The sequence below is a fragment of the Schistocerca americana genome, chromosome 10 (genome assembly GCF_021461395.2).
Source record: "Schistocerca americana isolate TAMUIC-IGC-003095 chromosome 10, iqSchAmer2.1, whole genome shotgun sequence".
NCBI lineage: Eukaryota > Metazoa > Arthropoda > Insecta > Orthoptera > Acrididae > Schistocerca > Schistocerca americana.
The window spans coordinates 170,025,872-170,147,767 of NC_060128.1; the positions used below are offsets into that span (position 1 = coordinate 170,025,872).

Sequence of the window (121,896 nt, forward strand, 5' to 3'; positions counted from 1 at the left end):
CGCCTCACTAATGTGTTGTGCAAACACAGTTGCGAGAGAATTCTGAAATGGTGGTTTGTTAAGTTTATTAAGCGAGGAACTGAGGAAAAGTAGTCAGTGCCTTAATAAAAAGCGCATCCTCAGTACAAAGAAAGGTGTAATGTCTTCACACACGTTGTTCCAAAACACCTAGCAGTTCTCGTTCCAGCAGCTTTCGATGCCCCTTGAAAATTACATAACTTTCACCGAAAAAGTCTGTAGTTATTGAAATTACACGGCAGCTAATGAAGTTTTGCATAATAACGATACAGTAAAAACGTAAAATTCTCTCCTCTTTGCGGGCTATCATTTGCCAAATTCTCATTTTCATATCTGAAACATTTTATGAATTATGAGGAATGTTGTGGATATTTTACTGTGGCTTTGTCGCTGGTGTGGCGCGATCGCAAATGGGTGTGCTACATCAGGTCAATTTTCTCGAGCTTGGTGACAGATAGATAAGTCTACCCAAGTCTAAAGAAAATTCAGTATGTTAGCTTAATTTCACATCCAACAACATATTATGTAATAAGCACCAAACGCAAAATCATAGCTACCTCTATTTTTGATTGCACACTTTTCCGAATTTCACGCAGTGTCTTACTTTCACGTAAATATCACAATAACTATGACCATAAACGAAATGATGGGCATACCATCATGAACCAGACGTACTCTGAAACGCCAAAAAAACTGGTATAGGCATGCATATTCAAATACAGAGATACGTAAACAAGCAATACGGCGCTGTGGTCGGCAACGCGTATGTAAAACTAGTGTCTGGTGCAGTTGTTAGATCTGTTACTGCTGCTACAATGGCAGGTTATCAAGATTTAAGTGAGTTTGAATTTGGTGTTATAGTCGGCGCACGACCAATGGGACACAGCATCTCCGAAGTAACGATGAAGAGGGGATTTTTCCCGTACAACCATTTTACGAGTTTACCGTGAATATTAGGAATCCGGTTAAACAACAAATGTCCGTCATCGCTGCGGCCGGAAAAAAAATCCTGCAAGTACGGGACCAACGACGACTGAAGAGAATCATTCAACATGACAGAAGTGCAACCCTTCCGCAAATTGCCGCAGATTTCAGTGCTAGACCATCAACTAGTGTCAGGGTGCGAGCCATCCAACGAAACATCATCCATATGGGCTTTCGGAGCCGAAGGCCCACTCATGTACCCTTGATGACTGCACGATACAAAGCCTTACACCTCGCCTGGGCCCGTCGACATTGACATTGGACTGCTGATGATTGGAAACATGTTGCCTGGATGGACGAGTATCGTTTCAAATTGTATCGAGCAGATGGACGTGTACGGCTATGGAGACAACCTCAGGAATCCATGGACGTGTATATCAGCAGGGGACTGTTCAAGCTTGTGGAGGCTCTGTAAAGATATGGGGCATGTGCAGTTGGAGTGATATGGGACCCCTGATACGTCTGGATACGACTGTGACAAGTGACACATACGTAAGCATCCTGCCTGATCAGCTGCATCCATTCATGTCCATTGTGCATTCCGATGGACTTGGGGGAATTCCAGCAGGACAATGCGACAACCCACACGCCCAGAATTGCTACTGAGTGGCTCCTGGAACACTCTTCTGAGTTTAAACACTTCCGCTCGTCACCAAACTCCACAGACATGAGCATTATTGAGCATATCTGAGATGCCTTGCAACGTGCTGTTCAGAAGAGATCTCCACCCCCTTACATTCTTACGGATGTATCCTGCAGGATTGATAGTGTCAATTCCGCCCAGCGCTACTTCAGACATTAGTCAGGTCCATGCCACATCGTGTTACGGCACTTCTGCGTGCTCACGGAGGCCGTACAAGATATTAGGCAGGTGTACCAGTTTCTTTGTCTCTTGTGTAATAAAGGTATGAGTAAAGAAAAAATGAATTTTTTTTTTTTGCCAAATAGCTTCTGTAAAATCGTTTCAGAAAGACTGCAGGGTATGCATCTCGACTCTACCATCAGTGACCATCTGAAAGGTGGAAACCACTTATCGGCCTCCCCTTCTGAACAAACGAATAAACTCGCCAGCGCTTTGGACGAATCTTGACACTGCACATCGGCCACCATATGCAAGCTATACTGGCAGCTGTCACAGCACATATCATGTCGAGTTGTGAATATATAGCAACCGCAGCATTGGACGTGTATGCACCAGTGTCAGCTACACAAGATTTCGCAAGAAATTAAGTCAGAACACACAACCTATATATTTCTGTTCTGACCAGGTTTTGAAGCGAGGTAGCCCACTGCACAATGTACAGATACACATCCATACCGTCACATCTTTTGAAGTGCTGTAGCAGTCCGCACCGCAAATTAGGGACGGTGTTGCTACAGGCCTATCAGCCATGATCACTGGCACCCATCTCCGTGAAGCAGGGCTACTCGCCAGAATAGAGAGTATAAGAATGGCAACTCAGCTGCAATCCATGCACCAAAATTTAGAGCGCATGCACGAAGTCTGCCGTATTCAAACTGAGTAAACAGCTGCGTCTGAAGCCAGAAGCGAATGAATACGTTTTGTTTGTTTTGTTAATTGTGCAGTTTAGGTGCTGGGCTTACCTGCAAGTGAACGATTATTTGATGTGCTGTTAAAGTTACAAATATGTAATGATCAGTACCAAGATAAAAGATCACACAGGAAAGTAACTTGCAGTTCCCACAAAGCAGCTGATAGCAGTACATGAGAAAAATGAGTATTCCGATTTTCTTGCTGTAGAGAATAAAAGTTAGTTAAAATGTAAAAAATACTGTATGTAAATGAAGCAAAGCTGAAACTGAAACTTCCTGGCAGATTAAAACTGTTACCGGACCGAGACTCGAACTTTTTTTTTTTTTGTAACGTAATAAACTTTTATTTACAAATTAACAAATACATTGCTTGATCAAAGGCACATTTAGGTTTTACACTAACAGTAATCGTATCTTTTCTTTTCCTATAGTCTTTCTTGTATTTTCTTTATGATTTAGTTCTCTCTATTAAGCAAATTTTGTTTCTAAATATGTACTTTTTATTTCATTTTTTTTTATTTTTATATTTGTCTGTTTTCTAGTCCTTTTTTTTCAGCTCATTTCTGTGTGCACTTATTAGTGCTGTATTTTTTTATGAATATTTAATGGCATTTAATGAGATTAATTTGGTTGGCGCCAAAGATGGCGTCCTTTAAATTTGGTTGAACCTATTGACTATGACATATTTCTATGGTACACTCAATGTATAGTACATTTGGGGAGAGTTATTTGATTGTGGTTGGTTGAGAGAGAGGTTGGGAGGGAGGGAGAGAGATAGTGAGAGAGAGAGAGAGAGAGAGAGAGAGAGAGAGAGAGAGAGAGAGAGTGAGAGAGAGAGAAAGTGAGAGGAAAACACTTGTTATATGATAATAATCATTGCAAAACGTCATTTAGCATTTAGTCATAACTGTGTATGGTTTCCACGATTATTAAAATGAATGTTAGTTGAATCTGAGCAGTACTTACATAATCACCTTTTGGACACGCAGGAGATCGCCAATATTTAAACACTTTCCCTAGTTGTGTGACGATATGCTGCTGTATCACACTCTTTCACATATGAGAACGCAGATGATGCACCGCCACTTTTCACACTAGCACAACCAACACTCATGTAACACGCACTTTGAGGATGTTGGAGGGTGTCTGCGTCAGCAAACGGCGGGGTGTTGAGGGGCTATGGGAGGGCGTGGTGTGTCGGCGTCATGTGTCGGGGTGGTGGAGGCGGCGGCGGCGGCGGTGGCGGTGGCGTTCGCGGCGTGTGGAGACGGAGGGCGTTCTTAAAGGCGGCGTCCAGCGCGATCTGCAGATAGTTCTGGAACGTCTGGCGATAGTTGTTTTTCTGCCTGGCCCTTTTGTGCTCCTCCCAGAGATCTGTGAGGAACTGTACTGCGTCCGTCTGTTTTTTGGAGATTATCGCATGCGCTGTCGTAGCAAGTGTCCACATGGGCGCGACGCGCTTTGGCCGAGGGAAGCTTTTTGCCTCTGGGATGGTGAGAGCCATGATTTCTATGTTACGGTGGTCCGCCCTGTTCATGTGTGCCACCATTCTTCTACACGTCTCCCATATCTGCTGGCCTGTCCGACATGTGAAGCGGTGTTCCAGGGAGTCTATTTGGTTGCACGCTTCGCAGTTCGGCGACTCACGCATGCCGATGCGTGCTAAGCGCTCGTTTGTGGGGATCGTCTTGTGTACGACTTTGTACCACGTGTCTCTAGCTTCTGGAGGTCGGGACCTTTACCTTTCGCGGGCAAGTGCTCTACCAACTGAGCTACCCAAGCACGACTCAGACCCCGCCCAGACAGCTTCACTTCTGCCAGTATCTCGTCTCCTACTTTCCAAACTTTACAGAAGCTCTCCTGCGAACCCTGCAGAACTAACACTCCAGAAAGAAAGGATATTCCGGAGACATTGCTTAGCCACAGCCTGGGGGATGTTTCCAGAACTAGATTTTCACTTTGCAGCGGAGTGTGCGCTGATGTGAAACTAAGCTAAGCCATGTATCCGCAATATCCTTTCTTTCAGGAGTGCTAGTTCTCCAGGGTTCGCAGGAGAGCTTCTGTACAGTTTGGAAGGTAGGAGACGAGATACTGGCAGAAGTGAAGCTGTCTGGGCGGGGTCTGAGTCGTGCTTGGGTAGCTCAGTTGGTAGAGCACTTGCCCACGAAAGGCAAAGGTCCCGAGTTCGAGTTTCGGTCCAGCACACAGTTTTAATCTTCCAGGAAGTTTCATATCAACGGACACTCCGCTGCAGAGTGAAAATCTCATTCTGGAAGCAAAGCTGCATTAACTGCTGGACTTAGTTTTTTGGTAGAGGTAGTCCTTTTGCTTTAAAAAAATAAAAACGAATTGTTTTACGACTGTACATTTTCTTCACAATTGCATATAGTGTCTCTCATCCGATACTGAGGAAACTAATTGACGCACAAAATCGATTTCGTCCATATCTTCTCGATGATGAAGTGTCTATTACTTCTTTTCCGGTCGTAGTTACTGTGATAATTCATTTCTTAATACTCTGCAGCATAAAAGTTTGATGGGTTTGCAGTGTAAAATGTAATCACTGGCTTCTTTTAAATTTGATTCATTTTAGGTTTGTTATACAGTATGTTATTTGACTACAGTATGTAGGAAACAGAAGTTAAAGTATTAAAATCTGAGTGCACTGCCTGATGGCACTATGTACAAGTAGCCTGCAGCTACATCGTGAACAGTTCCTGCAAGCAGATGCATGTTTCTGAAATTAGTGATCGCGATTTGCTGGGAAAAAAATGATGAAGAAGACGACATTCCACATCAACAGCTACATAATGTAGAAATTGAAACACATCTCATACTTAAGACGAAACTTAACAAAAGCTTTTGTTGCGACACTTTAGTTTTCAATCGTCATTTTATAAACGAGAATGATTCATATGACATAATATGTTACAGTGTACTTAGAGATCTGGGTCTAATTAATAACGTATGTATAAATTAAATTTTAATGCAGTCTACTGTCTTCATTCAAAGTAATATCTATATCAGTTCTATAAAAATTCGCTGACTGCAAATATCTTGGCATCAACTGTGTTAGGTATAAATAATTATCTATTAGTGATATACGAAAATTTGTACCTGACTGGGGCTCGAACCAGGATTTCCTGCTCATCGCTAGCAGTTGCCTTAGCCACATTGGCTACCTGTGCACGCCACTGTATTTCGAATTAATGTCGGACGGCTGTCAGTTGTTATTACTGGCTGTTCTTCCAGACAGAGCCGACAGCGCATCATGTCCGCGCATCCTGTCACGTGACGTCCGTTCATGGTCGGCCACTCTCGGCCACGCCCAGTCTCTCCATCATTACATTTCACTTCTCTGACGGTGTTGGTTGTATGGTTATTCCGCTTCGTTTGTTGCCATGTCAATCAGTAATGTTGCAGATTGCGAAGTGCGCTCGGTTATTCGCTTCTTACATGCAAAACAAGTTCGTCCTGCTGAAATTCACCAGCAGCTGGTTGAAGTTTATGGTGCAGGTGTAACGAATGATAGAAATGTGCGTAAATAATGTAGGCTATTTAACGAAGAAGGACAAATGTTTATGATGAAGAACGATCAGGACGTCCTACTGTCATGAATGAAGACATGACACAAAATGTTGGAGGCAATTCGCCAAAATAGGCACTTCACCATTGATGAGCTGCATCAGAAATTTCCACAAATTTCAAAATAAGTAGTTTTTCACATTTTTAATAACAAACTTCAATACAAAAAAGACGTGTGTGAGATATGTGTCGAAAATGTTTGAAGAAGAACACAAAACAAAGTGAATAGAAACATTCTTTGTCCGTTCTGGAGTGCCAAGGATGGTGACGAGTCCTTGAGTCATATTGTGACCAGTGATGAAACGTGGATTGCGCACTACACTCCAAACAATAAATGTCAATCCAGTGAGTGGCATCATTCAAACTCCTCAACGAAATCACGAAAATTCAAACGAGAACCTTCAACACTGAAAATCATGAGCACGGTCTTTTGGGACCGGAATGGCAGTCTTCTGTTAGACGTTTTGTCAAGAGGAATGACAATAAATGCAGTGAGGTAGTGTGAAACATTATTAAAGCTTAGGAGCACTATCCAGATCGCCGGTTCTCTGGCAATGTCGTTCTGCTTCACAACAATGCTCGGTCTCATATTGTGGCGAGACCAAATACGTAACAGGACAAGTTTCATTGGGCGTTACTGGATCATCCACCATACAGCCGTGACTTAGTACCATTAGACTTCCAACTGTTTCCAAAACTGAAGGAATTTTTTGGTGGAAAGCGCTTGGTAAATGATGACATGTTGAAACAAACTGTTACTAACTGGTTAAACGGTTCAAGTAGCAAAGCTGTTTGGAGCTGGGATCCAAAAGCTGGTGTCACGACATGGCAAAAGTTTAAATGTTCATGTCAGCTATGTTGTAAACCGAAAAAATATGCATATTGTGGTTTGTGATACACTTTACGTTCATAAATAAAGCTTTTCTTATACTGTTACAAATTGGTTCTTAGTTTAAAAATGACCCTTGTACCTACATGTTACTTTCAGGTTCAAAACATTAATGAAGATTCCAATACTGATACAAACAGTAAACTCCTACACATAGTCCCATAAGGGCTGTTTCTGTTGGAAGTGAAGTTGATTTATCAGCACAATGCTCCAGAAAAGAAAAAAGAAAATTGCTGCAAGGAAAAAAACACTATTTTCAAAACAAAGTAGCTTCTTTTTTATTTTTTTTATCTCGACACACTGTACATCGAAGTGACACTGTCGATGACGATCCAGACTTCATGGTGGAAGGTGAACAGGTGCACAGCAAAAAAAGGATAATAATAGTACATCTCTCATCCACTGTGGATTTTCTGTTTTCTTGTGCAATATGAGCTTCAAATCTGCACAGAAAAATAAAAATCATTGTTATTGCTACTCGATTACTGTTACATTTTATGTAAGTAACAAGGTTTAATGCAAAATTTTAACTAGGAAAACCCAAGGATTTATCAGCATCCCGTCATATTAAGTGGATTCCTCACTACTGTGAAACTCTGGTACCTTAACAAAGATAGATTCTGTTAGTAAGAATATATGAAGACAACACAATGAACTCCATTTCATTTTCATTGTTAACACTTGTCGATACAGCAAAAAGATCAGTAACTACTGTTGTCTCTGAATATTAAAGGCAAATTCGAGAAAATCGTAATTGTGGATAGTTGTGTCTGAGAAACCGCTAAAGGAAACTATAATCTACTTTACAAATTACGATCACTTTGTGTCGTGTTATCTGTTTACTGATATGCCGTCAGGGATGTGCTCCATCTTGTTGGGCAGGCGTAATCAGGGGTGTGTGGGTGTACAGCCGATTATGGAAATCGATATTGGCAATTTTCAACAATTATTTTAAAAATGTTTGTCGAATGCCAATATTGCGTTGGCAGAAGGTTCAGCAAGCGTATTCCGTTACAACAGAGACAGAAAAACGATGAAATCACAATTCAGAATATTTGCGGTGCATCTTAGTTACAAAGATTTTGACAGTACTTTTACATTAATGTATTCTTCTTATGCACAAAAAAATCATAGTAGCTTTTGTCATGTCAGACTGGACCGTTTCATAGTAAATGCAGCTCTTCTTTGACTAGTGTTTGCAAAGTTCCCCTCGATACTAACTGACAAACCCAGCTTTGTCTAGGCATTCATTTTGCCAGTTTTCTGTTAGAAACGAAAACAAAAAATGAACTGTGTTAGTAGTGTAATAGCAAAAAAATTATTTCCAAGTATTCGTGAAAACACCGTTGAAATTCTGAAACAGTTTCTATACAGTGAGAACAGCTTTTTTGCGTGTCTACAAGGCGATTTTGTAAACGTCTCTATGGAAATTTCTCTCGTGCTTCACAGTTTAAAGCCGCCAAAACCTCTGCCAGGTGCCAGACATTTCCTTTTAGTTGATTCGACTGTAGGAACGTTTTAGCAGTAAAGAATAAATGTTTGAAAACTTTATATATGATGTGGCATTCTTTCACGCATCTCAGTGACGTCGTACTTCCTGATCTATGTGTCATACAGTGATATGATTTTGTAGGTCCACCCATTGGAATATGTGGATACCGTCTGCAAAATGTATTGTGATAGAGTTAGTAGCAAAGTAGCAAAAAATTTAAGTATTATGCACAATCCTGAAATTTTCTAGCATCTGATTGCTTATGACGTGATATCTTCTGAACTATGTGTGGTACCACACTATAGTTTTGTAGATGCTTATAGCGGGATATTTGGATACTGTTCGCGAAGTTTATTGCGAATAGAGATATTGTCAAAGTAATATATTTAAACGTCATGCGCGATGCGACAGTTTTTCATGCATCTCATTGTTTATAATGTCATATCTCATGAAGTATAGCAGATAGGTGGTTCTTACCTCCACTGCCAGTGCTGTCTGGCAGAAAGGGCTATGCGTATTAAGTTTGGTGGACGTTGATTCATTGGTTTAGGAGGAAATGTGGAAGATACACACGTACATACATATATTTTTACACTGAAGTGCCAAAAAACTGATACAGGCATGCTTACTCAAATACAGAGATACGTAAATAGGCAGAATACGGCGCTCCGATCAGCAACGGCTGTATAAGCCAAGTATCTGGCGCAGTTGTTAGGTCGGATACTGCTGCTACAGTGGCAGGTTATCGAGGTTTGAGTGACTTCGAACGCGGTGTTATAGACGACGCACGAGCGATGGGACACAGCATCTCCGAAGTACGACCATTTCACGAGTGCAGCGTGAATATGACGAATCCGGTAAAACATAAAATCCCCGACATTGCTGTGGCCGGAAAAAGATCCTGCAAGAACGGGACCAACGACGACTGAAGAGAATCGTTCAACGTGACCCTTCCGCAAATTGCTGCAGATTTCTGTTCTGGGTCACCAATAAGTGTCAGCGTGCGAAACATTCAACGAAACGCCATCGATATGGGCTTTCTGAACCGAAGTCCCACTCGTGTACCCTTGATGACTGCACAACACAAAGCTTTACGCCTTGCATGAGCCCGTCAACACCAATATCGTACTGTTGATGACCGGAAACATGTTGCTGGTCGGACGAGTCTCATTTCAAATTGTATCAAGCTGATGGACATATACGGGTATGTAGAGAACTTCGTGAATCCATGGACCTTGCATGTCAGCAACAGACTGTTCAAGCTGGTGGAGGCTCTATAATGGTGTGGGGCGTGTGCAATTGGAGTGATGTGGGACCCCCTGATACGTCTCACCTGCATTCATTCATGTCCATTGTGCATTCCGACGGACTTGGGCAATTCCAGCAGGACAATGCCACACCCCATACTTCCAGAATTGTTACGGAGTGGCTCCAGGAACACTCTCCTGACTTTAAACACTTCCGCTGGCCACCATCTGCCCAGACACAAACATTATTGTGTACATCTGGAATGTCTTGCAACGTGCTGTTCAGAAGAGATCTGCACCCCATCGTACTCTTACGAATTTATGGAAAGCCCTGCAGGATTCATGGTGTTAGTTTCCTCTAGCACTACATCAGACTTAGTCGAGTCCATGCCACGTCGTGTTGTGGCACTTCTGCATGGTCGCAGGTGCCCCACACGATGTTAGGCAGGCGTACCAGTTACTTTGGGTCTTCAGTGTATAATACACTCCTGGAAATGGAAAAAAGAACACATTGACACCGGTGTGTCAGACCCACCATACTTGCTCCGGACACTGCGAGAGGGCTGTACAAGCAATGATCACACGCACAGCACAGCGGACACACCAGGAACCGCGGTGTTGGCCGTCGAATGGCGCTAGCTGCGCAGCATTTGTGCACCGCCGCCGTCAGTGTCAGCCAGTTTGCCGTGGCATACGGAGCTCCATCGCAGTCTTTAGCACTGGTAGCATGCCGCGACAGCGTGGACGTGAACCATATGTGCAGTTGACGGACTTTGAGCGAGGGCGTATAGTGGGCATGCGGGAGGCCGGGTGGACGTACCGCCGAATTGCTCAACACGTGGGGCGTGAGGTCTCCACAGTACATCGATGTTGTCGCCAGTGGTCGGCGGAAGGTGCACGTGCCCGTCGACCTGGGACCGGACCGCAGCGATGCACGGATGCACGCCAAGACCGTAGGATCCTACGCAGTGCCGTAGGGGACCGCACCGCTACTTCCCAGCAAATTAGGGACACTGTTGCTCCTGGGGTATCGGCGAGGACCATTCGCAACCGTCCCCATGAAGCTGGGCTACGGTCCCGCACACCGTTAGGCCGTCTTCCGATCACGCCCCAACATCGTGCAGCCCGCCTCCAGTGGTGTCACGACAGGCGTGAATGGAGGGACGAATGGAGACGTGTCGTCTTCAGCGATGCGAGTCGCTTCTGCCTTGGTGCCAATGATGGTCGTATGCGTGTTTGGCGCCGTGCAGGTGAGCGCCACAATCAGGACTGCATACGACCGAGGCACACAGGGCCAAGACCCGGCATCATGGTGTGGGGAGCGATCTCCTACACTGGCCGTACACCACTGGTGATCGTCGAGGGGACACTGAATAGTGCACGGTACATCCAAACCGTCATCGAACCCATCGTTCTACCATTCCTAGACCGGCAAGGGAACTTGCTGTTCCAACAGGACAATGCACGTCCGCATGTATCCCGTGCCACCCAACGTGCTCTAGAAGGTGTAAGTCAACTACCCTGGCCAGCAAGATCTCCGGATCTGTCCCCCATTGAGCATGTTTGGGACTGGATGAAGCGTCGTCTCACGCGGTCTGCACGTCCAGCACGAACGCTGGTCCAACTGAGGCGCCAGGTGGAAATGGCATGGCAAGCCGTTCCACAGGACTACATCCAGCATCTCTACGATCGTCTCCATGGGAGAATAGCAGCCTGCATTGCTGCGAAAGGTGGATATACACTGTACTAGTGCCGACATTGTGCATGCTCTGTTGCCTGTGTCTATGTGCCTGTGGTTCTGTCAGTGTGATCATGTGATGTATCTGACCCCAGGAATGTGTCAATAAAGTTTCCCCTTCCTGGGACAATGAATTCACGGTGTTCTTATTTCAATTTCCAGGAGTGTATATATGAATACTCGTCTCTGATCACATCAAATGTAATTAATCAGAAAGACTAGACATAATAGCTTCACCCCTCCAGAATGAACTCTGATGTTTTGGCATCATGGTACTGCCTGAAAGTCTTAAGGACGTTCCCATTTCAATAGAACATCAAGTATTCGGTTATTTCAAATATTCATACAAGGCCAACCTAGCGCCTTCATCCTGTGAACTCTGCAGTACTGATCAACGACAGATTTAGTGGAAGAGCGTCTTGTTTGCAGATGTGAATGAGTACAGTGAAATCACCTTACTACCAGGGTGCTTCAGTAAGTGCCCATATATGAAGACACACGTAGTTGCTAAAGGAAGTTAGTGCCACAATTAAGTGCTGTTATCTGTTGGACATATCGAAATAAAAACAGAAACAGAGTCAGCAAACATAGCTTAAAATCATTTTTTCGCTGTTGTGAAACATACTGCAATAGACGCAGTGCAACCCCATTTTGGCAGTAGTTCTCATGTAAGGGATGAGTCAGTTGCTGCTTGTAAAAAACTGAAAATTACCCCGACTGCTATCAAGTGATTGAAACCTATTGGAAATCAATGTGTTGGGAGGGCTACTGACACAGATACAAACCAGAGCTACAGAGTACCCCAGTTACTGCCCTCTCCCATGGTGCTGCTGTCTCCACCTCAGGAACTACCTATAACCACCTGTTAGCTTTACTGTGAGTGATGTGTTAACTGTATGTCTAGGGGTGCTCTAGATGGGAGGCATGGTCCAGGGAAACTTTGCATGCTGTACCCATCCCCACACATGAAGAGCTCGAGATGCTGTCTTTTGCTGAAAGTGGAACTGACTTATTGTGACACGCTTGACCTGTTGGGATGCTTGTTATGATTCATGCCAAGAAAGAAGTCAGCTATCTAGAAAAGATAATTCGGAAGCCCACTAATCAAGGAAATAGACTGCCAGAAAAAAATAGTATGTCTGTAAGGACGACATCAATTTTGATACGATGACAGAATATACCACCTGGGGAATGTATTGATATTGGTTTCTGCTTCATCCAGGAACAGATAGCGTAGTGGCATAGCTACCAGAGCACCAGCTGTGTATACCATTTAATAGGGCATGCTCACAGTCAGAAGGCTCTATGTGGTGCTGACGTGTGAAGCAAACAGGCAACCATGCCACGAAGACGCACTCGTGTTTGCTACAGGGAACTGAGCGAATTTCAGAGGGGTCAAGTTCTGAACTTCCAAGTGATGGGATGGTGCTTTTGGAGAATTGCCACACAAGTTGGTCGTGCTGCGTCAGTTGTGTGATGATGCTAGCATCAGTGGTCACATGAACATTCTCACACCCTTAGACAAGGTTCTGGACGTCCATGCAGCACAGACCCCCGCCAGGATCGTCGTATTATAAGGGCAGCAGTGGCAGGTCAAACAGCTGCCTCAGCACAGATAAAAGGTCTTGTGAGACAAGACGTGTCAACAGGAAGTGTTGTGAACAGGTTGTTAGGAGTGCGACTATGAGCACGCACACTTCTAGCCCATCTTGCACACATGCCACAGCATCAATGTACACAGCCGTCAGAGAATCACTTGAGAGATAGAATGGCGTGCTGTGGTCTTCAGTGATAAAACAGATTCTGCCTCACACAGGTGATGGTCATTTGCATGTACGATGTAGACTTGGTGAGTAGTGTCTCATAGAATGCATTCGTTGAAGACACACTAGACCCATCTCAGGCCTTGTGGTCTTGGGTGAGATAAGATACACGCCTCGTTCACCCTTGGTGTTTCTGGAGGGGACGCTAACCAATGCTCGGTACATTGAGAATGTTGATAGATCTGTTCTTTTACCGTACTTACAACAGGAAGGTAATCTGTTGTTCCAGCTGGATAATGCTGGACTACACACTGCCCATGAAACTCAATGTGCTCTGGAAGACGTGTGGCAACTTCCCTGGCTATTGCAACCACTGGACTTGTCTCCAATGGAGCATATGGGGGATATGATTGGAGGAGAAGTCACTCATGCGACCCCTCAACCAACAACTCTTGCAGAAGTAAGTGAACAGGTGGAGAAGGTGTGGTGTAATGTATCTAGGATAGCATTTGCCATCTGTACAATCGACTGGATGCAAGAATCAACACCGGCATTGCCGTTTATGGAGACTAAACTACATACTGATATGGGTGTTTCAGAATAGATCGACACCTGGTTCTTCAGAACAGTGCATCCCTGGGGCTGGGTTGGGTTGTTTGGGGGAGGAGACCAGAAAGCGAGGTCATCGGTCTCATTGGATTAGGGAAGGATGGGGAAGGAAGTCGGCCATGCCTTTTCAAAGGAACCATCCCAGCATTGCCCTGGAGTGATTTATGGTAATCACAGAAAACCTAAATCAGGATGGCCGGACACGGGATTGAACCGTCGTCCTCCTGAATGTAAGTCTAGTGTGCTAACCACTGTGCCACCTTGCTCGATGGTACTTCAGAACCACTTGTACAATTGATTTGTAAATATAATCATTTAGTTTACTCCATAAGCTCTGAGTGAACTGAAAACCTCTAAAAAGGTGTACTAATTTTTTTCTGACAGTGTAATTAGGCCTAATGGCAACAAATATGGCTGACCTCTTTGAGGACGACCATATTGAAATTGGTAACAGTGACCACTAGGTTGTTGTAGCAACAGTGATTACTAAAGTACGAGCAGCTAAAACAAATGGGAATATATATATATATATATATATATATATATATATATATATATATATATATATATATATGTGTGTGTGTGTGTGTGTGTGTGTGTGTGTGTGTGTGTGTGTGTGTGTGTTTAGTAAGCGAGATACTGGTGCAGCTGAGTCATATCTGAAAGAGGTAATCAAAACCTTTATATCTGGGCAGGAGGATGTATAAGAACTGTAGCTCAAAATACATTAGATACATATGTTCATATTAGAGCAGTTCATGATGGGGCAGATCCTCCATGGTGTACTATCACAGCAACGAAACATCTAAATAAACAATCACTATTACATAATAGGTGTGAAAGAAGTTATAGGGCTGCAGACAGAGGGATGCTGAATGAAACGTGTTTGGCCCTCAAGTGAGCAATGCATGAAGCATTCAATGACTGCTGTAGCAGAATCTTATCGAAAGATCTCTTACAAATAAATTGTCATAGTAATTAAAGACTGTCACTGGCACCAAAGTTAGTTTTTAGATCAGTGATAAATACAGCCACTTACCTCTGGTGGGAGGGTGGGGGGGTTGATATTAAGCTTGGTGGGGGTAGGCGACCTTCCTTACAACTTGAAATTTTAATGATGCAACACTAAAGAAATAGCTTTGGTTCTGATTTTTAAAAATATCCCTTAATCTCTGATATTTAATTAAAGTATGTGTAAGTACTAATTACATATGGCACAAGTGAGTAAATTATCGTAAACAATAAAATTATAGTAATCAATAGAATTACATTTACAACAAACTAACGCGTTGAGGCTTCTTTACAGCTTATCTATTGATGGCATCATCAATGAAAGTTTCAGTGGGTTCTTTTTTTCCCTTCTGTTGATACCTTCATGCAAGAGTGATGCATATCCTGACCCATCGTATTTCTTAATGTTGTCATCATCCTGTTCATTGTGCTGAATGTCCTTTCTACCCTGGAAGAGGAAATGGGAATGCACAGGACACTTGGAGCAGCACCAGAAGACGAATATTCTGAATTATTATGAGCTACATGGTTAAGAGAGAAAGGCTGCAATAACATCATCAACATTTTTATGTCCTTATGTTACAGACATTTCTTTACAATCATGATCTCTAAATTCTTGAAATGTTTCAAAACTTTCGGAATATGAATTAATTCTATCACTTTCACAGCTTTGTCATTGAACCAATTCTCTATTTCATTAATCATACTTTTCATACATTTCTTTTTGTTTTTTCAAAGTTTGTTTCTTGTCCTCCGTGAGTGACATGCTTTTAACTTCAATTGCGCCTGCTTATAGTTTTTTTAATTTTATTTAGTGTTTCACCTTCTGCACTATGTTCATTGGAATCGCAAAGGCAGTAAGTGTGTTTTAAATCTTCCAGAGTCCCAGAAACAAGTGCTGTCAGCTGTGAAATTTTGAGTGATGGTTTTTTCAGACTTTACTTGATTTCGATCATTTAATGTATTGTTCAAAATCACTAAACCTACAATGAAATTGTGACTCATAATTTTTAACCAGACTCCTCCTGCCACATTTACTAGATCTGCACTGTCCTGGTGTGAATGTTCACATGCCATAATAATGAATTTGTAGTATAGGAATACATGAGGGCATATTGAAAAGTAAAGTTTTCGATTTTTTACAAGGAAATTCTAGAAGTTTTTTAAATAAAACAAATGTCATTAAAATTCTATATAATTATTTTTAATGTCTACATATCGCAGGCCTTTGCTGCTAGAGTGTTCCGAACTGTAGCGTGTAACATAGTAGTGTGTAACATAAGTATGTCGGTGTGTGGGTAACAGTGTACTGTAATCGAGACTCGAATTTGAATAGTTCACCCACATATGGAGCACCCTGGCCTCAGCATATCAGTGTCAGACCACACACGAATGCTGTGAAATCCTCAAAAATCTGACGCCTCGGGTTCACTGTCATTGATCATCCTCCATACATTCCTGTCTCGGCCCCATCCAATATTCATCTCTTTACAAGACTTAAAGAACACCTTCGAGGACTTCACTTTGATAGTGATGAACCAGTACAAGCAGAGTTGAGGTTGTGGCCTGAAACATAACAGCCCTTTCTTCACATGATTCCAAGAACTAATGCAGCTTACATTTCACACGACACTAAAGATAATTCAGGTTGCTTCATTAACCGTTGTGTCATTAGGTAAGACTAGTGTTACTATCTCTCCCAATATATCGGGACTGTCACCGTTATGGACCTTCTTGCCTGACATCCAGATTACACCCAGTTTTGTCCACTTTTGCAAAATACTGTTATGAGATTGGCTCTCTTACTGAAGTAAGCATAACATGTAAATGCAGCCTTGGTTTTATTTATGTCAACATGTTTATGTTGACAGGCTCATCTCACAGATGACCTTATCCATGTTCTATATCCTGGTTCAACGATGGAAGCACCTTCTAGATCTGTCGCCATCATTCGAGAAAATAAGGTGAAATTTTTCGAAAGCTATGGTGTACGAACACTTCTGCCACCACAAATTCCATGTAATTGTGTCTAAATAAAAAATGACTGTATTAAGTAAATTTTTTACTTCAATTCTGCATTCTGAGAGTGTCCTGAAGAGGTCAAATGGTTCAAATTGCTCTGAGCACTATGGGACTCAACTGCTGAGGTCATTAGTCTCCTAGAACTTAGAACTAGTTAAACCTAACTAACCTAAGGACATCACACACATCCATGCCCGAGGCAGGATTCGAACCTGCGACCGTAGCGGTCTCGCGGTTCCAGACTGCAGCGCCAGAACCGCGCGGCCACTTCGGCCTGCTGAAGAGGTCCCACTTAGATCTGGCAGCTTACTATGCAGTTGCTAAACATAACAGGGCCTGATTGCTTTGTAATTACTGAAACTCATAAGACGAAATCTTATTGATGATGTAAACAAAGCGATTATTTCGACCATTGTAATATCGTTAGGAAAATTTAACAGAGCAAAATCTGGATGGAATGTAACAATATTATGAAAAGGAAAGTTGCTGTTCACCATATAGTGGAGATGCTGAATCGCAAATAGGCACAACAAAAAGACTCACAAATAAGCTTTTGGCTAGCAAGGCCTTCTTCAAAAATAGACAGCAGACACACACACATATACACTCATGCAAACGCAATTCACACACAGAACTGCAGTCTCTGACAACTGAAGTCACACTACAAGCAGTGAGATCAGTGCATGATGGGAGTGGCTACTTGGTGGGGGTAAGGAGGACACTGGGGCGGGGAGGGGGATGAATTTCAGGGTAGTGGTAGAGGACAGTGAAGTGCTGTTGGGGAGCGCGCAGGGTGAGGGTATGTGCAATCGGGAGGTTAGATGACGGGAGGGGGAGAGGTGGGTGGGGGCTTGAGGAAAAGGAGAGAAGTAAAAATACTGCATGTGTTGGTGGAATGAGGGCTGTGCAGTGCTGGAATGGGAACAGGGGAGGGGCTGGAAGTGTGAGGACAATGACTAACATAGGCTGAAGTCAGGAGGGCTACAGGAACATAGGATATATTGCAGGGACAGTTCCTACCTGCGCAATTCAGAAAAGCTGGTGTTGGTGGGAAGGATCCATATGGCACAGGCTGTGAAGCAGTCATTGTAATGAAGGATGTCTTGCTGGGCAGTGTGCTCGGCAACAGGGTGGTCCACTTGTTTCTTGGCCACAGTTTGTCGATAGCCATTCATGCGGGCAGGCAGCTTGTTGGCTGTCATGCCGACATAGAATGCAGCACAGAGGTTGCAGCTTACCTTGTAGATTACGTGACTGGTTTCACAGGTAGCCTGACATTTGATGGGATAGTTGATGTTTGTGACTGGACTGAGGTAGGTGATGGTAGGAGGATGTATGGGACAGGTCTTGCAGTTTGATCTATTACAGGGACATGTGTCATAAGGTAAGGGATTGGGAGCAGGGGTTTTGTAGGGATGAACGAGTATATTGTGTAGGTTCGATGGGTGGCGGAATAGCAATGTGGGAGTGGTGGGAAGGATAGTGGACAGGACATTTCTCATTTCAGGACATGACGATAGGTAGTTAAAAACCTGGCAGAGATTGTAATTCAGTTGCTCCAGTCCTCGGCAGTACTGAGGGGAATGCTCCTCAATAGCCAGACGGTGAGACTTTGGGAGATGACGGTAGACTGAAAAGCTAAGGCACGGGAGATTTGTTTTTGTACAGAGTTGGCAGGATAATCACGGTCTGTGAAAGCTTCACTGAGACCCTCGGTATATTTCGAGAGAGACTGCTCGTCAATGCAGAGCGATGTTTAAGGGTGGCTAGGCTAGGCTGTATGGAAGGGCCTTCTTGGTATGGAACGAGTGACAGCTGTCGAAGTGGAGGTATTGCTGGAAGTTAGTAGGTTTGTATGGACAGAGGTAATGATGTAGCCATCTTTTAGGCGGAGGTCATCATCTAGGAAGGTAGCTTGTTGGCTTGAGCAGGATCAGGCAAAGCAAATGGGGGAGAAGCTTCCACCATCACACAGAATCTAGAACCTAAACAGCAACAGTACGAAAGGTCGTAACAACCTTTGTTGTCTTTGAGACAAAGTACTCAGACATACGTGCAATGGAAGCATGCGTCGTCACCTCCCCCTAAAAAATTCATAGCTGTCCCTCTGCAGTCAAGGTGATGATCAAATTATTTTTCCGACGTCCATGTAAGGATGGCGGTTATCGCTCAAACAACCTATTTTCGGTTATAACGTTTTTTTCCGCGCCAGTTTAACCTGACTGTTAACAGCGCTCAAAATAATCGCTTTCTGAAATAACCGATTCTCAATTTTTCCCAGTGATTTCCAGTAGTAAACGTAGAATTCGAGTAAAGATTTGAAAAAAAAAAATTGACTCACTCAATTTCATGATACATCGAATCAAAATATTAAATTAAATTGGCAAATAAAAAAACTTGGTCTTTCCACTGTTCGCTTTTTCTTCGCAAAGTCATAAGTGGTTGAATACTACTAAAAAATCACCAGTATTCTGTTGATTCCATTTTTTTCAAACGTACTCAAAAACCATTTTACAATCGGAGATCATATCACTATTTGGACATTACGAATAATCAGTGCTTAAGAGTGAAAATTGAGATTGACAGATTCTATTGTAGAGCTTATTTGTTTGTTTTCAAGGGCTACAAGCAGATAAAGCCATATTATGTAAGTTCAAGCAGCAGATTAGCTACTTTCCATTTTCATTGTATAATATGAGTAAACTGTTGTTCAGTGTAATTTATTACTTTTGCCATAATTTCCTTTCTCTTTTATTATTTCATAGAAATGACAGGCCAATCTCTTATTTTTTTAACGTAAATGAAGCATTTTACTTCATTACTACGTCAATTTGAAAAATTATTTGCAGACTACGGTTGGTGCCTTTCTACAGTGCAATGATGTCCGGCGCCGACAGCGAAGAAACTACTGTTTAGACCAGGTCTTGGACAATGCACGTATGCGTATACCTTAAGCCACGACATACGGCAACAGTGACATATTATCTCAGCAATGTTGCATGAGCTCTTATGCCATGTGTTTGTTGCTCGATTCTGTCGGCATTGTTATTAAAATAGCACTGATCGCTTTTCCCATTTTCTATAATGACGCAGGGGTGTAAGGTATGTGATGCGTCTCAAACAGCCTCTCCATACAAATGCCAACCTCACGTTCACGAGTTGCAGCCAAGGATTGCTGCACGGTACACCCTGTTACCACTAACGAGGATGTGGCGACCGAGTATCTCCCGGAATAAGGAGACACCCTCTACCAAGCGAAACGGCCTCCTAGGAGGGCGGATGAGCAGGTAGAGGCAGGGCACTCCCTTGTCCTTGGGATGGGAAACAGCCCCTAAAGGCGGAAGAGCCACATGATGGCCAACGGCATAGAATGAAGAAGGCAAGGAGAAATCACTTCATTAAGGATCTAATTAGATTTCTCAAGTATCAGCAGCCATAATACGAATATGAAACAAGCTCTAGTAAAAATGCAATCTGGAGTAATAGCCCCTCATTCGGTTCTCCGGGAGGGGACTACCAGAGATCTCGTTTCAACAGTTCATAGGAAGAAAGGAAATAGAAAGAGCTATAGTAGAATTGGAACGTGGAACGTCCGCACCTTACTGCAGATGGGGAAGCTCGAAAACCTTAAGCAAGAAATGAAGAAAATGAAGTTGGATATACTAGGAGTGTCTGAAATGAGATGGCCTAACTGCGGAGATTTCTGGAGTGATGAGTACAGGATAATTCACACAGGAACGATAGAAGATAGACCTGGAGCAGGTGGGGTTGGAGTAGTTATGAGTAGAAAATTGGGGCAGAGAGTGAAGGGATATATACAATATGGAGGAAGGATAATACTTGTCAGTCTGGATACCAAACCTACAGAGACGGTTGTGATCCAGGTCTATATGCCTACCACAAACCAGGAGGATGAGGAAGTTGAAGCTGTATATGAAGAGTTAAATGGAGCCTTGAGAGGAATCAAAGGAGAAACAAATTTAATAATCATGGGAGACTGGAACGCAATAGTAGGAGATAAAGAGGTACAGCCAGCTGTTGGACGCTACGGCCTTGGTAAAAAGAATGATAGAGGAGACCGACTTATAGAATTTTGTAACAGGAATCAACTGATAATATCGAACACGTGGTTTCAACATCACCCCCGTAGAAGATATACCTGGAAGTCACCAGGGGATAGAGAACGATACCAAATTGATTACATTCTAGTCAAAAATAGATTTAGAAATCAACTAAAAGACTCTAGAGCATACGCAAGCCCAGATATTGTGAGTGATCACAACATGGTTGTTGCGGAATACCGACTCAAGTTCAAATGCATAAGGAAGAAAATAGGAAATGGAAAACTGGATATAGGGAAGCTTGGAAACCGTGAGACGCAGAAGGAGTTCCAAGAAAGGGCTAAGGATCTAATTCAACAGCATCCTATAGAGAATGTAGAACAACATTGGGAAAATATGAGAGATGGCCTAATAAAAGCAGCTGAAGAGATAATTGGAAAACAAAAACCTGAAAAGAGGAAGGAGTGGATAACTGATGAAATAATACTTATGTTTGAGGAAAGAAGGAAGCTCAAAAATAATGAAACGGAAGAAGGGAAAACGGCATACCGAGTGCTTAGGAACAAAATCAACAGGAAGTTGAAGCAAGTAAAAGAAAGATTCCTTGAAGACAGATGCAAAGAAGTTGAAGACCTTCTGAAGAAAGGGAACCTTGAATTAGCATACAAAACAGTGAAACGCTTCTTCTCAGGAGGACAAAGGATTAGATGTAATGCCCTAATAAGAGAGGATAATAAGATGGTGTATAATCATGAAGATATAGCAATTACGTGGAAGGAATACCTAGAGAAATTATATGGAGGCAACGTACAAGATGACATGATTGAAAGTGAGGACGAAGTAGATAAAGATGAACTAGGAGACAGCATACTAAGGTCTGAATTTGATCAGGCACTACAGGCACTTAAGCACGGAAAAGCACCAGGAATTGACTCATTGCTTGCAGAAATCATCAAAGCAGCTGGAACAGAAATAAAAGATAAATTGTATAAATTAATCTGCCAAATATATGATACTGGAGAGCTGCCTCAGGACTTCAAAAAGTGTATTATTGTTCCATTACCAAAGAAAATGCCAGCAAAATCGTGTGCACAATACAGAACCCTCAGCCTAACATCACATGCATCAAAAATTTTGACGACCATCCTCCTCAGGAGAATTGAGGGGAACGTGGAATGCATGCTCACAGAAGACCAGTTTGGCTTTAGAAGAGGGAGAGGTACGCGAGAAGCCATTATGGCCCTAAGGCTCACAATAGAAAAAAGAATGGAAAAAGGAAAGGACACCTACATAGCATTTATTGACCTCGAAAAAGTCTTTGATAAGGTTGAATGGAAAAAACTATTCCAGATATTGAGGGAAACTGGAGCTAAGTACAAGGACAGGAGAACGATATGGAACATATACAAAGAAGAGGTGGCAATAGTGAGATGTGGGGAACATCAACAACAAGCAAAAATTAAACAGGGTGTGAGACAGGGATGTGCACTCTCCCCTGTCCTCTTTAATATGTACATACAGAAAGCAATGGACGAGGTCAGAGAAAAGTTAGGACAAGCTAATGGAATCAGGATCCAGGGAAAAATAGTTGATATGCTGCGTTTTGCGGATGACATTGCTGTCCTAGCGGAAAATGAGGAAGAATTGCAAGTAGTGTTGGAGGAAATGGAAAACACTCTTGCTACACGGTACAACATGAAAATTAATAAGTCAAAAACAAAAATCTTAGTTGCAAGCAAACAAAATAATCAAGCAATTACGAATATAAGGCTGAATGGAGAGAAGCTGAAAGAAATACAAGACTTTGTCTACTTGGGAAGCAGAATAACATCAGATGGTCGTAGTAGGAAAGATGTAATAAGTAGAATAAATCAGGCAAAGATTGCATTCTATAAAAGGAAAGGACTCCTCACATCAAATATGATAAGTCTGTCGTTAAGGAAGCGGTTGATAAAGACCTTTGTTGGGAGTGTGCTTCTCTACGGCAGCGAAACCTGGACACTTGGAGAGGACGAAAGAAGAAGGATTGAAGGATTCGAAATGTGGTGTCTGCGAAGGATGTTAAAAATTCCATGGACGGCCAGGATGACAAATGAAGAAGTCCTGCAGAGAGCGGAGGAAGTTCCAGTTCTTTGGAAGACGGTCAAGAAGAGGAGAGATATATGGATGGGACACATTCTGAGACATGAAAGTCTTCTCCACACTATAACGGAAGGCCTTGTGGAGGGCAAAAGGGCAAGAGGCAGACCTAGAAGAAAGTACATAAGCCAGATAATGCAGGACCTAGGATGCGGAAGTTTCACGGAATTGAAGAGGCTGGCCGACAATCGCACTGAATGGAGAGCTGCTGCAAATCAATCTTAGGATTGGCAACTTAAGAAGGATAATGACGCAATATTTCAAAGCAAAGCACATTCTGCAAATAAAAATAAATCCTTTTTGCAAAAAAGGATTATTTAAACACGAAAAATTTTGGTATTACTGCTATAGGTAATTGATATATCGTTTTTATTATTCCATCATTAGTAAAAAATAAAAAAACACCTGTTATAACCGAAACCTGTCCGCAGCTCGTGGTCGTGCGGTAGCGTTCTCGCTTCCCGCGCCCGGGTTCCCGGGTTCGATTCCCGGCGGGGTCAGGGATTTTCTCTGCCTCGTGATGACTGGGTGTTGTGTGCTGTCCTTAGGTTAGTTAAGTTTAAGTAGTTCTAAGTTCTAGGGGACTGATGACCATAGATTTTAAGTCCCATAGTGCTCAGAGCCATTTGAACCATAACCGAAACCAAATAAAAACCGAGAAATACCGGGTTTTCAGAACTAATATACCGGTGTCAGTTTTAACGTGTCGGATTCTCCCAGGTCCGATACGCGTAGACTTCGTCGAGCACCATGAATAGTGACATGTACTGTGAGTCACTCCGAAGCCTACGCAAGTCCATCGAGAGCAAACAGCCTGGCCTGCTGATGGAGCGGGTGATTCTGCTCCGCTATAACGCGCGTCCACACTTGTCCTATGTCACGCAACGTGTAATGGCCAAGTTCAAGAGGGGGCAACTTGAGGGATAAATTCTAGTGTCCGATACCACCCGTCGGCTTTGACCAAAGACGCCATACGTAAGGAAAAGATGCTGCAATGGACAATCTACACTCCTGGAAATGGAAAAAAGAACACATTGACACCGGTGTGTCAGACCCACCATACTTGCTCCGGACACTGCGAGAGGGCTGTACAAGCAATGATCACACGCACGGCACAGCGGACACACCAGGAACCGCGGTGTTGGCCGTCGAATGGCGCTAGCTGCGCAGCATTTGTGCACCGCCACCGTCAGTGTCAGCCAGTTTGCCGTGGCATACGGAGCTCCATCGCAGTCTTTAACACTGGTAGCATGCCGCGACAGCGTGGACGTGAACCGTATGTGCAGTTGACGGACTTTGAGCGAGGGCGTATAGTGGGCATGCGGGAGGCCGGGTGGACGTACCGCCGAATTGCTCAACACGTGGGGCGTGAGGTCTCCACAGTACATCGATGTTGTCGTCAGTGGTCGGCGGAAGGTGCACGTGCCCGTCGACCTGGGACCGGACCGCAGCGACGCACGGATGCACGCCAAGACCGTAGGATCCTACGCAGTGCCGTAGGGGACCGCACCGCCACTTCCCAGCAAATTAGGGACACTGTTGCTCCTGGGGTATCGGCGAGGACCATTCGCAACCGTCTCCATGAAGCTGGGCTACGGTCCCGCACACCGTTAGGCCGTCTTCCGCTCACGCCCCAACATCGTGCAGCCCGCCTCCAGTGGTGTCGCGACAGGCGTGAATGGAGGGACGAATGGAGACGTGTCGTCTTCAGCGATGAGAGTCGCTTCTGCCTTGGTGCCAATGATGGTCGTATGCGTGTTTGGCGCCGTGCAGGTGAGCGCCACAATTAGGACTGCATACGACCGAGGCACACAGGGCCAACACCCGGCATCATGGTGTGGGGAGCGATCTCCTACACTGGCCGTACACCACTGGTGATCGTCGAGGGGACACTGAATAGTGCACGGTACACCCAAACCGTCCTCGAACCCATCTTTCTACCATTCCTAGACCGGCAAGGGAACTTGCTGTTCCAACAGGACAATGCACGTCCGCATGTATCCCGTGCCACCCAACGTGCTCTAGAAGGTGTAAGTCAACTACCCTGGCCAGCAAGATCTCCGGATCTGTCCCCCATTGAGCATGTTTGGGACTGGATGGAGCGTCGTCTCACGCGGTCTGCACGTCCAGCACGAACGCTGGTCCAACTGAGGCGCCAGGTGGAAATGGCATGGCAAGCCGTTCCACAGGACTACATCCAGCATCTCTACGATCGTCTCCATGGGAGAATAGCAGCCTGCATTGCTGCGAAAGGTGGACATACACTGTACTAGTGCCGACATTGTGCATGCTCTGTTGCCTGTGTCTATGTGCCTGTGGTTCTGTCAGTGTGATCATGTGATGTATCTGACCCCAGGAATGTGTCAATAAAGTTTCCCCTTCCTGGGACAATGAATTCACGGTGTTCTTATTTCAATTTCCAGGAGTGTATTAATGGAACGGATTATACTCGTAAACAAATGAATGTAGTATGCCATAAAATAATACATTTACTACGACTATTATTTAAGCGCGAATTTCATTTAAACGAGTTGAAGATGACTGAAATAAATAAGAACACGAGAGCAATTACGAGTGCATATATTATGTAATATAATAGAACAGCGTTGTGTAGAACCTGTTGCCAGCGATGTGGAAGGCGTAGTATACCGTTAGCAGAGCCTGTTCTCAAAAATGTTCAAATGTGTGTGAAATCTTATGGGACTTAACGGCTAAGGTCATCAGTCCCTGAGCTTACACACTACTTAACCTAAATTATCCTAAGGACAAACACACACACCCATGCCCGAGGGAGGACTCGAACCTCCGCCGGGACCAGCCACACAGCCCATGACTGCAGCGCCCGAGACCGCTCGGCTAACCCCGCGCGGCAGAGCCTGTTCTATTATATTTTCCACACGTACTGCAAAAACGATATAAATAATGAATCGTCGAATAGTTGGAATCGGTAACTAGAAGCAACCTATGTAGGAGGTCATTTCTAGTTACCGATTCCAATATTAATGTTTGTTGTGCAAAAATCTTATAACATATCAGAAACGTGCATAAAAACGATCTTGTTAGTGAACTACAGAATACGACTAGACTTTCAAAAAATGAAAATCTTTACACACATTACTGCACACCCAAAGAAATAAAATGCAGAAAAGATCAAACCTTGCAACCGATAACTATACTACACGAAAGTCACACCAGCTGCAGTAGCTCCAAATAACATTCAGTAAAATCGATACACCAGGAGCGACAGTAAAAATAAGACAACTGTATCAAAAACATCAAAAAAGAAAACGTAATAGTGGCTACATAAAAAGAAGCTTACCGCATATGGACGTCCAAAGGAGTCAAAGATCGAGAATGACAAGAGCAAAATAAGAACATTACAAGAAATAATAATAATGTTAGAAGGTCAAACTATAACGAGAGAAGCAAAATCCAGAATAACCAATGCAAAAATAATAAGAAACACAAACTCCAGGCACGAATGAGGTACCACTCAAATCAGTTCTTCCAGTCCTCAATCAGACGCAAAATTTTTAAAATAATAATAAAAAAAATGAAACCACGAGTCAAACACATAAACCCTCCGGTAAAGACACAGTAATACCCATCGGCCAACCATTGTAACCAGAAAATATTAAAACGACACAAAAACCTCCCTCCAGAGAAACCAAACAAGTAGCACTCGCACAATACAGTAACATAAAAAAAACGCAACGTAAAACAAGAAAAAAGTATCAGACCCACCAACACCTAACTAACAAAACGAGGCCTGTACATTTTGCTGACTATTTTCATAACCCCCCATGAACCATGGACCCTGCCGTTGGTGGGGAGGCTTGCGTGCCTCAGTGATACAGATAGCTGTGCCGTAGGTGCAACCACAACGGAGGGGTAACTGTTGAGAGGCCAGACAAACGTGTGGTTCCTGAAGAGGGGCAGCAGCCTTTTCAGTAGTTGCAGGGGCAACAGTCTGGATGATTGACTGATCTGGCCTTGTAACACTAACCAAAATGGCCTTGCTTTTCTGGTACTGCGAACGGCTGAAATCCATGGGAAACTACAGCCGTAATTTTTCCCGAGGGCATGCAGCTTTACTGTATGGTTAAATGATGATGGCGTCCTCTTGGGTAAAATATTCCAGAGGTAAAATAGTCCCCCATTCGGATCTCCGGGCGGGGACTACTCAGGAGGACGTCGTTATCAGGAGAAGGAAAACTGGCGTTTTACGAATCGGAGCGTGGAATGTCAGACCCCTTAATCGGGCAGGTAGGTTAGTAAATTTAAAAAGGGAAATGGATAGGTTAAAGTTAGATATAGTGGGAATTAGTGAAGTTCGGTGGCAGGAGGAACAAGACTTTTGGTCAGGTGAATACAGGGTTATAAATCCAAAATCAAATAGGGGTAATGCAGGAGTAGGTTTAATAATGAATAAAAAAAATAGGAGTACGGGTAAATCCAAAATCAAATAGGGGTAATGCAGGAGTAGGTTTAATAATGAATAAAAAAAATAGGAGTACGGGTAAGCTACTACAAACAGCATAGTGAACGCATTATTGTGGCCAAGACAGACACGAAGCCCACGCCTACTACAGTAGTACAAGTTTATATGCCAATTAGCTCTGCAGATGACGAAGAAATTGATGAAATGTATGATGAGATAAAAGAAATTATTCAGGTAGTGAAGATAGGCGAAAATTTAATTCGAGAGTAGGAAAAGGGAGAGAAGGAAACATAGTAAGTGAATATGGACGGGGCTAAGAAATGAAAGAGGAAGCCGCCTGGTAGAATTTTGCACATAGCATAACTTACTCGCAGCTAACACTTGGTTCAGTAATCATTAAGGAAGGTTCTATACATGGAAGAATCCTGGAGATACTAAAAGGTATCAGATAGATTATATAATGGTAAGACAGAGATTTAGGAACCAGGTTTTAAATTGACATTTCCAGGGGCAGATGTGGACTCTGACCACAATCTATTGGTTATGAACTGTAGTTAAAACTGAAGAAACTGCAAAAAGGTGGGAATTTAAGGAGATGGGACCTGGATAAACTGACTAAACCAGAGGTTGTACAGAGTTTCAGGGGAACAATTGACAGGAATGGGGGAAAGAAATACAGTAGAGGAAGAAAGGGTAGCTTTGAGGGGTGAAATAGTGAAGGCACCAGAGGATCAAATAGGTAAAAGGACGAGGGCTAGTAGAAATCTTTGGGTAACAGAAGAAATATTGAATTTAATTCATGAAAGGAGAAAATATAAAAACGCAGTAAATGAAGCAGGCAAAAAGGAATACAAGCGTCTCAAAAATGAGATCGACAGGAAATGCAAAATGGCTAAGCAGGGATGGCTAGAGGACAAATGTAAGGATGTAGAGGCTTATCTCACTAGGAGTAAGATAGATACTTCCTACAGGAATATTAAAGAGACCTTTAGAGAAAGGAGAACCACTTGCATGAATATCAAGAGCTCAGATGGAAACCCAGTTCTAAGCAAAGAAGGGAAAGCAGAAAGATGGAAGGAGTATATAGAGGGTCTATACAAGGGCGATGTACTTGAGGACAATATTATGGAAATGGAAGAGGATGTAGGTGTAGATGAAATGGGAGATATGGTACTGCGTGAAGAGTTTGACAGAGCACTGAAAGACCTGAGTCGAAACAAGGCCCCCGGATTAGACACCATTCCATTAGAACTACTGACAGCGTTGGGAGAGCCAGTCCTGACAAAACTCTACCATTTGGTGAGCAAGATGTATGAGTGAGGCGAAATACCCTCAGACTTCAAGAAGAATATAATAATTCCAATCCCTAAGAAAGCAGGTGTTGACAGATGTGAAAATTACCGAACTATCAGTTTAATAAGTCACAGCTGCAAAGTGCTAACGCGAATTCCTTACAGACGAATGGAAAAACTGATAGAATCCAACCTTGGGGAAGATCAGTTTGGATTCTGTAGAAATGTTGGAACACGTGAGGCAATACTGACCCTACGACTTATCTTAGAAAAAAGATTAAGGAAAGGCAAACCTACGTTTATAGCATTTGTAGACTTAGAGAAAGCTTTTGACAATGTTGACTGGAATACTCTCTTTCAAATTCTGAAGGTGGCAGGGGTAAAATACAGGGAGCGAAAGGCTATTTACAATTTGTACAGAAAGCAGATGGCAGTTATAAGAGTCGAGGGACATGAAAGGGAAGCAGTGGTTGGGAAAGGAGTGAGACAGGGTTGTAGCCTCTCCCCGATGTTATTCAATCTGCATATTGAGCAAGCAATAAAGGAAACAATAGAAAAGTTCGGAGTAGGTATTAAAATCCATGGAGAAGAAATAAAAACTTTGAGGTTCGCCGATGACATTGTAATTCTGTCAGAGACAGCAAAGGACTTAGAAGAGCAGTTGAACGGAATGGACAGCGTCTTGAGAGGAGGGTATAAAATCAACATCAACAAAAGCAAAACGAGGATAATGGAATGTAGTCGAATTAAGTCGGGTGATGCTGAGGGAATTAGATTAGGAGAAGAGACACTTAAAATAGTAAAGGAGGTTTGCTATTTGGGGAGCAAAATAACTGATGATGGTCGAAGTAGAGAGGATATAAAATGTAGACTGGCAATGGCAAGGAAAGCGTTTCCGAAGAAGAAAAATTTGTTAACATCGAGTATAGATTTAAATGTCAGGAAGTCGTTTCTGAAAGTATTTGTATGGAGTGTAGCCATGTATGGAAGTGAAACGTGGACGATAAATAGTTTAGACAAGAAAAGAATAGAAGCTTTCGAAATGTGGTGCTACAGAAGAATGTTGAAGATTAGATGGGTAGATCACATAACTAATGAGGAGGTATTGAATAGAATTGGGGAGAAGAGGAGTTTGTGGCACAACCTGACTAGAAGAAGGGATCGGTTGGTAGGACATGTTCTGAGACATCGAGGGATCACCAATTTAGTATTGGAGGGCAACGTGGAGGGTAAAAATCGTAGAGGGAGACCAAGAGATGAATACACTAAGCAGATCAGAAGGATGTAGGCTGCAGTAGGTACCGGGAGATGAAGAAGCTTGCACTGGATAGAGCGGCATGGAGAGCTGCTTCAAACCAGTCTCAGCGCTGAAGACCACAACAACAACAACTTTCATAAATGCAAGAAATAAACAATAACCTTTAGGAATACTTTTCCTCCAACAGTATTCGTCCAAATGGCCTTGCAACACTGAAATCCACCTCTTTCCCCGCAATGACAGCCAGTGATTCCAAAAATTTTATAGTTGATTTACGGTCACTCATTTTCTGAAGCAGAATTTTCGTAGTTAAAACAACTGACTCATCCATAACGAACAGCGTGAGAAATCAAGACCTTATAAATCACGACTACTTATAAACCAGGACTACTTTCATTAACAACAGATGCCGAAAACAAATTACGAGATGAAAACAATAGAATCTACATCGAATTTTTAATACACGAGCGTCACGTGGAAATCCAGAGAAATCATTTAACGTTCATCGACAGCAATCTGCGGCACAAACAAAATAACATCACACATTACGTCATTGGTCAAGGCCGACGGGTGGTATCGGACCCTAGAATTGACCCCAACTTGAGTGTCCACCATACAGACAGGACGTGCCGCCCTGCGACTTGCATGTGTTTGTTTCGCTAAAACAATCTCTTAAAGGGAAGCGCTTCAACTCGGACTACGAACTGTCGCCGCCAAGGAATTCTGGGAAACAAGGAATCCTTCAGTTCGTGGGACGGTGCGATATTTGAACTCAGGCCTCTGGTGATTACTTTTGAATGCTCACTTATATCCACAGTGTTGTTTCGTACCTATTATTTTGAACACCCCCCATACACAGCTCAAAAAATTGAAAAACCAAAGGAAGTACTGGCCATACCGATACAATGCTCTGAATATCAAATGTAGTTCAGGTGCACCGAGCGAGTCGGCGCAGTGGTTAGCATACCGGAGTCGCATTTGGGGAGGACGACAGTTCAAACCTATCTCTGGCCATCCTAATTTAAGCTTTCCGTAATTTCCCTAAATCGCTTGAGGCAAGTGTCGGAATGGTTCCTTAGAAAAGGCACAGCCGACTTCCTTCCCCCTTCTTCCTTAATCCGATGGGGCCGATGACCCCTCTGTCTGGTCCCCTCCGCCACATCAACCAACAAACCGACATACACTACTGGCCATTAAAATTGCTACACCACGAAGATGACGTGCTACAGACGCGAAATTTAACCGACAGGAAGAAGATGTTGTGATCTGCCAATGATTAGCTTTTCAGAGCATTCACACAAGGTTGGCGCCAGTGGCGACACTTTCAACTTGCTGACATGAGGAAAGTTTCCAACTGATTTCTCACACACAAACAGCAGTTGACCGGCGTTGCCTGGTGAAACGTTGTTGTGATACCTCGAGTAAGGAGGATAAATGCGTACCATCACGTTTCCGACTTTGATAAAGGTCGGATTGCAGCCTATCGCGATTGCGGTTTATCGTATCGCGACATTGCTGCTCGCGTTGGTCGAGACCCAATGACTGTTAGCAGAATATGGAATCGGTGGGTTCAGTAGAGTAATACGGAACGCCGTGCTGGATCCCAACGGCCTCGTATCACTAACAGTCCAGATGACTGCATTTTATCCGCATGGCTGTAACGGATCGTGCAGCCACGTCTCGATCCCTGAGTCAACAGATGGGGACGTTTGTAAGACAACATCCATCTGCACGAACAGTTTGACGACGTTTGCAGCAGCACGGACTATCAGCTGGGAGACCATGGCTGCGGTTACCCTTGACGCTGCATGACAGACAGGAGCGCCTGTGATGGTGTACTCGACGACGAACCTGGGTGCACGAATGGCAAAACGTCATTTTTTCGGATTAATCCAGGTTCTGTTTACAGCATCGTGATGGTCGCATCCGTGTTTGGCGATATCGCGGTGAACGCACATTGGAAACGTGTTTCGTCATCGCCATACTGGCGTATCACCCGGCGTGATGGTATGGGGTGCCATTGGTTACAAGTCTCGGTCACCTCTTGTTCGTATTGACGGCACTTTGAACAGTGGACGTTACATTTCAGATGTGTTACGACCCGTGGCTCTACCCTTCATTCGATCCCTGCGAAACCCTCCATTTCAGTAGGATAATGCACGACCGGATGTTGCAGGTCCTGTACGGGCCTTTCTGGATACAGAAAATGTTCGACTGCTGCCCTGGCCAGCACATTCTCCAGATCTCTCACCAATTGATAACGTCTGGTCAATGGTGAGCGAGCAACTGGCTCTTCACAATACCCCAGTCACTTCTCTTGATGAACTGTGATATCGAGTTGAAGCTGCATGGGCAGCTGTACCTGTACACGCCATCCAAGCTCTGTTTGACTCAATGCCCAGGCGCATCAAGGCCGTTATTACGGCCAGAGGTGGTTGTTCTGGGTACTGATTTCTCAGGATCTGTGAACCCAAACTGCGTGAAAATGTAATCACATGTCAGTTCTAGTATAATATATTTGTCCAATGAATTCCCGTTTATCATCTGCATTTCTTTTGGTGTAGCAATTTTAATGGCCAGTAGTGTAGTTCAGCTGTGATTTGTCTTTAGCTCTCCCAACACGGACATAAATTCTTCGAATTCTACAGCCCTTTTTGAGCACTTTTGGAGGAACGAGCAGGACCCACAAATTTTGGACTTACTCTTTCTCCTGCTGAGAAACTACTCATTACAATATGGTAAGCTGGCGCAAATGTTTGAGCGACGTTAAGAATGCCACTATGATTTTTTTAAATAAGATCAGCTATACTCTGTTCATCATAAGAATAAACCTCACGTAAACAAACACAGGCGCGATGACTTATCAGTACCCGTAGCTTCCAAACACTGGTGGTGTTCCACTCTTAGAAGCAGAGCCAACATTACTGTGTCACTGCAAATGAAACTTTAAGACATTCTGATGTATTGACAGCCATCAACGTTTTTCATAATCATACCTCAGCTACGTAATTTTTATTTAAAAATCGTGTACACTCACAGACTCAGTAAGCACTACTTGGGCTCTGATTGTCTCACTGTTCATACGTACCGCGAAAATGGATGACACTGCTTCCTGCTTCGTAGTGAAACACGGCCACGGACAGAGTTAATGGCTAGAAAAAAGATATTGTTGATGTCTTCACAAACATTAGCCTAACTGGTACCGCCGTTGCTTGGCAGCGCATTGGGTGATGATTGGAAACCAGTTGCGGTCAAAAAAATTTTGAAATCTTTTAAATCTGGTTCAAATGGCTCTAAGCACTATCGGACTTAACATCTGAGGTCATCATTCCCCTAGACTTAGAACTCCTTAAACCTAACTAACCTATGGACATCACACACATCCATGTCCGAGGCAGGATTCGAACCTACGAACCGTAGCAGTAGCGCGGTTCCACACTGAAGCGACTAGAACTGCTCGGTCACAACGGCCGGCTATTTAAATATGAAATTTATCAATATGTAGTAATTAAATCAGACTTAAACATCATTGTTTTTCAAGAAAAATGCACGTCTTCCGGTTTCCAATTACATATTACTCGCAGGATTCTGGTTTTCATTGGAAATATAAATTCTTAACTATCGATATTTTATAAAAGAGTGTTAAAGATTATTGAAGTTAAGAAAACATTACACAATTAAATTTTTTGGAGAAAAATGAAAAATCAAATACTCTTTGTTTGGATATGCCCACTGTTTTACAGGACAGATGTGGTCTCATAGGGGATAGAGTTGTAAGCGACGTAGAAACACGGAAAATAATTTTCACGGCGTCGAGGACACTGAACAAATGTTGCGTTTTCACAGTTGTTACCTACTACTGCTATCTGAAACCAACAGAATTGATCTGGAGCCAAGTTAAGGGATTTGTCGCGAGGAATAACAAGAACTTTAAGCTACCAAACTTACTGGAACTAATGCGCGAAGCTTTGTGACACGTCACTGCCGAACGATTCCGCAATGCAGAACAGCACGTCATAAAAGAGGAGGTGAAGGAAATGTGGGCTTCTCGGTGGCTTAGGATTCTGTTGTTGATCGCCTAGGTTATTAGCGTAGCAGTACTAAAATTCACCGCTTTCCTCGGAGTCCGACATGCAAGAAGTTCAGAGATTACCAGACGACTGACTGTAACACCCTTCAGTGCCTTCAACATTTAACTACATGGTGAAAGCCCAGCAGTGCGCTTTTACGCCACACATAGCTCGTGCAGAAAAATTACCCTTGTTAAAGTCAGTAATTTTCATCACTCTTGATTTTAATTACAGTACTATGTTAGCTAAGGTCGAAAGCATGTTTTCCTTCAGATCATCTATGAAGCGTATCGCATGAGCTTTACCATTATTTCCTTCTGTTTAAAAATTAAATGACATTCAAGGCTATATTGTTCTCTGCTCGTCTCTTGTCTTTTGTCGCGTCGGATGTACGGTGCCGTTCATTGGGCGCCTTGACGTGCAAAATTGTGGTGGGTTAGTCGTCTCACGCTGAACAGCTTACCAGATCGTAATTTGCACGCTCCAAGTAATTCTGTGTTTAACTAAGAATATTGTTGAAACTTATAGTGGCATGGGTAGCTGCAGGAGACGATTTTGAACTTGGTTCCACAGTGGCTGTTTCAAGGAGGCTGATGTTCCTCATTTCGTTTTTCTTCATTTGTGGATTGTGTGTTTTAAGTGGTTTTCATGCAAGTTTTGACTTGTTTTAGGACATGTTGCCCGCTTGGGGACTGGTGGCCGTTGCGTACGCGCCCGGCAGCCGTAGAGTTAATGGTTTAATCATTTGTCATGGTAGGATTTGGTATGTTTATGTAATGTTGGAAGTGCCTTAAGGCAACTGCAAGTGATCTCTAAGTTTCTGCTAATTTACTGGGAGACGAGTATTGTTAGAGTATTGCTCCATAAGAATTTGGGGGCATGCTTCTTATATTTCCAGTGTGGTTGTGATTTGACCTTGTTTTCATTGCAATCTATTTCTGCTGCAGGCCATTTGTAATGTCTGCTCGTTTCCTAGTGTCGGTGCCGTTATGGATTCTTGTCAGTGTTGTGACTTGGCAAGACAGCCAAGCCACTATGAGATAGCCGAAAGGCACGCGTTTAAGCTCACGCAGGCTGGCGTGAGGTCTGGAACAGTTAAAGGAGTTGAGTCTAGTAAAAAAAAGTACGTAGCTTCTGGAATACTTAACTTTAATCCATAATTGGTGGACATCGGTCTGACGGTACATGCATCACAAGATAAATAGCAAATGATAATGGTGCCTTGCTAGGTCGTAGCAAATGACGTAGCTGAAGGCTATGCTAACTATCGCCTCGGCAAATGAGAACGTAATTTGTCAGTGAACCATTGCTAGCAAAGTCGGCTGTAGAACTGGGACATGTGCTAGGAAGCCTCTCTAGACCTGCCGTGTGGCGGCGCTCGGTCTGCAATCACTGATAGTGGCGACACGCGGGTCCGACGTATACTACCGGACCGCGGCGGATTTAAAGGCTACCACCTAGCAAGTGTGGTGTCTGGCGGTGACACCACAGTCAGGACCGCGCATTGTGAGGCCGGTCGACTATATATCAATATATACCGCCTGATTGTGAGCCTGTGCGCAAGCCGTGGGGAGTGAACGCTCGTATTGCCTGCCGGCCGTAGCGTTATATTGCTTCCAAATACTGCTGTGGGCCTTAAGGCTGTTCTCTAAAGTTAAGTGAGGCCGCTTTGTTAATATTAGCGTTTCTGTGAGTTATTTTACTGGTTATTACTGTTGTTGTTGTTGTTGTGGTCTTCAGCCCTGACACTGGTTTGATGCAGCTCTACATGCTACTCTATCCAGTGCAAGCTTCTTCATCTCCCAGTACCTACTGCAGCCTACATCCTTCTGAATCTGCTTAGTGTATTCATCTCTTGGTCTCCCTCTACGATTTTTACCCTCCACGCTGCCCTCCAATACTAAATTTGTGATCCCTTGATGCCTCAGAATATGCCCTACCAACCGATCCCTTCTTCTAGTCAAGTTGTGCCACAAACTCCTCTTTTCCCTAATTCTGTTCAGTACCTCCTCATTAGTTATGTGATCTACCCATCTAATCTTCAGCATTCTTCTGTAGCACCACATTTCGAAAGCTTCTATTCTTTTCTTGTCTAAAATATTTGTCGTCCATGTTTCACTTCCATACATGGCCACACTCCATACAAATACTTTCAGAAACGAATTCCTGACACTTAAATCAATACTCGATGTTAACAAATTTCTCTTCTTCAGGAACTCTTTCTTTGGCACTGCCAGTCTAGATTTTATATCCTCTCTACTTCGAACATCATCAGTTATGTTGCGCCTGAAATGGAAGTGAAACATGGACGACAAATACTTTAGACAAGTGTCTCATTTCCTAGTCTAATTCCCTCAGCATCACCCGAGTTAATTCGACTACATTCCATTATCCTCGTTTTGCTTTTGTTGATGTTCATCTTATACCCTCCTTTCAAGACACTGTCCATTCCGTTCAACTGCTCTTCCAAGTCCTTTGCTCTCTCTGACAGAATTACAAGGTCATCGGCGAACCTCAAAGTTTTTATTTCTTCTCCATGGATTTTAATGCCTACTCCGAACTTCTCTTTTGTTTCCTTTACTGCTTACTCAATATACAGATTGAATAGCATCGGGGAGAGGCTACAACCCTGTCTCACTCCCTCCCGAACCACTGCTTCCCTTTCATGTCCCTCGACTCCTATAACTGCCATCTGCTTTCTGTACAAATTGTAAGCAGCCTTTCGCTCTCTATATTTTACCCGTGCCCAAAATTTGAAAGAGAGTTGTGGTGTCACCGCCAGACACCACACTTGCTAGTTGGTAGCCTTTAAATCGTCCGTTAGTATACGTCGGACCCGCGTGTCGCCACTATCAGTGATTGCAGACCGTGCGCCGCCACACGGCAGGTCTAGAGAGACTTCCTAGCACTCGCCCCAGTTGTACAGCCGACTTTGCTAGCGATGGTTCACTGACAAATTACGCTCTCATTTGCCGAGACGATAGTTAGCATAGCCTTCAGCTACGTCATTTGCTACGACCTAGTAAGGCGCCATTATCAATTGCTATTTATCTTGTGATGCATGTACCGTCAGACCGATGTCCACCAATTATGGATTAAAGTTAAGTATTCCAACAGCTACGTACTTTATTTGCTAGACTCAAATCCTTTAACTGTTCCAGACCTCACGCCAGCCTGCGTGAGCTTAAACGCGTGCCTTTCGGCTTCACCTCCTAGTGGCTTGGCTGTCTTGCCAAGTCACAATAAGAGTATTCCAGTCAACATTGTCAAAAGTTTTCTCTAAGTCTACAAATGCTAGAAACGTAGGTTTGCCTTTCCTTAATCTTTCTTCCAAGATAAGTCGTAGGGTCAGTATTGCCTCACGTGTTCCAACATTTCTACGGAATCCAAACTGATCATCCCCGAGGTCGGCTTCTACCAGTTTTTCCATTCGTCTGTAAAGAATTCGCGTTAGTATTTTGCAGCTGTGACTTAGCCATTCTTATTCAACACTTATGTTAATCATTTGTGTGTCTTTAATGAATGTGCAACTTGTTATTTTTCCTATGTGCCAGTTTTGCGACCTTGGTTGGGCCACTTTGCATTTTTAGCATAAGCGTGTTCACTTTGGATCTTTATGTGGGCAGTTCAGTTTCATTAAGCTTTAAGATCTTTGTTTTTTTAATGAAGTTATGGTATTATGTGGCTGTGTAAATTCGGTTGGAAGTGTATAGTGTTACTAGCCTTTGAGATACGGTTAAACAAGAACGATTGTTTATGATTCATAATTCACCATGCCTACTATCTATGTTTTGGTTGTGGATGCAAAATATGATTCTTATTCGTGTTTATGTAATTCAATTAAAGTTAAAATTTGTATATTTCATCAGTAAGAGGCCAAATGTCGGAATTGAAGTTTATAATAAAGTCTGTTTTGAGTCAAATTAAAATTGTAAAACAATCACAAGATTGTCCATCGCCAGTGATCCCCAGCTTCCTATTTTCTTTAAATAACTGTTGTGAGATTGTAATTCTGATTTTCTAAAGAACTGAGTAGTAACACGGTGCAAATACATAGTGTAATGTTTACACGAGGTTTATTCTTACGATGAATGGAGAATTGTATGGTATTTTATTCGGTGTGGTACATATATAAATAATGGATATACAGGGTGATCAAAAAGTCAGTACAAATTTGGAAACTTAATAAACCACGGAATAATGTAGATAGAGAGGTAAAAATTGACACACATGCTTGGAATGACATGGGGTTTATTATAACAAAAAAAAACAAAGTTCACAAAATGGCCGACAGATGTCGCTGAACAGCAAAACGTCAGTGACTGCGCATGGCAATCGTGTATAAAATGAGCTGTAATGAGAGAGAGAATCAGATGCGCCAGCAGTCGCAGCATGTTGACGTTACCTGAAAAGGCGCTTTTAGTGAAGCTATATTATCAGAATGGGGAATGTGCTAGTTAAGCGTTACGATCCTATCGCCATCGGAAGGGTATTCGAAAGGGTAAAGGTCCGTTGACAAATGCAGCTGTGGCGAGAATGATTTCGAAGTTCGAAGCCACGGGTTGATTAGACGATAGACCCCGTAGTGGCCGATCGAGCACAAGGCGTAATGCTGCTGAGACAGTTCAGGAAGAAATGGAGTCTGTGGCGGGTTCGTCTATGCACGGGGAAGTCAGCGCTCGTGCAGTCGCACGTCGCACCGGCATTCCATACACTACTGTTTGGTTGCCACTTAGGTGTACCCTCCGATGCTATCCGTACAAAATCCATCGGCATCATGAACTGTTGCCTAGCGATTTAGTGAAGCGGAGGACATTTTCGGTGTGGGCGTTTCAAAAGATGGCGGAAGGTGACGATTGGTTGAGTAACGTGTTGCGGACCGATGAAGCTCATTTCACGCTCCGAGTGTCTGTCAACGCCCACAATTGCAGAATTTGGACTACCGAAATACCTAGAACTGTCGTGGAAACTCCATTGCACGACGAGAAAGTCACGGTATGGATTGGATTTACCACATCTACCGTTATAGGGCTTTTTTTCTTCGAGGAAATGCGTGGTTATGGTTTTGTAACTGCTACCGAGACGGGTGAGAGGTACGCCGATATGTTACAGAATCGCATCATCCCCAGCCTGGCTGATAAACACCTGCTGGAACGTACAATGTTTATGCAGGATGGCGCTCCACCCCATTTTGCTAGACGCGTGAAAGATCTCTTGCGCGCGTCGTTTGGTGACGATCGTGTGCCCAACCGCCACTTTCGTCATGCTTGGCCTCCCAGGTCCCCAGACCTCAGTCCGTGCGATTATTGACTTTGGGGTTACCTGTAGTCACAAGTGTATCGTGATCGGCCGACATCTCTAGGGATCCTGAAAGACAACATCCGACGCCAATGCCTCACCATAACTCCGGACATGCTTTACAGTGCTGTTCACAACATTATTCCTCGACTACAGCTATTGTTGAGGAATGGTGGTGGACATATTGAGCATTTCCTGTAAAGAACATCATCTTTGCTTTGTCTTACTTTGTTATGCTAATTATTGTTATTCTGATCAGATGAAGCGCCATCTGTCTGACATTTTTTAAACTTTTGTATGTTTTTGGTTCTAATAAAACCCCATGTCATTTCAAGCATGTGTGTCAATTTGTACCTCTCTATCTACATTATTCCGTGATTTATTCAGTTTTCAAATTTATACTGACTTTTTGATCACCCAGTACACTAATAAAAGTAGGATAGTGCAAGGTATTTCAAAAAGAATATACATATTACGGAGTATTATTATGATCTAAAGGAAACAAGGACACTAGCTACTTTTGGGCACTGAAACACATCAATGGGGAAAGCTGAGAAACGGTGCCGCACTAGAGCTCGAACCTGGGTGTTTCCGTTTCTCGCGAACGATTATATTATCTTAACTGCTTCGGCGTCCAGACCAGGACTTCAGTGCAGCAGATCGCTGCTAGTAGTGAGGATAATGCGCAGGGGCACTATGTCAGTTGTATGTGGATAATTTGGAAATTTGACTCGGTCTGGGACGTGTCGGGACGGCCGAGGCAATGGAGGTGACCATTCGCAAGAAACAGAAAAATTAGTGTTCAAGTCCCAGTCTAGCATAAATTTTAAACTTTCCTCATTAACGTATATCAGTGGCCAAAAGCAGCTACTGTCTTTGTTTCCTCTGGATTATAATCATATATGGCTGCTGGATGAAAAATGGGTGTATTCTTTCAGAGATGACCAAAAGGACAGACACATGGAGGTAAAAAAAAGGGGGGGGGGGAGGTGGAACTAAAGACGTACACTATATGTTGTTTTGAAGCCAAAATGGACGCCATTTTAAGTCGCCCAAAACATTACCAGACTACTGTTTACGAGTGCTTGTTCATTTTTTCCCGTCATATGCTCGTAATAACTGTTTTAAATAGCAAAAATTAAAGAGCTTACATGAATAACATAGTGTCAGGAAGGCAATTTCGAACGTTTTATGTTCTTGAATGCGTATTTGTTCTAGTAATACGACACAGTCAGAGTGTCATAATGCTGTTATTTTTTGGAATGCAACCTACGACCAGCTTAGATACAGAAGTGATGAAACTTTCTGCAGGAGCTGACCATCATTTTGCAGGACAATGTTAAAGCACGTACAGTGCAAGCTGTTACTGATTTGTTTGACTGATGGGGCTGCTAAGTGCTATACCACCTACTACACTCCCCTGACTTAAGCCCTTGTGAGTTCAACTCGATTTCTAAACTGGAGGAAACTCTTCACGGTATTCGCTTCAGAACTGCTAGAAATTCGTCGGGCAATAGACCGCGCCGCTCGAACTGTCCACACAACTGGCACTGCTAAGCGTATCCTACGACTCCCACATCGCTGGCAACGGGTTATACACAATGCTGGTGACTACTTTGAAGGTCCGTAAAACTTCGAAACACGTATCTACTTTGTACAAGCTGTAAATAATTAGTTGCCACTATTAAAGTTCCAACCCTCGTATTTCAGAATTCGAATCAAGAACAACTACCAACATGAGTAACTTAGAAATAGCTATCATTAGTGTAGCAAAACAGCTTAAAACACTTAAGAGAGGTTCTGTATGGCAAATACAGTGCACTATTTTCTAGTCTCAATGCATGTCAGTTCCCAGGGAACTCTTTTTAATATGTGGTGTATTTTGAGATTTTAAGTAAATCCAGAAACACTCGACACTCTAAACATTTATTAAAACTGAAACTTTGGGGCTTATTTATTAGATGAACCAGTCTTTTGACAACTTAATTAGACATCCAGTGGCAGCCAATACTTTTGGAATTTTACAGGGTGAGTCACCTAACATTACCGCTGGATATATTTCGTAAACCACATCAAATACTGACGAATCGATTCCACAGACCGAACGTGAGGAGAGGGGCGGGGTAATTGGTTAATACAAACAATACAAAAATGCACGGAAGTATGTTTTTTAACACAAACGTACGTTTTTTTAAATGGAACCACGTTAGTTTTGTTAGCACATCTGAACATATAAACAAATACGTAATCAGTGCCGTTTGTTGCATTGTAAAACGTTTATTACATCCAGAGATATTGTAACCTAAAGTTGACGCTTGAGTACCACTCCTCCGCTGTTCGATCGTGTGTATCGGAGAGCACCGAATTACGTAGGAATCCAAAGGGAACGGTGATGGACCTTAGGTACAGAAGAGACTGGAACAGCACATTACGTCCACATGCTAACAGCTTTTTATTGGTCTTTTTCACTGACGCACATGTACATTACCATGAGGGGTGAGGTACACGTACACATGTGGTTTCCGTTTTCAATTACGGAGTGGAATAGAGTGTGTCACGACATGTGAGGCCAATAGATGTTCAATGTGGCGGCCATCATTTGCTGCACACAATTTCAATCTCTGGCGTAATGAATGTCGTACACGCCGCAGTACATCTGGTGTAATGTCGCCGCAGGCTGCCACAATACGTTGTTTCATATCCTCTGGGGTTGTAGGCACATCACGGTACACATTCTCCTTTAACGTAGCCCACATAAAGAAGTCCAGAGGTGTAAGATCAGTAGAACGGGCTGGCCAATTTATGCGTCCTCCACGTCCTATGAAACGCCCGTCGAACATCCTGTCAAGGGTCAGCCTAGTGTTAATTGCGGAATGTGCAGGTGCACCATCATGCTGATACCACATACGTCGACGCGTTTCCAGTGGGACATTTTCGAGCAACGTTGGCAGATCATTCTGTAGAAACGCGATGTATGTTGCAGCTGTTTGGGCCCCTGCAATGAAGTGAGGACCAATGAGGTGGTCGCCAATGATTCCGCACCATACGTTTACAGTCCACGGTCGCTGTCGCTCTACCTGTCTGAGCCAGCGAGGATTGTCCACGGACCAGTAATGCATGTTCCGTAGATTCACCGCCCCGTGGTTTGTGAAACCCGCTTCATCGGTAAACAGGTAGAACTGCAACGCATTCTCTGTTAATGCCCATTGACAGAATTGCACTCGATGATTAAAGTCATTACCATGTAATTGCTGATGTAGCGACACATGAAACGGGTGAAAGCGGTGACGATGCAGTATGCGCATGACACTACTTTGACTCAGTCCACCGGCCCTCGCAATGTTCCGTGTACTCGTGTGTGGGTTCATGGCAACAGCAGCTAACACACCAACTGCACCCGCTTCTCCTGTGACGGGCCTGTTACGGACCCGTTTGCGTGCTACGACCATACCTGTTGCATACAGTTGGCGGTAGATGTTTTGCAATGTGCGGCACGTTGGATGCTCTCTGTCCGGGTACCGTTCTGCATGCACCCTGCAGGCTTCAGCTGCATTTCGTCGACACTCGCCATATATGAGTATCATCTCCGCCTTTTCAGAGTTCGAATACGCCATGGTCACAGTTCGAACAACACTACACTATCACAGACGTCTGGTAACACGGTGCACTACAGTTGGTCTGCGTGCGGAGACGAATGCAGAATAACAATAGCAGCAAGCGCTACATGCGGACACTGCGACAGCTAGACCAAACCACAACAGTGCACTACAGCCACACTCGTAAACACGGTCGTCATCGTTAACATGTCCCTGCAGATGCTGCTCGCCGACCGTGCCCCGTGTTTGTTACAACACGCAACTGAACGTCGGGGGTTTCAAGTGTCAACTTTAGGTTACAATATCTCCGGATGTAATTAACATGTTACAATGCAAAAAACGGCACTGATTACGTATTTGTTTATATGTTCAGATGTGCTAACAAAACTAACGTGTTTCCATTTAAAAAACGTAGGTTTGTGTTAAAAAACATACTTCCGTGCATTTTTGTATGGTTTGTATTAAACAATTACACTAGCCCCTCTCCTCACGTTCGGTCTGTGTAATCGGTTCGTCTGTGGTTTATGAAATATATCCAGCGGTAACGTTAGGTGATTCACCCTGTATATATATATATATATATATATATATATATATATATATATATATAATAAACAATTTTACACACCTCACCTGATGTGATTTTGTCTCCATGAAACAAAAGCCCTTCAGACAACAGGGAACCAATCAGATCCTTGCAGATGTGTCTGTGGCCTTAATTTCGTCTCCATATTCTCTGACTGATGCGACAATGTAGTCATTCAGTTCTCCTTGAACAAGCAGGTCTGACATACTAGGCTGGAAGAATTATCTTGTCAAATAACTTCCCATGCCAGCTTACCACTTGTTTGGATCACCATCTATATGCCTCCTGCAAGCCGCTTTTTTGGCTTTTAGGAACTAGTTGTGTGAAACGTTTTACGTCTTAGGTAAACATTGTAAACCATATCTCTCCACTCAGTACTTCATTATACTCAGTTTTGTATCTGTGTCCTCCCGGTAGCTGAGTGGTCAGCACGACAGAATGTCAATCCTAAGGGCCTGGGTTCGATTCCCGGCTGGGTCGGAGATTTTCTCCGCTCAGGGACTGGGTGTCGTTTCATCGTTTCATCCCCATCGACGCACTAGTCACTGAAATGGCGTCAAATCGAAAGACTTGCACCCGTCCAACGATCTACCCAACTGGAGGCCTGAGCCACACGACATTTACATTTTACTTTCATATATTCAATACAGTATGAGCACGTTTCCCTAATTTCTACTAATTTTCTTGTATACCAGTAATTTTTTATATTTTTGCATTTATCTGAAACGTTACTGTTATTATTGGGCAACAAGATTATTGTAAGTCTATATTTTTTTAAAAAAAAAGTAGTCAAAATAGTTTTGAACTCCAGTTTTTTCTGTTTCATATATACAGAAGACCAAATCTGCGTTCTTTAGCATGCCACAGTGGCGGAGCGGTTCTAGGCACTTCAGTCAGGAGCCGCGCGACTGCTACGGTCGCAGGTTCGAATCCTGCCTCGGGCATGGATGTGTGTGATGTCCTTAGGTTAGTTAGGTTTAAGTAGTTCTAAGTTCTAGGGGACTGATGGCCTAAGATGTTAAGTCCCATAGTGCTCAGAGCCATTTGAACCATTTTGCGTTCTTTAACTTGTCAATAAATAACATAGCGCTCCTCTCTCTGAGCTCTTACCCATGCCACTTTAAATTCGATGTAGTAAGTTGGTTACTTATGACAAAGTGTTACAAACATTTGACGTTATCTGCAAAAAACTCCACCAGCAAGATTAGGCACAAAATAATCTGCATGCAAATTAGAAATAATATCATAGATATGCACCTTTATGAGTAAGGCACTTGTTTATCCAAAGCAAGTTTAAGGATCTCAAAATATTAGAAAACGTTCTGGAGTCTTGTTGCTCTGAATCTCCTATCTCAGAAAACAACCTTTATTTTAAACTTAAAACTTTCTCACCCAGTAATTGAAACTAATCAAAAGATACATTTATATCTCCATTTGCAGACTAATACAGGCTAACATTATTATTTTTTCTTCAATCATACACAACTAACCTCAACCTTTATTTCTGGACAATATGGTGTCATGTCTAATGTTGAAAATTACAGACCGTGTGTGAGGTAAATTCTAACCTCACCATTTTTCTGTTTTTCCTACACTTATGTCAACTACAACAAATCCTTGAGGAATAAATCTGTCTACATGATTTTCTGTTAGCCAGCATCAGACCTACATCCTCAATGCTACAAAAATGTTTCCATCCCAACAGTCTCTTTCTTATACAGAAAATATTGCCCTGCAGCAACGAAAACATTTCACCCTGTTTTTTTTTTCTCAAGCAAGCACTCATCTGCCTATGGCATATCCAAATTACACACACTGTGTTTGTCTAAGTTGATACTGCCAGAATGTTTACTTACCCTAAAAAAACATTTTCGTCATTGCTCTTGGTCTTGGTAGAAATCACTAACATTTCATCACATTGCTAAAGTCTGAAAACACATCACTTTAGTCATTCAGCTTGCTTAGTAGGTTCGCCGATGACATTGTAATTCTGTCAGAGACAGCAAAGGACTTGGAAGAGCAGTTGAACGGAATGGACAGTGTCTTGAAAGGAGAATATAAGATGAACATCAACAAAAGCAAAACGAGGATAATGGAATGTAGTCGAATTAAGTCGGGTGATGCTGAGGGAATTAGACTAGGAAATGAGACACTTAAAGTAGTAAAGGAGTTTTGCTATTTGGGGAGCAAAATAACTGATGATGGTCGAAGTAGAGAGGATATAAAATGTAGACTGGCAATGGCAAGGAAAGCGTTTCTGAAGAAGAGAAATTTGTTAACATCGAGTATAGATTTAAGTGGCAGGAAGTCGTTTCTGAAAGTATTTGTATGGAGTGTAGCCATGTATGGAAGTGAAACATGGACAATAAATAGTTTGGACAAGAAGAGAATAGAAGCTTTCGAAATGTGGTGCTACAGAAGAATGCTAAAGATTAGATGGGTAGATCACATAACTAATGAGGAAGTATTGAATAGGATTGGGGAGAAGAGAAGTTTGTGGCACAACTTGACCAGAAGAAGGGATCGGTTGGTAGGACATGTTCTGAGGCATCAAGGGATCACCAATTTAGTACTGGAGGGCAGCGTGGAGGGTAAAAATCGTAGAGGGAGACCAAGAGGTGAATACACTAAGCAGATTCAGAAGGATGTAGGTTGCAGTGGGTACTGGGAGATGAAGAAGCTTGCACAGGATAGAGTAGCATGGAGAGCTGCACCAAACCAGTCTCAGGACTGAAGACCACAACAACAACAGTACCTCCATGCATGCTTGATTGCGTGCAAACTATATCTGAATATTAAGGGTAACAAATGCTTTTCCGAATCTGTTGAAATGAATGCTGTAAGAAATTGTTTCTCTAGTGTGCTTATAAATCTACATCTACATTATATGTACTCTGCAAACCACGGTATGGTGCATGGTGCAGGGTATCTTGTACTGATAGTAGTCACTTCCTTTCCTCTTCCACTAACATGACAGAGAGAGCATGAAAAACTGTCTGTATGTCTCCGTATAAGCCATAATGTCTCTTATCTCATCTTCACGGTCTTCACACAAAATATACGTTAGCAGCAGTAGAATCGTTCTGCAGTCTGCTGCAGATGGCAGTTCTCTATATTTTCTCAGCCGTGTTCCTCAGAGAGAATGTCGCCTTCCCCCCAGAAATTTTCATTTGAGTTCCAAAAGCATCTCTGTAATACTTGTGTGATGATCAAATCTACCAGTAAAAAATCTAGTAGCTCTCCTCTGGACTACCTTGATGTCTTCCCTTAATCCGCAGTGGTTAGCACACTGGACTCGCATTCGGGAGGACGACGGTTCAATCCCGTCTCCAGCCATCCTGATTTAGGTTTTCCGTGATTTCCCTAAATCGTTTCAGGCAAATGCCGGGATGGTTCCTTTGAAAGGGCACGGCCGATTTCCTTCCCCATCCTTCCCTAACCCGAGCTTGCGCTCCGTCTCTAATGACCTCGTTGTCGACGGGACGTTAAAACAACACTAACCTAACCTTCCCTTAATCCGACCTGGTGGGGATCACAAACACGCAAGCAGTACTCAAGAATAGTTTGCACAAGTTTTGTGTATTTGGTGTCATTTACACATGACCCATACTTTCCTAAAATCCTTCCAATAAACCAGAGTTGATTATTCGCCTTCCCTACTACTGTCCTTACACGCTTGGTCTATTTCGTGCAATTTACAGCATTACAGCTAGGTATTTAATCGACATGACTATGTCAAGTAGCATGTTACTAATAATGAATTCGAACATTATGGGATTTTGTTTTCCTATTGATCTGCATTAACTTAGATTTTTCTACATTTAGAGCTAGTTGTCATTAACCACACCAACTAGAAATTTTGTGCAACAGTAAGTCATCTTGTATCGTACTACAGTCAATCAATGATGATACCTTCCTGTACACTACAGCATCATGGGCTAACAGCCACAGATTGCTGCTCACCCTATACGCCCGATCGTTTAAGTATATAGAAAATAATAGCAGTCCTATCATAATGCACTGGGGCGCTTTTGACGATATCCTTGTCTCTGATGAACACTCGTCATTGAGGATAACATACTGCACCCTATTACTCAAATGTTACTCACATATCTGGGAAACTATTCAGTATGCTCATACCTTTGTTAACACTCTGCAGTAGGGCACCATGTCAAATGTGTTGTAACCATGACCAGACGGTCTCCAGTTGTGGGCTTTCCATGAAGGATAGCACGGCGGGACCCACGGAGCGGCCTGCAAACACCACAAATGGGAGAGGACGGATACAAACAACGAAGGACAACCAAGCGAGGCCTTACAAACCACAACAAGCAAGAAACGACAGAGTCACAAGAAAACCTTGCGGATCAACCACGTCCTCTCGTACACGAAACAAAGTAAGGTAAATAGGCTGTCTGAGGCAAGACGTCAATAGACGCATGCAAAGATTGGACTGATTGACTGAGCGAGAGGCAAGCGCTTAAATACATAATCGGGGACGCCGCTAATGGCCGCTGGAACCATGTGTTCCACTGTGGTGCCCTCACATTAAACGTGGGCCTAGAGGCACACGCCGCCACGGCTTACAATGCGATGGTGCAGAGACCTCTAGGGTTCTTCGACGTCCATGCCGTCATGTGTGGATTCAAAATCCTCGGGGCGCGGTACCAGATCCCTCCCCCCTGAAACTTGCATGTAGTGGTGGAAATGCCCCAGACGGTGCTGAGGTGGGTTGCAGTGGAAGAAGAGACGGGCTCATCACTTGCCATTGGCAGGGAGGAAGGCATACCTGAGGTATCCGTGATGGCTGACCCAGAGTCCAGGGCAGTGGAGGAGCTGCCGATCCCCCCAGGGGCAGGGAGGGTCAGAGGCAGGCCCGCGGGGTGACGGAAACCGCAAGCAGTGGTGGTGATCCATACCCGAAGCAGGACTCGGTGGCGCAAGACCTGCGGGGCACATGGGTAGAGCTGATTATGATGGCGCCGCTCCAACCCTTTCGACGTCTGCACCGATGGCAAACGTCGCCCATGGGCCGCGACGACATTGGTGGGCATCCAACCCACCTTGTGCCTGTACTCGCAGGCCCACATGACCACGCAAGGGGTGTAACACAGAGAGGGCTGCGAGTGGGGGCGGGAAGGGGATGGCATCAACAAATGGAGCAGGGACCATGGCTGTCGCCCATGAAGGAGCTCCGCCAGACTATGTCTGTCAGTTGGCGTAGTGTGACAGGTGCTCAAAACAGGGTGAGGGCCAACATGGTTGGAGATGTGTTGACCACCTTTGTCAACTGTTGTTTAAAAGTGCGGACAAGCCTCTCTGCCGTACCATTGGATGAAGGGTGGAAAGGTGGGCTACGTATATGTTTGATACCATTGACCTGACAGAAGTTGTAGAAGGAGGATGCCATGAATTGGGTGCCATTATTGGAGACCAATGTGTGTGGCAGGTGCTCAATGGCGAGATCCTGGGCCAGGGCCGTGAGTGTAGCCTCCGTGGTGGTGAACGCCATGCGGATGACATATGGGTACTTGGAGTGGGCATCAATGGTAAGTAACCACATGGACCCCAAAGCGGCCCTGCAAATAGATATGGATGCCATCCCAGGGCCAGCGAGGCACAGACCAGGATGCAAACGACTGAGGGGGGGCTTGCCTGGTGATGCATACACAGAGTCTGCCCACAGATCAGGTGGTCAATATTGCCATTGATGTTGGGCCAATACATGTGCCGGCAAGACAAAAGTTTCATATGGGACATACCCCAATGCCTGCGGTGTAACAAACTGAGGACCTGAAGCCGCAATTCTGGAGGGATAACCACCTGATGAGCATCCGACTCTGTGGCCAACAGAAGGACATCATAGACCACAGATAGCCTGTGGGACAGGTGGCGCCAGGGGGTGAAATCAGACTACATCCAACGAGTAACATAGTAGGGCCACCCATGGATCACGTAGTGCAGAACATGCCACCAGATAGGGTCACGGCGGGTAGCTGTGGCAATGTGAGCACCCATAAGAGGCAGACTATCAAGCGCAACACGGTGGGTGGAATCAGTGTGAAAGCAGAGGTCCTCCTGTCGGTCAAAGCCAGGACCAGGGCGTGCTAGGAGACGTGACAAAGCGTCCTTGTTAGCACGGTGGGTGGTAGGCTTATACCGGATGGTGTAAGCGTAATTTAGTAAAAATAAAGCCCAGCCTTGGAGACGTTGAGCCGTCCGCTCTGTAAGGTGAGAGTGGAGTCTAAAAAGCGTAACCAAGGGCTTATGGTCCATCAGGTTATTGTAAAAGGGAAGGTTATCATTAACAAAAGAGATATAGAGGAGACGGGAAGGTTTCAACCAGAAGGGGCCAGGTCCAAGAAAAGCGAGGCTGCGCACCTGGCCAAAGTGTGATGTGTGCCGGAAAACCGGAAGCACAGCAGAGATCTGCAGCAAACAACTACGCAAAAGCGGAGCACAGATCGTCCAAGTCCTGAAAAGGAACAGCTGTGGAAACGACCTTAACTTCATCGGAAATTCAAAAGCCAAACAGTTGAAACGCATCCCAGCCAAAAATATTCGAAGCCGACGGATGGTCAACAACAAATAAGGTAAGAAGCTGGGGAACACATTTGTACGTCGTCTGGATGACGAACTGCCCAAGAAGGGGAATGGAACCATCTCCATAGGCGACTAAACACCGAGGGGGAGGTGACAACTCAGGAGAGACCAGGCTGGTATATATCGCTATATTAATCAGGGAGACGGTGGCCCCAGTGTCGACCTGAAAGCTGACATCCTCAGTGAAAAGGCGGAGCGAGAGGAAAAGCTTCCGCACTGATGGGTCATCCTGTGGGACTACCGACTGCAGAGCATGGATGGAATCTAGAGGCCCAGGAGGGGCAGGACTAGAGCGAGTCGAGCGACTACAAGAAACCAATTGGATGTGGCCCTCCTTGTTACACAGCGTGCACGTTCTCCAGCGGTGGGGACTATCAGCTCGAGAATGTGCGGTAAAGCGCTGTGGGCAAGTTGGAAGTGGACCGCGCGACTGGCAACGAGGGCCATAGAGACGTCGGACAAAGAGGAATCCCGACGGCGCTGGCCTCTGTCGGCAGGACCACGTCGACGTCGCGAGGACGAAACCCGCCGAGATGGAGCGATCGCCACCACTTGGGCCGCGCCATAAGACGCTCATTAGCCGCCTGAGCGATTTCAAAGGAGTGTGCAATGAGGAGAATCTCTTCCAAGGAGGGGTTATCGAGTTTCAATGACGCAGTGCGGACCTCAGTATCGGGAGCCTGATGAACCACCACATCCCAGATCAGAGAGTGCGCATACGAAGCCTTACACTGCTGATTGGTGCACGCAAAATCGCATCGACGGCTGAGACCCTGCAAGTCTGTGACCTGGGAACGATATGATTGACCAGGCTGTTTATGGTCCTGGTGGAACCCCAGCCGAGAGGAGACCACATGGTAGCGTTCGGAATAATAGTTCGTCAGCAAAAGGCAGATCTGCTGGAAAGAGAGAGCCACAGTTTCGGACAACGGTGCCAACTTGCGGAGAAGAAAGAACGTGTCTGGGGAGGCGCAAGACAAAAACAGCGACCGCTGCAAGGAGTCATTGGTGACTTGAAAAGCTGTGCTATGCTGTTTCAGCTGATGTAAGTATGTGTCCCAGTCTTTTTCCGCGTCATTAAATGGTGGGAATGACGGCAGACGTGAGCAAGCAACGGATACCCGAGGTCTTGGAAGCTATTGTGGTAATGCATCACGGGCATCGACTTTGTCCGTTAGCAACCGCAGCGACTGTTGTAAGATGTCTAACTGGAGGTGCTGCTGGTACATGAGCTGCCGCTGTTGCAGACAGACCAACTTCGCCTCCATGCCAACAACGACTACCATTTACCTCGTCGCCAAAAATGTTGCCGAGAAGGAAAGTGCGGAGCGACCCACGGAGCAGCCCGCAAACAACACAAACAGGAGAGGACGGACACAAACAATGAAGGACAACCAAGCAAGACCTTACGAACCACAACAAGCAAGAAACAACAGAGTCACAAGGAAACCCCACGAATCAACCACATCCACTCGTACATGGAACAAAGTAACGTAAATACGTTGTCTGAGGCTAGATGTCAATAGAAGCACACAAAGATTAGACTGACTGAGCAAGAGGCAGGCGCTTAAATACATTATCGGGGACGCCACTATTGGCCGTTGGGACCACGTGTTCCACTGCAGTGCCCTCACATTAAACGTGGGCCAGGAGGCGCGCGCCACTGTGGCTTACGGTGCGATAGTGCAGAAACCTCTAGGGGTCTTCCACGTCCATGCCGTCTGGCGCAGATTCAAAATCCTCAGGGTGCGTTACCAGAAAATGCTTTTGGAAATCTAGGAATATGGAATATGCCTGTTGCCTTTCACCTATGGTTCACAGCATATCATGTGAGAAAAGGGCAAGCTGAGTTTTCCACAGGCAATGGTTTCTAAATCTGTGCTGATCTGTGAACAAAAGCCTTCCCATCTCAATTTAATTTTTTATGTCTGCACTAAGAATATATTCAAGAATTCTGCGGAAAACCGATGTTGATGATACTGATCTATAATTCTGCAGGTCTGTTCTGTTGCCCTTCTTATGTACAGGAATCACCTGTGCACTTTTCCATTTGCTCTGGATGTGGTGGTGGGTGAGAGTTTTGTGATAAATGTAATTTAAGTAAGGAACCAATGCGGTAGAAAACTCTTTGTAAAACTGAATTGGGCTTCCATCTGACTTAGGTGGCTTATTTTTTTTCAGCTCTTTCAGTTGCGTCTCTGCACCAAGTGCACCTATTTCTATGTCCTCCATACAGGTGTCAGTGCAATGGTCAAATGACAGTGTGTTTATATCGACTTATGTTGCATTTTTAAATTACCTGCATACACCTTGCACAGCTTTGTTCATCTTTTCTACTTTGTTATTCATACGGGACCGGTTATGAACATCTTGATGATGTGATACAGAAAAAACAAAAGTTGAGCTCTGAGGGACTTCCAATTAGATGCACATCTGCAGTCATGCATCCACTGAACAAGATGGGACACAGGTCAGTCCTTAACAACTACAGAGAAATCTTTATCCTTTAAATAACCTACATGATCTTGTCCAAAGAATTACACATAAGAGTGGAGGATAAAGTAGATTCCTGCTGAGTTTACCAAGCTGGATTCAGAAAGTAAAGATCATATGCAGGTAGGTGGCCTCTACTGCACCTCAAAACCATCATGGTACAGAGGAACATAACAACTTTACCTTAAAGCTAATTTGCACTGGCATCATATCATGTCCCATGAAGCCATTCTGCAATGTATTTCAAATGGCAATTGGCCATCCTGTACTGTCACACCATGCACAACACTGTCGAGGTGTCTTGGGAAAAAGTTCTGATGGTTGATGTCATCTGTTCATTGTTGATCATGTGAACACTAAGCTCGTTTCTTCCTGAGACCCGGACATGCACCTATCTCTATATTTCGTTTCATCGTGGTTTCCGTGGTTGATATTGGTTGTTTATTGTTCATTGTTTGTTTCATTTTGTTATTCCTTGTTTAAAAGTTTATAATTAATGAGACAGCAGTCTGAATTGTACAACACGAGTGAACTATTTGCCCTCTACTATATTTATAAAGTAGATTTTTATACATACTGGTACCCCATTTAATATTTTACAATGAAATGGATTGCAATATGGCTGCAACCTGAAGCAAAAAAAGTTCTGTGGGCAGAATCAGATTGATTAGTAGGTGGAATTTAGTTTAATGTGATCATGCGTTTGTAGTGTTTCATAAATAAATGGACTGAGACCTTCAGACACTGCAAGTTGTTTGTTTAGATATGTGTTTGTGGCAGGCTTACTTATAGTTAAATATCTCTCTGAATTGTGTGTGAAAGTTTTGCAGGCATCAGTGGTCAGTATTTATGTGGTTTCACTAGCTAACCCAAGTACAAATAATGTACTTGAACTATTAAAAGCCAAAAAAAAAAAAAAAAAAAAAAAAAATGCGCTATGTCATCAACTAAACTTGGCCTTAAACAATCAGGTTTACACGGGATGTGACGACAGCTCATAACATCATATTCCTTCTAGCAATTCTAGGTGCAGTTTGATGTAACAAATGAAAAAACTGATGTTTCAACTTTCTAAAATATAAAATACAGGTTCCTCTTCCCTGAGCTCTTTATATGGTGTGTGAAATTCCCCTTCTGTACTACTTAATGACAATGGAAATACACTTTCCCATGATGGTGCCATGATGTGACAGTGCCGTGATGGTTGAGTGTGAGTTTGCCTTTACATAGGAATGTATGTGAACCAGTAAATTCCTAAAATGTGGTAAATTAAAACTTCAATTAAAACTTACTCATCCAGACACTAATCTGTGTGGGCCCAGACAAGAAGACCCTTAACCTTGTGATAGTCACATTTGCCACTAAGCTGCCTGAAGTAAAATCATGGAAGAACCATAAGGAACTTCGAATTCACTGTTGGTGTAGGACAAGAACGTGATCTATTTTCAATCCTCTTCTGCTGCCTGTAATAGAAATATGAGTCATGCCTGCAAAATAAGTGCAGTTTTGGAATAAAATTCATAAAAATCTCTTTTTTCAATCAAAAATTTATTTTTAAAAGAAAGAGCATTCTTAAACTATTTTTCTACAGAGCTGACTAGTTGCTATAATTGTTCATACAATTGTCGTTGTGGGAAACCAACTTTTGTATGCCTTTTTCATAGAATGACGCCGCCAGTGAAGACATCCAGTACTGAATACCATTTTTGAGTCATCGTCGCTGTCGATGTGCCTTCCTCCAAGATCACACTTTAAGTTCAAGGACAAGTTGTAGTCAGAAAGTCTGAGATTGGGACTGTACGCTGGGTGACTGAACAGCCCCCAGTCCAATGGCTGACTAAGGTTCTGACAGGCACTAGCAGAATAGGGACATGCATTGTCATGGAGCATTATCTTTCCTTTGTGTCAAATATAGAGTTTATCATGAGCACGTTTAAATTTAACGATATTTTTGTTCCAAGCACTTGGGTTGTTCTTCCTTTTCTTACGCTTCTGCTTGACACATCTTCGTGAATCACATATCCACTTCAAGAATTCCCAAAATTAGTAAATTCATCACTATTCCACGCTATCCTTCTATCGAGTATCACATCAACAGATGTGTGTAGCCTTCTTGCTGATGTTCATGAAGCTATGTTCGATGCAAAATAGGAACATCTCCAGTATTTGTCCCTTTCTTGCACCAAAATGATAAAAGGGGATAGATTCTAAAGTTTATAGAGATTGTTATATGTGTGTGAGGTATCTCCTTCTACCACTGAAAGAAGCATAAGTTTTTCCCTTTGCACAACATTTAAAAAGTGATTTTTGTAAAAACATGGAGTTATTCCCTTCTTGTACCAAGGTCTTCAATTAGTAATTGACCACAATATCATTCTCAACGAAGGTCAATGTAGAACGTGTATCAGAACATCATACTCTCTTCAGTCACTAATCCTAGTAAAGTGCTGGGAGAAATAGTTGAACATAATTTTAATGAATGACTTATTTTTGCAAAAAATGGCAGCTTCATCCCTAATAAAGTTTTATTAGGGATTACAAGCGAAATTTATGTCAGGATTAACGATTTCTTGGCAAGGAGGACACATCAAATTATCTTCGATGGATGTAGAAGTAAATTACTTTGTAGTGTTGGGACATCTACTGTTCATTTTAATAGTAATCTTAGACTTTTTGCAGATGACACTGTAATATATAAAGAAGTACTAGTGGAGAAAAAACTACAGGAATATGGTTCAAATGGCTCTGAGCACTATGGGACTCAACTGCTGTGGTCATAAGTCCCCTAGAACTTAGAACTACTTAAACCTAACTAACCTAAGGACAGCACACAACACCCAGCCATCACGAGGCAGAGAAAATCCCTGACCCCGCCGGGAATCGAACCCGGGAACCTGGGCGTGGGAAGCGAGAACGCTACCGCACGACCACGAGATGCGGGCAACTACAGGAATATTCAGACAGAGTTTAAGAAGATTTCAAAATGCTGAAGGGGTTAGTAATTTGATTTAAATGTTTGGTCACCATGTGTAAATTGTACACTTCAAAAGCACACACAGAAGAAATAGTTTTCCATGCCCACATTATCAATGAATTATTATTGGAATCAGGCAACTAATTCAAACTTCTGGGTGTAACAATTTGTAATAATAAGAAGAAATGATGTGATCACATAGGCTCAGCCACTGGTAAATCAGATGGCTAGTTTCATTTCATTAAAAGGACACTGGTACTAATATTAGGAAAATGCAATTACTCAATTTAGAAAACACTTGTGTGACTCAGCCTAAAAAGGTTGCTCAAATATGTGGGCCAATACAGGTCTCATTAGGGATATTGAAAGTATGATGAGAAGACCAGGATGAATTGTGACAGGTTTGCTTGACCCAACAGAGAAGGTCGCTGAAAAATCTAGACTGGTTACTATACACATACTGCAAAGAGGGTCCCACAGGGTACAATTTTGAGTCTACTCGTATCCCTTATATATGTGAATGACCTTCGACTTAACATTCAATAATCAGAATTGGTGTTTTTTCAGATGATACTAGCATTATAATAGATCTCATTAGTGAGAAAGCAGCAGAAAAGGTGCTAAATCATATTTTCCAAAGAACTATGAAGTGGTTCTTAGAAAATGGACTCTCCCTAAAGTTTAAGAAAGTACTATGTTCAGTTGTGTACAACAAACAGTGTCTTGCCAACAACTGATGTAGCTCATGAGTAGGAGTCAGTAAATAGGAAAGAGTGTCCCAAATTTTTGTGTGTACTTATTGACGAAAACTAGAACTGGAAGAGGCATATTACTGAGCTTCTCAAACAGTTAAGTTCTGCTGGTTTTGTTCTTTGTGTAATTGCTTATCTTGGAAACAACTATCTTAGCCATCTGACATATTTTGCATATTTCCACTCAATAAAGACTAATGGAATAATATTTTGGGGTAACTCATCACTTAGAAAGAAAATATTGATTGCACAAAAGGGACAAGAAAGAATAATATGTGGTGTTTACCTATGGATGCCATGTAGGCATCTCTTCAAGAAGTAAGGCATTTTAATTGCACCATCACATTACATACACTGATGGAAGAAAGAATTGCATCACCAAAAAATAGCTATTCTAGAGTAATGGAATTTCGGTAATATATTTGCCCAGGTAACATATTTCAGTGCTTAACATTAAAGGTCACAGGTTAATGTAAGTGCGAGATAGGCCATTGCAAATATGAAATGCCAGTACGTTAATAACCACTGTAACCGCCAGAATGTTGAATGCAAGTATGCAAATGTGCATGCATTGTGTTGTACAGGTGCTGGATGTCACTTTGTGGGGTGAACGCCTGTTGCACTTAAGTCAGTCAATACAGGAACAGCTAATGCTGTTTGTGGATGACACTGGAGTTGTCATAAGATGATATCCCATACATGCTTGATTGGAGACAGCAGGCCAAGGCAACATGTCGACATTCTGTAAAGCATTTTGGGTTACAACATCGGTATATGGGCGAGCATTATCCTGTTGGTAAACATACCCTGGAATGCTGTTCAAGGATGGCAGTGCAACAGGTCGAATCACCATATTGACATACAAATTTGAGATTAGCTTAAATAAGATTCAGTTCCCATTTCATAATCCCAAAAATGAAATGATTCCATGGGAGTGGAACATGTCAGAGAGTATAACATAAAAAACTTAGAACATTTGAATACGATACTCACTTCCCTGACTATTTGTCGGGGTATGTAATACATTACAGTAAAATGGAACTGCTAATATTTACAGAATTAATACACTGTCAGAACGAAACAAAGTTATGCATTTTTAATAAATTTATTGGGCACTTGTGACCAAGTTCTGCCAAAACTGAAATATAAAACACATTTTTACTTAAGCTGTTCTAAAAGTCCCTGTTTAGATAATCATCTATAAAGCAGAAGGCGCTGCCTACCAAAAAGTCTTTCAGATTCTGTTTATACTGTGCTTTATCTGAAACCAAGTTTCTAATGGTTGCTGCCAATTTGTTGAAAATGTTTGTTCCTGAATATTGGGCACCTTCTTGGACCAGGGTAAGTGATTTCAATTCTTTATGTAGATTGTTCTTATTTCTATTATTCACACTATATATTGAGATATTAGTTGAAAATAGACACATATTATTTGCAACAAATTTCATTAAGGAATAAATATATTGAGAAGTAGTGGTTAGAATATACAGTTCCTTGCACAGATTTCTGCATAATGTTCTTGAATTTGCACCACAAATGAGTCTTATTACACGTTTTTGAATTCGAAACATTTTTGCTCAGTTTGTTGAGTTACCCCAGAATATGATTCCATATGACATAATAGAATGAAAGTAAGCAATTTATGCAAGTTTTTTATATTTGTATCTCCTACATCTGACATCATTGGCATTCCAAATACAGATTTGTTTAGGCACTTCATCAGTTCTGTGGCACACCCTGCAGAACTGAATTTATTACAGAGTTGTATTCCAAGAAATTTAACATTGTCAACCTCTTCTATCTGCATGTTATACATATGATGGAAAGAAATCTCTTACATGTTCTGAACTGCATATAGTGGGTCTTTTCAAAGTTTGATGACAGTGAATTAGCTTTGAAATATTTATTAATGTCAGTGATAATTTGATCGGCAGTCATTTCTAAATCTGTACTTGACTTGCTATTTGTTACAATGTTTGTGTCATCTGCAAACAAGACACACTTAGCATCTGGCAATGTAACAGACGAGAGGTTATTAATATACATAAGAAAAAGCAATGGTAGCAAGACAGAACCTTGAGGAACACACAGGCAATTATTTCCCAGTCAAATGAAGACTGAAAGCTTACTCCACATGTATTTCACAACGGCTCTCTTTGTTTCCTGTCAGTTAGGTACGACTTGAACTATTTTGTAATGCTGCCAGTGACACCATAATATTCTAATTTGCTTAAGAGAATGCTGTGACTCAGGCAGACAAAGGTTTTTGACAGGTCACAGAAAATTTCAGCAGCCTCTGATTCGTTATCTAATGAATTAAGTACATTCCACTGTTTATGTAAATAGTCTTCTCTGCATCAGAAGCTTTAGGGAACGCAAACTGAGACTGGGAAAATATATTATTTTCAGTCAGATGCTTAAGAAGATGCTTGAATGCAACCTTTTCAAATGAAACTTTCCTGGCAGATTAAAACTGTGTGCTGGGCTGAGACTCGAACTCAGGACCTTTGCCTTTCGCAGGCAAGTGCTCTACCAACTGAGCTACCCAAGCATGACTCACACCCCATCCTCACAGCCGCCACGTCCTCACAGCTTTACGTCCACCAGTACCTCCAAACTTGGAAGGGAGGAGACGAGCTACTGGCGGAAGTAAAGCTATGAGGATGGCGCGTGAGTTGTGCTTGGGTAGCTCAGTTGATAGAGCACTTGCCTGCGAAAGGCAAAGGTCCTGAGTTCGAGTCTCGGTTCGGCACACAGTTTTAATCTGCCAGGAAAGTTTCAAATCAGAGCACACTCTGCTGCTGAGTGAAAATCTCATTCTGGAACCTTTTAAAATATTTATGAAGAAGCAGGTAAATGTGAAACTGGTCGATAGTTGACAGTATCTTTTTATTCCCCTTCAGCATATTTTAGTCAGTTTGGAAGTGTACTGCTGATAAGAGATTCATTACACAAAGAGCTTAAGATAGCACTCAGCTCACATTAACATGCTGTGATTAACTTAGTTGATATGTTATCATAACAGTCAGGCTGGGTGGGATAACCACGAGACTGCTCCTGCTGTCATACGAAATCACACTCCAGACTATATCTCCAAGCATAGATCCAGTGTCTAGCACGCAGATAGGTTGGTTGCAGGCCTCAACTGGCCTCCTCCTAACCAAAACACAGGCATCACTGGCCCCGAGGCAGAACCAGCTTTCACCAGAAAACACAACAGACCTTCACCCTGTCCTCCAATGGGCTCTCGCTTGACATGCTGAAGTCGCAAATGGCAGTGGTTTGGAGTCAATCTACTGCATGCTATGAGATGTCTGGCTCAGAGTTGTCCTCAAAGTAACTGTTTTGTAACAGTTCATTGTGTCACTGTGATGTAAATTGCTGCTCAAATTGCTACTGCAGATGCAGTTTGATGGGCCAAGTCTTTGTGCAATTTCGTAGAAGGAACATTCAGATTCTAGTAGCACTACTACACGACCTCATTCAAATTCAGTGAGGTATTGATAATGGCGTATTTGTTGCCTTAAACTCTTTCTTGACTAACATCAACTCACCACATCTAATCTTAAAGGTAACCAAGACTCAAGACCATTACAGCTTGAATTTAAAGCAAACCTGATTAGCGCCCTCATTGTCATGCTACTAGCTCCACTCTTATGAGACTGGTGCGAAATTTAAGTAGACATCATGTTTCAGATGTAGAAATAAGCCTACCAACTTTCGTGTATGTCGCAAAGCTCCTTCTTAGTTTTGCAATTCTGTGTATATTCGCTAATGAAATTATTCGTAGATAATCCATCACAATTTGAAAAAAAGCGATGCTCATACCTACAATGCTAGGGGGGAAAATGACTTTTATTACTCATTATTAAAGCTGTCAGTGGGTCAGAAAGGAGTCTCACGCCTAGCAACAAAAATATTAGGTCATTTTCCCATTAACGCAAAATATCTGACAGGTAGCAAAAGCAAGTTTTAAATGTAATTTAAAATCACTTTACCTGGACAACTCCCTCTATTCCATTGACGAATTGCTGTTTGAAACTGTGTTCATTAATGTTGAGAGAAATCATGTATACATACGAGGGCGGTTCAGAAAGTAACCTCCGATTGGTCACAGTGCGGGTTGTGGGGGGAGTAGCGACGCCATCTGTGCGTTCACGCACTCAACAGGTCAGTCGGCATCAAGCCGTGGTCGAGTGAACGTCGTACCTGCGCTAGTTTAGTTTTTGTGGCAGTTTGAAATGTGTGCTGCAATAGAAAACCCCGCCAAATGTGAAGTGCGTGCTGTCATAAGGTTTTTTACAGCCAAAGGATATTCTGCAGCAGCTATTCATCGTGAGCTTCGTGCTGTGTACGGACCAAGAGTTATGAGTGAAGGAGTTGTCCGTGAATGGGTACGTTTATTTAAAAGTGGACGAGAAAACGTTCATGATGAAGAGAGGAGTGGTAGACCATCATTGGTGACTGACGAACTCGTTCAGACAGTTGATGCAAAAGTTCGTGAAAATCGACGTTTCTCAATGTCGGAGCTGTCTACTGGTTTTCCACAGATTTCTAAGACTCTCTTGTACGAGATAGTGACAGCAAGATTGGGTTACCGTAAGTTCTGTGCACGATGGGTGCCCAAAATTCTTACCGACCACCACAAAACTCAAAGAATGGCCTCTGCATTAGACTTTCTGTCACGTTATGAGGACGAAGGAGAACCATTGTTAAACAGAATCGTGACCGGTGATGAAACCTGGATTAAGTACGTGAACCCTGAGACAAAAGAACAATCAAAGATGTGGGCACATTCAAATTCGCCTACCAAACCAAGAAAAGCCTCGCAAGATTTTTCTGCCAGAAAACTGATGGCAACGGTGTTTTGGGATGCCAAAGGGGTGTTGTTGGTTGAATTCATGGAACGTGGTACGACCATTAATCAAGACGTGTACTGTGAAACAATAAAAAAGTTACGACGGGCTATACAGAACAAACGCCGTGGTATGCTGACTTCCGGTATCGTTTTTTTGCACGATAACACCCGTCCTCACTCTGCTCGCAGAACAACGGCCCTTCTTGAGTCCTTCAAGTGGGACGTTATCAACCATCCACCTTACAGCCCAGACCTGGCGCCAAGTGATTATCACCTCTTCATGCATTTGAAGAAATGGCTCGGGTCACAGCGGTTTGATGATGACGAAGAGCTCAAAGATGCGGTCACAGGCTGGCTCCAGGCACAAGCAGGTGATTTTTATGCAGAAGGAATTTCAAAGCTTGTGAAGAGATACGATAAGTGCCTCAATCGCTATGGAGACTATGTAGAAAAATAGTGCAAAGATGTAGTTGTAAGATGTATATATTAAAATATTTTTATTTAACTTGGTGTATTTTTTTAAATCAACCGGAGGTTACTTTCTGAACGGCCCTCGTATATCATAAACTGACTTGGTCCACGACATTTCAATAGAAGAATCGTTCAAATGATCTACAGAACATGTAACTAATTAACTAAGGTTCTTTTCATTTCAATTCAAGAACCAGTATCAAGTGAATAATCTAGTTGTATACTACAGTCTCTCACATATCATCTTCATATGACCTCTGAAGGAAAGAGTAAACTAATTGCAGCATAAATAGAGCTGTTGGACAGCATTCCATGCACCAATTGAAAGGGAAAAAACCATGTTATGTTCCATAAAATGCGGTAACCTTGGGACACTTTTACAATTTTTTTCTAGTCTATACTTGTAAAACAAATTCATTAAGACCTTGTTTGTATATAAAGCCGGTCTTTCTCTTTAGGAATGTGGACATAATTCATCTTTACAAGCAATGAAATTGTAATACATGTACCCAATCGAATTTTCCAATATCACGCCATTGTTTGGGGAAACATTGAGACAGCACCATTTTCGCTTTGGAATTCTAGGAGAAATCAATTTTTCCTGTGCCCACACATCAGTCGTTTATTTATGAAGATCTAAGGCAACAGCAAATTTATTACAGTTGTTTTTCCTTGGTTGATATGAGAACTAAAGGGGTCACCAATAAGGCCTTTGGTCCTTAATTGTGCTTCGAAATAGGGAAAACTATCGATGTGATTCTGTCCTCAAAAGTGTATCCATCAAACGGTCCTAACTTGATTCGATTGTAGCGATCGTTGGAGAACCATTTTCGGTCCATGTTCTCAAAATTTTCTCCGCCTTATTGTGACATAAGGTGGTCGCATATATCTCACTGCATTTCCACACAATGTTATTGATGTGTATGTCTTAGATGAATTTTGCGACCTCTCTGGCTCCTTGGTTCTCTTTTTGTGATAAATTTTGCAGCACAAGGATCGTCAATAACATTAGTTTCACCATAGTTCCAGATGTGGGTAGGTGTGATTCCACTTGCAAGGCTTCATTCCAGCTCGCCTCTGTGTAATTCTTGTTGGCTCTGCTTCAAGAATGTGTTATGGATTTCTGGGCATCATTGGTCAGTTATGATACTGAAAAAGTTAACAAATATTTTTAAGAATACTTGGGGTTAACTACGGTACAGTCGCAAAGTTATGCCAGCCGTGGCTGACTTTTTACAATTTTAAGGTGTAAAGTAATTCAAGGTGTCGCAGAAATGCTGTGACAAACGTTGAGGGGTTGCAGAGCGTGTCTTGAGGAACAAATTGAGGACAGGAGTCTGTGTTGAGAAACGTCATCCAATTATACTACAGAACATCACAGCTATAGGTGCCAGCATTGTGTCGCTGGGTCAGACCTTCAGTGGCAAATGTGACTTTGAAAGCTGACACAGTTTTCTTTCTGAATACCGAGAGATATTCGAGATTTTAGAGGCTTCAAGGAGAAAAATGAACTGCATATCTGATTCATCTACCTAGGCCATAAGAGCACCACATTCATAGGAGACATTGCCTGTCTGAGCAGCAGCTAGCTCTATCTCCACTGGTGATCGTGACAACCAGTCGCGATCGCTGAATAACAAACAACATTGCAAGACATTCCACTTACGGTTGGTCAGCGTACGAAGTCACATTTGCTGCACAAGAGGTGGCTTAGCGACAGACGCTGGAGCTTACGTTATCGACACTCCGTTTCGTCGCTGAATGACATTTCCGGACACCGGTTCCTATCCTGATTTTTTTCTCAAGACACCCTCTGCAATACCACAAAATTTGTCGCAACATTTCTGGGACACTCTGTATATGTACATACAAAAAACACTGTTATGAAAGAAAAGAAGTTTCCGAGTATGTAATTTTCAAAATAAATACATGTTAGTAACGTAATATGCAGAGTCTTTTATTGGAGTATGACGTTTTCGGAAAACACATAACCCCGAAAATTTGGCCAAATGTATTCAAACGACAGTGGCGTGATAGCTTCCAAATGTTGGCAGCACATATTGCCGTAGCAGCGACTGGGTGCAATTCCAAACGAATAGCGTTGGCGCTTAATTCAAATGCTGAAAATTATGTGCTGTCCCGCAGTTACAACCCGTGTCCCAAAGTTACTCTATTTCACGGTTGTAAAATGATAAGTGGATTCCAGAGGGTGGATGTAGATATCAATGTTGATGTACCTTTTGGGAACGTGCTGCCGCAGTTTCCAGGTTTAATACCAAATTATATTTTAAATTTGCTTTCGTAAACTTTAAAGTAATTAGAACCTGATTCTCGATCTTTATCTTTGTTTTTAAATTTATTTATGAAAAATTTGATATTATTAGCACTTGTTTATGTACATTCTTGAAGTATTTATCATTCACCATGCAATTTTGTAAACTATATTAGATTGTGTTTTGGATTTGGCTGCGTTCTGATCAACGTTACAACATAGGTTATGATTAGCTACATCAGTAAATATAATCTGAGCGCCAGGACGTGCATAGTTATTGCACTTGGATAGTCTTTGATGCCGAAAGTCTATTGTTACTTTTTTGAAACAATAAGTCCTATTGTACTGTTCGTGAGATTACAACTATATAGTTAAAGGTAGAATTTCGTTGCTTGTTATCTGCCTCTTATGACGGTGAGTAAATAATAATTCCCCACATATTTATCGTGTTAGTTAATGTCAGTTGGTCAGCAGGCACTTGGTAATTTATTTATCGTTTTTCTAATATAATTGTCTTCGTTTGGCACGACTTATTCGTACTGCTTTGTTTCAGATGAAGCAAGTACAGAAGCAGCCTGATTGTGAAAACATAGTGAGCGAACATAATTCAGACAACTGCACGGAAAAAGAAAAAGAATTCGTAAGTATTGCGAGAGAACTTTCTTATTTTAGCGTGTGGTTAAAAGACGCTGTTTTAGTTAGCGCTGTTTAGTTGTTACGAAAGCGCTGAAGGTGTGCGCTGAAAGATAAGAATATTCTCTGAATAGCTCTGTAAGCCGTTAGAAATCAATGGGACATAGTTATTCAGGTCGCCTTTGAGCCACTAACTTTTCATCCCTCAATGTTGAATGGAATGTGTTGGTAGTTGTAAGGAACCGGAAAACAATTGTGCAGGAATTGTTGCCTAGTCCCACGATTTGTTTAGGCTAATTGTCGTCTGTAAAAATAAGTGAACATTTCTCTTTCCCGGACGATGCATTTCTTGCGTTCATGCATGCGTCTAAGGATTAGTGCCTTGACCTGAAATATCCTGTTAGATAACTGTAACTTGATTTTTAGTATGCGTACGAGACGTAAATGGCTGCTGCTTGTGGGATACTTTTTTAAATGGAAAAAAGGTTCGATATAGCACTTTTCAAACAACTGTCATTTTCATTTGGAATTATTTTCTTAGATAATGTAGCTGAAGGAAATAATATGTTTGTGTAGCTGAAGGAAACGGTAAAAATATGGCTTCTACTAAATGGGATCTCAGAATAGTTGAAGGCTTACACTGGAATTTCATTCGGAGGCGCTGTGATTCAAATTGATGCTAGGCCGTCTATGTTTACATTTTTCAAGGTTTTTTTTAAAAATTATTAAGACAAACGGTGAGATGTCAGGCCTATAACCTATTTCCTAACCCATCCTCCCTTAATCGAAGTTTGTGCTCAGTATGTAATAATCTCATTATGGACGGGACGCTAATCTTGCATGCTCTGATTCTTGAGTTCGCCAATATGACATTTTTTTTTTAATCCTTACGGAAGAACGATGTGTCCAACGTGAAGTATGAAGTACATATCTCTCTCTCTCTCTCTCTCTCTCTCTCTCTCTCTCTCTCTCACACACACACACACACACACACACACACACACACGCATTTTCGGTAAAATGCACTCATGGTATTCAAGGCTGTTTTGTCCGTGCCGATGTTTGTACCAACTCTCGTGATGGGACGATGAATCTTAATCGTGAGTCAGATGTCGGTAGCCAATAAGACTGCTCGTCGGTAATTTCCAATGATTCTAAAATAAATTTAGGCTGTGTTTTTGGTGATGTAACCACATCGGAATTTTCAGTAAAAACGGTAATAAGAAATGGTAGTAGGTTATTACGTTTATCTCGAGCTACACTGCATATCATTATAGTACAGCAGTCTTATTTCCGTGTTGAGATACGTTGGCTTCCTAGCATAGGCAAATTGCCCCATTCCAACATAATCCAGTCTTCGGCCTAAGCTACAGATTACTCTGTTAGCACATCTAGTTTTCTTCCATGGTAGGCTCGATGGCTTCGGCAACAAGCGACCAGACTGTCACATTTCAATGTAACCTAGGCCTTGGACTTAGTTAAGGTCAATCTGACGCCACACCTAGTTGTTTTCCATTCTTATGTAATGTAATTAGGGTGACCAAACGCCCCAGAAAACAGGGATTGTCCAGGTATTTAATCGTAACAAACACTGTCCAGAAAAATCGTTTCGCGATGATTAAAAGCCCTGGAATTCATTTTTTTAATATATTTTATGAAATACTATCAGTTTTTAGATATTTCACTAACAAAACTAATTACAGCATGGTAAAGTGGTCTGTTTCAAATCCATAGTCCCACAGTAATCGCATTATGAAGACTGGTACAGTGAAACAATAACTTGGTGTGAGCTGTACTGTGGCTGGAATGAAGTTGTGTTGATGAAACAGTTCTGGGGGGAGCAGCTTGAGATGAATTATGAAAATTGTCCAATTGTCAAGTTACTTAACCACTGTCAGTCAGAATAGTGTAGTTGTTGATGTTGTGTCAGACAAGCTGTGGCAGTGTCTTCTCCTATTAGTCATATTGTTGCCACTGAGTTGCAAATCGCATTTCCAAAATATGACTGCAGATTCAATGACAGTTACTGTGAGGGCAGAAGGTTTATCAATAGCGGTAACTTGATTACGAAACAGAGTGTTTCGATATGTAACTATATTATTAATATCAGTCATGGTCAGCGTTTGACATAATTGATCAAATCAAGTTGTACTTTAGCAGATTCAGTGCATCAAGTTGTAGTAAAACTCTACAAAATTATTTTGTAAACCTTATTCAGTTTGAGAGAGACAAGTTAAAGCAGCCGAGCTTACACTAGCCCACTACACAGTAAAACATCACCAAACCTTTAGGTCCAGTGTTTGTACTAATAAGCTTATGAGCATAATGTTTGATGATTCTTCCATTGCAAAAATGTTTAGTTCGGCAAGAACTACAGTATCAGCCTTAGGAAAAGGAGGAATATCTGAGCAACTGGAGCACCTCATATTCACCGTTACTGTTGGTGTTTGATTAGATGTAACTGAAGAGAGTGCCAGAATTAGAAAGTGTGTTACTTGAAGGGGAAAAATTGAAATTGATGACTCAGTTTCCTTTGATCAATCTGAGATATTGACGCATTTTGGTGAAGAAAATCTTCACAAGTGGAATGATGAAAATGAAGCACTATTGCAGTATCATGTCATGAGAAGTGCTTGATCTTTTATAAAATATGTGACCATCTTCAGCATGACTAATTTCAAGGTATTTGTATGCAGTATCAGCTCATAATACCGAAGTACAAAGAATATTTTCATTCTTGAATAATAAGTGGATTAATGAAAGGAACGGATTGGAAGTGGACACTCTTGAAGCAATAGTACAGGTCTTATAAAGCTGCGTATTTGACTGTGTTCGATTTTACCATTACATCTCAAAGAACAAAGATATGGTTAAGAAGACTGGGAGCTGTGAAAAATACGCTTTTCTCCAAGGACATTCTACTCCATCTGCAAGCACTCAGTAATATTTAAAGCTTATATTAATTTTGTTTTATTAACAACACCATAGCTGTAATACTTCGGAAAATTGTAATATATTTGTTTTTTATTATTTACGTTATGAAACAGTAAATTTGTATTTGTCTTTTTTAGTATTAGTATACAGGCTGTCATCAGGTTAACAATAGGTCTTCTTCTTCTTGTGTTTTGTTAGGACCCTTCAGGATCATGTGTGGCATGTTTTGCACATCTTCTTTCATCCCAATACCTCTTCATACTCTCGCTTCTTCTGTTTTTTCTTCTTCTGTTGAGACAACTTTGATTTTGATGTCTGGCCACCTCTGACCATCCACCAACCTTTTATACTTCTCCCTGTCCTGTACTACTGCCTGCAGATTCCTTTCTTTTATTCCTACAGCCTTCCAATCATCTCTGACTTCTTTCATCCAGTTGTTTCCCACATGACATGTTGCATTCCATATCTTCTTAGCCAACCTCTCCTCATCCAACCTCAAAATGTGCCCAACAAATCCTTATCATTCTCAATCAAAATTGTAGTCTGAAAAGGTCAACAGCTGGAGGGTGGAAGAAGATGGGCAGTCATTTCAAAAGGAAGATTTGGCGAATCCCAAGGTCATCACAACAGAGTGGCATCTGTACTCCAGTGGAGCAGCCACAAAAAGCATCTGATTCCAGTGGAGTGGCCTGATTACATCCTCTGGCACTAACCACCTCAGTTGTAACCAGGCTAGTGCAAATGCTGTAGCCAAAGTCGAAACTTTGGTTTGTGAAGCAGTCATGAACCATGTGATAATTACAAATATACCCCAGGGGGCTAATCCCTCATTGACCCGGATTCTGAGGAGGCTGCATCATGTGCGAAACAAAACTGTGAACCTACAAGTACCTTAAAATCCAGTCTAAATCACGGACACAAAATCAGACAGAATGAATAGGTGTTAACATAACATTAACGTCAAAAAATTAAAAACACTTAGGTACATTTTGGGGATCCATTGGAGTATGGCTGGTTGTATTCCGGTTTTCTGCAAAAATGACTTGGTCACCCTAGAGATAATTGTAATCAGTTTGTACATTCCACCAAAAGAAATAATTAGATCCAGTGATTCTCATCAGCTATCATCTATTATCACCCAGCTGCCTATGACCAGTGACAACGAATTGCTAGCATCAGCCCACAATCCAAAAGACACAGACACTGTTAAGGGCACTTCAACCCAGTCAATCTGCCAGCACATACACTATTTTATATTCTAAGGTGGCTTGCACGAGTGTTTTGAAAGCATTTCCCTTTGTACAGGGTGGAGTGCAATAAATTGCTGATTTGGGAATGAAATGAGAAAATAATGACCACATAGAAACTTACATTTTTATTTTTCTCATAGTGGACAATAATGGAATTTTCTAATTACACGGTTTAAACAGTATATGTGCCAAATGTCTACCTTCACAATCCACACACTGCTGCAGTCGTTTTCTGAAATTTTCATGCACCATTTCAAGCATGTCTAGTATTCTTGCAATTTCAGCCTGAATATTCTTCTGTAGGTCTTCCAGGGTGTTGGGGCAGTTGCAACACACCTTTGACTTCAGGTAACCCCTAAAAAAAAGATCTTATGGGGCTAATTCCGGTGATTGTGCAGGCCAATTGAGATCCCCCATCCAAGAGATAAGTCTTCCAGGAAATGTTTGCCTCAAGAAATTGATGATAATGCCTGTTGTGTGTGCAGTGGCACCATCTTGTTGAAAGCAGGTATCCTGTAATTGCATTGCCTTGCCTTGAAAGCTGGCTGGAAAAACTCTTGCAGCATATTTAAGTAATGATCCGAACTCACAATTACAGTACGATGATTTTCCTGGGAAAAATAAGGGCCACTGATGCCTACTCGTGATACAGCGTGCCACACAGTGACATGGTCTGAGTGCAGGGGTCTCTGGTGAATTTGCCTGGGGTTCATGTTGCTCCAGTGTTGCATATTCTGTTTGTTTACACACACACTGAGGTGAAAATGTGCCTCATAAAAAAAGAGCACATTTGCATCACCGGGTATGGTTGCAAGCATGTCTTTACAAGATATTCTTCATTTTACATAATCCCGACCTGGCAGTTGCCACACACCCTTTATACGGGTGAAAATTCAGTTCATTATGAAGAATCCGGCAGAGAGAACATCTTGAAGTGCTGAGAGCAAGTGGGTGTTTCCGAGCTGAGCATTTTGGAGATTGCAGTACTTTGCTCCAACTCGTTTGACATCTTGTGGCACTTCTCTCAGGTCCTCTTCATACAGATGACACATCCCCTGTTGTTCTGAATGCATTTATCCAATTTAAAATTGATTGTCGTCCAAGATCATGTCTGTGTAGGGGTTCTGCAAATCGCAAATGAAAAGCACTTTGCACTTCTATGATCAAGTGGGAATTCAAGAAATACACTTCAACACAAAGTGAGTCCTCCTCACGTGTCCACTGCATTATCACAGCTGAACAACAACTGAATGCAAACCTCCCATTGGTCACTAAAAACTACATCCTCTCTCGCCTCTATTCAACCAACAGTACCACCACAACGTGAATTCTAAAAAAGCAATTTACTGCACTCTACAGTGTACACTGATTGCGGTCTCCCAGTGGTGTTTTATTTTCTGCTTTTGCTTTGCTACCCTCAGTTATAGTTTCTGTGTCATTTCTACAGCTATATCTACACTCAGCAAAACCAGTGTGAAGTACATGGGAGGGGTATGCCCCATTACACCAATTATTAGTATTTCTTCCCATTCCAGTCACGTATGGAGCACGGGAAGAATGATTTTTTGAACGCCTCTGTGAGTGCAGTATTTATTCTAATCTTACTCTCGTGATCCATACGTGAGCAATACAAGGGTATTGTAGTATATTCCTAGAGTCATCATTTAAGCCAGTTCTTGAACCTCTGGTAATAGACTTTATCGGGATACATTTAGAAAGTCTCTCAGAAAGACTCTTTAAGAGTCTGCCAGTTCACTTTCTTCAGCATATCTATAACACTTTCCCATGAATCAACAAACCTGTGACCATACGTGCTGCCCATCTCTGTAAATATTCAATACTCCCTGTTGGTTCAATATGGTATGGATCCCACACACTTGTGCAGTATTCTAGAATGGATCACATGAATAATTTGTAAGCAATCTCCTCAGTAGACTGATTGCATTTCCCCAGTTTTCTATCAATAAACTGAAGTCTGCCACCTGCTTCACTCTCCACCGAGTCTGTTTCATGTCCCTACAAAGTGTTACACCCAGGAACTCATATGAATTGGTGTATTCCAGCTTTGACTGATTGTCATTATAGTCAATGGATACTATGTTCTTCTGTTTTGTGATGTGCACAATTTTACATTTCTGAACATTTAAAGTAATTTGACAATCTTTGCGCCACTTTGAAATCTTACCAAGATCTGACTGAATAGTTATGGAACTTCTCTGAGACAGTACTTCATTATAGGTAACTGCATCATCTGCAAAAAGTCTGATGTTACTATTAATATTGTCTGCAAGGTCATTAATATACAAGTGTCTGGGCACTTACCTTGACAATCGTAACATATGACGAGAATTTCTTTGGATTTTGTTAAAGGACTCTTGATGAGATTCTGCTATAGTAGCTGTTGGTCTGCCCTTGTTGCTGAGTAGTCAGTGGTTCTGACTGCCATGTGGAAGAGCAGGGTTCAGTTACCAGTACAACCAAGGTGGACTGAAATGAAGTTTTCTCAGCCCCATGACAAGGCAGCCTGTCGGCATCAAACAGTCCTCCAGTGGTGAAGGTAACTGTTTAATTTTGGGTAGGCTTACCTTATATCTTTTTATAAAAGAGATCCATGCATCAGTTCTTCTTGGTAGAAAAGTTGTCTTTAAATTTCTGATCACATATAAGTTGTTTAACCAGGTTCTGTTTCTATGGAGGCATTCCATTTAATGGGCATTACATGTGCAAGCATAAAAAACTCAAAGTTAATTACATTAGGAGAAGGAAATTTTGCTAGTGACCATATAGCGAAGATACTGAGTCGCAGGGCACAACAAAAAGACTCACAATTATAGCTTTTGACTATTAAGGCCTTCGTCAACAATAGACACACACACGCACATACACACACTTTCACGCAAACAAACTCACACACACTACTGCCGTTTCGGTAACTGAAACCACAGACTTTCCTCCTCATAATATTGTTGCATTCATTCCATCCTGGATTTTCAAAATTAATCATTGCATTTAAAATAAGATGATTGATAGGAATTGCATGAGTAAATGAACCTGGGTTCTATAATTGACTTTTGATGAGAAGAAGTGTATAATTTTGTGAAAATAATATTTTTTTGTGGAGAAAGTATTGTAATGGTCATTAACTTAAAATTGACTTCTAAAAGCCTATAAGTGTAAAAAGTTAGAAATTCTGTGAAATTTGAACTTCAATCTTGATCACAAAATTCTGAGGTAGAAGTGAAGAACAAACTGATTTTCTTTCTATTGCAGAGGAAATAATTTTAATTTTTAACAAAATAAAAAAAAATAATAGTGATGTACCAGGTGTTTTATGCAGATTGTAACAGGTGTTACATATTACATCATCCTTATGAATTCTAGACTTGTTTACATTCTAAATAATAATGAGGATCCTATGTTCTAGAAGAAGCAAAGTTAGGCTTTTGAAGGTTCTGAGAGCGAAACAGTTGTATTCAAACTTTTTTTGTGAAACATCAATATTTTTGCCACATTCATTAAAAAACTCTTCCTTCTTTCATTTTAATACTTGGGAAACGTAATTTAGCCATTATATTGCTTAATTTTACATAAGAAACATAATTTTCTTTTGATTTTAATAATGTTCTACCAGTTTCACAATATTGCAAAAACATTATTTTCACTTCATTTTCTTCAACCACAGCACTTCGGCATACACCAACATATTTATATTGTTTTAGATTCTTTAAATTATCTTGGCTACTTTCAAAGCAAATTGTACTAAAAGAAACAATCCTGCGTTCACTTCCCCAGTCTCTATTTTGCCTAACTCTTCTTCACAATCAGAGTAGGCTTGTTTGTACTGAAGCATTGTACTAGCATTTAGTTGCTCAACTTCAGGAGCACAAATAGTAACTTTCTTCACTTCTGGCCAACATACTGTAGACAGCAACACATGCTTATGGCCATACAGCCTGAAGTGATTGAATCCCTGTATTTGTTGTATGGAGCCCATATGATCCCATCTTTCCTTAAATGTTAACTCTTTATCAGTGTATGTCTTTTGGATACCTTTCACATGCTTCTGAATGTAAGGATGAAAAACTTCTGGTTATGAAACAATAATTCTTCTAGATTTCACAACCATCCAAACACTGCACTTAACGTTGTCACCAAACCCATCCATAGCACCTTTGCCATGGCAGCTGGGAAAAAAATACCACTCCACTTCTACACCAAATCACATTTCATGTCACAGATTTTCAACAGAACAAATTTATTTTTGAACTGCCTTGCACACTTGACGCCAAAAATTATAAAATTATTCGCCAGTGGGGTGCATTTAACCTTTATGAGGCCAGGTGAGGAGCTTGATGATTGAGAAGTTGTACCTCTGGTCATGAAAATTGACAATGGCTGGGAGAGCAGTATGCTGACCACATGTGTCTCCATATCCACATCCAGTGGTGGCTATCGGTTGAGGACGACACAGCAGGTTTTTGGGGCTTCCAAGGCCTGTTCAGGTGCAAAGAGAGAAAAAGAGAGAGAGAGAGAAAGAGAGAGAAGCTTCCAACAAATGTTATGTTTCTGGTGTGATTGTAAACTTTCACACTCCCTTAAAGCTAACTGGTAAATGACTGGAAAACAGAACACGTTCGGCTGAAGAATCTCTTATTGTGCTGACGTGAAGTGTAATGCCCCATTTTACACTCTATTGTCTTATGGAGTTATCTTATAACCAATACAACTAAAGGAAACAAAGAATTTATTAAGCACAAACGAGCATCAAGATTATTTTGTAAAGTAGATAACAGCACATATTGCAGAGGCTTCTTGAAGGGCCATGGGATTCTTATATTCACTTCTCAAAACATATATCCATAAATAGTTTTTGTAATTGACAATAAACTTCAGTTTCAGCTTAACTGTAATTTACAAAGTCATAGGACAAGACAAAAATGATTTGCATATACAGGGTACCGGTACATCAAAAAATGTATACACATTTTGAACAGCCATAGAAAATCCATTTTTTGTTCTACAAAGTGAAGTTTCTAGAAATGGAAAGATTAAAGTCCAGTTTGTAAAGTAAATCTACAGTTTATACCGTTTAAGGCAACATCGCTTTTAACAACATATTGGTTATAACACAGAAATATAATGGTCTCATCTAAGTCCTATGTAACACTATAGCTAAGAAATTGGTTAGCATGACATATTGCTTATTACATTTTTTGGAGAAATATATTGGCTATAACGTCTGATGTTCACTTTTGTTTTTGACACATTTGGGGATTGCCAACAGCAGTGCAATGCTTATTTTCAAACTCTTGCTTTCTGCAGATTGTTTCGTATCAGGAATTAAAATGAAAGCATCATCAAATGCAAAATGTGGAAAGCAAACAGAGATAACTTATTACTTTAAGTAGGGACCACATACTGCAATATATATGCATTATTGTATTACATTTTGAAGTTAAAGGAACTGGTTAAAAAGCAATAGAGTATTGCAATTGCTGTGATTGTAGAAAAATAGAAAATTAAATTCCAATATGTGGTATTTTTTCAAAGTACAGAAGTGGAATAATGGTGTGTTTCTTATTGATGTTTTGTGGTTATGTGCGTTAGTTATTTTCAATGTGTTAGGTATAGTACGTCACATTTGTATAACATTTTAAAGAGAAACATAGGAGAAAGTGTGGGCCTTCATGTAAGTATGTATAGAAAACTATCTTTTCTTTTTTGGTACTGTTGATTAATTTTTGTCATACAGTAATTGAAATGATGCTGTGTCATTTAATTACTCATTACAGCACTTACAGAAACTTTTAAACATGCTCATAATTTTATTTCATACATTATCCAAGACTATGTTCCATATTGTTGGACAGTTATTGCTACTTCTTTCTTCACTTATTAAAGGTTTTTACATTTTACTGGCATTTTATTGCTGTACGTTCCCCATAAACATAAGAAAAATTCCTCTTCAGTCTCTTTCCACAAATACTGTATTGTAAATACTGTAGGTGTGCCGTACCGCAAAGCATCACCTGCAGCACCTCTCCTGGGCCAACTACATTGGATGGATCATAGATAACTGAAAAACTGCAGCCTGGTCAGACAAGTCCTGATTTCAGTTGGTAAGAGCTGACAGTGGTGCTCAAAAGTGGCACAGAGGTCACAAAGCCGTGGACCCAAGTTGTCACAAGACGCTGTGCAAGCTGGTGGTGGCCCTGTAATGGTGTTGGCTGTGTTTACATGGAATGGACTGGGTGGACTGGTCCAGCTGAACCTCTTAGAGATCATTTGCAACCATTTGTGGACTTCATGATCCCAAACAATGATGATGGAACTTTTATGGGTGACAACGTGCCGTGTCGCCAGGCCACAGTTGCTTGCCAATTGTTTAAAGAACATTCTGGACAATTTGACTGAATGATTAGGCTACCCAGGTCACCTGACATGATCCATATCAAACATTTATGGGACATAATAGAGAGGTCAGTTTGTGCACAAAATCCTCCACTGGCAAAGCTTTCGCAATTATGGGCAGTTATAGAGGCAGCATGGCTCAGTATTTCTGCAGAGTACTTCCAGTGACTGGTTGAGTCCATGCCATGTCAAGTTGCTGCAGTACGCTGGGCAAAAGGATGTCTGACGCAATATTAGAAGGCATCACCTCAGTGTAACTATTTAATCTAACTACTTAATATAGGAGAAGGTGTAATAGATTTTTTCAAGGTAGTAATTTTTCTGCTAAGTCAATGGATTACATTTAGTTGGGATGAGCACAAAGGTTATTAATCAGTACAGTGATGATTTATTGCTAATGCAAAGAAGAAACTTTAAAGAAATGAATATGGAATGTGATAAATTTCTAATTGCTGCTGGCATAAGTGCATAAGTTATTAAAGAAAATAGTGTTGTTTTATTGATAATACACTTTATGGATTTCAAATGGTTGCTTGTCTTTCTTTAATTTATATCTCAGTTCAAGAATGTGGTGTTTAACATCCTCGAATATTTTCTTCTTAGTGGTCTTTAGAGTATGCGATAATGGAGGAATGTCATAACTCATATTTGAACATATTCTTTTGTAGGAAGACTCAACACCAGAAGCAGAAACACATTCAGAACTCCCTCCTGCTGGCTTCACGTACAACAGCACGAGCTGTGAGCCCTACTACCTTGACATAAGTCAGAATGAGAGAGTAAGCTCTTATAGTATATTATTCATTTTACACTAGTTCTTCTGATTATTAAAGAAATTAGTGTTGACTTAACTGATAATACACTTTATGGATATGAAGCAGTTGTTTATCTTTTGTTAATTTATGCATCAGTTTGAGTATGTGGAACTCCACATACTCACTGTTGCATATTATTTATTTATTTATTTTTGGTGCAAAGATACCTATCCCAAATATGACGGCAAGCTGAAAAGTAATGACTCCAAATTTTTTTCTGTGAAAACTCTCATAGTTTTTCAAACAAAAAAAACTTTATCGGGGTTGCCACAGGTTCTGGAAATCAGGGAATATCAGAGAAATTCAAACACATCAGCAAAACATCAGGGAAATTTGAAAAAAAACTGGAAAAATCTCATTTTTGTCTCAGTAGATGAAATGTTTTGTTTACTGAGGTGTCATGCATTGCAGCTGGCTGGGTTCAGCTGAGTACGTGTGCCACTTCGCTACTCCCTCATCATTACTACTTCTCCCCTTCCTATCACTCTACTCAGCTTGTAGTCAGCGTTGCCACCAGCCTAGCAGCTGCCAATGAAAGGCAGGGAAGTACGAGGAATGGTTTGTTTGAATCTGAATCTCAAAGACTGTATATGCAGTGTCTGAAGACAATGGTCATGTGTGCGTCAGTTCCTCATCACTATTACTTCTCCCCTTCCTATCACTCCACTAAGCTTGTAGTCAGTGTTGCCACTAGCCTAGCAGCTGCCAATGAGAGGCAGGGAAGTACGAGGAATGGTTTGCTTGAATCTGATTCTCAAACATTGTATATGCAGTGTCCGAAGACAATGGTCATGTGTGCGTCAATTGTATCTGAGTGATTGTGTGAAAGTGTGTGTGCTCTCATTTTCTGACAAAAGGTATGACTGAAAATTTAATTGTGAAAGTATGGTTGTCTTTTCTACATGCCTGTCTGTGGCTCAGCAATCATCTTTATGATGAGAACTTTACATGAGAACTTTCTCCATATTGATTTTATACTTACTTCACCTGATTACTCTCTACCGCTGCATTTTAACTTCTCTTTTTTAACTTATTTTTTACTTCTTACTCTTGTTTATAATGCGTATAACAACACCACATACACACAATTCTCACACCTGTGCATTCTGCTTCTGCTTATCGATACATACTTTCTTACCTTTCACTCTCTTACATCATTCTGCATCTGCTTATTGATATACATTTTCTGATCTTTCACTCTCTTACATTTATGAGATTTAGACAACACTTGACTATATGAGTACTTTCAATCTACTTATTTTTATTAGACTAGGAGAACGTTTGTATCTTGTCTCCTGTTCTATAAAATCCTTCATTGTGAACATACATTAACCTGTGTACTGTAGATAAGTTAGCACAACTTCTCATTAACTTGTTAACTCTTCAGTAGACAATCTCTTGTTCTATTATGCATGTTAGCATGCCATCAATTTTCCTAGACTTCTATGTCCTTCACAGACTCTTCACCCCTACGGTATGTGGCATGACTGATGTGTCAAGTAATTGATACTCCAAAAAATTCTGTCAGTCTGTTGTCACTATTGTACGTGAAATACTCTCCAGTGCAGTCCTGCTGTTACAGGTTGTAAGTTCAATTATGTGGATTGTAAAGAGAAAGGATCCTGCAATAGTAACTTTACATATGGACAGAGGGAGGATAGATATGGTACTCCGGCAGAGGGGTAAGGAAAAAAAAAACAAAGAAGCAGGTATGTTAGGACTGAAGAAGAAAAGAAGACAGTACCCTATAGATAGATTATCATCATCTACCTCAAGGACCCTATCTGTTAAGGTTCTTCAACATGGAGCTAGAGGAAGAAGGTGTTTGGCATTTCCTACAGAATGGCTTTGCCACAGTTTTACCATTACAGAAAACCCGAAAATTGTCAAACAGTCACTATAATTGTTAAAGTCGGTCTACTCATCTGTCAATACTATATAGAAGTGATACCTCACTATTCATTTCTCACCCCCCGCCCCCCTAAAAAAATGAGGAAAGAAGAAGAATCACACATAGGCCCACCATAGTATTCTACTTTAATCAGTTTTATAAAATGTATAAAACCGATAGCATTTTACTCATAATTCTTAAATATCTTTTTACTACATTCATAATTTATCGAAAGGATGCTACCATTGCTATTTCATTTTTCTATTCGTTTTATAGTATAATACTCTCCTGGAAATTGAAATAAGAACACCGTGAATTCATTGTCCCAGGAAGGGGAAACTTTATTGACACATTCCTGGGGTCAGATACATCACATGATCACACTGACAGAACCACAGGCACATAGACACAGGCAACAGAGCATGCACAATGTCGGCACTAGTACAGTGTATATCCACCTTTCGCAGCAATGCAGGCTGCTATTCTCCCATGGAGACGATCGTAGAGATGCTGGACGTAGTCCTGTGGAACGGCTTGCCATGCCATTTCCACCTGGCGCCTCAGTTGGACCAGCGTTCGTGCTGGACGTGCAGACCGCGTGAGACGACGCTTCATCCAGTCCCAAACATGCTCAATGGGGGACAGACCCGGAGATCTTGCTGGCCAGGGTAGTTGACTTACACCTTCTAGAGCACGTTGGGTGGCACGGGATACATGCAGACGTGCATTGTCCTGTTGGAACAGCAAGTTCCCTTGCCGGTCTAGGAATGGTAGAACGATGGGTTCGATGACGGTTTGGATGTACCGTGCACTATTCAGTGTCCCCTCGACGATCACCAGTGGTGTACGGCCAGTGTAGGAGATCGCTCCCCACACCATGATGCCGGGTGTTGGCCCTGTGTGCCTCGGTCGTATGCAGTCCTGATTGTGGCGCTCACCTGCACGGCGCCAAAACGCATACGACCATCATTGGCACCAAGGCAGAAGCGACTCTCATTGCTGAAGACGACACGTCTCCATTCGTCCCTCCATTCACGCCTGTCGCGACACCACTGGAGGCGGGCTGCACGATGTTGGGGCGTGAGCGGAAGACGGCCTAGCGGTGTGCGGGACCGTAGCCCAGCTTCATGGAGACGGTTGCGAATGGTCCTCGCCGATACCCCAGGAGCAACAGTGTCCCTAATTTGCTGGGAAGTGGCGGTGCGGTCCCCTACGGCACTGCGTAGGATCCTACGGTCTTGGTGTGCATCCGTGCGTCGCTGCGGTCCGGTCCCAGGTCGACGGGCACGTGCACCTTCCGCCGACCACTGGCGACAACATCGATGTACTGTGGAGACCTCACGCCCCACGTGTTGAGCAATTCGGCGGTACGTCCACCCGGCCTCCCGCATGCCCACTATACGCCCTCGCTCAAAGTCCGTCAACTGCACATACGGTTCACGTCCACGCTGTCGCGGCATGCTACCAGTGTTAAAGACTGCGATGGAGCTCCGTATGCCACGGCAAACTGGCTGACACTGACGGCGGCGGTGCACAAATGCTGTGCAGCTAGCGCCATTCGACGGCCAACACCGCGGTTCCTGGTGTGTCCGCTGTGCCGTGCGTGTGATCATTGCTTGTACAGCCCTCTCGCAGTGACCGGAGCAAGTATGGTGGGTCTGACACACCGGTGTCAATGTGTTCTTTTTTCCATTTCCAGGAGTGTATATACCGCCAACTCCTAATACTATCATATGAGGATAAAACTAAAGTTGCTCTTATTTGTAGTTTTTCATGTACCACATGTACATGGTAACATGCAATTAAGTAAATGACATGGAAATATTAACTGCCGTATATACGACGGCAGTTCAATAAGTAATGCAACACATTTTTTTCCTCGGCCAATTTTGGTTGAAAAAACCGGAAATTTCTTGTGGAATATTTTCAAACATTCCCACTTCGTCTCGTATAGTTTCATTGATTTCTGACAGGTGACAGTGCTGTACGGAGCTGTTAAAATGGCGTCTGTAACGGATGTGCGTTGCAAACAACGGGCAGTGATCGAGTTTCTTTTGGCGGAAAACCAGGGCATCTCAGATATTCATAGGCGCTTGCAGAATGTCTACGGTGATCTGGCAGTGGACAAAAGCACGGTGAGTCATTGGGCAAAGCGTGTGTCATCATCGCCGCAAGGTCAAGCAAGACTGACTGATCTCCCGCGCGCGGGCCGGCCGTGCACAGCTGTGACTCCTGCAATGGCGGAGCGTGCGAACACACTCGTTCGAGATGATCGACGGATCACCATCAAACAACTCAGTGCTCAACTTGACATCTCTGTTGGTAGTGCTGTCACAATTGTTCACCAGTTGGGATATTCAAAGGTTTGTTCCCGCTGGGTCCCTCGTTGTCTAACCGAACACCATAAAGAGCAAAGGAGAACCATCTGTGCGGAATTGCTTGCTCGTCATGTGGCTGAGGGTGACAATTTCTTGTCAAAGATTGTTACAGGCGATGAAACATGGGTTCATCACTTCGAACCTGAAACAAAACGGCAATCAATGGAGTGGCGCCACACCCACTCCCCTACCAAGAAAAAGTTTAAAGCCATACCCTCAGCCGGTAAAGTCATGGTTACAGTCTTCTGGGACGCTGAAGGGGTTATTCTGTTCGATGTCCTTCCCCATGGTCAAACAATCAACTCTGAAGTGTATTGTGCTACTCTTCAGAAATTGGAGAAACGACTTCAGCGTGTTCGTAGGCACAAAAATCTGAACGAACTTCTCCTTCTTCATGACAATGCAAGACCTCACACAAGTCTTCGCACCCGAGAGGAGCTCACAAAACTTCAGTGGACTGTTCTTCCTCATGCACCCTACAGCCCCGATCTCGCACCGTCGGATTTCCATATGCTTGGCCCAATGAAGGACGCAATCCGTGGGAGGCACTACGCGGATGATGAAGAAGTTATTGATGCAGTACGACGTTGGCTCCGACATCGACCAGTGGAATGGTACCGTGCAGGCATACTGGCCCTCATTTCAAGGTGGCGTAAGGCCGTAGCATTGAATGGAGATTACGTTGAAAAATAGTGTTGTGTAGCTAAAAGATTGGGGAATAACCTGGTGTATTTCAATGCTGAATGAAACAACCCCTGTTTCAGAAAAAAAATGTGTTGCATTACTTATTGAACTGCCCTCGTACATGACAAATTTAATCTATGGTACAGTTAAGTTTATGAAGTAATTAATCATCTATTATTTTAATGTAGCAGCTTAGTAGTCCAAAACAAGGATTGGATGCTATGCGTCCAGCTGTTGTGTACGTAATGGCCTATATTTTTTGTTTTCATGTCAAGCTCAGTCCCCTTTTGCCGTCTTCCAGCTATTTTTACAGAATAAGCAATAGTAGAAGGTATTACTGTATTAAAAGATAACACGCTAGTCGAAGAAGAAAGAAATTGCTCTGCGAAAACTAAAAAAAGAAATACAAAAATAATTTAACTGGGACAACCAGTGCTCATCAATCCACCAAATTTACAAAGGACATGAACTCTCCAGGGACCTTGAATCTTCCGTATGCATCTGTATTGTACAATCCTTTATTTTGTCCCGTGTCAGGGTCTAGTATGTATACTACTTTCGGATGTGGTACGTCTTGCGCTTTGAATGGTCCCCTGTAGTGAAGGAAAGTTTTATTTGTCTCCTTCAAGTTTGAGCTATTATGAAAATCACATGCTAATACCAAATCATCTATTTGAAAAATAGATGTAACTGCTTTATCATTAAAAGGCTTGAGTCTTTTTTGTGCTTGTGTATGCAGATTCTCCTGCACCCTCTCTTGCAGTTTTTCTAAGCAGTCCCTGACAATAACGGTCAGGTAGACATTTTCGACGAGGGGTGTATTGTCTACCAGAGCTATTTCTGTTGAGGTATGTTGTTGTTCAGTTAGAAGTACCTGAAATTCATGGGACTAACTGTGCCTGTGTAATATGTTTCATTGAACCGTAAGTCCTACACTATCGTCATGATTCCTTTTGTTGTTCTGCAAAATTTTCATTAAAATGAGTGCTATAGTCTGATCCATGGACAATGATGGTTTGCACATGTCGAGGAATGGATGAGGATTGCATTGTTGATGATTCCAACTGACAGTTGCAGTACGCGTATGCGCATGCTTTCCGCTTAAGGAAAGCATGTATCCTGCACATTATGTCTCTCCCTTGCTTATGCAGAATGTATCATTTACCACCACCATCAGTGTCGACAACTCGCAAAAAAATGGAATAAAAATTCTCTAAACAATTTGCTATGATTACATCATTCAGAGCAGAGTGCTTCGAACACTACTGAACACTTATTAGCTGTCGTGGAAATCATGGTGTAGGTGTGCAGAACAAGCCTAAACTCGACTGTCATCGTTCGTAACTCCAACTTTAGTGTTAGTTAATTCTACTTTCTTTTGTACTGTTTGAGCTACAAATTTCTGTAATGTTCCTCCAAATTAGATAAAGCCTCAGATGTTCTAATTATTCCCCCAAATTCTTGGGATTTTTATAATGCTGAAACATGCTCTTTTGTCTCTGAGATTTCATCCTTAAACTGTTTGAATTCTTTAGCAGCAAACTGACCTACATTGTTGATGTTGCCATCTAATTCTTGAAACTGGTCTTTGACTTCCTCTTGAACTAAATCACATTGGTTATCTATTTCATCCTTCAACTCCTTAGATAACTTTATCAGTGTTTCTAAATTTGTTAACTTAGTTTCTACTGTATTAGTTAATTCTTTCTTAGTTGACTCTTAAGTTGTCGCTTAATGTTTCCACTGTATTAGTTGATTCTTCCTTTGTGGACTCTATCTTAGTGTTTAGAGTCTTAATTTGCTGCAACAAGGCTCGTAGGTAGTCGGAAGCCTCTGTGGCCATGTCCTTCGTGAATAATGGCATATAATGCAAATATACTGCTTTCTTTTGTTCACCATTTACTCAGCTAGATAAACTGTTACCTTACACAGTTAGTACTAGCCTTATACCACAAAAACAATTCCTGGCAAAATTGATGTCTCAAAAGAAGTGATTCGAAGACTGCAGTTTGGCATACCGCGATACCCCTGCAGCATTGCTCACCTTCTACTGCATCACTGCCATTATCAGGATTCAAAATCTTCTTCACCAAACCCACCAAAAAGACTTCTTCTCTGAACCCACTGAAAATTGTTTACATTTTAGTTGAAAAAAAAAAAATGCTTTTATACACACGTCAACATTATTTTCGGAACACATGAATTAGATTTCAGTTGATGTATTTGTTAGTCAAAAACTGTACAACTGTGGATTGTTTTCAAATTTCTTTACTTATCCAGAACATATCAGTTCACTTTCTCCATACTATTTCGTAAATAGCTTTTGGCGATGCAGATACATTTGTCCACTTATATCTTCTTAGTTTGTTTCTTTTGTGTTGCTCTTGACAAGAGGCCCTAGAGTGCTTGGTATATGCGGAATGTTGTTAGACCTCTTTTCTTGCCATTCTTACAGCAGGAAGGTGATCTGTTGTTTCAACATGCTTGGCCATGCAATGACTGAAACTCTTATGTGCTGTGCAAGACTTGCAGCAGCTCCCCTGACTAAGATGGTTTCCAGACTTGTCTCCAATGGAAAATGTTTGGGATATGATAGAATGAGAAGTGACTTGTGTGACTCACCAACACATACAGAACTACATCAACAGGTCAAGTAAACATGGAGTAATGCATCCCAGAACAGTATCTGTACCCTCGACTGGATGCATTGCCACCCATGAAGGGTACACTGTGTACTAATGTGGGTGTTCCAGCATGGGTCAGTGCCTGGTACCTCAGAACTGCTCGTATTCTTGATCTGTAAATGTAATAACTTTATGTACTCCATACGCACTGTTGCAACAATAAAACTTGAGTGATTTGAAAACCTCTAAAAGGATGTACTGATTTTTTTTCCTGTTAGTTTATTACAAGCATTCAGTGTTGCCAATAATATCATTTCACTTTTAGAGGCTAATTAAAACAGTCTGTTTCTGCCACACCCTGTGTTTTTGTAGCGCCGCTGTTGTCTTCATGTTTAAGCTGTTTATTAATACATTTTCATTCTATATAAGAGGGGCCTTGCGGAGATACCTCTGCATGAAGACAGGATAGATGCTGGGAACCTGTGAAGTGTCTTCAGTGCTAGTAAAACATTATTACTGTTCAGTTATTTATTCACAATAGTTTACAAGTTGCCTTTCTTCTGAATGAGTCTCAGCTGTTGTTCATTCAGCTGCATGTTAGCTGATGTCCATCCAGTCACCTTAGCAGTTGTATGCCTAAGAGAAGATGTCAGCGACCCTAGTGCCGTGGCGGGTTGGCAATGAGTGGGGGTGGCCATTGCCCAGCACAGAGTGATCTTGCACTTTCTGCTGGAGTGTCCTCAGTCCCACTCCGAATTCTACAATGACCCTTCATGAGACTCCAAGAGGCACTGCTACCATCTTTGACACTGAACTTCAGTGCTGGCAGCACCGTGCGAAGTGGTGTTTTAAGACAATCAGTTCCTCCATCAGTAGATTTGTAAGTGGTGAGTGGCATGGAGTTCACCAGGTAGATTCACTAAAATATCGTAATCACGTAATTGAGCGCTATTACTGTGAATGCCATTGATCCAAATTATCCACTCATGATGAGAGCTGGAATGGTAGAGTATTTAAAGAGAGCTAGCATGAGGCTATGATGTGAGGCTCAGTTTTTAATGACCACTTGTATCTTCCTGATTCTCCTATATCACTTGACAGGCTGTTAACTGCTGTGTCAGTTCCTCACTACAGTGCTCTTGTTTAAGAAAAAGAGTTTCTTGCACCATGTCTTAATGAGCTAATGAATATATTTGTCTCACTTCTTTTGGTTTTTTTGTTGCAGTGTCCTTTCTGCTGAATGTGTGTCCTCACTCAGTAGACAGTGTTGTAATGTGTAGTCAATCTAACCCACTTGGCAACATACTATCTCACTTCCTGCTTCATCTCTGTCTCGGGTATGACTGGATTTCGCCAGTGGGAGTTTTGATAAAAATTTCTAATTTCCTACTCTTTACTATTCAGTGCCATAACACACATAAGTCTATGCTCCTCACAGTTGCTTTCGGAAAATATTTCCTAAAACTTAAATTTGTTGTGCACATCAAAATATTCCTCTATTTCAGAAACATGTTTCTTCTTATTGCCAGTCTAGATTTTGTATGCTCTTTACTTCTGTCTTCTTCAGTTACTCTGCTGCTTTTCTAATCTGATTCCATCTACATCATCTGACTTTATTTGACCTTATCCAATGCCCTTCTTTTACTCTCATTAATGCTCATCTTATAAAATTTTTTCAAGGCACTGTCCATTATGTTCAGATGATATTCCCAGTCTTGGTTTCAGTTGAAGGTGTTATCCCATCATTTGTAACATGAATATATACATTACAGTGACAAAAGATAATTGCGTTTGAGAATGACATAAATGATGAACTGCAGTACCTCTAGCTGATGAAAGATAGCTCAAAGTGTACCACAGTGTCCTTTATCCCTTGTTTGATACTCTGGGGTGTAGTACGCTCCAAGCCCACTTTCCGTTAATTTCAAATATGTGAAGCTGACGAGAAAATCGAGTCTATAGCACAAATAGGTAGTATTCAATAGTATGACTACTCCTAAAGCCAGTGGAAGTGTCAGTCCATCTGTAACAGCGACTGGGATTGCCAACGTCCCATTGTGTCAAGTGAGGTTGAGTTTATGAAATGAGGTGCATTTCATTTCAAGTGTATTTTGGCATCAGAGTGAAAATCTGTGAGTATATTATGTGATGGGAGCACAATCATTATACCTTTTGCGTGTTTATAGATTTCAACAAAGCATATGACAGCACGGTAAGAGAGGAAATGTGGAGGATAATGGCAGAGTATGGGATACCTGAAAAGCTGATAAAACTAACTGAAGTGTATGTGATGGAATCAGAGGGTAGAGTGAAACTAGAGAGGTAGTTCCCTGAGGAGAGTAACAGGTGAATCACCATAGGAAAAAAGGTAAATGTCCTGGCTTTTGCGGATGATATTGTGCTGATAGGAAAGGTCATGGAAGACCTGGAGGAAATGGGGACTATGCTAATGGAAGAAGCTAAGAAATTAGGTCTAAGTATAAATGAAAGTAAAACAAAGTTAATGGTAGTAGGAAGAAGAGATTATTTAGGACCACACCATATGACAATCAGAAGTCTAGCAATACAGAAGATGGACACATTCATGTACCTCGGTGTCAACATCAACCAACAAAACCTTATAGAACAAGAGATAGTAACGAGAATTCAAGCTGAGGGGGGGGGGGGGGGGGGGGGATGTCTAGGAGCTGTGCACATCATCATAAGATTGAAGTTACTATCTAGGCAGGCAAAAATAAGAATATGTGAGACCATCACCAAGCCAGTAGTGTGCTATGCAAGTGAGACATGGACCCTGACAAAGAAAACAGAAAAAAATCTCATCACTTTTGAAAATAAAGTACTGAGAAAAATATATGGACCAGTGAAAGAAAATGAACAGTGGAGAATAAGGAAAAATTAGAATGCCAACAATTATACACACTGCCTGATGTCGTGGTGAGTGTGAAAATTAAGACACTAAGATGTTATGGACATGTGAGGAAGAGAGGGGAGAACACGGTAGTAAAGGCTGTAATGGATGGAGAAACTGAAGGAAAGAGACCAATGGGATGGCCGAGAATGAGATGTTGTATCATGTCTGCTTTTTGTACAATAAATAATATTAAAATAATTCGATGGTGTATAATCTGCAAAGTTGATGACGTACATTCGAGGATTACTTGAAGTGGACAAAAATAGGTATATGTGATAAGTGTGTACATTAAAAATATATCAATTTGATTGAAAATTCTTTGATTCCATTTTTCTGAACATGTTTTTCTGTGTTTTCTAACCACCCTCTCTTCCAATTGTTTGCAAAATTTTTATTTTGATAATGAAATTAAAACTTTTTCATTGTATTCCTTCCTTTTTTTCCAAAATAAATATCTTTCTGAGGTAGTTCAGTAATGAACTATTTTTTTATTGTAGTACTCTGTCTTGAGCAAACTCTGTTAAAGCTACAACCATTTGTACGCAGACATAAAGAGATTGTGATTTTTTAAAAAATAAAGTAATTTTTTTCAATTTTTTTGATATCTGAATTTTTTATTCTTATTTACTGGTTGTATGACCCATATAATTTCAAAAAGTAAGCTTTTGAGAAGTTGTGAAAAAATTTCAAATAAATATATTCAATAGCTTCTTTGTTGTAACAATTGTTGATGGGATGCAATCAACCCCAGCGTGTCAAGCACATCACTCCATAGAAGTGTGGCAAGTAAGGATTAAACAATAATAGAAGCTGTTCACCCTTTTGTCAAGGATTGATTGGAGATATCGTATCTGTACTTTACACATTGCAATACTAGCTGTGATAATACTTTCTAAGAACCTAGAGATTGAGGTAAGTTACTGGGGAATTTAAATGGTTTTATTTTACTTAAGATTATTTATGTTTAAGTAATTTCTTTCTTATGTTTTTGAGAACATCCTGAAACTTTTAAATTCAGGATACAGAATTCTATACTAAAGTTCAAGTAATGATGCAGCTTGTATGTTACTTTTTATTACCTTGTGTTATTGCTGTTATATTGGAGTCTACTTGAGTTGTAGTTTTTATACATTGTTTTAATCCTTCAACCACTCTTTCTCATTTCAGAACGAGTTTGTTGCAGTGCTTAGAAGAATGCCTGTAGGGACGCTCTATTTCCCTAGAGAGTCACTGACGTTATGTGAGAACGAAGAATGCATATATAAAGGCACACTGCATTCAGAAGCAGATTGTGTAAGTAAGCATACTTTATGGATTCATGACATGCAGAAATTTGGTGTTAGACAAATGATATTTTTATGAAAGTAGCAAATGAACTGAAAATATTTGTAACATGCATAGTGAAAAATGACTTGCCAAGTGCCTGGAGATGGAGTAATGTTCTTCTCCATTAATTCTGAAGTAGAACTTTATTGGTGGTTCTGTAGTTGATGAAGTATTTCTTTGAGACATAAACATTGATTACAACACAAAAAACTAAATATGTGTTACATGTCTTCTTCTTGCTTAAAATTTTCCACGCTGTAGTAAAATTTTCTTTTTCAGTAATTTTCAGTGTTTGCTTCTTTAGTTAATGAATATTAGTACAGGTAAAAAGAACTCATGTATGCATTTAAAGAGAACATGCATAATCAGAGAGATTATGTTGTAAAAAGTTTTAGTATTTACTACTTGTTTTCATCATTTATAAAATCTTCCACAATGTAAAAATATTTGCTTTTTAAGTATTTTTGTGTTTACTTCCATAGTGTCTAGTCTGTCTAGTCTGTAGTCTTTGAGCTATGACTCTATGTGTTATTGCTAAGCTTCAAAGCCATGTAATATTTGGCATTTTCAAACAAGGCAATACGTAGTTTGTTCTTTTGTCTTGTTTTGTAAGCCTGTGTAAGAGAATTTTCTTTGAAAAGTTGTGTGTCTTCTGTGATCGTGATTTTTTATTGGTCTCATAAATTACCTTTTGTACAGGTATGTAGATCTATGTATACCATACATAATGTAATTATGCTTACAATGTAGACAATACACAAATACAGTAACTTATACTGCAATTGCATATAACAGCTTACACAATATACACATACTGGTAAATAATGCATAAGTATTTACAATTCTATAATCTTTTAAAATACAGAATTTTACCCAGTACATAAATATTTACAATACCAGAGTTCAAGAAACACAAATTTGTGACATCTTTGATTACATGAGTGGTTCCAATTCAAATTGGACAGGTAACACACAGTTGTCACCTTGGTGCCTGTTTCACCATACATGCAATCCAGATGCTTCACCCCCCCCCCCCCCCCCCCCCCCTGTCCCCCCCTCTAGTTTCTTTGAACTCTGCAGGCGGGAACTGGCATTACAACATTTCTTTTCTCACTGCTTGGCCTTAATTTACTTCAGTCTCTTCAGACTCAGCATTTCTTCTCAGTAGCTATTCCTTTTTTCACTCTTTTAGTTTTCTGTATCTTTTATTTTCTTGCTTGTCTATTTTTCCCTGCCCCACTACCTCTATCATGTATAACATGCTTAGCTTTCCAACAAGGAAACCTCCCGGTTGGAATACCAAAAAAGTAATGAAAGTAAGGCACAATTAAAAGACACACATTAGCCATTTGGATCCTCCACTGCTCCATCAGCTTTTCTGAACTGCACAGATGGGAGTTATTCTTACAACATGTTATCCACTCCTGAAATTATTCTGGCTTCAACCTACAGTAATTCCAACCCCACAGTCTTACATCACCTCCTCTCTATTCTCATCTCGCACCCTCTTCATGTGCAGCCGTCTGCCTCTCTTTCCCCACTCTTTCCTTTTTTTGCTGCATTTGCCTCACCTCCCTGCCTCACACACTCACAACACTGCACCTGTTGGCAGTCTAGTCCCTGCACACACTGCCAGGCAACATACGTCTCTCCTCCTACCTGTAAACTACTATGCCTTCCCCCTCCCCACCTCCTCCAGATTGCTGCCTCCATTTCCACATGTCAGTTGCATTCTGGTCGAGCTGATGGAGTTGATGGTTGTTTGTGCGTGAGGTGTGCTTGCCTGAGCAAATGAATGGTGTGTGTTTCTCTTTATTTTTCTAATGAAAGCTGTGGCTGAAAGCTGATCTTTAAGTGTCTTTTAATTCTGCCTGTCTGCAACTTAGCAAGTCATCTTTACAGTAAGTAGCAATCTATCTTTTCCTTACATTGTTGGTACTTAGCTTTTACTCTTGCAAACTCCTGCACAATGTTTTGTCAGTAATTTCTGTCTTACATATTACACTATCTTCAGTGTATAAGCTCGCAGGTTTTCAGATCTCATCTGGTGCAGTCCCCAACAGACAAGACAGTTTTGTCTTTTCATCCCACCTGCCAAGTCTACCATGACACATGGTTCTGGCTGACTTCTCTGTGGTTCTCCATATTTCCTAAACTTTGTAAGCCCATTTTCTTCACCCATGTACATTTTATCGACAAAAGTCGTAAGGGATCTTCTGCTTTGAAAACAGCTTATGCTCTCTTAGTTTTCAAGTAGACATAGTCATTGCCTGATGACAAGAATAATTGTACAAGAATGGGGCTGCTACACCGAAAACATTCACAATGAATGAAAGGTACATGGGTAAAGTAAAAAGTGAGTGTACTTGTGGAAGAAAGCAGGAATAAAATACAATGTGTGAAAGGTAATTCACAAGTTGTACCGAAACCAAGAGTCAAATGATGTGAAATGGCTGCGTGATTTGAGAAGGGAGTGAGACGTTGGCCAATCAGTAAAGAAAACTGAGGAGAAATAGGGAAAGGGAGGTAAAGCTCACGAAGAAGAAATAAAAGATTTGAAGTTTGCCAGTGACACTGTAATTCTGTCAGATGGCAAAGGACTTGGAAGAGCAGTTGAATGGGACGGATAGCGTCTGGAAAAGAGGTTATAAGACGGACATCAATAACGGTAACACAAGGGTAATAAAATGTAAAACTAAATCAGGCAATCCTAAAAGAATAAGATTAGAAAATGAGATACTGCAAGTAGTAAGTTTTGCTATGTGGGTAATGGCGGCACGTGCAAAGTTTTATCATTGTGTTACAATGGTCGCCTATAGGCATTTCACTTACAAGGATAATAATCTCTCTATATAAAAGGCAATATCCCAAGTGACTGCCTCACTGACTGACTCATCGTCATCCAGCCAAAACCACTAAGGACAGAAACTTTCAATTTGCGGAGGGTGTGATCTTATACTGCAGGCATTGTTTAAGAAGTGATTTGATATTCCATTCCTTAGAGGGTGTAATAGCAGATGATTTTTTTAAAAATATGTCACTATTTAGGCAATTTTGAAGCTAGACTTACGAAAATTGGTATTTGGTTTCTTGGTCAGAAATAAAGAAATATGTGTTTCAGCATTTTTTTGGAAATTTAACCCTTATGATGATGGAATATTGGGTGAAAGCTTTTTTGAAAATATATCATTATTAAAGAACTGTTAAAGTATTTTTAAAGCTTCATCCATGAACATTGGTATTTGACTTCTCAGTTACAAATAAAAAATACATATTTCAGCGTTTTTGGAAATTTAGCACCTAAGAGGGTAAAATAGGAAAGTTTTTATGGAAATACTTCATTATGCACTTATTCATTATGAAGCTGAAGCTATGAACATCTGTATTCAACTTATCTGTTAGAAATAAAAAAAAATTATGCATGTCATTGTTTTTTGTAATTCAGTCTCTAAGGGGGTGAAATAGGGGTGAAACATTTTATGAACATATTTCATTGCAAAAGCATTTTAAAGCTAAACCTTTGAATGTTGCTCTTTGGTTTCTCACTTAGAAATGAAAACATATGTGTTTCACTGTTTTTGGATATTCAACCCCTAAGGGGGTGAAATAGGGCGTGACTGGTTCACTGACTCATCGTCACCCCACTGAAACCACTGAGGAGAAAAACTTGAAATTTAGAGAGTAATGTGGATCTCACATTCAAGGCATTGTTCAAGAAGGATATGTTCCAAATTTCACTCCTAAGGAGGTGTATTAGGGTATGAAAGGCTTTTTGAAAGTATGTCACTATTAAGGCAAGTTTGAAGCTAGAACTATGAATACCGATTTTGCTTTCTTAGTCACAAATTAGAAGAACACATGCTCAGCATGTTTGGAAATTCAACCATGAAGGGGTAAAATAGTGGGTAATAGTTTTTTTGGAAATATATCATTGTTAAAGAACTACTAAAGCATTTTTAAAGCTACGTCTGTGAAAATTGGTATTTGACTTCTCTCGTAGGGGAAAAAAATAAATTGCATATCTCAGTGTGTTTGGAAATTTACCTGCTCAGGGGGTAAAATAGGGGATGAAAATCTTTAATAAAATAATAATAAGAATTTTTAAAGTTAAATCCATGAAAACTGGTATTTCAGTTCATGGTTCGATATAAGATAATATTTGTTGGGGAGGGGGGTGAAAGTTTCAGTGGAAATATTTCCATAAGAACATGGGAAGCCTAATTAATAAAAACCTTCGACTCCAACTACCAGAATCACTTTTTGGTCAGAAGTAAATTTGGAAAAGACCATGCTTCTATAGCCTTCATTAGTGTGAAAAGCTTAGAAGGTGTTGCAATTTGTGAACAACAAAAAATTTGATTAAAGGAAAAAAAAAAAAAAAAAAAAAAAAAATCTGTGCAGGCTATACAGTCAATGCAAGTGAATCAGCAGACGCTCAGCTTGTTGTAACTAAATTGAATATATGATTTTACTTATGCAAGATGTGCAAAAATTAACATTTTTTTCACCTAATGTTTTCTTAAAATAAGATGATAAGTATTTTTTTGCAACTGGAAAACCATCTCAACACAGGTAGCAGCATTGGGCGAGCAGTATAACGGCAACAATGTCACTCTCAGTATGGAATATAGATATAATTAATAGTTTAACATAGATAGCAAAGGGGGTGGGGATACTGGTACCAGTATGGTTTAAACCTCAGCTGACGAATTAACAGTCTGTGGTCTAGGTGACTTGGCCACAGTACCATTGTGAAAATTGCTCCTCTAAAATCGCTTGCACAATACTTTACATGCACTGGTCAACGAAAAATACTGATCTGATGCTGTGAGCAATGTCAGTGCCAGTAGGGATGACATCACACTGATTCCCTTCTCTGGGTTGATCGTGATGTGGTTGACTGTCCTTTTAACACTTGACATCTGTTTCTAATTATTGCAGGGACAGCGGTACAAAACATGTTTTCATGCATTTTATTTGGATACCAGCATGCATTTGAAGAGAAGTGGAATATTATAGTGTGGGACAGTGTGCTGTAGGACATTGGCATGTGATCACTAGCCACCACTGCATTTGAACAGTTCAGACGAGAACAGAATAGAAGTTTTTGAAATGTGAAGCTACAGAAAAGTGCTGAAGATTAGATGGATGGATCAAATAATGAATTGGAGGTACTGCAATTGAATAAGGGAAGAAAGAAGTAAATAGTTCAATCTGACCTAAAGAAGGAGCCGGTTGATAGGACACATCCCGACACATTAGAGAATTGTGAAGTGTGGAGGCAAGAATTCTTGAGGGAGGCCAAAGCTCAAACACCATAAGAAGGTTCAAATGGATGTAGGTGGCAACAGTTGTGCAGGGATGAAGAGGCTTACACGGGATAGACTATAGTCCGTTGTAACTGATTTCGTCTAATCAGAGCATTCAGTGTCATGCCCAAACTGTTCATTGTTGCTAAATTGCCACAACTAGTAGTTCACTCACAATTTCTTGTCCGGCTTTGTTTTGGATCCCAAATCCTGGATTTGGCCCTTTCATTTCATACACAGCACTAACCAATTGCTACAGGATCTTTCCTCACAAGACACAACTCAGCATCACATATGCACATATTATAACCACAGATATCAGCTTGCATTAGAACAGCTTTGTAGAACATAAAATGACACCAAATTTTTGAAGGCTGCAACTAATCACTGTGACTGGGCCCTACATGGAACAATTTATTGGTTAGCATATAAACCTTACATGTCCAAGGTCAGAAGTTCAAATCTTGTAAAGTGCAGCAAAATATTTTATTTTTAAAAATACAGTCAAAAGACTTTGATTATTATGTTTATTCAATTAATTAATTTAAATGTAATTTCTTATTTATGGTACTTTATTGCATCATTTTCATCATCGAATTGACTTTTTTATTTGCTCTTATTTTTCTCTGTATCATCTGGAATCTGCTTGTGTCGCCTATCATCTGCAGCCAAGTGCCAACCGGGACTGCTCACCGGTTGATAATGTGGCACCCTATGTATCCACTGTGAGGGTAGTTTCAGGTAACCAATGACAGCGAGAAATTACAGTTTGCTTTTACTGGTGAAACTGGAGTTTATGTGTCTTGAGTTTGCTCATAGTGGTTAGCCTTAAACATCATGAACAAAATGCTCATGAGTTTAGTTTTGCTGCAGTTTGTTGATCGTCATTTTCTTGGATATATTGTGCATCACAAGGTTGTGGTTAGGTTAGGACACAAGTTTAAATTGAGGGCTACAAAACATGTTGTTCTTCTCAGTTCAGGCATTGGTCACTTAAAACCAATCAGCTGTCGACAGGTCCAAGTTCTGTCATACCTCGAGGCAGTTGCTGCCAGCATTGCCCCATGTTACTCTTAACAGTATTTGTGAACTGATTTGCAATGTTTGTATGTTGCCTATAACTGAGTGACAGCTGGCAGCAGATGTGGCAACACTGTGTCAGCAATACTTCAGCTGTCAAGTAATTTTAATTGGTCTGCAGCATGGAGAGCTTAACCAAACCAGTCCTTGGACTGAGGGCCACAGCAAGCAAAAGTAACTAATGTGGAATGGCTTTATCCAAAAGAAATGCAAGCCATTATGATTGATTCATTCATTTTCAAAGCTCTTTGTTTTCCAAATGCAAATGCAAATATGACTAATGCATGAATAGACTGTTAACTCACTGGGATTGCATTGTGCCCACCAGTTGGTGTTATGTGTACAGTGCCTCACAAAATGGTGACAAAGCGATAATAGATTTTTTGTGTTGGAATATGTGAAATGTGTTATCTGTTGTGACAGTGCAGCGTGGATTCAGAAGGAATTATGGAAAAGAACCGCCACATAAACAGAATGGTGTGCATTGACATTGGCGATATAGGGACTCCAATTGTCCCTGTAAACAGAAAAGTACCAGTCGACGAAGTTGCCTGCTGCAACTGTAGAGAGGATGAGGGAAAGTTTTATATGCAGCCCAAAAAAATGAACAGCTCACAGGAGCTACAACTGCAGCACACTGTATGGAAGATTTTGCTACATTTTAAATTATACTGTCTGTAACTCATGCAACAATCAAAAGTGTAAAATTGTGACCAATGTCTCCAATTTTGCATCACAATGCAAGAAACATTCGTAGATTTGTAGAAACGTTTGGCCTCCAACCTGATACATGGTGAAGAAATAACATTCCATTTATTTGGAAAACTTAATTGCCACAACGTGAGAAGGAGAAGCACTGAAAATCCTCATGAAAGTGTGGTGCATGAACGAGATTTGCCAAATGTTAAGGTTTCCCGTGCAATGGACAGAAAAAGATGCATGGCCTGTTGTTCTTCTACGAGAAGACTGTGATGGGTACCTCTTACCTTGACATGTTGTAGTTGTGATTTGGTATTATTTCCACAACTGAGTGTTGATTCTGAGAATTTCATTCTTCAACAAGATAAGGCACCCCCTCATTGGAACATTGATGTTCATTGCTACGTAAATGACGAACTTCCGCATTGCTGGATTGGGCATAGTGAAATGCTCACAGTTCATCACATTTACCAGTTCTTGAGTACACTTAACATACATAATTGTGGGTTAAAGCATTTTAACTATCTTCATCAAATCCTGAAGGTCTACCTAAATGTGGAAAGTTGCTAATGTCAAACCAATTGTTTTTAAAGGAGAAAACCGTTTTCTTTCCATTCTCTGTCCAGTGGCATTATCGTCATACATGGCACAATGTTTTGGGGCTACCTCTGCTGGCTGTCACCTCTCTGTTGAACTCAAACAAGAGAATGTTTAAAATGTCCCAGTATCTCCCCTTGGCACTTCATTTTCTAGTGTCCACCACTCCACTCACTCTCTAAATAACACAATAACAATATTTAAACTGAAAGAGCAACAGTGAACTACAAATAAAAGATGACAGTCAATAAATAAACTCATAGCAACTGGAATACCAACACAAGACAGAAACGCTAGATTTATGGACCAACCTGATACCATGCCTTTTTTGAAACTATACCATCCAGGTAACACATAAAGACTTTCTTTTCCTTCTGGCACCTTTTAAAACGAAATCTCATAGGTATAAGTACTCCTCCCTCTGCATCTCCTTAAAGGTCAGTTGTGTGCAATAAGAACTGAACGTTTTCACAAAAGTTTCATATTTCTTTGTATAATTCACAATGTAGAAGAAATTACATTGTAATAGGCCATATCTCTATATCATCAATGATATTTTTGTTGTGTGTACTTCATTTTCTCTTCTTTTGGGTAGATTAACAAATCCACCTGTGTTCGACATCATGTCTCTCCTTCCCTAATTTGCACTCTGTCAATTAGCTCAACTCTAACATTTTGCTTGCGCATTCCATCAGCACTGTCATATCTTTCTCATTCTCATTAAAAAAAATTAATGACACTAACAGCTAGCTATTGCAACTGCCTGTAAAGACATTTTCTGTGGTAACTTTCTGTGCTTACTCTATCATGTAACGATGTGCACACTTTGAATTGTAATGTGAGATTATAGAGTGCATGCAGGATAATGGGGCCGGGCCAGTGGATGTGCAATCAGCAGGGCAAGCATGGGGAGAGTGGTAGTGGTGGGAGATGCGGGCAGACCGTCAGCATGCTGTAGGTGAAATGCCTAGTGCTGGAACCCATACTTCTACGGTAACCACACAAAAATATCTACTGTCCCCTCTGCTTTGGTTAGTATTTGCAAAGAATTGCACTGAAAATGTAACAAACACAGTGATTTATTTTCACCTGACTTGTTAACCATTTGTAACTTTCAGAGAAGCATCATGAGTGGCAAATTTAGAGTAAAACATACCATTGCTGTGCTAAAATTTGCTTCTTTTGCCAAAACAGAGCAGAGTTTACACAATGTCACCTCCCTAACATATTGCACAAACACAGTTGCAAGAGAATTCTTAAAATAGTGGTTTATTAAGTGAGAAACAGAGGACGAATAAGGTCAGTATGTTACGAAAAAGCACATCCTTGGCACAAAATGGGTGAGTAGTGTCTCCACTTATGCTGTTCCAAAACCCACAGCATATTTTGTTTTAGCAGCTATCTATAGTTAGTGTAATAACACGGTAGATAGTGAAGCTGGATAACCATATGACAAAATGATCTTCTCTTGTTTTACTATCGTTTGCAAAATCTCATTTCAGTATCTCAAACCGCTTACAGAATATGAGGAATGTAATGAATATTTCATTCCGCTTTATCACTGGTGCCCTCAGTTACAAACGAGTGAGCTCCAATTTACTCAAGATTGGTGATATAGACTTACACCCAGGTTTAAAGCAAAATTCAATATGTTAGCTAAATTTCGTACACAGCAACATATTATGTAGGTGGAAGAGACAAAAAATCACAACACCAAAGTATAATTAGTGTAGAGTAATGAAATTTCAGGAATACATTTGTCGTGGAAATATATTTAACTGATTAACATTACAAGATCACAGGTTAATGTAAGTGTGAGATAAGCCATTGCAAATGTGAAATGCTGGTACATTAACAATTGGTGCTACTGCCAGAATGTTGAATGCAAGCATGAAAATGTGCATGCATTGTACTTGTACAGGTGCCAGGTGTTGGTTTGTAGGATAGAATTCCATGCCTATTGCACTTGGTCAGTCAATACAGGCACGGTTAATCCTGGTTGTGGATGACAATAGAGTTGTCGTCCGATGATGATCCATTTGTGCTTAACTGGAGATCGAGGCCAAAGCGACATGTTGACACTCAGTAGAGCATGTTGAGTTACAACAGTGGTCTGTGGGCATGTGTTATCCTATTGGAAAACACCCCCAGATGATGATGATGATTATTATTATTATTTCTGTTTTTCTCAGACCTTAGGTCTGGTTAAAAATCGAAAGTGACGCAGACCTTCATCAAGCGTGACTTCCTTTTAACTGTATAGTATATGTTACATTGTATTTAGGAACTTTCGGGTTATTGAACACGTATCAATAATTACGGATTTCTGTAGTTGTATATATACGTTTGGATGTAGCTGTATTGCATTGATGTACTGGGGGATATTGTGTGGTATGACTCCTGTAGTTGATAGTATAATCGGTATAACGTCAACTTTATCGTGATGCCACATGTCCTTGACTTCCTCAGCCAGTTGGATGTATTTTTCAATTTTTTCTCCTGTTTTCTTCTGTATATTTGTTGTATTGGGTATGGATATTTCGATTAGTTGTGTTAATTTCTTCTTTTTATTGGTGAGTATGATGTCAGGTTTGTTATGTGGTGTTGTTTTATCTGTTATAATGGTTCTGTTCCAGTATAATTTGTATTCATCATTCTCCAGTACATTTTGTGGTGCATACTTGTATGTGGGAACGTGTTGTTTTATTAGTTTATGTTTTATGGCAAGTTGTTGATGTATAATTTTTGCTACATTGTCATGTCTTCTGGGGTATTCTGTATTTGCTAGTATTGTACATCCACTTGTGATGTGATCTACTGTTTCTATTTGTTGTTTGCAAAGTCTGCATTTATCTGTTGTGGTATTGGGATCTTTAATAATATGCTTGCTGTAATATCTGGTGTTTATTGTTTGATCCTGTATTGCAATCATGAATCCTTCCGTCTCACTGTATATATTGCCTTTTCTTAGCCATGTGTTGGATGCATCTTGATCGATGTGTGGCTGTGTTAGATGATACGGGTGCTTGCCATGTAGTGTTTTCTTTTTCCAATTTACTTTCTTCGTATCTGTTGATGTTATGTGATCTAAAGGGTTGTAGAACTGGTTATGAAATTGCAGTGGTGTAGCCGATGTATTTATATGAGTGATTGCTTTGTGTATTTTGCTAGTTTCTGCTCATTCTATAAAGAATTTTCTTAAATTGTCTACCTGTCCATAATGTAGGTTTTTTATGTCGATGAATCCCCTTCCTCCTTCCTTTCTGCTTAATGTGAATCTTTCTGTTGCTGAATGTATGTGATGTATTCTATATTTGTGGCATTGTGAGCGTGTAAGTGTATTGAGTGCTTCTAGGTCTGTGTTACTCCATTTCACTACTCCAAATGAGTAGGTCAATATTGGTATAGCATAAGTATTTATAGCTTTTGTCTTGTTTCTTGCTGTCAATTCTGTTTTCAGTATTTTTGTTAGTCTTTGTCTATATTTTTCTTTTAGTTCTTCTTTAATAGTTGTATTATCTATTCCTATTTTTTGTCTGTATCCTAGATATTTATAGGCATCTGTTTTTTCCATCGCTTCTATGGAGTCACTGTGGTTATTCAATATGTAATCTTCTTGTTTAGTGTGTTTTCCCTTGACTATGCTATTTTTCTTACATTTGTCTGTTCCAAAAGCCATATTTATATCATTGCTAAATACTTCTGTTAACTTTAGTAATTGGTTGAGTTGTTGATTTGTTGCCACCAGTAGTTTTAGATCATCCATGTATAGCAAATGTGTGATTTTGTGTGGGTATGTTCCAGTAATATTATATCCATAATTTGTATTATTTAGCATGTTGGGTAGTGGGTTCAGAGCAAGGCAGAACCAGAAAGGACTTAATGAGTCTCCTTGGTATATTCCACGCTTAATCTGTATTGGCTGTGATGTGACAGTATCTGAATTTGTTTGGATATCATTATTATTATTATTATTATTATTATTATTATTTTACGTACAGATTTGCAGTTGGGGTGCATGGGATAACTACAAGAGTGCTCCTATTTTCATACAAAATCACTCCTGAGAATATAACTCCAGAAATAGATCCAGTGTGTCTAGCTTGCAGGCAGGTTAGTTGCAGGCCCTCAACTGGCCTCCTCCTAACCAACACCCGACCATCACTGATACTGAGGCAGAATCAGCTTTCATCAGAAAACATAACAGACTTCCACCCTGCCCTCTAATGAGCTCTCACTGAAATCACAAGTGGCAGTGGTTTGGGGCCAATGGAATGCTCACTACAGGGCGACTGGTTCAAAGCTGTCCTTGAAGTAACTGATTTGTAACAATTTGTTATGTTGCTGAGTTCAGCTCAAATTGCTGCTACTGATGCAATACAATGTGCCAGAGCCACAGTGGTCTTCTCTCTAAGTAGTGCCAGGTCGGCATTCCACAGTCCAGTCTTCTCATGGCTGTACATTCTAGTGACCACTGCTGCCAGCAATTGTGTACAGTGGCTGCAGTCCTGCCAACTCTTTCTGCAGTATTGCAGAAGGAACATTCAGCTTCTCGTAGTCTTGTTACACGTCCTCATTCAAATTGAGTGAGGTGTTGATAATGTCATCTTTTGTCACCGTAAAGGCATTCTTGTCTAACGCCAGCTCGCAACATCCAGTCTCAAAGGTAACTAATGCTCACTACTGTTGCTGTGTGTATTTAAAGCAAGCCTGATTTATGTTCTCATTGTAGTGCTACTAGCGCCACTCTATGTGACTGGTACAAAATTTGTATAAAAATCATTATTCAGATGTAGAAACATGCCTACCAACTTTCGTTTATGTCACACAGTTAGTTCTTGGTGTTACAAATTTTTTTCCCAAATATGCACCAAATGCAAAATCATAGTGACTGCTACTTTTCAATACTGTTTGGTTGGATATGTGTGTGTGTGTGTGTGTGTGTGTGTGTGTGTGTGTGTGTGTGTGTGTGTGTGTGCGCGAGTGTTTACCTGTCCTTTTTTCCCCCCTAAGGTAAGTCTTTCCACTCCTGTGATTGGAATGACTCCTTACCCTCTCCCTTAAAACCCATATCCTTTCGTCTTTCCCTCTCCTTCCCTCTTTCCTGATGAAGCAACCTTGGGCTGTGAAAGCTTGAAATTTGTGTGTGTGTTTGTGTGTTTATTGTCTCTATCAACATACGAACACTTTCGTTTGGCAAGTTATAGCATATTTGTCTTTAGATATGTTTGTTTAATTGGATAGATAAAAAATCTACACACACACACACACACACACACACACACACACACACACACACACACACACCTTTAAAAGACTATTGTGATTGGTAAGCTTTTGGAGCCACTGGCTCCTCCTTCAGGCAGAAAGGTTGAAGGCGAAGGAAGAAGGGTGAAGGAAAAGGACTGGAGAGGTCTCGGAAAAGGGGTAGATTTTGGGAAAGTCACCCAGAACCACAGATCAGGGGAGACTTGCCTTTTCTTAGATTTTTCCAGTCCTTTTCCTTCAGTCTTCTTCCTTCCCCTTCAACCCTTCTGCCTGGAGAAGGAGCCACTGGCTCTGTAAGCTTGCCAGTCACAACAGTCTTTTATGCGTGTGTTCTGCCGCTGCTATCCAATTAAATAATTTTATCAATAATTGATTGTTTTCATGGTTAAAATACTGTTTGTTAGATAAATTGCATGTTAATAGTTTGTTTTCTGGTACTTTACACATTTTATATTCATTTTTAAACAGTTACTGGTTTTTAAAGCAACAAAACGCTTTCTCTTTCAGATGAAGTACATGATAAGAACAGAAACCCAAAGAACTGTGCTCGTACATGTAATAGAACCAAATGTGCCGCTGAGCTTATGTCACAATAATCAGTGTTTCTTGAAGGGAAAATACCATTTTGCTGGGCAGTGTGTGAGTATAGAGCATATTAATATGCTTGTTGCAGCTAGAGTCCAGATCTTTGATGCTTTACTTATTTAACAGAAAACAGAACCGAAATTATAGTGATGTCCTATGCAGGAAAGAGCTGTTGACATTTTCCACTGTCATGTACCCCTTGCCTGTATTATGAAGTTGCACTCAGTTTTTTCATATCTTGAAGCCTCATATCTTGCTGTACTGAAAGGATTTAATGGAAGTTGATGCTATGCAATATAAAGAACACACCCTTAAATGTTCCACAATAATTCTTTGAATTATTTCTTATAATAAAATCACCACATAGTGCTCATTTCGTAGCAATTGTTTCCTAAGTTAAAGGTAGGTTTCATTTCATTTCAGTAAGGTTTGGTACTTATCTTTTCAAGGTGGATTAGGGTCTTGGTTTCTTCTCCTATTCTAAAAAAACTTAACTCCATCCAAACAGCCCTTGTAAGACTTAATGGTACTGCCCACCTGCTGTGTCATATCAGGCAACAAGTAGGTGTCATTGGATGTGGATATGGAGGGGCATGTGGTTAGCACACCGTTCTCTCTGCCATTGCCAGTTTTCATGACTTCTGCCACCACTTCTCAGTCAAATAGCTGTTCAATTGGCCTCATAAGGGCTGAGTGCATCCTGCTTTCAACAGCACTCGGCAGACCTAGACGATCATCTATCCAAGTGCTAGCGAAGTCTGACAGTGCTTAAGTTTGGCGATATGATGGGCAATGGTGCTACCACTACATCACGACTGTTGGTTCTCTCCTCCTGCTGTGTGTTATTGTATAAAAGGAGATCCTGGGTGTTGCATATTAACTGTATCCAAAGAATTAGTAATTTCAGTTCAGGTCAGCTGTTTATTCTAATCTTACAATTCAGCGCACGTATTTTCCCAAATACTGCATATCTTTTTCAAATGTAAAATATAAAAAAATGTATCTTTTTCAAGTGGTTCAAAGACTTTCATTGAAAAACTGGTCAATTGTGGGGACAACATGAACCAAATGCTAAATATGCTAATACAGTTCTGAAGCGTTTGGTACTAAAGAATTAATATACAGGGTGTTTCAAAACAGACTTTACTAATTTAAAAATTCATATAAATTTATTGAAAGAAGATATAGAGCTGGGTTTAGTGTTATTTTGCAGGGAAACACATCAAGTTTTTTTACCTTAAACTAAACATGTTGTACGTGGCTTCCGTTGGTTATCCTGGAAATCAGTTTCTTCCCAAACTTGTTGTAGCATCACAGATGTAACTTGCTCAGTGGTGATGTAAATTCTTGCTTTAAGTTCAGGTAGAGAAGACAACACAGGAGATACAAACACAATATCGTTGATGGACCCCCATAAAAAAAATAATAATAATAAAAAAAAATAAAAAAATTGAGTGGTGTCAGGTCTGGGGAACGTGGGAGCCATGCAGTTGGTACATCATGGCCAATCAATTGACCTGGAAAGTGGTCACTGAGAAAATTTCAGTCATCAGCCAGGTAGTGGGGTGGTGCACAATCTTGCATGAAGTAAACATTTTGTTTGTGGTCATCCTCGTAGATCTATGGTATCAAAAATTTTTGTAACCTGTCCAGGTACACTATATTCTTAATGGTTCTCTCTCAGAAAAAAAGGAGCCGTACATTTTATTCTTGCTCAATGCACAAAAAAGTTCAGTTTAGGGCTATCATGAACATATTGCAATGTTTGATGTGGATTTTCACTGCCCCAAATCTTACAGTTACGTGTGTTAACCTCGCCACTTAAGTGAAAAGTTGACTCATCAGAAAAGATGATTTTGTCCAAGAAATGTTCATTTTCATGTAATCGACTTACCATATCTGCACAGGAGTTCTTGCTAGCTGTTTTATCAGTGCCTTTTATTGCTTGTATGATTGTCAATCTGAACACTTTCAAATGCAAACGGTTTCTCAACACAAGCCAAACAGTCATATGTGGGATTTGCTGTCCGGGAGATGCATGCCGAGTCAATTTCAGAGGGCTGTTGACAAAATGTTGTCTCACTCACTCTACAATGTCGTCAGATGTGCTTGGATGACCTGATGATTTCCCATGTTTTACCAAGCACCCTGTTTCTACAAAACATTTATGCCACTCATAAACTGAATGCCTACTAGGAGGATCTGTAGCGTACTTGGTATGGAAATTACGCTAAACTGTTGTCGCTGACTTTGATTCTTCAAACCAAAACACACAGCTAACATGCTCGGGTCCAGTGAAAGCAGCCATCTTTAATGCAACTGTTGCTAGCCCTCCTTACAGTGTGATTCGTCACCAGCAAACTATGCAAGGCAAAACTTGACGTATTTCCCTACAAATTGACACTACAATTACCTCTGAAGGTACTACGAATTAATTTATATGGATTTTCAATGTTGTAGAGTCCTTTTTGAAACACCCAGAACCTTTCAGAACAGTAAATAGTCCACATTAGTATTAACGAAGCTTTTGTTACTGAAATTATTGGCCAGTTTCAATTTCTATTTTGTTTTCTGAAAATAATTATGTAAGTGAAGATTTATAGTCCTAATAGATAATGACAAAGGTTCCAAATTTGGAAATTATGAAAAATAGAGGCTTCCTGTTATTTTAAAAAGATTTCATTATTGATAGCAAAAATGAATAAAATTATAAGTGGAGAAAGATACTTTGCTTGCAGGCAACATTCAAGAATGAAAATTATTGTATCTAATGTAGAGTTCATTTCTGATCATATAATTTAAAATTATGACTACTAATTTTCATGGTGTAAGATCGATATTTGATAAGATATTGAAAAACAAATAGAAAAATATATTTACAGAAAAATTGTATGTGATAGTCGGAAATCTCTACCTTCATAACTACTTATAAGTGAACTGAAACCGCAGTACGAAATAGCTAAGTATAACAAAGTTACTATCAGAGCAGATGAGTTTTATATTCTGCATGTAAGCTTTCACTTAAATGGTGATGTAAAGGAGATTATGAACGTCCACATATACAAACTAAATTTACATTAGAAAATCAGTTGAAGTCTGGCAAAACTGAAAGTGGCAGTGAACAGTTCATTACTTGAGCTTAAGTTCTGAAGGGGCTAGAGAAGAAATGAATTTTAAAAGTGGCTTATAACACTTTATTTGCACATTAATGTTGCTGATGGCCAGTTGCAGTTTGACAAATTACCGTTACAGGTGAAAGATGTGCATCTCTTCCATCACAGACACATCCAGAAGAGAACTTGCCCAACCATTAGAGTAACAGTACTTGTTGAACTTCACTGAGGCATACTATAGAGTGACAAGAACAAAAAAGGAACAGCGCACACAAAATAGTTTGTATTAGTCACCAGAATTAATAAAGTTGTTCAGAAACTAGAGTCGTCATTGCCACTGTTAGGTTGCATATTTACTAGCTCACCTGAGCTTCTAAGACACAAAAGGTATTATGTACATGGGCAGGGAGAGGGAAGAAGGTTGCTAGATTCTGCTTACAACAACAATGTACAGTAGGTTGAGCAGTCAAGACTTGTGAGTGGGCATCCAGGGCTGCCATTAAATGACAGAACAGGAAATTAGGTAAAATAAAGAGAACGTATTTCAGTGTATGGTATACAAAGGGCGTGCCTAGGGTTCGAAGTTACCAGGTTTAGGCCAGTCTAAGAGGCCGAACAACTAATTATAATGGACAACTGAAGGGGAGACGGTTGATGTTAACTTATGTTAGTGGCCGGTCATGGAGTGCAGAGCCAGAAAGACATCTGTTCTGCTCGAGGTCTGGAAGTTTTGCACCGTAGAATCCTCCAGAGTCCATACACGTGACTTGTATCCCACACTCGCTATTGGCTAAAACCGATGGCGTGAATTTGCTAGCAGTTTCAGCAGAGGGCTGAAGGCGTCTTGTCAGCAGCTTCAGCTGGACAGAATTGCCTCAGTTCTGAATGGAAGGCAACTTGTGTCACGTAGGCACAGCAGAAGCTGCTCTGAGAGAAAATATGCAAAAATTTGACTGGGCCCTTGAAATAATTTTTTTAAATCAATTTCCTAAAATATTTCTTGACTGGCTGCCTCCCTGTACATTTCTTCCCCATTCCATAGGGATGGTGACTCACATTGTTTACAAAAGGATGTCAGTCACTTCCTGGAAAGACAGTTTGCCATAGTAGGGGCCTTAAAGTTATGGGAGGGACCTGTTATAAATTTTTTCATTTAGTGTAAGTGGGAGTGGACTTACATTTAATCGAGTTTGTGAGATTCCATCAGATAAGTAGAGTAAAATATTAAGTATTCAAGTTTTGTGCAGAAAAACAATAGCTCCTGTAATAATTGAAATCACCATTAATCGAGATAATCAGATCTTAAAATAAATGAAGTTAAAATTATGCCAGAAAGCTTCACAAAAGAGGAATTTACTAATATGGTTTCTGTTAGTTTGAGGGAAAAATCTATTATTACTTTACTGTAGCAGTCATAGGAAGTAGACAATGGCTGAACTGAATCAGCATTGATGTTTTAACGGATTACAGGCATTGTTTGTAGTGTTTGGCAAATATTAATCTCACTACTATGTAGTGGAACTAATACCAAAATATAAAATGAATCAACAACATGACAGAACACTTAATTCTATGATAATCAAAGTATTTGGGTAAAACCATAATAAGTCAACCCATTGCAATCATTTACACCTGACTTGGGTGAGAACTGAATCAAGTACATTTGAAAAAGATTAATAACATAAGTAAAATCTTGCTAGATCGTCTGACTGTTTTTGCGGGTAGTTGTTGCACAAAGTTGCACAGGTTACAAAATATTAACACATTTCAGTAAAATGGATAATGCAGTTAGCAAGCTGAATAGATGAGGAACCATAAAACACATATAACCCAAACTTTATCTATACTCCCCGTGTTAAAATAGAGAAGTAAAAACCTTTGCTTGTACCAACAAAATACTGGGAGTACGAATGAAATCAGGGGACAGCAAAGGCTACACATCAAAACCAATTAATTTCTAACACCAAAATGCTATCTCCTCGCGTTAAAATATCTTGAATTGCTTCATAGAGCAATAGTCCTTTGAATCATGGCACACTGGAGTACTTACAAAAACACAGTAAGAGAGAAAGACAGTGAAATATCACACCCAGGTCAAAATTACTCAGTAGTTTCAACTGGAAAAATTGTAGTATAAAGAAGCCAGAGCATCTGATGAGCTATCCCTACCTCAACTTGGACACATCATTGGAAATGGCCAATTCAGACAAATAGTAGTGAAAATTTCAGAAAAGCAGAAGAAATGATATATTTAGTCATTTAAAAACCATTTTAAATTACCTCATGGGATAATAGTGCTTACATTTATCACTGAGTTTTACATGTAAATTAGTTAGTTAAAACTGAGGCAAATAAAAATTATCAAGGTTGAAATGTTATGGTTTGAATGGTTACTGATTTGTCCAACAGATAATATAGATCTCAATATGGGTAGCTATAATCAATATTTCTCATCACACAATATTGTCTAGTTGCAAAATGGAGGTCTGGTACGATCTTAAATATTTGTAGGTTGACTGCAACTAGTGTAAGGGCTTATAGTCACAATACATTTTCGACTTTCAACACTCATTAATTGTAGAAAACATGTACTCCTTTAAATTCTTATCTAATTACCAGAACCACAAAATAAAATCATCGACATGTGTCACCTCATTACATCACAATTATATAAATTGTGGTAAATCATTAATATCCATTATATTACATAAGAATATTGCTCATTATCTCATCATAATCATGGTACCATTCTTGATCCAATTTGCAGGAAACAAGATGCAAAATTACTAATTCAAATTATCTAAGATGATAAAATATGAAAACACTCCAAGAAAGTACAAGATCTACTGCTCAGGAAACACACAGATTTAATGTTGTAATAATAATAATAATAATAATAAAGATTTTATTGTCTTTAGGCCATTACAGCAATTGACAACGTCAAATGAAGCTACAATTTATAATACAGTGTGATAAGGTATTGACTACTGAAATATTTTAGCTTATATTACAATAAATGTACAGTGGGTCATCTGTTGGATTACTGCATTTTACAGTTGAAGAATTCATTGATATCATAGAACGGGTGGGCAATAAACCATTCATGCAGTCTTTCTTTGAATGTATGTTCAGGAAGATCCTGTATGGCATGTGGCAGCTTATTAAATAGCTTGTGCCCTGTGACTTCATAGCTATTTATTGATTTTGATAGTCTGTGGTAAGGCGTGTATATGTGTTTGATGCTTCTTGTGTTGTAACAATGTACATTTTCTCTACGTTTCACATCTTGTAGGTTCTTCTTCGTAAAGATTAAGACATTGTATATATAGAGGTTTATTACAGTCATAATTTTTTGTTTAGTAAATAAGGGTTTGCAGTGACCCTTATGTGAAGAATTTGTAATTATCCTAATGGCTTTCTTCTGCAATAATAGGATGTCATGTATATGACTACAGTTACCCCACAAGATAATGCCATAGGATATTATACTCTGGAAAAATGCAAAATAAGATGATCTGATGTATGTTTCAGGTACACAATTTCTGAGTTGTCTTAATAAATAAATTACTCTAGATAGTTTACTACTAATATAGTTTACATGTTGGCCCCAGGATAGCTTTTCGTCTAAATAAACTCCCAGGAATTTAACAGAACTAGGGTCATCAGATAGTGGCTTGTCTCTTAGAGTGAAGATTATCTGCTGAGTTTTATTTTCATTTAGCAGGAAACTATTTGCTCTGAACCAATATGCTGCATGAGTGAGTGTATTTTCAGCACAGGTTTTAAGATCATTAAGACTGTTACTGCTATGGAGAAAAGTCGTATCATCTGCATACAATACAGTGGTGGATCTAATAAACGAGGGGAGGTCATTGATCATTATCAGAAACAGGAAGGGCCCCAGTACAGATCCCTGAGGCACACCTACTTTAACATTTTCTGTGTTTGACATTTCCTTACCAACACAAACTACCTGTTTACGGTTGTTGCGATAAGCTTTTAATAGTCTGAGACTGTTTTCTTTGATGCCGTAGAATTCTAGTTTCTCTAGTAGTGGCATGTGCTCAACACAGTCGAAGGCCTTGCTTAGGTCACAGAATGAGACCTGAGCAAAGCCTTTGTTCTCAAAAACTTTGAGGATGTAACTGACTACCGTGTTGATTGCATCAATGGTCGACAGATTCTTCCTAAACCCGTATTGTGTAGCATTAATTATTCCTAGATTCTCAAAGTGAGATGATAATTGTTGGTACATGATGCATTCTATTACCTTGGAGAATGTGGGTACTATTGAAATAGGCCTGTAGCTAGATGGAGAGTCTTTATCTCCCTTTTTGTATACTGGGACAATCCTAGACAGTTTTAACTCATCAGGAAAATATCCCTCAAGTAAGCACTTGTTTATGCAATGGGTTAAGGGGTAGAGAATGCAGTCACACACTTTTTTTAGCAGGTTGGATGATATGCCATATATATCTAAGCTATCAGATGATTTCAGTTGTTTTATGACCCCTTGTACATATCTAGGCGATACTTCGGAGAAGGTTACCATGCTTGTATTTAGTGACTGTCTACCCCAATTTTGGGAGAGTAACTCTGATGGACTAATGTCTGGTTTGATAATTGTGTCTCCTATTTCTCTCACTGAATTAATAAAAAACTCATTGAGTGTTTGTCTTTTTTAGTATCTCTGGCAGCACTGTTAATTACTTTCCAAGCAGTTTTGCATTTATTGGTGGAATTATGTATGCTGTTGGCATTGTAGGTTTTTTTGGCTTGCAGGATGGCTTTTTTGTATTCATTCCTGCATTCCACATAGGCTGATTTGGCACAGTCAGACTTCATACTATTGTATATGTTGTACAGTAACAAAACTTGTTTCTTTAGGTCTGTCAGCTGTTTAGTGTACCATATATTTTGTCTGTTTTGAGATCTGGATTTGTGGCTGCTGTCCATTATTTTGATTTTCTTTATGGGAATACTATGGTTAAATAGGGTAAAGAATGCATTAAAAAATCTATCAAATATTATTTTGGCTGGCAGATCATTACTTGATGTGTAATGTCCATCGACACTACAATGGCCAAACCAGTCTCTGTCAGCAAGGGAATTACGAAATGTTTTAATTTTATCCTCAGTTATGGGTCTGGTAATCACAACTGTTGGGACAGGTCTGTTTGCATTGCTCCTATTGAGGGGAATTTTACTTGCATAATTTAGAGATACGGAGTCATGGTCAGAGAATGGGAACACTACAACTTCGCATGTGTTTTCAGTGGTCTTGAAGTTTACAAAGATGTTATCTAAACATGCTTTGTTTCTTGTGGGCCTGTTATTAACATGATGTAAATTGTATTGTCTTAGCAAGTTTTCCAGATCTGCAACACTACCCTTACATTTAGTAACATCAAAATCAGCATTCAAATCACCTCCTATTGCAATATCATAATGTAGCCATTTAATATTACTTAATTCACTCAATAGCATGTCCATTTTTTCTAAAAATATGTTAATGCTTCCCTTTGGTGATCTGTACATGGATACTACTATTAGCTTATGACTATTAATGATTATACCCGTAACTTCAAAGTGCTGTTCATCACACAAGGAATTTAGGTCTAGTTTGGTTATTGTATAATTGAGTGACTGGTTGGAATAAATTGCCACACCACCTCTAATGTGCTTTTTCCTACAGTAGCTATTTACTATACTAAAATTGTCAAATTTGGCAACTGCAAGTTCATTCTCATTAGCCCAGTGTTCACTCAGACAAAAAATATCAAACTGGTTATCAAGTCCAAACTCATTTATGATAAGTTCTTTATCTTTCAGTCCTTGAACGTTAAGGTAACATATTTTAAGATCCATGCTCTTATTGCTAACACACTGAACACTATGGTGATTGGTTTTCAAACGTTTTTCAGGGCTTATCTTTTGGATTTCTGCCTCTTGTTGCCTTTTACTAAAAAATTGTTCACTTGGAGGGGTAGCACATCCACTGTTGTATACCTACTCTTCCCTCCTTGTGATGATATTGTAGATGAAGCTGCTACTAGAGGAATTGATGTAACTGCTGTTATGGTGTCTGGAGGCACTGTTGTGGCATCTGGTGACTGAGGAGATAAGGTGGTTGCTTCTACTTCTGCTGCTGTTGAATCTTGCTGGTGAAGTGTGATACGTACTGCTGCTGCTGTAGGCATTGTTATGGCAACTGGTGACAGTGGAGATTTGGATGTTGCTTCATCTTCTGCTGCTGTTGAATCCTGTTGATGAAGTGTGGTAGGTATTGCTGCTGCAGCATTTGTTATGTGTGTAGGTACAATTGCTGCTTCCACCTCTACTTCTACTGCTGCAATAGAAATAACCATTTCTTCAGGCTCTGCTTGCGTCAAGCAAGGAACTGGAAGAGCAGCAATTACTTCTTGGTTGTCAGATGCTTTCAGTATCATGCTGATGTTTTGGCACAGAATCTTCTTGCCTCTGTTATTAAGGTGCATGCCATGTCTCGTGTAACAGTCTCTTTGCAAGGAGTCCATACTTATAAAATATGCATTTTGGTAGGCCCTGCAAATCTTTGAGTATTGCCTGTTTGCTTTTATGATTTCCACGTTCACACATGACCATTCCAAAAGGTCATGCCTATGTGGAATTCCGACTACAAAAACTGATTTCTCTCCTGTTGAGTTTAGTATTGCTTTAAGGTTTCGTGTTGCACTGTGGAGGTCGTTTTTATATACATTATTGGCTCCTGCTATGACGACAATATGACGATCATTTTCAGTTTCTATGTTTCTAACGAGTTCTTGGATGGGTGCACCTGGTTTGACAATACTAGTTGCTTGTATACAATGACTGTAACGTAGTATTTTTGCGATCTCACGTCCATGGCTATCACAGAATATTTTCACTTTGAGCTTGTCTTCACGTTTATTGCGGAAGTTTCTGCTCATGTGCTTGTCACTATATAGATTCGGCGTGTTGTTGTCGTCACAGTTTTCCGTGGATTCCACATTTATATCTGAATCTAGTGCATGGAAACGGTTTTTTGTTACCACAGTAATTCCACAGTCACTGAGTTTCACACGACCAACCCTTTTTGGCCTAGTAAACATATGTTGCCTTGTTGTTTCTGCCTTTAGGCCTATATCCACTTCAGAGCACTCGTTTATTGTAGGTAGGACACTGAAACTGCTTTTATTGCCGCGGTTCGTTCCATTCGTTGTATTTATCACCTTTTCGCTTCTTTCTTCCGTGATCATGCTAGTCCTGTGCTCCCAGTTCCGTGTTTTACTTGCTTTGGCGATCGGGATATTACGCGCCTTTTTCAGTTCGGCATTTTCAATTTCTAAATGCGCAATGTCCCGCCTTAGTACATCTACAATTAATTGCAGGCTTGATACACGTTCATTTAGCTTCACTATTTCACTGTTATAATTTATGTATGTTCCATTTTTCACCACACAACTATAACTTTTGTTCACTTTCTCACTATAAACAACTGTACCGGACGCCATGTTGCCATAGGGTCACTCAACCAGAATGTTGTGCAAACATGGTAGAATGATTATTAAAAAACTGTTCCCCGTAACTAAAATTACAACTAGAAATTAGAGGACAAGACTATAACATGTCAGTTGAAATTGAGGATCAGTTACAACCTTATTTTTTCCTCTAAAATGCCAAAGTTCAAGAAAAATATGTGTCCTGTCAGCTGTTCTAAGAGTTTATGGTTGTCACATTATCTGGGGAGCTTCATTGGCATAACATAAGCTTTTAAAACAAAGTTAGAGGCATGGGGAAACACAGAGGCAATACTCTAGAAAAAATAATTAAAATGTGTGTTATGTTCATAAGACTTCACATAAAAGAAGGGAAGAAATGCAGTGAGTTTATAATCAGTTCATAAAATACGAAAAGATTCAAAGCTAGAATGTGGTTCTGCGTGACAGAAGTGTATGCACTGTTTGTTTACAAACTACCTTCCAACTGACGGGAGAAGAGCACGTGGCTTGTCTGGCAGAAAGGAGAGATACGCGTGTGTGACATCAACAAACTTTAATGGCACTTCTCTCTAGGAGGTCAAGGGAGGAGGAAGGGCGAGAGGGGTGAGGGGGAGGTGGCACTTTCAGCACTCGGCACAGCACACGTATGCTTGCTAAAGCAAAACATTTTTTGAAGCACAGCTGGTGGCGTGTACCAGTGGTATATCACTAAGTATGTGCAGAAACAGAGTAAGATAATGCTGTCTTACCGCAAGGTAAACACCAACCACAGAGCAACACCAAATTTGTATATGAAAGGATCTGAACTTTTATATGACAAAAAACAAGGGTTAGTTCAGACTGTTAGTACAGTACTCGTTTTAAATTTAAAACAGAAATAGGGTTGCAGAGTGCATCTCTGAATGAATTTCAGCAATCACAAAATTCAGAAAACACTGGCCAGTAGTTTTAGTAATTTGTTGTCTGCATAAGAACTACAACAGAGTCACCTCAAGACAATGGAAATTTTGATACAGAAGTATCAAGGTGTGATAAGGAGTATTGCAGTTTCGGATGAAAATTACGGTGGTGAAGGTGAGGGAAGGGAAAGAGTGCTTGTTGATTTACTAGACACAGGTCAGAAACGTTTTATGAAGGGAGACTGAAGGGAAACAGTCAGTTCAGTGGACATAAGAATTAAAAAGCACAGTTAGTTGTATCTCATAGTGACACCTTGAAAGAAAACAGGGAATAAATGCTTGTAAACTGACAGTGAAATTAGCTTGTCTGCAGAACAGTGGAATATCAGTTATGAAAATCAGATGAAGATTCAAAGTATAATCGTCCTTTGAACAATAAAAAACAAGTAGAATAGACACTGCAAAGAGGACTGCACATTCTAGGTTTGACAACAAAACGAAACATTCAAGAATGTGGGCTTGTAGAAAACTTTGGTAAGGTTAACTTGATCACAATCTTTTGAAAGACAAAACAAAAATCTTGTCAATAAAAGAGATCTACAATTGAAATACAGTACAACACCAAAATTCTACAGCAAAGCTTAATAATGCAAATAGCTTAAGTCATCACATGACAAAGACCTATACAGTAGGTGGGTAAATACCTCAGAGTCTTCACAAATATTTAAACTCTTTACATGATACAAACAAGTTCGGACCTGGGCCATACTTCTCACAAAACTATTAACAATTACTTACGACCACTTAATATTTGTACTCTATATAATACTCTCAGTACATTGCCACTCAAAACATATGCAATAAATGACTTATAAATCATATGATACTATGTCACAGGACCAAAAACAAATTGACTGCATGCTGTAGTGGTTAGTGTTTAAGGCTATTAATTCCAAGGTCTCAGGATTGATTCCTGGTGTGTACCTTAGCTTTTACCCTGGTGAATAGGTCTGCAAGGATGCCCCCGTACCTTGTAGCCCAAATGAAAAGCTACTCAAATGTAAAGGCAGCAAAATTGACTTATTTTACATCAAAAGATTTGCACTGGGCTATGAGACACACAATGTTTCTTTATTAGCAACAAAACCATCAGTCATGAGTTTTTCATGTCGGACAACAAAATTATTGATTGTTATGGCTATGGGTTGTATTCTTTGCAGGATTCGAGACCAGTTCTATAGGATTAGGGTCTAAATGGTATGGCAGCAGTAGGAGGGGAGCAGGTTAGCACTCCTTAATTAATGCCAAAGTTGTCCCATGACTGTACATATTTTAATGTTGTGTTGCAGTAAAATGTAAATACTTTTGGATTTCTATCCCTACACCACTCCCACTCCCAGCCCCTTGCCACAGGGATCATATCCATGAGTACGATAGACCAAGATGCAAGACCTGCCCAATTCATCCAGCCAGCCCCTCCTACTCTAGTCCTGTCACAGATTTATCGTACTCCACCAGATGCCAGGCCACCTGTGAAAACAGCCTTGTCATATACCAGCTGTGCTGCAAACACTGCATGGTTCCTTATGTCAGTATGACTAGCAACGAGCAGGATGATTGGCCACCACCAAACTGTGGTTAAGAACAAAGTTGACCACCTCGTGAAACAACATGCAGCTGAGTACGACATGCTCAGTTTCAATTAATACTTCACATCCAGCGCCATCTATTGTCTTCGCTCCACCACTAGCTTTTCTGAACTATGTTGAGTTATCCAACAACACATCCCCTGCTCCCATAATCATACAGGTCCCTGCACGCACCCTCCATTCCCCTTCTACCATCGTTTTACCCCTCCCAATTAACATACCCATGTCACCTTCAGCATACTTCACTGATAACAAGCTTCAACAGCCTTGTCACATGCCTAGCTCATGTATCAGACTCCCTCCATTCCACATTTTTAGCCAGCAAACCAGCTGCCCCCATCCAAGCTGCTAGCCACCCACCTCCAATTCCTCTCCATTTCTCCCACCTGTCTCTCCCTCTACCCATCCCACCCAACACAATCTTCACCACAACACAGTCCAATTGCCAAAATGCAGCACTGGCCTTCTTCATCCACTGTGCATGACGTAGGGGTTTGTGTGTGTGTGTGTGTGTGTGTGTGTGTGTGTGTGTGTGTGTGTGTGTGTGTGTGTGTGTGTGTGTGTGTGTCTGATTTGATAAGTCTGGTATAAAAGCACCTTACTTCTCAACATAGTCTCCTTTGGAAGATATACATTTGGTTGAATGATCCTCCGGCTTTTTCATCCCATGAGAAACATAGCTTCTGTTAAACTCTGCAAAATTCTCATCGACTGCAACTATTACTTTCTCATTTGATGAAAAGTTCTTCCCAGCAAGCCAAAGTTTCAAGTTAGGGAATGGGAAGAAATCACTTGGGGCTAAGTTTGGTGAACAGGATGGTTCTTTTGCCATTGTTATTGCCGATATGTGGCACATTGCATTATTCTGGTGAAAGGGCACTTTGTTGCATGCCAACCTTGGTCTTTTTTCAGCAAACACAAGTTTAAAATGATCCAACAATGAAGCATAATAGTGTCCTGTTATGGTTTTACCTTTTTCCAAGTAATCTGTGATGATTATTCCTTGAGAATCCCAATGAAACTGTGGCCATAAGCTTACCAGCTGACGAAATAGTCTTTACTGTCGGTGGTGCACTTTTACCAGCTCTTATAGCCCAAGCAGGATACATTGGCCAATGTGCAGTGACCAGTTTTCATCCAAAGCGCTGGGCAAGTTTAGTTGTTTGTTCGGGAGGGGAGGCCGACAGTGTCTGAAACCTTTGAGCCGGTCAGTGATGACAGAATCGAGACACGTGCCCAGCAATCTTTCTCAAATGATTTTACAGTAACTGTTTGGTAAAAAGCTTATTTTTGCTTTACTTAGAGTTTTCTATGTCAGGTTCATGATGGCATGCCCATAATTTTGTTAATGGTCATAGTTATTGTGATATTTGCATGGAAGTAAGACACTGCGCAAAATTCAAAACAGTTTATAATGAAAAATAGCGGTTGCTATGATTTTGCTTTTGGTGCATATTACATAATATGGTGGAAGCATATGAAATTTAACCAACATATTGAATTTTTTAAACCTAGTTCAAGTCTGTAATGAGCACTTCTGTGCTTACAACACAGAGAGCATTTGTTTGCTATTCTGTGTGTAAACTACTTTTTTGTTGACACAAGTTGAATTCTAATTAGCTCTATGTAGTAACCTCAAGTTGCGGGAAGGATGGAGTCATCTAGAAAGAATATAATGTTGGTAATAGATGAATACAGATATCATAGATGCTTGTGGGTCCAAGAAATCAGCAGCGCAAATGCTAAAGGAAAAAAGAAACTGTAATTGGTAGAAAACTGGCGAAGCACTTGGATGTCCAACTGGGGACAGGTGAAAGATGGTAAACTAAATCAGATGTTTCCATCAGGAGGGGATGGAGTAAAAAATTGGAAGCTTTGTATTTCATTGTACCAAAAAAATAAAAGGATAGTTCATTTTGTGATGATGGAAAATGGTAACTGTATCAATTTGAGGTAAGATACCCTGGTCCAGACATGACCGAGCCTTTAAAGTCATGAGCGAAAATAGTTCTGTTACCTCTGACATTGGACCTCTTCTACTATGAGCTCTTTGCATGCCATATTTTCAGAGAAGATAGTTTGGACTAAGACACGAAGAAAAGATGTCCAGTAAACATGGGCTCTAGAGTGTATATAGAGTGTATATGCCCCAGGCATCCGGAAAAAATAGCAGAGCTTTTTCATCTGGGAAAAATGCGTGTATTTTTTAGAATTTTTGAAATTTTTCATTATTTTACTTTTCAGTTAAATTTTTGTAATGTTAACTGGTAAGAACTGATCCTCTAACAAAGAATTTCAGTTGATCCCACTGCTTCAGAATAATACTGCAGTAATAAAACATAAATGAGAGAATAACACTGAAATAAAGCTTCAGTTGCAAAGAAAATGTGCCATTTACAACAACAAAACACAGTGTACACACAAGCGTCTGCTGACAGCAAAATATGTCAAAGACTATGCAGCACTTTATAGCAACAAACTGCTTCTGATGCCTCTTTCTTGTGAGCCTCATTTTGATGAACATGACTAAGACCGCTGTACAATAAACTGCTCTGGATGAGCATGATGTGAGAAGTGTTTCCTTTCTAACAGGTCATGGGAAAATATTGAAAATGGTGGCTTAAGGAACATTATCTAAAACTAAAATTTCATTTTACGCAGATGAATTATGTTACGTGTGAGAATGTACGAGGAATTTCTTAAACCACACAGTGTTAGACTCTTATTCAAAACTTAACACTGAGAATCAGCCACTCAGAAAAATTTCGGGTTCAAAAGACCAGCTGTTTAAACTGTTATTTACAATTTTAGTGGGCTATTTGTGTTTGACGTACATACAGGGTAATACATGCAAAAAAGACCGAGTTTCAAGGTTAGCTCTTCATATTTATTTTAATTCTTTCACAGATTTGAACTTGTGCAATAACAAAGTATAATTATCCTTCAAAAAATGCGCAAAGTGAGTTCTTGAGCAATTTCACATGTGCGTGGCTTTTCTACAGAAAAGTAAATGCTTGTCAGAACGTGTGTTCAGCTAGGTAATCCATGAAATGTTCAGTGGACATCAGTGAAATTTATCATTTTGCTCACCAGAAATATTTGCTGCAATGTATTCATATTAATTTAAACCATTAACTTTTCTTATTAATGTGTTTGCGCTACTAAACAGTGATGTTGCTACCCAACTACATCACGTGTGCTGCACCCTGAATATCTGCTGCCATTGGCTGTACATGAGTGTAAATGTTGCTGTGCATCAAAGATATTTATAAAACGTGTTTTTATGTATATATAAAAGAAGTGATTAAGTGTTGGGAACTTTTATGCTGGTGTAATGAAACCTTCATTATTCAAAGGATTGATAAGTTTTGCATGTCTGAGGGAAAGTGTATTGTCACTTAACAGGGAAAAGAATGTATTTTCACCCGGGAAAAAGTGAAATTTCACCAGGGGAAAAGCGTGTTTTCACCCGAGAAAAAGTGTATTTTTAATTGGAAAAAAACCCGGAATTTCTCTTGGTTTAAATTTCCTTCTAGTGTTAAAAATGGCCATATATTCGATGCCGTGGGAAACTATCTCTCTCTGGCAACATTGGATTCAACTGACAACAGCAGTGCACCAATGCAACAAACATGAGTTATGGGGATTGACAAGCTTGCTAACACTGACTCCTTCCTGCTCCACTATCACAAAACCAGAACACTGTTTAGCTTATCATGCGTCATTGCAGTTTACGGTGCCAGTGAGCTTGAATTGAAAGTGATTTGTGTTGTCAGTAACAGTACAATATTTTTGTCAGTAGCTAGATTTGCAACAGAAAAAAATAAAAGGTATACTGAGAAGAACATGGAAACAGAGCAACTGAGTGTCATTTTGATCCTCCACCAACAGAAAAATCCATTTGCAGTTGTCGGGCTTCTTAAGAAGAATTGAAAAAAAAAAATTATAGTAAGACTAAATGTGTAAATAGAGGACTGAATGCAAAATGACCAAAGCTAGGGAGTTTGAAGGTCAGTTTGGTTTTGTAAACTAATAATTTTTTTTCTGGCTTTGCAATCTTATAGTAAAAATGGTAAACATGTTCTTGTTTTAAAAAAGCAGTTAAAAATTAATGTGTATCTTATAGTCTGTAGCATCTTATAGCCCGTAAAATATTATATGTATATTCATCATAATTACATGCCATAAACAATATCACTTAAGACACTTTGTGTGCAGTCTCTCCAATTTCAGCCAACAGAGGAAGGCTTACACAATGTCTTGAGTCAAACAAATAGATAAATTAATAGTGTAATTAAGCAGGACTTGTAAATAAATTATGTATGTATTTTCTTTTGTACAGTTGCACATCCAGTTAATGCCAATGGAAAGTATTAAAAATAACCAGGGTCTTACCACAACTACTGGAGAGTGAACCATTTCTGAGGGTTCTGGAAGATAACACCAGCAAGAAGAGGAATGCAGCAGAGACACTATTCGAATGTACAATTCAGTCATGTTTCATTTCCTTGATATTTTCTATTATCATCTGTATTTTGTTGTAAATAGTAGCTTCTTACCATGTTACTGGAATAATTGATAGTATGTAGTTGACTTACCTACTGGGTTGAAATTATTCTCTTACCATGCTGTACATTTATATTGGTACTGCATTTCAGTATTTCATGACAGACAATTTTACAATTGCAATGAAAGGGCTTGAAGAGCAACATACGTTATTACTTCATGTTAAAGTGACGTAATTCAGTTTTCATTGTGGACAGTAATAAAGAGTGTGTCTGTATCATAATTGCTTTCTTTGTTGTTATCATGTAGTCTTGTTAAATAGTGAAGAACCTAATTCAGAATGTTATTTCCACTGCAATGAATGGTTGAAAAAATTCATGTTAATTGCTCTGATTTAAAGAGCAATTTACTACCAAACAACATGCCATTTATAAGGAATGTTGCTTTTTTTACATTCTAGTGTGTTTTTAAAATGGCCAAAAATGGAGGAAGAAGAGAGTTTAACTGTGATGAACAACACTTCTCCTTATTGATCATTAAGAATTTATTATTTGCTTAAGCTTCCTTTCACATTAGTATTTTTTCTAACCACATATCCAGTGTTAGACATAGATGTAGTTCTCATTGTTTTCATGCATGTACTGATCTGTCACATCTGTTTTGGATTCTGGTGATTGGTATCAGCCTTGAAATACAGAATAAATATTTGACATTTGTATAACAGTCACCAATACTCTCAGCTCGTTTATTAATTAAAAGCTATAGGTTATACAACTAGGTAATAGACTCCAGAATGCTATTAATTATTTAATAGGTTCCGTGTACACAGAAGTACACTGAAACTGGGAAAATACTTGACATTACTGTAGCACTTTGTCTGCCGGTTAATACAATCATTGTTGGATGTCTTTGCTCCAGATGTCTTTTTGAGGTGCTCAGTAATTTGGAAACATGTTTAATTATAAGTATCATGCTGTGCAATTTTGTTACTTTCATCTCTTGTAGAAAAATATCCCCACAAATAACTAGATTTCTGCATTTTATTCACTGGTGATAACCACTTGGTTCAAGAATCATAAAAGAAGGTTGTATGCATGGAAGAAGCCTGGAGGTACTGGAAGGTCTCAGAAGATTATATAAGTGTAAGACAGAGATTCAGGAACCAGGTTTTAAATTGTAAGATATTTCCAGGGGCAGATGTGGACTCTGACTACAATCTATTGGTTATGAACTGTAGATTACAACTGAAAAAACTGCAAAAAGGTGGGAATTTGAGGAGATGGGACCTGGATAAACTGAAAGAACCAGAGGTTGTAGAGAGCTTCAGGGAGCGCATTAGGGAACGATTGACAAGAATGGGGGAAAGAAATACAGTAGAAGAAGACTGGGTAGCTTTGAGAGATGAAAAACTGAAGGTAGCAGAGGATCAAGTAAGTAAAAAGATGAGGGCTAATAGAAATCCTTGGGTAACAGAAGTGATACTGAATTTAATTGATGAAAGGAGAAAATATAAAAATACTGTAAATGAAGCAGGCAAAAAGGAATACAAACGTCTCAAAAATGAGATCGACAGGAAGTGCAAAATAGCTAAGCAGGGATGGCTAAAGGACAAATGTAAGGATGTAGAGGCACATATCACTAGGAGTAAGATAGATACTGCTTACAGGAAAATTAGAGACCTTTGGAGTAAAGAGAACCACTTGCATGAATATCAGGAGCTCAGATGGAAGCCCAGTTCTAAGCAAAGAAGGGAAAGCAGAAAGGTGGAAGGAGTATATAGAGGGTCTATACAAGGGCGATGTTCTTGAGGACAATATTATAGAAATGGAAGAGAATGTAGACGAAGATGAAATAGGAGATATGATACTGCGTGAAGAGTTTGACAGAGCAGCGAAAGACCTAAGTCGAAACAAGGCCCCGGGAGTAGACAACATTCCATTAGAACTACTGACAGCTTTGGGAGAGCCAGGCCTAACAAAACTCTACCATCTAGTGAGCAAGATGTATGAGACAGGCAAAATACCCTCAGACTTCAAGAAGAATATAATAAATCCCAATCCCAAAGAAAGCAGGTGTTGACGGATGTGAAAATTACTGAACTATCAGTTTAATAAGCCACGACTGCAAAATACTAACACAAATTCTTTGCAGACGAATGGAAAAACTGGTAGAAACTGACCACAGGGATGATCAGTTTGGATTCCATCAGTCACAGTTCTTTGAATATTCTTGTTATGTGTACCCATAGCTAGCATATGGACAAAGATTCTGTAGAAATGTAGAAACACACGAGGCAATACTGACCCTATGACTTCTCTTAGCAGACAGGTTAAGGAAAGGCAAATCTATTTTATAGCATTTGTAGACTTAGAGAAAGCTTTTGATAATGTTGACTGAAATACTCTCTTTCAAATTCTGAAGGTGGCAGGGGTAAAATGCAGGGAGCGAAAGGCTATTTACGATTTGTATAGAAACCAGATGACAGTTATAAAGAGTCGAGGGGCACGAAAGGGAAGCAGTGATTGGGAAGGGAGTGAGACAGGGTTGTAGCATCTCCCCGATGTTATTCAATCTGTATATTGAGCAAGCAGTAAAGGAAACAAAAGAAAAATTCAGAGTAGGTATTAAAATCCATGGAGAAGAAATAAAAACTTCGAGGTTCACCGATGACATTGTAATTTTGTCAGAGAGCAAAGGACTTGGAAGAGCAGCTGAACAGAATTTACAGTCTCTTGAAAGGAGGATATAAGGTG

At 40.7% G+C, this 121,896-nt stretch overlaps 1 protein-coding gene and 1 non-coding gene across 2 annotated transcripts; one reads left to right on the forward strand and one right to left on the reverse strand.

The window, feature by feature from the left end:
• Positions 1–58,952: 58,952 nt before the first annotated feature.
• Positions 58,953–59,027, reverse strand: Trnas-cga. The gene has a single exon. It is a non-coding gene; the product is annotated as a tRNA-Ser (tRNA).
• Positions 59,028–64,405: 5,378 nt separating this feature from the next.
• Positions 64,406–119,157, forward strand: LOC124552726. Its single transcript, XM_047127065.1, has 6 exons — positions 64,406–64,490; positions 64,630–64,716; positions 75,973–76,083; positions 87,778–87,903; positions 101,397–101,528; positions 118,980–119,157. The coding sequence occupies exons 1-6, from the start codon at positions 64,485–64,487 to the stop codon at positions 119,049–119,051; spliced, it is 534 nt and encodes a 177-aa protein (XP_046983021.1). The 5' UTR covers positions 64,406–64,484; the 3' UTR covers positions 119,052–119,157.
• The last annotated feature ends 2,739 nt before the right edge of the window (positions 119,158–121,896 follow it).

What these genes read in the sequence shown, in the direction of transcription:
- LOC124552726 (XM_047127065.1), top strand. An exon ending in CGGAAAAAGAAAAAGAATTC is followed by an intron (nt 64,717 to 75,972) that starts GTAAGTATTGCG and finishes ATTCTTTTGTAG; the next exon opens with GAAGACTCAACACCAGAAGC. An exon ending in ACCATTTTGCTGGGCAGTGT is followed by an intron (nt 101,529 to 118,979) that starts GTGAGTATAGAG and finishes TCTTTTGTACAG; the next exon opens with TTGCACATCCAGTTAATGCC.